General features: G+C 37.8%; 1 protein-coding gene across 3 annotated transcripts; it reads left to right on the forward strand.

The window, feature by feature from the left end:
* The first annotated feature begins 1,210 nt into the window (after positions 1-1,210).
* On the forward strand, positions 1,211-110,414 carry RASA2 (RAS p21 protein activator 2). Of its 3 annotated transcripts, XM_070577574.1 has the most exons (25): positions 1,211-1,434; positions 23,502-23,619; positions 28,606-28,709; positions 39,123-39,217; positions 49,186-49,262; positions 64,775-64,858; positions 66,460-66,532; positions 69,802-69,878; positions 70,843-70,944; positions 78,406-78,562; positions 78,886-79,034; positions 79,670-79,784; positions 80,217-80,291; positions 80,997-81,120; positions 83,437-83,543; positions 88,052-88,135; positions 88,546-88,623; positions 92,209-92,282; positions 92,826-92,932; positions 95,580-95,591; positions 103,349-103,431; positions 104,095-104,303; positions 105,002-105,105; positions 105,462-105,651; positions 107,355-110,414. In XM_070577574.1, the coding sequence occupies exons 1-25, from the start codon at positions 1,302-1,304 to the stop codon at positions 107,383-107,385; spliced, it is 2,562 nt and encodes an 853-aa protein (XP_070433675.1). In that variant the 5' UTR covers positions 1,211-1,301; the 3' UTR covers positions 107,386-110,414. The 3 variants fall into 3 exon arrangements, with proteins under 3 accessions (XP_070433675.1, XP_070433676.1, XP_070433678.1); XM_070577575.1 differs by lacking the exon at positions 95,580-95,591 and having other exon boundaries at positions 92,826-92,935; XM_070577577.1 differs by lacking the exon at positions 95,580-95,591.
* The last annotated feature ends 21,887 nt before the right edge of the window (positions 110,415-132,301 follow it).

A 132,301-nucleotide genomic window follows, 5' to 3' on the forward strand; every position in this document is an offset into this window, starting at 1 on the left:
ATATAAGAAGGGGTAGGTTCACTTTCTCCAACATGTGTAAAAATCACATCGACGCCACCTGCAACACACACAGAACTGGAGTGCCACTCCTCAGAGACAGACACATACTAAGGCCAGTCTCTCTGGCTGTGCAGCCTTTGCACAAGCGGCGTCTCCTCCTTGGCACCTGCCTGCCTCTCCCCGCTTGTCTTCAGTTCATGTCTTAGTGCAGTTTCGGGGAAGGCCTTCCCTGACTCCCCACTTTCCTCATCTTAGTCCCTTCCTGTGTCTGCAGGAAGACTGCGCTGGAGGGCGGGGATCTCTTCACCTCAACTTTGTGTAGTCTCTGAGGCTATCACTAAGTCTGACTCTCAAAAAAATATTTGTTGACAGACTGACTGATTCCTATTGCTGCCCTGGAAAACAACTACCCTGCCCTATTAGGTCAGGTATCTTCCTTCTTAGGGCAGTGCAGTTAACAACCTCAGGACCAGGAAATCATCTTCCTCCTCACATACCAGGGTATTATTCATGCAGTTTACTCACTGTAAAGAGTTCCTTGAAATAAAGCTAACAACTAGTCAAAGATTTACGAATTTCCTAGTGTCAATCAACTTCTTAACCCGCTCACTTTTGGGGTGGGGGCGATGGGACCCGACGCTTCTGTGCTCTGTTTCCGAAATATACAAGTGGTGGTAAAGTCTTCCGAATTTCTCTACGGGAGGGTCTCAGGCGCTGCGCTCACGTTGTAATTGAGGGCTGTGGTCCTTCCTCTGAACCAGCTTTTGCAGAGCAAACAGCGTTCTCACTTCAAAATAAGGATTTTTGTGTGGTGTGTGGCTTGGGGGTAGGGGCGTGTGGATATTCCCGGCGAAGTCTCTAATGCACCTCTTGGCTCCTTTTGAATAAGGTAGTCTTGAGGTCCACCCGACTGTCAAATTCCATTCTATCTTCTTCCCACAGGGAGTTCCCTTGAGAGTTAGGAGGTGTGGAAGTCTGCTCGTGCCGGGAGCCTAATTCCCAGGAGGATGCGGGGACCTCGGAAGGCCGGGACTTTCCCTCAGTGGGGCGGCAAGGCTGCTCAGAGCCACGACTTGAGCTCACTTGGCCAGCGCCTGGGCTTTCACCGGGCAGACACGGGGCGACCCAGCAGTCGGGTTCGCGTCGGGGCGGCCCCGGTTCGAGGCGGGGGGGGGGGCGGGGCCGGCGGGGCCGCGGCGGGGGCGGGGCCAGCGCGCGGCTCGCCCAGCCTAGGCCGCCGCTGGGCTCCGCCTCGCCCGGCTACGCAGGCGGCGGGGCTGCGGCACGGGCCGGGCGGCACCATGGCGGCGGCGGCGCTTGGTGCTGCGGCGGCTTCTTCCCAGGCGCCGGCGGCCACGGCGACGGCAGAGCCCGGGGCCGGCGACGAGGACAGTCGCGAGGTCCGAGTGCTGCAGAGCCTGCGGGGCAAGATATGTAAGCGAGGGCCGGGCTGAGGGGACCCACCCGGCGGCGGCGGCGGCGGCGGCGGGGCTGAGGGGGCGGCGGGCGCGCGGGGGCGGCGGCGGCGGGAGCGGCGCTGGGCTCGCGGGGCCGAGAGGGGCCTGGGCGGGGGCCGGGCCGGGCCGGGCGAGGCTGGGAGGGGTGTGGTGGGGGAGGCGTCGCCTCGACGGGGCGGCGTGGGCTGGGGCCGCCCTGTCCGGAGGGAGCGGGAGCGGGGAATTCGCCCGGGCCGGCGCCGGCGTGAGGGGCTCGGCTCCGGGGCGCGGTCGGGGGCGCGGGCGGGGGGCGCGAGGAGCTTCCGGCCGCCCTCAGACGCAGGCCTCGGGGCGGCCGCGGGCGCCGGGAGCGGCCCCGAGGTGGGAGGCGAGCGGTAATTAGGGGGAGGCGCGGCCGGAGGAGGAGGAGGAGGAGGGCGGGGAAGCAGGGCCGCCGAGGGGAGGGGGCTGCTGGCCCCGGGGCTCGCCGCCGGCGCGAGGTTGAAAAAGGCGCCCTGGGCCGGAGGCCACGGGCCGCCCTGGGCCGCGAGTGGCGGCCGCGCGGGGTGCTGGCGGGTGAGCGCGCCGGGAGGGGCCCGGGCCGGACACCTGTCCTCGCCCCACCTCGCTGCGGCGGGGACTTGAATCGAGAGACAGCGTGACTGACAGGACTTCAGGCAGGATGTAGTGGCTTCCTGTGAGCAGGTCTCAAAACAGTCATCCAGCTCGCACTTAACCCACTTAATTCCTTTCCTTCTCATGCATTTAATTGTTACTTTGGTGAGCGAGCCGCACTGGTTGACTTAATACAAGATTTTTGCTCACAGGCTCCGAGCATTACTATAGACGGACCATTTGAGTTCAGTCATTTGGACGTTTGTTTTAAGAAAATGACTCTTTGGCGTCAGGTTGCCGGTTTTTTCAGTGGCTTATTCAGAGGAAACGCTTTTTTTTTTTTTTTTTTTTTTTTTGCTATTTGTAAGATAGATCAATAGAAGTTATTGCTTTTGTCGAAATTTAGCTTTATTTTCTTTATTCAGTGTCTTCGGATTGGAAGCGTGCTTCATGTTTCATGTAAATAACTCTTAGTGATAGGTACTTTTTACTTTGTATGAAGAAAATCGAATTGCGTTGACATGACTAACAATGCTTTTTCTTGCAAAGAATGTAAAATTGTCCTCTTCCTGAATAGTGATATTATTAATTGAGCTGGGATTCTTCTACTGTCCTTTTTTCAAGTTCCCTCCCCCCATTCAAGTATTAGGGATTTCATTAAATCTCAGAAGCAGACAAGTTAAATTTTGTCACCTTTTTATTCCCAGAAGTAGTCTTGGGGCTCTTAAGAGAGTACAGTTCTTAAAATGTGGGAAATGACACCAAAGAAGTCGATCTTCTTTGTATCTAAGTTCCCAACATTGAAGTCACCTCCTAGGGTATAAAATCTTTACAGAATTTGGGTTAAGTCTTAAACTTAGTATTTGCATATATCTAATTTAATATTTGGGGAAACTATACATGGGCCGGAGTTACCCCCTTGATCTAATTTTCCAAGTTTTTACCATTTTATACTTTAGTGTCACTTGATGCTCTTGCAGCGTCCACTGGAGCCTCACTGATTTACAAAGCTGCAGGTTCTACAGTGAAACTACATGTACACAGATCTTGGAATTGCGAGTTAGGGTTGGGTTGTTTCCAGAAGGACTTGACTGCCCTGCACTTTCACCTGCTCCAGGGCAAAGATATCACAGTAAGAGATATCACTGTGAGTGAAACTTGGGCCTACAAATTAAAAAAACACAACTTTGTTTCTGTGGCTTAGAGCAGCCCCACCACCCGGACTTGGAGATTGATCATCCAGTTGCTGGGAATGACATTAGTGCTTTAACCGGAGGCAAAGTGTTACATCTGTTATCTCAGTCAGTTTCTTGCTTTTTGAATTGCTCAGTTTAGAGCTCAGGTCCTGGAGTATCGGCTTCATAGAAAAAATGTTAGGATACTTACATGTGAAGCTTCTCCCTCTCCATTTCTTTGCCCTCCTTTTAGCTGGTATAATCCAGAGTTGGTTGAGCTTCAGAACCCTGTGAAGAGATGCTGTTTTCTGTTTCCCTGAAACTGACATGTGGGTTTTTGCAGGGTGGGGGCTGGGAGGCTGGAAGAGTCAATAGCAGGTGCTAAAGTCACAGAAATGGGATGGTGGTGGTTCTGACAGTGAAGATATTAAGCAGCGTGGGGGTGTGGGTAACCATGTCAGCTTTCCTTTTCACCATGCTAGGAGACCTCAGGGGAAACCTGATAGTGCCCACTAGCCTGGAGAGGTGCTGGCAGATTCCAAACTGCTGATGGAGAGCCTCCCATCTGGAGAAGTAGAGAACCATAGGGCTGAAAGTGAGCCTGGAAGGAAACGTCATTTTTCCTGGACTTGGGTAGGACCCTCCAACTCCAAATCATACCAGCAAAAAGCGAAGATGGATTGATTTATATATCTTTAAAATTCTAGAGATAATAGCCCACAAACTTCTTTAGGGATTTCATTCCATTATTTATTAATTTTCCCATATACTTCACAAGGTGAAATACCAGAGTGACAGATTGAAAAACCGTTTTGTGGTCAGTTTCACACAATCCCCTGACATTAGCAAATCCAGTGTTGCTGACATTATTTTTTCTTATATGCTGATCCCCAGTTCTGTGAGGTTGTTTTAGTGCCCTAGGAAACCAGGGCAGTTCCAAATGGTCTGCTTCCTTAATATTCAAGAGGCAGGTTTAGTTGTTGGATGTCCTAGAGTTGTCATATGAACCCTTGAAAAAGGCAGTTAAGGGTGTACTCCAGGTATACTCCAGGCTCCATTTTTTGCAGTGAGTAGCAGGTACGCTAGCCCACCTGAAGCACTCTTTGCATTCCCCTCCCCCACCCAAAGCCCCACTGGCAAGTGAAAGAGGAGGATTGGGGCTTTCTCCTTTATATTTTCAGGCTTCATGCCATTATTTTGTGATGTCCTCCATTCTGGTTACTGCTGTTTTTACAAGTTTACTCTTGTCCAGTTAAGTCAGATTGTAAAAATGTTGAAAGAGCCTGTGCCACCTTATGCCTGGGTTTACCTTCAAGGGAGATCAGATTGATAAGGGAGGCAGATCTAAGGATTTGTGTGAATATTACGATGTGTGGTACAGTGCAAGATGTGTGGGACCATGATGTGTCCCAGAACTCACTTGGTCTCCCTGATATCTTCAGAAGAAGAATGACCTAGGGCTGTTGAGCAAAGTAGGATCTGTGGGGTATGGTTAAGGCTTGAGTTTAGAGGCTTGGTCAGGTTAGTCACCTGGGTTTGAGACTTCACTTAATATCCAGTTTTTGTTAATCTCTGTGTGTCTCGATATTCTCATGTGTAAAATGAGGATAGTAAAAACACCTATTTCACAGGATTGATTTGAGGAATAAATAAATTCCCTTCTCTGATCATTTCTCCCCCTCCACCCAAGAGCTAGGTTGGACATGGACCATCTTTTAGGAAGGATTAGAGTAGGAGATAAAACCTAATCTTTATCTGATGTTCTTGTCCAACATGTACTGGCATTTCCTGGTGTAGAAAGCTGATTAAAATCGGAAGACCTGTATTCTGTTTCATACATTGTTAATTATTATTCATGTGACTTTATGCAGCTCACTTAAGAGTTTATCTTCCTCATCTTTAAAATGGGAATAATAACTTCATCAGTAGCTATTTTGTACATGGTGTTCCCTCTGCCTGAGAGTGTTTTTCTCCTTCCCTCCACTCCATGTTTATATCAGGGAACTCCTACTCATCCTTCAAAAGCCTGCTGCATGTGATCTCCTGACCAAAGTCTTCTTTGGGGCACCACCACCCCAATCCCTGGAGAGAAGGTGTTTGCCCTTGGTACTGCTGGGGAATCTCAATTCCTTGTCCATTTCCTTATTATAGCACATTTCACAGAAATTATTTATTTGTTTTCCCCAGTAGACCGTGAGCTCTTCCAAGGTAGGATTCATTCTTGTTCATTTTTTTAACCGCACCATTGTCAGCACAGTGCCCAGAACAGAATAGGTCTTTAGAAAATGCCCTATCTCTCATTATGTTATCCTGAGGAGGATTTGAGATACTAGATATGAAAGTGTTCTGTAAATTTTACAGCTATACAAATGAGAAGATGATAGCATTATTAAAAGAAATCTACATGGGTCTGTGGCAGGAAGTTCATCTCTTTCAAAATCATGGTGCCAACTGGTGAGGTTTGAACTGATGCCAAAGTTGCTTCATTAGGAAAAGGATTAAATTTTTCTAAATGCTCTGATTGCTTATTATTAGGGGATTTGAATATTGTTACTTGACTGTATTCCATGAATATTGTTACTAATTAGTCCTGAACCTGGAAAAGAAAAATCTCATAATCACACCTTACACATTAAATGTCTCTATTTGTCATGGCAGGTTTGAATTTTTTGGTAATAAAGTATAAATCAAAACATTTTCTTGACCACGCAATAGAATTGAGATGGAGAGATTAAAAAGAGTTTATTCATGCTAAGAATTCATTACTCTCAGATATTTGAAATGAAATGAGTTATTTAATAAATTATTAGAAAGAGGGAAAGATTAATAAAGGGTTTGTTCATGCCAAGAATTTATTATTGTCTGAAATTTGAAATGAGATGATGAGTTATTTAGCACAGAGGAAGAATCCATCTTTCAGATGGTAGAAATGAGAGAAAAGAGTTCTTTGTAAAAGTTCACAGAGCAGTCTGCTCATCATTTGCTTTGAGGAAGACAAGAGGTGAACTTCAATGAGTTCATAGAGTTTTTTTTCTTTTTTTTTTTAACTTAGAACTCTTTGAGTAGACTCTAAGGGACTGTGGAACTAATGTAACTGAAATAAAACTATCATTTTATCTGTTAATAATAGATGCTAATCCTATTTCCTTGTTAATATGCTTTATGAAATTATTTAACAATAATATCAGATTATGTGTTTTATCTACTAATGAAGTTCTGTGCTCCTTGGCAAGCTGCTGAAAGTTTTGTTGTAGAGCCATCGATTAATGTAAATTCAGAAACTTTTTATGTATGCTAAGAAATTTCTATGATATATCTTTAGTTTTGTATGTCATTTTAGTCATCAAAAATCCCTAGCTAAAAATAATATACCTTATATGGTTATACCAACACACATGCAAACATCAGTGAACTGTAATTGACAAATTTGTTACTGTGAGCTTGGTTCTAAGAATATCATTAGTGACAGAATGGCTTTGGGCAAATTCTTTAACTTTTCTGAGCCCCTATTTTCTTACTTGTGAACTGAGAGGTTTGGATGTGGTCTTTAACATCACTTCTAGGACTCTTTGATGATTGCTTTTTAACTTGAACCATTTGCTTTAAGACAGTACATCAGATGCTTTTATTTTAATGCTTAAATATATTTGGTGTACCTATTTTGCATAAGATGCCCTATTTTAAAAATATTTAAGATTTATTAGATAAGATTGTACCCTAAAAAAATTTTTTTCTGTGACCGTTAGTTTATTTATTTCACAGTACCTAACACGTATGTGAGTGTCTGTTAGGGCATAGCCCACTGGGCTGTGAATTGGATGAAAAAGGTCCTTACTAGTTTATCCTAAAGTCTGTAGTACTAAGTAATAGTTGCTTTTAGACACCTGTAATCTTAGAGAATTACAGAAGTTTAGAGCTGGGAGGTAGAGAACATATCTTATTCTGTCCCCTCATTTTACAAATGAAGAAATTGACACTCAGAGACTCAAAGTGTCACACAGTTAATGGCCTGTTGGGCACTAGTTCACTACTGTCAGAGTTCTTTCTAAAATGTTACATAGGATGAATTCATTAGTATGAATGTTGCAAATATACTGCATTTATTGTATGGTGATTACACTGCCTATTTGGTGATATATCCAGAAATAGTAATAGATTTTCACTGTACCATCTACACTCTCTCATCTGTCTCTTCTTGAGACCTTTGTGAAGTGTTTAGAATTAGTGATGAAACTATGGTGATGACCTAGGTGGAGAGTGAGCCCGGATGTTTACCTATTTGTGTCATGCTCTAAGTCAGCAGTTTTCAGTCCTGACTGTCCATCAGCATCACTTGTGAACTTAAAAAAATTCCGATGCCCAGAATCTGCTCCAGACCCACTGAATCAGAATTTCTGGGGTGGTACTTGGATATCCGTAGGTTTAAAACATTCCACAGAGGGTGGTAATGGGCAGCTAGGAAGGCAAACCTCTGCTTTTGCCGGTTGAACAGGTTAGCCACAAATTACCTGAATGGTAGTAACCTGCTGTGCACGACCATGTACAGGGTACCAATAGAAAGTTTGGAGTGATCACAGGGTGGCATTAGTTTGTTTGATTATGTTTTTAAAGATTTATTTATTTATTTGATTAGATAATAACAAATACCTGGTACAAAATTCAAAAGGCACAAAGGGTAGACATTGAAAAATAGGTTCTCTTACTTCTGTTGTCCCCTAGCCATACCCTTTCCAGAAGCAAACATTACCAGTTTCTTGTGTATCCTTACAGAGATAATTTAAGCATTTACAAGCATAAATGTATGAGTATTAATATCTCTCTCTCACCAACATACAGATCATAGCAAAATATACATATTGTTTGGATTTTGGTTTTTTACACTTAGTAGTAGCTTGAAGATTTTTCATATCCATGTATATAGGGAGCTGCCTCATTTTTTTAACAGCTGCGTAATATATCATTATCTGGATATACCGCAGTTTATTTAACCAGTCCTGTATTGATGTACATTCAGGTTACTTCCAGTCTTTGTGTTGCAAACATTACTGCAATGAATAACGTTGTATGTCATTTTTAATATGAGTGCATGTGTCTATTTATGGGATAAATTCCTAGATGTAATGGATTAATTGAATGGTATGTGCATTTTTATTTTGGAAAGACAATGCCAAATTGCTTTTCATAGAAACTATAGCAGTTTATGCTCCCACCAGCAGTGTATGAATGCCTGTTTCTTTACACCCACACAGTGTGTATTTTAAAACTTCTTGGTCTTCACTGATCTGTAAGATGAAAAGGAACGTCTAATTTGTGGTTTTAATTTGCGCTTCTTGTAAATGAGGTCAAGGATCTCATCATATTTTTAAGAGCCATTTTTATTTCCATTTTTTTGTGAACTTGTCTGTTTATTTTTTCTACTGGATTATCAGTCTTCTTACTGATTTATGCTTTATGCAGTAAGAAAGTTAGCTATTTTTTGTAGTGGAAAGATTTTTAAAAATTTAGATGCTTTGGCTGATGCCTATTCTTGAGAAGTTGATCGTGAGATCCAGTGAGGGGCACTCACTTGTTGGTTTCATCTACTTATGTAATTTCTGATACCAGAGTAGAGATGGAAAAAGAACTGTTTGAAAAAAGGTAAGTGAAGACTTAGGAGTTAAAAGACGAACAATAGATTGAGCGAAGATATTTGCAGTAAATCCTACACACAAAGAAAATACTTAGATAACACTTTCTCTGTGCCAGGCACTGTTTTAAACACTTTAAGCTTATTAATTAATTTAATCCTCACAGTAACTCTGTAAGTACAGTTTTTATCCACGTTTTACAGGTGAAGAAACTGAGGCACAGAATAGCTAAACTAAGTAACTTGACCAAAAGCAGATAGTGAATGGTGGAGCTGTTGTTCAAACTGGGCAGACTGGCTCTCGAGTCTGTCTTGTTACTCTTAACCTACTATACTATACTGCCTCTCTGTTAGTGTCCAGAATATACAAGAAGTTCAGGCAAATTTAAAAAGCAAAAGGCCATTAGAAAAATAAAGGCTGTGAATAGGCATTTCATAGAAAAGGAGACATAAAAGGCCTGTAAACATAGGAAAATACTGGTAGTGTTTAACAAAAATTAACCAGGGAAGTACAAATTTTAAAAAGTCATTTTGTGAAAAAAGAAAACCTTGTTAATTTCAGTATTTGGTGAGAGTTTGGCGAAATGGGTAAGTTTAAATTGGTAAAGCGATATTGGAGAACCTTTTGGCAATATCCGTTAAAAATTCAAATGTATATACCTTATCCATTTCTACTTCTACTTATCTCCCCTACAGAAACACTTGTACATTTGCAGAAGAGGCATATACGAAGATGTTTAATGTTGCCTTGATGGTGAAACAAACAATTAGAGACAACCTAAGTGTCCATCAGTAGGAAAATGGCTAGATAATATGTTCGTATACATATTCTATAGCAGCTAGAAAGAATGACGGATATCTATAGTGTGAAAGGAAAGAACTTCAGAAGGTATTGTTGAGTAAAAAATAGCAAGTTGTTAGAGTGATATGTGTAATATCATATCTGTTTTATCTTTTCTGCATGTATGTGGGAAAATGCACAGAAAGAGATTTGAAAAGATGTACAACATTGGTTACCTCAGTGGTGGACAAAGGGACTTTGCCTTACCTATGATGGTTTCATTTTTTATAGAGTGTATTTGTGTATTAGCTATGTTACCAAAAATGACTATTCCTATAAATGAATTTGATACAGTATTAGTCTTAAGCTGTGAGAGCTTGTCTTGCTCTATTCTTGAAGACTATCCTATCTGTAAAAGCAAGGGTAACCAAATGTTAGGCTTGGTGACATTTTGAGTGCACATAGAAATAAAGTCAACTTTTCTGTCAAGTGTTTTGGTAACTTTTTATTTTGATATAATTTCCAAAAAAGAAAAATTTATAATAATTTGGTGAATTCCCATATATTTCACTTGTTTTCACTAATTATGTTCAAAAAATTGACTTAAAAAAATTCGGTGTTTTCTTCCAGAGGAACGTAGTAAAAAGAATAGTTTTGATCATTTAAAATATTATAACATTTGTGTGAGTGGTGCAGAACTTCTTAGTTTTGAATTTGGACAATTTTATATAAAATTTTCTTAGTGAATGAGGAAGTGAACTAACGTTTGTTATTTACTATTTTCAAGTACTGTTTAGGACACTTTGCAAACTATTTCATTTAATCCAATTTCACGAAGAAGATTGTTGTTATTCCTATTTTAGTGAAAAAGAGGCTGACACAAAGGTTATTTACTCAGGGTTTAAAGAGGCAGGTTTTTAGAAGGTCTTTAAGTTACCAAAGCTCATGTCCTTTTCTCTACCGTGTTGCCTGTCAGGTGGTTAATTGGAAGGAACTGATGATACATTTCTGTTGTCAAGAAGTTGATAATTATCTCTAAATTAGTTATAGTCTAATGTAAAGATATTCAATAAAATTAGAATCTTGGAATGCTGTAAAAATTTGTCTTTAGTACTGTTTTGGGGACTCACAAAAAAATGTTAGCCTTTTATCTGCCTGACTATGCTCATGTTAGTTTGTGTTTGTGAATGGTTCTTCTGGAACACACACACATGTACACTTGTACATGCACGTGTGTGGGTGCAACTTCTTTATAACTAGGTGCCACTTTTTTTTTTGAAAAGCACTAGATCATATGAATCTCATTTTGGCTCCCTGGATGCTATTACCAGAAACAGCAGCCATATCCCATATATGGCCTGTTCATGTAGCCCTTAGTTCTGCCACCACCTAGCTTTGGCCCTTTGGTTTCCCTGCCATACTAGGCTCTCTTAATCAGCCTAGGAGCCTTGCTAAGCTTCGTGTAGTTGTAGGAACCATTGGCCTATCCTAGAAGAGATTCCTACCATATGTGCTTTAGAGTTTGGTCTGCTACTTGAGAAGGGGGCTGTCGGGAGCTTGGATCAGCACACATTCAAAACTGAAACCGGAAGTGGGCAAGGCAAACCACAGGAAGATCCTGCCTGCAACTTGGTGACGTATCTCTATAACCCATGGACGCTTCCTGGCAGTACCTTGCGAAACTTGCCTTTTCATGTACAATAGTTTCCTAACTTCTTGTTCTAGACTAAGCTTCAGTCAGAGATGATTAATATGATAGCAATATAGATAACTGTATGATGATTATTATACACATAACTTGTGTAAAGCAACTCGCCCTTAATTATGTTCTGCAGACTTTCCCACTGAGGAGTTGCATCTTACCTAGTAGGACATTTTTGGGGAGTTGCCTTGGAATTTATGCTTTAACCTTGACTTTTTGCCTTGTCAAGAATTGTACTTATATGTTGTTCAGGTTTTATAGCTACAAAACAAGCCTTTGCTCGCTGAGTCTAGGCTAACCACCTAAACCATGCTGGATTCCTGGAATCCTTTGCCCACTCAAGTGCTTGCTCAGTGGTATTACCTTGTTTTAGGCACCTTGATGATTGCACAGTACCTTATTTCCATGATGGAGTAAGAGTGCAGTGTTAGTGAAATTTTATTATTCCCTGTTTCTTTAACCTCCAAGTCCCAGATTAAAATTGCAGTGCCTGTTCTTAGGCAGAATCAGATTTCTGACAGGAATTATGTAATGTGTTGATTTTTTTTTTTTAAGATTACCAGTTGAGTGGGATTATAGACTCTTGGATTATATTTTTTAAAGATAATATATTATTCACTAGGAATGAGAAAAATTGCTTGACAATCCAGCTATCTGATCATGTTGATTCACACATTGGAAAACTCTCCTTACTGGGAGGTATTCCAGCAGTCACCATATACCTATTGGTGCCATTTCTCATTCTCTGCCTGAATAATAGTTATGCTTTCAAAGTGACAGCAAAGGAGGGAAATAACAAAATAAGCTACCTAACTTTTTTCTCTTCAGTAGTGTGTCCCTTTCTCCCACCGCCACTTTTGCTGCCGTACACTGGGGCAATCTGACATACTCTGAACAGGGTGAATATGAGCTTCTTTAGAAGCTCATGAGTGATTATGGTAGTTCTTTTCTTCCTTTCTCCATTGAGAACTGTAAAGATAAATGAAGAAGAGAGAGCTTTTATGTAAGATTTCTGTATCTTATCCAAAACATTTATTATATTGCATATATAAAAATCTACTGAATGATAAATGGTAAGGTAGCATGTTGAAAGCATGGTTTTCTGCTACTTTTCTAGTAATCACTTAACCTCTCTGAGCCTCAGCTTCCTCTTCTGTAAATTGGGAATAGTAATTTTGCTAATCTTACAAAGTGGTTGTGAGAAGACTGGATGCTTTGGTGTACTGCCTGGAACATTGTACTCAGTTAAGTGTAGGCTGTAACATAAGCAGTAGTAATACTCAAAGTATATTTTCATAGTTTTCTTGATGAGTAATTTATCTAATATAAATGTATATCTAGTTCTTGTAGTGTTCATCAGATTAAACTTGCAATAGGTAGCAATGTCTAAAAGTATTTGAAATCAGTGTTACCATGTGCTTTTTAAATTTCAAGTATTGTCTCAGAAATTTAGAGCTATGAGGAACCTAGATGATTGACTAGTTAAGGGGTTGCAAACTCCAGTCTACAGAGACCAGGCATAATAAAGTAGAGCCAGGTGGAGATTGTTAGAATTTATTAAGGGGATGCCTGTCTACAGTTTCTACTCAGAACCATGTTTCCAGGTCTTTGATTATTAAGAGAAACTAGAAATATGGATTTATTTACTATTAACTCTCCCAGTTTCTAGATTTTGGCTTCATTTCCTTTTTAGTACTCTGCAGGCCAAACGAAATAAATCTCTGGCTACCTGACCCCCAATTTATGTCCCCTATTATAGTTCAAACCCCTCACTTTTAGAGATGTAGAGCCTGAGGTATAGTAAGGCCAGGTGTTTTTCCTTGTATTTCCTGTAATAGAAATGTAATACTTTTGTAATAAAAGTCTCATTTTTAAAAAATAAATGAGCTCCCCTGGTGTATCCAGTTGTTAAGTTACTGATTATCTTTGGTCAGGACCTAATGGCTTTGGTGAAGGGAATTGTGGGCAGGTACTAATTTTTAGGAAATTGCTAACCAAGGAAGAGCACTATTAGTTATTATTTACTAACTCCTTACTCTGTTCTAGGAATTGTGTTAAGTGCTGTCCCTCAGTTAATGCTCACAAAAATCCGGAAGTATTGTAGTTACCTCTTTTTATGCAGGAGGTTGAGACTGAGGACATACAGATCATCAAGTACAAAGCTCATGTTGAAACTCAGATCTCTGTCTCCAAAATGCATTCACTTAACTTGCTGTACTATACCAATACTGTAGATATTTTCAGAATTTTGTGCACCTTTGTCTTATTGCAGAAATTATAATTAAACTTTATAAGAAAATTTGAAAGACCTTAGGATATGTTAACTTTATATAGAATTGTCTTATTTTTGTATAATTAGATGGCACAACAGCATTTTAATTTTGCTCTAAACTTGTCAACACCAAGACTATTTTATATATATATATATATTTTTTTTTTTTTTTTTTGAGGAAGATTAGCCCTGAGCTAACATCTGCTGTCAATCTGCCTCTTTTTGCTGAGGAAGACTGGCCCTGAGCTAACATCTGTGCCCATCTTCCTCCACTTTATATGTGGGATGCCTACCACAGCATGGCTTGACAAGCGGTGTGTAGGTCCGCACCCATGATCTGAATCTGGCAAACCCCGGGCCGCTGAAGGAGAACGTGTGAACTTAACTGCCATGCCCCTGGGCCGGCCCTGAAATGTACATTTGATTCATTCTTTCTCACTCTGTTTTTTTGTTGTGAATGTAAATGATGGTTTGCATATTTTAATGTCTTTTCCCCATCTAAATTTCCTTTTTTTTAGAGATCGACATCTGAGCTAACATCTGTTGCCAATCTTTTTTTCTTCTTCTTTTCCTCCGCAAAGCCCCCCAGTACATACTTGTATATTCTAGTTGTAGGTTCTTCTAGTTGTGCCATGTGGGATGCCACCTCACCATGGCTTGATGAGTGGTGCCATGTCTGCACCCAGGATCCGAACCAGCGAAACCCTGGGCTGCTGGAGCAGAGTGTGCAAACTTAGCCACTCAGCCACGGGGCTGGCGCCCCCATCTAAAGTTCTAATCCTCTGTTTAGGTTGATATTCCTGTTATTAGAATGTCATATCCTGGGTCACTTGGGCCAAGTTCTGTGAATTCTATCTCTGTAGTATCTCTTCCATTTTTTTCCCCTCCCATTGCCATTTTATTACCTTCGTTGAGGTCCTGTAACTGTCGGAGTAATTTTCCTGAAGCGTAGCTCTGACCACACAGAAACTCTTGAGTGACCCTTGTTAGTTACTGAATAAAGCTAGAACTCCTGAGCTTGGCATTTCATGTTCTCTGTATGAATGCCAGCTTCCTTTACAGGTTTCTCTGCTCTTAGTCCCCTTTCCCTTTATGCTTCAGCCGAGTTGTACTATTCCCTGCCTCCTTGAAGGTGCTCCTCTTGTTCCCAATTCCGGCACTTGTTCACATTGTGCCTTACTCCTAGAATGTTATCTCTCCACTTCCGGTTTCTATATTTGGGGAAAAAAATCACTTGCAGGGGTTATTTTGAAGATTAAGTGTAGTTATGTGTATGAAGTTCCTAAAAAACCTACTGTGTATAATATATGCATGAATTTATTCAGTAAATGGTAGCTACTATTATGATTTAGCTTTCCTCCCACCCCAGGTTATCTTTATCTTAGGATCATCTTGTCCAGGATCCTGGCCCTTTGCAATTTCTCTTGGGGTTAATGCCACTGGGATCTGTGTTGGCTCTTATCCCTGAACTTAAGGTATCCTTTGAAATAGATGTGGGCTTACAGCATCTTCCTGGATAATTTCAGAAAGGAATAGCTGTCTATTCCCCTCAGCACTGCTGAATTCCGAAAGACATTAAAGGTGGAATGGAAAGACTAGACTTTAGAGTTTTATTTATGTCAAGTCACCTTTCCAGCTATGTAACTGTGAATTTTTTTTTAATTTATAAAAGGGAATAGTAATGCTTACCTCATGAGGTTGTTGTATAGATCAATTGAGATACTTGAGAGAAAATATTTAACACTGTCTTGGAGCATCCCAACTACTTGATAAATGTTTATCTTCTTTTCATACTTATCCCAGTAGTGTCCTCCTGTAGGGCACACAGAAACATACGTACAAATCTACATGTATAAATGCACACACACAGTCCCCCCAAACATATACATTTGCGCATATGTGCATACTCACAGACATATCCAGAAGCATATATATCAGAATCTCTACCTAGTAGCCTGATATTTGGAATTCTAGCCCTAGGTGAAATTTATATGGTAGGATCTGGATTTACTGTCTGTCGATCTTTGCATGGAATCATTCATCTTGTACACAGAGTTGGTCATATTTTCATTTCTCTTTATCTAAGTTATCTTACCATTTTTGATTCCCAGTGGTGTTTACCTTCTTGTTTTAAACTGTTTAATTTTTGACAATGACTAAAAGCTACTGTTTTCTGTAAAATATTTAGCTGTTTGCTCTGTTCCTTCAGGTGTTGATGCAGTGGTTACCTACGCAGTGGAGCCTTCCTTGGTGCTCCTTCTCTCTGCTATTTCGTATGGTGTCCATTCCTGCTTAACACTTATTAGATATTAGAAGCTCCTTTTTGCCCATGCTAAAGTTGTAAACACACATACACTCATACTTATTCAGTAGCTATTTCCTCATCTGTTAGAAGCTAAGCATGGTGCTAAGAATTGGTCCCTTCCCTTAAGAAGTTTATAGTTCAGTGAAGAGGCATACAGCTGTCTCCTTTGCTGGTTTCTTCTCATTTCTACCAACTCAAAATGACAGAGAACTCTGAGGCTCAGTCTTCAAATTTTTTTCTTTTCTATCCATGTTTACTTCCCTTGTGATCTTGTATATTCTTATGGTTTTATGAATATTATATGCCTGTAAATGACTCTCCAATTTTGTCTCCAGCTGGGACTTTTTTACCCTCTTGACATCTGCACTTGGGTGTCTAATAGGCATTTCAGATTTAATATGCCCAATACAAACTCTTGATGCCCCTCCCACAACAAGAGTCTCCTCCCTCTGGAAATGGCATCTCTATTCATGCAGTTGCTCAGGCTAAAACTCTTAGAAGCCCTCCTTAACCCTTTTTTCTCTCATACCCACATCCAAAATATCAAAAATGGTGTTGGCTCTATCTTCAAAATATATGCCCAGTTGACCACTTCTCTCCACGCTAAGTTATCTCTAATCAAGATTATTACAGTAGCCTCCTGTCTAGTTTCCTGCTTCCAGTCTTTCCCTTCTGCAATTATTTTTCTAAAACAAGAGTTATATCATGGCATTCTTCTCTTCGAATTCTTCAATAGCTTCCCATCTCACTCAAAAAAGCTTAAGACTTCCGATTGGCCTGCAAGACCCTGTTAATCTGCCTCCTTCCCCACCCCTACTTCGTCTCTTACCATTTCCGCCCTCTCATCGTTTTGCTTGTTGTTTTACAGCCATACTGGCCTCCTTGCTGTTCTTTCAATGTGCCAAGCTGTCCTGTCTCAGGGCCTTTGCATATTTTATTCTTTCTGCCTGTCCATCTCTTTCCCCAGATAAATACATGGCTCATTCCCTCATTGGCTTCCTTCAAAGATATCTGCTCAAATATCTTATTAGAAAGGCCTTCCCTAATTCCCTATATAAAATAACATTGCTCTCCTCCCTCTTTCTACCCTCTGGGCCTGGCACTGCCGAACTTTCTTATCCTACTTTGTTTTCTTCTATGGCAATAAATATTTGTTTCTTCCATGGCAGTAAATATTGTATACTTACTTGTTTAAGAGCTGATGATGTTTGTCGCCCCTGACTAGATTGTACAACAGTTCCATGTGGGCAGAGACCTGTTTTTATTCATTGTTATATTCCCAGAGTTTATAAAAGTGCCTGGCATGTTGTAGGCACTTAAATATTTGTTGAATGAAATGCAACTAGTGAAATACAATATGATCATTATAGTAGAAGTACATATAAGATGCAGTAGAAACATGGAGAATAGAGTAACATGACTACCTAGGCATTGAGGGAAGACTTTATGAACAAAGGTGCCCTTAAGCAGAGCTTTTTTGGGGAAAAAAAAAACGGTAAGGGTATTCTGTACAATGAAGTAGCATTGCAGATGTCCAGAGGCATAAGAGAACACAGTGTATTCAAGGAACCGAAAGTATAGTACTGCTGGAGCATAACTTGTGGGGGTAAAGATTAAGTAAGTAGATGAAGCCAAACATGTAGTAGATGGTGCCAGATCATGAAGAATTTCTATGCCAGACCAGGAAATTTGAGGTTTCATCTTGCAAGATGGGCAGTGGTAGGTAGCGTGGAGCCATTGAAAATGTTTGAGCAATGGGTGTTAATATACGTTTACATATTAAAAAAGGTAACTGCTAACAAATGTGAAGGATGGGGATCAAAACTAAACACAGCATTTTGTTTAAGATGTATTTGATGTTGCAAGATTTGTATGATGCAGAGAAACAATTAACTGTCACATGCATGGGCGAGAGGCTGTTTGTTTTACGGTTAGACAAGACCACTGATGGGTAGTGTGAAGATGTTCTTAGCATACTTGCAGTATATCTTTGAGGAAGAAGTAATCCCTGATGAAGGATTAGTTTGTTCATCTCTGAAAATCTGTGCTTTAAGAGAGAAGATTTTTAAAAAATTTAGATAACAATTGTGTTGTAAGTTGTAACATAGACAAGAAAAGTTCTTAAGGAGTAACAGTTATGAATTCAACAAATAAGGGTGTTGTTACAGAATAAAAGATGTTGTGCTTGAAGACCAGCCTCCTTTCATCATAGAGGAACTGTTTTGTCAATAATATCCCTCCTCATCTTGATTTATTGTTGAAGGAAATAGTGACAGTTGTAAATATAATCGGATCTATACTATTTTCTGTAAGGCCAAAGTATCTGCCTTTGTAGGACAAATGTCTCCCTTTGCATATTGCAGTATGCTGGCATGCACAGAGTTTTTTAAGTGAAGGATAAGCTAAAAATATTTCTTCCCTTCCTTCGAATGTAAGTAAAAACCATTTCCATTATTTCAATTGTCTTGCTCAAGTGTCATACCTCAGCAATATATTGAATGTCTTGAGTACTTTAATCTTATTATTTTAGGGTAAAAGTATGATGTGTAAATTTAAGGATAAGATGGAGGTACCCAAAATGTTGCACATGGTTTGAATGTTGAGAATTTGACACTCCCAGATTCATGGAAACATAATAATGTATTATTAAGCATATTTTAAAAACCACATCCAAGTGCTACCATAGGAAATAAATGTTTTCCAAAGGCAGATAAAACAATACAAGAATTAAGATCCGTTTATCTCCATTTCCCAAGTTGAAGCATTCTCCTGTCGAGTATACTATGCTGTTCAACTCACTTCTGATGAAACAATAAAAGTAGTTTTCAGTGAGATATTGCTTCATAATTTCTGAGTCCCAGTTTGATCTGAAGAGCCACATCTAGGTGACAGATTTACTAAACTCTAATGATTGGTAATGTGAGATGGAATTTTCTAATTTATTGGAAATAAAGGATAAGAAAAAAAATCCAATCAGGATTAGGTTACAGAATCAACTGTAGCTAGTTTAAGCAGAAAGAAATTTAACGTAAGATTTTAAGTGTCTTATAGAATTCTTGGAAAGACTGAAGAACTAGACTCTAGGTTGAACTTTTAGGATGACATTCAAATGCCATATTGCAGCTGGGCTACCATGGGAATTACTACCTCTTTTAGCATCAGAAAGGCACCTGCAGAATTGGCAAGCTGTAACTTTTAGTCGCTTGTCTTAGAACCTTGTCACCTCTGTCATGATCAGGAATCTACCACTATTAGGAAACAGCCATCAGCAAGCAGCCATCTTCATCAGTAAGCTGTCGTCACTGCTGCTGGCTCTAGAGCTAAGCCACGCCTGCCACTACCTGCATAACGGAATGGATGCCTTGGGCCCTTCTTGATATCTATGAAACCTGTGACTGGATACAAGGAGTTCTGCAAATGCTGCTGTAGGAAACTTGGACATCTCCCTAACAGTATTTGCTAGTAGAAGCAGCCTAAATGCAACCTCCCTTCCCTTCTGCCCTCCGAATTTCTAGTGAGTGCATCTGATTGGCAGAATTTAAGTCACATCCACAAACCCCAACTGCAAGACAGACTAGGAAATGTAGTCTTTAGCTTTCTAGTCTCTGCAGTATAGGAAGCCATACGCTGAAGGACATTGAAATGGATGATGAAGCTGCTCCGCCATACCATATCTCCTGCAAATACAGACCTTGATTCTGCTTAAGGCTGGCAATCATCAAATAAGCAATAGATAAATTGAGAAAGATTGCAATTAACACCATCAAATAATGTTGAGAAACTTAAAAGTCTTTGTTTTTTGCTATGTTTTTATTGTTTTATAATGTCACATTTAAAAAAATATCTGAAATTAGTGCTCCACCTATATGGTGAATTTAGCAGTCTGTGGATGCCAAAAGTTTCCTCACATTTAAAGTGTGGTTAATGGATGAAAAGCCTGAAAGAGAGAGTAAAAGAAAAACTGTTGGAATGGGTTACTTAAACTAAGGAAAAGTCAGTGAAGCCTGGTTAAATAAGGTGGGAACTGAAAAGCTATCATTTGACTTGGTAACACTTAGTATTGTTAGTGTTCTTGAAGGTTCTAGTAAAGAAATAGAATCAGAAACCAAATTGTATGTTCAGACTGTGAGTAGGAGGGGAAGGATTGGAGCAGAGATTATAGAATAAGTTTTCAAGAAACTTGCCTTTTAAGAAGCAGTAGTTTTTTCTTTCTTTTTTTTTTTTTTTTGGTCCAATGGACTTGCTTATTTATATACCATAATTAACTAGAACTAGTGAGGTCCTACACAGATATCACACACAAGACAAGTACAATCTTCCAAAGTTCCTCGCTTTTGTCTGTTTGTGTAGCTTGCTATAAAGTGTGTGTTGTTAAAATACTGTCTTTCTGTTTAGAGATATAATGGGTATAGCATTATTTTTAGTTCTCTAACCATTGGTTACTTTACTTCTGATTATTTTTTAATGAAGTAGCAGTTAATTATTTTGATTTCTGTTTTTTGTAAAGTACTAATTGATTACTACTGTAGTTGGGAGTTAGAGTTTAAAGTCTTGATAGCTGACTTAACATATTTGTATGATTGATTGGTAAACTGGGCATTGGTTAGATGAATTCACCTTCAGTGTAGTTTATTTGAGCATTAGTTAGTGACAGATAGTCAAAGTACAGATTATGATAACTACTTTTGTAGGAAGTGATGTTGAGTACATTTTATATATTACATAGAACTTGTTTTTGTTTATTCTAAGTAAATATCTGATAATGTCAAGTTTGTTGGATTCTGCAGACAAAATAATCCCCATTGTCTCCCTCTTAAAAAGGTGGGTAGTGGAACATGTCTACATTTATACAGTGTAGTTTTCTCAGACTTCACTTAAGTGAATGAAATAGGAACATGTTCAAGGGCTGTGATTTAGTGTTCCAAATTCCCTCATTAGATATGGAGCATGTTTATTATGATTTAATTCCAAATTTGTTTACATTCTAGGCCCTATATGGTGACTTAGTTGGATTTTTGGTTAAAAAAGAAAAATACCTTTGGATTATACAGAGGGGAGACATTAAAGAAGAAGGAGAGACTTAAAGGAGAAGGTTGAAAATTGAATCCTGGGCAGTGCTCTGGAGTGAGAGGGAGGGAACGGGAGAGAGAGAGCACAGGTAGATGGATGAGCTGTGGATGAGCTTTGGATAAGAGGAGAGACATCTAGTCTTTTGGGGGAGAGGAGATAGGGTGGGTACAAATTCAGATATGTATTATTTTTCCTGTTAGGAAACTAGTTTATTTGTAAAGACCAGCCCATATTAGGCAATTTTAGGGTCATTTAAAAGATCAGATTTCTTCATTCTGACTTGAGATGAACATAAGTATGTTTATTCTGTTTAAGTGGTAGCTTAGTTTTTCTCTAATCTTTTAATGACCAACTTAATACCAATGAATATCTTAGTGGTGCCTTTCCATTGACTTTCTTATTTTAATTTTTAAAAATTATTTGTTTATTGAGTTTTTCATAGTTATTTTGTAAGTTTCTGATAGACTTCTTTAAAATATATTGGTTTAAATGGCCTTTAGTTTTAAAGTTGATAAGCAGAAAGAGACTTAAGTTTATCTAGCCCAGACTTTCATCAGGAAAGCTGTGCTTCACTGATTTGTCTGGTTATTTAGCCACTTAATAGCAGAGGTAAGACAGGAACATTGGTTTCATGATTCTTAGGGCAGTACTCTTCCCTTATGCCCACTACCGTGCTTTCCTAATTTAGTACTCTGGTGTCTGACTTCAGCACCCACACTGCTGTGTTTCCTTTTGGCCCCTGAACATCTGACAAGAACTTCAAAACTAGACTTACTGGCTTCTTTAATATTCATTGAACAGATATTTCTCAAGTGTCTGCTGTATGACAGTCATGATTTTAGACCTTGAAGATCAACAAGTTCTCAGACCTCAAGAATGAGGGAACCAGAAAATAAATACTTAAGTAAAAATTAACAGAGTTTCAGATAGTTATAAATAACATCAAGAAAACAAACAGAGAAATAGAATATCATAGCAGGATTATCTACTTTAGATAGGATAGTCAGGGAAGATTTCTCTGAGGAAGTGACATTTGAGTTGAGACTTGAGTGATAAGAGCCATCTATGTGAAGATGTAGGGTTAGAGCGTTCCAGGCAGAGGCCCTAAGCTTGAACAAGCTTGGCCTGGTTTTGAATGGAAAGGAGGTGAACGCTGGGGAATGTGGGAGGAGAAGAGGTCAGAGAGGAGAGGACAGTTCAGTAGGGCTGTGTAGACCAAAACAATGGAAATTTAGAAGTGGGGTTGTTTTCTAAGTGAAATGGAATGGTATTGGAGCAGGGGAGTGACCGACCTGAATAATATGTTTCAAAGATCACACTGCTTGATGGAGAGTGGATTGTAGAGTGATATCAGTGAAGGCGAAGAGAGGTGGCTGGATTTGGGATTTATTTTGGAGGGCTGCTAAATTTACTGATGGACTCAATCTGGAGGTGGGAGGTTTTGGAAGGATGAGGTGAGAAAAAGAGAGGAAGATGGTGGTAAACTTGGGGAAGAGCATGTTTTAGGGGAGGAAATCAGATGGTTTGTCTGGGACTTGTTAAATTTGAGATGCCTACTGGATAGGCAGGAGGCAGTTGAATATTCACATCTAGTGTTGAGTAGGAGACAGGCTTGAAAATGAACATCTGGGAGGCAACAGCATTGTCATTGTAAACTGAAGGAGTTTGCATAGAGAGAGATGAGAAGGTGGTCCAGAACTGAGCCCTGAAGCATAGCAACATGTAGAGAAGAGGAGGAGAGAAGTCAGCAGAGGGCCAGTGATGTAGGAGGAAAGCCAGAAATACTGTCTTGTGGAAGCCAAGAAAAGAGGGCATTTTAAGGAGGGATGTTAGTGTTCACTTTTATTAAATAGTGCTGCCAGGTCAGGTATCATGAGGACAAGAGAAATGACCATTGGATTTGGCAATATGGAAGGCATGAATGACCCTGGCTGGAGCAGTTTCAGTGTCATGGGGTTAGAAGCTGATTGGAGAGGGCCGAAGAATGAATGTAAGGTGAGAAATTAGAGACAGTGACTGGAGATGATTGCTTTTGAGAAGCTTTTCTGTGAAAGGGAGTCTAGAAATGGAATGATATCACGAGGGAGGAGGTGGAGTCAAGGGAGATTTTTTATTTTTGTGCTTTTTAAAAATTGGGACATAGCAAAGGTTGTTTATGTGCTGATGGGAATGATCCGCTAGAGAGGAAAATTAATGATGATACAGAAAATGGGGATTAATTGTGAAGTCAAGTCCTTGAGGTGGCACTGGAGGGATGGGATGGCAGCACAGTCGGGGGATTGCCCTTTTCTAGGAGCAGGAATTCAGTGATGTACTATGAGCTCACATGCCCCTGTGCACAGCTCCTCCCTTAGTCTCAGCAGACTGCTTTAGACCAGGTGGATCTTCTTTTTCTAATCACTAATTTTTTTTTCTGTGTTACATCTTATGTGTTCTTTTGGATTCGATTCATACTATATAAGGCTTAGCATGAACTAGCTGGTGATATTTAACACCAATTTCAATTTTTGTGCCAACAGGTGAAGCGAAAAATTTATTGCCATATCTTGGACCCAACAAAATGAGAGATTGTTTCTGCACTATAAATTTGGATCAGGAAGAAGTTTATCGTACCCAAGTTGTTGAAAAATCTTTAAGGTTTGTAAAAAAAAAAAAAAACTGGTAAATTATCATTCATATGATACATACTGATTAATAAATTTTATACATTTTCCAGACTATAATCTTCAAGAAGACTTTCTTCCTCTGAAAATTTTACTTTACTGGGCATCGGTTGAACGAATTCACCTTCAATGTAGTTTATTTGAACGTTAGGTAGTGAATTTACATTCTGAATTTTTTTTTAGGTTTACAGAATCTCAGAGTTTGAAGGAACCTTAATGTTCAGTGAGCTGGACTAACCACCTTATGCTTGGTTCCTTCTGACAATTATCTTTGACAAGTGGTCATCTGGCATTTGCTTAATAATGTTCCAGTGACCAAGGAGTTCACTGCCTCCTAAGCAGCCTATTCAGTCTTGGATCTATTCTGACTCTTATAAAGCTCTTACACTTAGTTAATTAACGTCTATCAAAACAAGGACCTACTACATGCCAAGAACTTGCTGGCTGCTATTTATTAATACATCCACAAGAGCAAGACAGACACAGTGCTTGCTTGCATGTGGCTTTTCATTGCCTCAAAATATATCTTCCTCTTAATTCTTCCTAATTCTGTCCCTTGGATTTCTGGAGAACAAATTTAATCCATCTTTCACATGACACTCTTTCAACAGTTATCCCTCAATTTGTTTTCTAGGCTAAGTTTTGCCTGTTCGTTTGTACTTTTCTCAAAGTACATCATTATTTATCTTGAGGATAAATTACTTCTTAAAGCTTATACAAGTCAGCTAAGTAGGGCATTGTAAGGGAGTGATCTCAGGTAGATTTCTTGTCTTTTGAAAGTGTAATAGCACTTTGAGAGTTTCATAGTAAATTCTAATTCATAGAACTGGAATGTGCCACCTCTGCCCTATAATAGTGTTTGTGGACATAATTCTAGTGCAGAGTTGTGCTGAAAGGATGCAGTTGTGTTCAGGCGCAAGGAATTGTTGGAATGCACATGTGGTGGATGAAATATTGAGTGTCATGACTTACATAAATTGTATTTCAGGTGTCTGTTTTTTATCCTCTTTTTCATATCTTTTTTCTTTATACTTGCCCTTTTTTTTGTCCTCTGAAGTTTTTCCCTTTATGTCTTTATTGTCAGTATTTATAATTTTGAATGTCTATTGAGTTCTTCATAGGAAGGGGATTGTATAAAGCTGAAAATAGTTTAGTAACCCAAAAAGATTTGAAATAATATGCTTCCCATCTTTAGTCATAAATCACCTGTCCCTGTTGTATTAGAATTCTGGTGTTATTTGTATGTTAGAAATGATGAAACTGAGTCACCAAGAGGCCAAATAATTTGTCCATATAATAAAGGAAGTTAGAAGCAAAACTGAGATTGAGGACCTGCAACTATTTAAATCTCAATTTGTTGCTTAATGTATGCTCATTCCATATCACACAATAATCAGTGATATGCAAAAGTAGTAATTGTCCATAAATTGGATACTTTTGATAGTTTCTAATATGTAGCCTTGTAAATGAGCACCTAAAACTAGCCTACTTTTTTTATTTTTTAACTCTTGCCTTTCCAGATACTTGTGTTGAGGAAAACAGTGAAACCAATTTTCTTTATCCATCTTAAATTATTTTTCTAGATGCATGGGAACTTGGGAGATATTTTAAGGCTAGCAGTGGTTACCTTAGGTCATTTCAATATAGTTAGACAAGGTGCTGCTTGGATTCTGAGTGCCCACTAGCATTTTTCCTTGTGGAGTAGGGCAAAAGAATCTGCTGTATAAACTCTTGCTCACTTTGCTTTCATTTCAGTGTTTTCTACCCTTGTGGATATTGTGATACACTGTTAAGTCAAAAGTCAGTAGATACCATTTAGATCGTTTATGGATTCTAGATATTATAGTTTTTATAGGTATCGGGGTATAGAGTTTTTATAACGGGTAAAGTAGGAGTCACATATGGAATCTGTAGCTTCTAAATCTTTGCCTGAAATCCTTTTAGGGAGTAGGTATATAAACAAAGTATCAGCAATACCACTTGTTGATGGTGCTTCTCTTCGCCACACCAGGAATTTCCTCAGGAGCCATTGGCACGATCGCAGATCAGTGATAACAATAGAGTGCTGTTTTTAAAACTATGTGAATCTGGTCACTGCTTCTTACCAACGTTATTGAAAAGTTTTCAGGTGGATTTATTTATTTATGAAATAAAGAGGTGGGCACCCAGATGTGGGGATTGGTTTGTGAGATCGTTATGGGACAGTGATACGGGTCACTTAATAATTCTCATGTTGTTCTTATTTGACTTCAGAATGTGTTTTAAAAATCATATTTGAATATGGATGTGTGATATATAAAGGAATTTCTCTCTTTTCTAGTTGTTTATAAAATGATGCAAATGAGAAAAATACCAAAACATGTCATGTCTTTGCCTAATAGTTGTTTTTGTATTGATTTCTATTTTGAGACTAATTAGAAGACACTAGCTATTTTGACAGACCAACTTTTGAAAGTTCATTTTGGCTACATTTGAAGTGAAAAATATATTGACAGAAGTTGACCAGGCATTATAACAACTAAAAAGCTGAGTTAACTGTTTTCTGGACAAGATCAGAAATGACTTCTGTAAGAGTATTTTACTTTGTGTTTCAGCTTCTCTTTAAGTTGTGACATCTTGAAGAGCTTGCATTTTATGGTGCTTTTTTTTTTTTTGAGGAAGATTAGCCCTGAGGTAACATCTGCTGCCAATCCTCCTCTTTTTGCTGAGGAAGACTGGCTCTGAGCTAACATTCGTGCCTGTCTTCCTGTACTTTATATGTGGGATGCCTACCACAGCATGGCTTGCCAAGCAGTGCCATGTCTGCACCCAGGATCCAAACTGGCGAACCCCAGGCCACCGAAGTGGAACGTGCAAACTTAACTGCTGCGCCACTGGGCCACCCCCTATGGTGCCATTTTTAAAGTATCTTTTTGTTCTTTAAAATAAATATTCTCAGGAAAGAGGTACTCCTGACAAAAAATATTCACTAGCACTTCTGAGATGTATGTCTTAAAGGAATTTAATATCAAAATAGCTTTCTTAAAATGAACTTATGAAAATAAACTGTTTCATAGGAGGAAATCTTAGCAATGTGGGAGTAGGCAAAGATTTCTTACTATGGATGCAAAAAGCACTAATTATAAAAGAGGAAAATAGATAAGCTGGATGTCATCAAAATCAGAGCCTTCAGTTCTTCAAGAGACACTGTCAAGAAAATGAAATGGCAAGCCACAGGTAGAAGAAAATATTCTGACAAAGCGCTTATATCCAGGATTTATTCATTTCTATTTATTTATTTATTTATTTTGTGAGGAAGATTGGTCCTGAGCTAATATCTTGTTGCCAATCTTCCTTGTTTTGCTTGGGGAAGATTGTCACTGAGCCAATCTTCCTCTTTTTGATGTGGGATGCTGCCACAGTGTGACTTGACAAGTGATACTGGGTCTGTGCCTGGGATCTGAACCTGTGAACCCCAGGCCGCCGAGGTGGAGTACCCAAACTTAACCACTACGCCACTGGGCTGGCCCCTAGGATTTATTTAGGAGAAAAAAAGGCAATAAGAAGACAGACAACCCAGTTAAACTATGTGGAGAAAACCTTAAGAGATATTTTACAAAAGAAGATATACAAATGGCTGACAAGTACATGAGAAGATAGTCAGCATCATTAGTCTTCAGGGAAAAGCAGTTTAAAACCATTTCTGTCACTCTAGATTCTTGAACATAATGTGTCATGATAGAAATCAGATCACTGGTTCCTGTGACAGTATGGAGGGAGTGATTGCACAGGGGAACTTTCTGGGGAAAGAGAAATGTTCTGTATCTTGACTGGGGTAGAGATTACACAGGTGTGTAAATTTATCACATCATATTCACTATAATAGCTAATTTTAAAAGATCTTCATTAGCACGAGTTGGCAATGATGTGGAGTAGCTGGAGCTCTCATACGTTGCTGGTAGGAGTGTTAAGTGGTACAGTTAGGTTGGAAACAGTTTGAGTTTCTTATAAATTAAAAATTGAACCACCCCTTAACTCAGCAATTCCACTCTTCCACCTACTCAAGAGAGTTGAAAGTATATCTATTAAAAACCTTGTATAAAAATGTTCACAGCAGATTTATTTTTAATAGCTCAACTGGAAACAACTCAAATGACATCAGAGGAGAATGGATTTTGGAATATTTGTACAATGGAATATTATGCAGCAATTAAAACAAATGAACTACTGATATACACAGCAAAATGGAAAAATCTCATAGATGTTAAGCTGAGTGAAAGAAGCTGTACATGAGTACATAGTATTTAATTCCATTTATATGAAATTCTACAACAGATTTATAGTGATAGAAATCAGATCACTGGTTGCCTGTGGCAGGTATGGGGGGGCAACTGCAGAGGAGCATAAGGAAACTTTATGGGGCAATAGAAAGTTAATGTATCTTGATTTGGGTGAAGGCTACACAGGTTTATAAATTTATCAAAAGTCATTAACTACTATACTCTAAATTGGATTTTATTATATGTAATTTATATCTCAATAAAATTGATTTAAAAAAACCTGGTTTTATTTTTTAAATATATTTTTACAGTAATTTTTTACATAACATTACCCATTTTAGATGTTATGTATTATTGTGACTAATAGAGATTTACATATTCCTGAGACAATGATAGTGTGAATGATACTGTCCTCAGTGCTCATTTGTGTTCACTTTAGCTGACATGGCCCCAGGCAATTACTGGGTCTTCTGTCCACAGGCTTCCTGAAAAGCTGTTTGTTCACCAACCTGGCAATTGAGGTCCTTTTAGAGTTCAGCTTGGTTTGTATAAAGTTTAGTTGAAACTTAGCATAGAGAATTTTGGGGGTTTTGGAGCTTTTCTCTGATGTTTTAGTCTGTAAATTTTTTTAATTGAAAATAATATTATTTGAGGACACTGTTGAATATAAATTTAATGAGCTTTCCCCCTTTTCTCTCTAGCCCATTTTTCAGTGAAGAATTTTACTTTGAGATTCCAAGAACTTTCCAGTATTTGTCTTTCTATGTTTATGATAAGAATGTTTTACAAAGAGACCTTCGTATAGGTATGTACTCTTCATTATTATCTTTATTCACAACATTGATGTCTATATTCATTCTTTCTCTAAGTATAAAGTGTTGAAAACAATGGAATGATATATGCTCAACATCTCTAATCCTTTTCTCTAGACTTCATATTCATTTGTGAATCTGATTTTTAATTATTTGCTCAGCTTAGGTGATGCTTCCTCAGGGAAGTGTCATAACTGATCCCCTGGTCATGGTGTCATATGTTTCCATTGTAACTGACAGGTCCCTTTCCATAGTACTCATTATGTGTATTCATCATTGTTTAATATCCAGGTGGGTATGATATTTATGAAGGCAGAGACTATCAGTCACAGAGTGCCTTACATTTAGTAAATGTTCCATGAGTATTTGTTGAATGGTTCAAAGAGTGTTTTTATACAAAGATCACAGTATTTGATCCCCCCAAAGAACATCTGTTTTTGAAGTTTTTCTAATAGAAGTAATAATTTGCTTTAATCTGGGCATAAGTTTTCTCTCTGTCTCCATTGGTGACCAATAACTCTATTTCTTAAATGCTTGTCTGAGGCTGGGGTGTAATCTGTGGGCTTGCACTAGAACAAAGCTAACTGGCCACGTATGTGTCACATTCATGATCTTTGCACCATCTTTGTATTTTAATAACAGGTAGAGGTCTATAATTTACCTGTATTATCCTCTCCCTTTTTAGTATCCTGAATTTCATCATCTTCTCTCCTTTTGAACTTGAAATATGCTGGTCTCCTACAGTTTAAATGATTAAGCTATATATATTTGACTTTGTCCTCTTAACTACCGTCTAATTTGTTTCTGCTTTTGCTGTTGAACTCCTTAACAAGTGGTGTGTATCCTTCTGCTTACTACTTCTTTCTTTTTTAACTTTTTTTTTTTTCTGAGACAGATTCGCCCTGAGCCAACGTCTTTGCCAGTTTTCCTCTATTTTGTATGTGGGTCACTGCCACAGTATGGCTAACAAGTGGTGTAGGTGCACGCCTGGGACCTGAACCCATGAACCCGGGCCACCAAAGCAGATTGCGCTAAACTTAACCACTATGCCATGGACCAGCCCACTTATTTCTTTTTAAATCTCTATAATCTGGCCTCTATGTTTTTCTGAAAAACCTTTTTTGAAGTTTCCCTGTCATTTTAGAGCAAATCAAATAAACTTTTAAAAGCAATATATTTTTTCTTAATTATAAAACTATTACATAGTCTTAGTGACTAGTAACTGCACAGGAATAACTACAGTTAATAATTTGTATTTTCTTCCTATTCTTTATTCCAGGCATTTATATAATATTATGTTGTACCATTTATTCCGTTTTTTTCCTTTTTCACTTAATATCATCTAATTATCCTTTCCCGTGTCATTAAATATTTTTCAAAAATATTTATTATATAATGTCCTTTGTGTAAAATGTATTATTTTAACCACTGTTTTGTTGGTAACCGTTTGTGTTTCCAGATTCTTGGTACTTTAGATGGTGTGCTATGAACATCCTTCCACATAAATTTTTGCAAGTCTCTTTTTCTTAGGATAAATTGCTAAAAGTGAAAATACTGAGTCAAAGGGTATGAATATTTTTAAGGTTTCTTCTGTATATATTTTTATGTTGGCTCCCAGAAATATTGTACTAATTTACATTCCCAGAAACATAGCATGAGCATAACTGTTTCACCATACTCTGGTCATTCTTGGATATTATCATTGGAAGAAAAATTTTTTCCAATTTGATAGGTGAAAAATAATATTTTTTTAACTTCTATTTTTCTGATTATCCGTGAATTTGAGGAATTTTTTCATATATTTATTGGTCTCTTACATTTTTCTTCTTTGAATTAATTGTTCATTCTTTTGCCCATTTTTCTTTTGGGTTGAGTTCTTTCTTTTATTTATTTGTTCTGAATCCTTATTTGTGAAATATGTTCATTTTTGTCATCTAGATACATGACATATACTTTGTCACAAAAGGCATTTTTGTAGTTTTCAATCCTCATCTCCCTCTGTGTCACCTTTGACTCTTGTTGAAAGCCAAGGAAAAGGCAGTTTTTAGCATTGTATTTTCCAAGTTGTATTTCTTCTATACTTACATGCAGATTCTTCTCTTTCTAGCAAACCCTTAATAGTGGATCACCCCTGAGGCTCAATCCTCAGTTTAGTTAAAGAAACATTTACAAATACTTGTGGGTGGTGTACAAAGGTTGGGAGTATTAGGATGAATAAGACTCAAGTTGCTCCCAGGCTATCAGAGAGACAGACTCTAATACTAATATATATAGTAGAGTCTGTGCTGGAGATATGAACAGAGTACTTGGGGGCATAGAAGGGAGAGCAGTTAATTTTGTTTGATGGAGGATCAACAGAGACTACCTGCATAGGAAAAGGAGGAAGTTTCAAGGTAATAGGGATTAGCAGAAGCAGAGGAGAAAAAATGAATCATGTTTGTGGTGTAGCTGCTGGATATAAATTACCTAGGAGGAGGGTAGTAGAAAGTGAAGCTGGGATTATAAATTGGAGCCAAGTTGTGATGGATTCTAAAAGCCATGAAGAGGAATTTGGACTTTATCTTATAGACAGTAGTGTTGAGCTTTTTTAAGAATGAAGAACCTTTAAAAGATTATATGTAACTGTATATGCATATATACTTAGCTTATATACTATATATACTTAATTGTAGTTTAACAACTTCCTGTGGTCTACAACAGGAAATTCCAAACTATAAACTCAGTATCTATAGATTACATATTTAAAGTGTATATATGTATATATACACGCACATACATAATTATGTGTAACTATACACATTTTTAAAAAGTATATGTATACTTTAAGTATGTAATCTATAGTTTATAGTTTACAATAGAGAGAAATTAGGGGCAGGGAGACCAACAAGGAGGCTATTAGCAAATGAGATGAATAGGGCAATGGCGGTGGAAGCACAAATGAGGGAATGTACTTCACAGAAGTAGCTTCAAATAGGACTTCAGGACTAAGGGGATGTGAGAAGGGAAAGAGTTAAAATGGTCTTGTTTCTATGGCTGTCATTAATTGAGATAAAGAATAGCAGGAGCTTTCATTTTTGAATGGGAGATGGGAAGGGAAGAGAATGACTGATTTCAAACTAGTTAAACTTGTATTACCTGGGAACATTTAGGTGAACACAGTGATTGACTTGGAAATATAGTCATGTGCCACATAATGACATTTCAGTCAACAATGGACCATGTATACCATGGTGGTCCCATGAGATTAGTACCATCTAGCATAGGTGTATAGTAGGCTGTACCATCTAGGTTTGTGTAAGTACTGTAGGGGAGAAAGAAATTTTCCTCTACCCTTCTATGTTTCCTGGCTGGTCTAAGAATTACATTAACAGGAGAAAAACAAACAAAAGTTTAATAACATGTGTACATGGGAGAAACCCAGGAAAATGGAGTAACGCACCAAAATGGCGAAGCATTCACCTTAAATACCATCCTCGGCTAAAGACAGAAGATGTTGGGGGTGGGGAGAGTCAGAGACTTCAAAGGGAAGGAAGGCAGTTCACAGATAGGTGAAAAGGAACAAACATTTGGAAGATGAGTGTTTGGCCGCTCAGAAATAGAACAACACAGTGGGGAGCCCAACAAATGGGCTTTTCTGGGTTTCTTCTTGTCTGCCACCTAGTTTGTGTTATGCTAAGGTGATAGCTCGCTTCCTGAGACAGGTTTATTTAATTTGAATTCTTTTAGGCAGTTAAGGGGGAGGTAACAAGAAAAACTTTCAATCTTTTCTTTCTTAAAAATAACCTAAAATAATCCTTATATTAAAGAGACACATTTTGGGATGGCAAATTTTGTTCCCCTTCAGTACACTCTATCATGTTTGCATAGTGACAGGGTCACCTAATGGTGCGTTTCTCAGAATGTATCCGTTTGTTAAGCAACATGTGACTGTGCAGCTCTGAAGTTTTGAGAAAAGAGGAGCTGGAGATGTGGATCTGAGAGTCATTAGCATTAAGTGATTCTTGAAGCCTCTGTGGGAATGATTGAAATTGCCCTGGGAGCAGATAAGGAAGATGAGGCTTCATCTGAAACAGGGAAAATGAGTCTTCAGTGAAGAGTGGTAAGGTGTATCAGGAAGGTAGGAAGAGAGAGATTAATAATATCATAGAAGGTAAGGAGATCTTTTAATATCAACAACTAGAGAGAGGTAGAGTGAGGTAAGGATTGGATAGAGGCTGTTGGTGATTATTAGTGACCTTTGAGAGAATATCTTTGATTGGCTACCATGTCTTTTTAAGAAAATATTTTGTAATTTTCATTGTTTACAAATAATATTATAGTTATCATATAGTATTTCTTGAAAAGGCCTTTAGTTGAGGTTTATAATTATGATTTCTAAAAGTTGCTTTTGTTTTTAAGTAAAAATCAGTTTTAAGTAAAATAATTTTAAGTAAAAGTTCTTTGTGGAGTCGTATCAGAAAGCTATAACTTAGAGTGGGAACTTTTTTTTCAGATAAGTTTCTTCTTATTAAGAGGTAAAATTTCTGCATTGATTGGGAATTTTTTTTCCTTTTACACGTAGGAATTATTATTAAAGTAGACACAATATGTTCATACCCTTTAATTTGAAGTTGGAAAATGGTCAGTGTTTTCACTTACATGTTGTTACATTTTTATAGTTTAACGTATTTTCTATTGTCATTAACTCATAAACTTGAGTTTTTTTAAAATTTTGAGCTACTAGAAATTGATTTCCCTCAATTATTTTATAACTCTGAGTTGCCCACTTGTACCTTAAACAGTGCCATAGAGTTTTCTGGAAATGAAATTTGAGCTGGAGTTGAGAGAACCATCTTTCAGTCTTAAGAAGATCTGAAAATGTGTAGAAGTTGAATATAGCTTTAAGAGCTTGTTTGTTTCTTATTTTTAATTGTATGAGTAATATGTGGATATTTTTCTTTTTGTAAAAAAAATTATGATATTGTAGATAATCCTAAGTAAATTTGACCACTGACCACCCCACCTCCACGTTCCCTTTCCGGAAAGTAATACCTGTTATCAATATGGGGCATAATTTTTCATATTAGCCGTCTTTATATACCAGGAACAGTTAGTGCAAAACCTCAATTGTGGGTTAATTAAAAACCTAGGAACTATGCTACAACAAGATAGAAAATTGTAAAATTAAGGCTTTAAAAGTCTTGTACTGTGTGCTGTATTGTCCTAAGGTATAGTGTCGTCTTCTCTTAAAAAGAGAGAAAAAGAGAAGAGAAAACTTTATGTAAAAATATATTTTTATTTCCAATGAGGATGCTAATAATATTAAAATTAAAACATACGTATTTTACCTGCTAATATGTATTTTCTAGTTATTTTAGTTTTCAGGGGAATCTAGCCTCGAACAATTAAACTATGGTTAGCTTAGTAGCCTTTGGCAACTTTTTTTCCCGTTGGTTCAGAAGAATATGAGATAAGAGAATTTCACTAGGATATCACAGACCTGAATTCTAGTCATGATTCTATCACTCTAGCTGTGTGACCTTAAACAAGTCACTTTACCTTCTTAGGCCTGGTTCATCTATAAAATAAGGCTGAGTTTAAGATAGCTAAGGTCTTTTCCAACTCTTTGAATTATAATTTCAGCTAGCATTTATCTCTTAAGTCAAACCTACTGTTTAAAAATTGCCCAAGACTACACTTTGGTGTCTGTTTGCATAGGGACTGTATCAGTTATATATTGCTACATAACAAACTACTCCAATACTTAGTGGCTTAATATTGCACCCATATATTTGCTCATGATCCTATGGTCTGTCAATCTGGGCAGAGCTCAACTGGGTGATACTTCTGCTGGTTTCATCTCGGGTCACTAATGTGCAGTTATCTGGAGATTGACTGGGCTGAATGGTGTAACTCATACCTCTGATGGCTGGTGTTGGCTGTTACCTGGGCCTTCCTCTTCACATGGTGTTGGGGTCTTGCCCCATACTGCACAGGTGTTTATTAAGCCTCTATTTGAATCAGATTTGCTGATGTCCCATTGGCAAAAGCAGATGACATGGCCAAACCCAGAGCTAGTGCTGGAGGGGACCACATAATGGCATAGACCAAGGAAGTATGATTTATTGGAGACCATTAATATACCATACTACCACAGAGTCCAAAATGTATCCACCCAAACCCCATACTCTAAGGCATTGAAGTGTTACCGTTGACTGAATTGCTGTTGTTGACTGTCTGTCAGAATTTGTTCAGTCTTCTGGTCCTATTTCATCTTGTATAAGCAGTCACACTTGTTACTACTTTTATCTAGTCTTTCAGGCATTTCTACTAGTGTCCAAGTAAGAGCAGGGTTACCAAGATTTTATCAGTTGGGATCTATATCAGGATGAAATGTCTAAGAATATGTCGTTTCTAAAAATGGGGCTCAACTATAACACCGTATTTACAGATGGCAAGAAAATGCTGCTTAGGAGTGGTGCTGGAAAGCTAAGAATAGTTCCCACAGTTCCTTCATTTCTTTTTGTGTTTCCTCTCCTTGTCTACTTTTAAGGAACTAATACAGCATCTGGTGTATATATGTGTGTATATGTTTGGTCTAAGCTCTTTCTGCCTGAATTTGTCAGGACAGTGGGGAAGTCAAATAGCACCTTTAAATAATTTGTTGGGTAGTTCATTCTTATGTGATTTTTTTTGAGGTTGGTGATTTCATGGCTAGTGAAGTAATGAGTTAACTTTGTTTAAAATAGTAAACACTAAACTAAAACAATCTTTGGGACCGTTAGAGGCACAGAATAGGTTTTAAGATCATTAGAGCTGAAAAAGTGTAAAACAGGGGAGGTAAATGAGATGTAGAGTTTAACTAAATCTGCCAACATCACACAGCTAAGAAGTAACAGAATTGACACTAGTCTGCGGAATTATTTTCTGTGTTGGAAGGAACTTGGACAGGCATACCTTGGTTTCGAAATCTGGCTTCAGCACTTGTTAGTGGTCAGGTTTTAAATATCATTCAACTTTCCTCTTCTCTAAAATGGTGATTATACCCTCTACCCCCAAGATGGTTATGAAGATTAAATAGAAAATAGATAAGAATGTCTGCTACCTGGTAGACATTCAGTGCATGCTGGCTTTTCTTTCAGTTCAGTGCTCTTTCCTCTGTATCAGGCTCCCTACCTTTTACCGTTAATCTCTGCCGTCTAACCAGTTTAACTGAGGATAGCTCAAAACAACAAAGCAGAGTGATGGGGGATTTTTGGGTCTTTGTTGTGTTTCAGAAACTTGCCCCTTGTGTCAGTGTCCCTCTCTTCTCCCTCCTCTGCATTCCCTAACCCTTCACCCTCCCACCTCTTTCTCTCATTCATTCATTCATTGATTCTCTCTCTTTCTCCTTCCCTCCCCTGCCCTCCCCCCTCTATCCTGTTTGATTCCGTAGGACTGATGACATATATTTCTTTTTCATATGTTATATTGCCTAATAAAGTGCTGAATATGTTGTAGGTATCCTAATACCTAATGACTTCAAATATTTTTCTTTATTTTCCTCAGTTGTTCTTACATAACAGTTTCTCTGACTTCTTGGGATCATGTGCTCTTCCCTGCTTCTTCAGGCTCACTGGTCTCATGCAACTAAACCTTTACATTTCAGAAACTGGCATGTCAAAAAGGAACTTGATAAGAATAAGAACTAACAAGCAAAATTGCAGATTTTTCTCAACTTACGAATGGCTTATTTATGCAGCTAGTCAGAGAAGGGTTTCCCTCTCAGAAGACAAGAACCATTCGACTCTTTCATGACAATGTGTACCATGGATATGCAAGATGAGAGCTAGGAGGAAGAGGGTACTTGCTTCTGGGATTTTTAATTTGTGAACTAAGAGAGGATTCTCTTTTGGGAAGGCACCTGTGACAGAGAAGATGTATTTCCAGTGATCTGAGTTGTGAGTCATAAATGGAACAGGTAGATTCCTACTCTAGTTTTTAGAAGTTACTGGTTAAATAGACTTCAGTTAGGGGAGTCTGGAAATCAAATCACTGTTTAAAATATAGTGCTATTGTGATTATTTGTTGAATGAATAAATGAATCAATCAAACCAGTAAACTTCCAAATAAACTTTTTAAAAAGCTCTGTTTTTAAGTTGAGGGCTTGCTTTAATGATGTTTGTATATATTGTACATACACATGTATGTACATCTACATACATATTCATAAATTATGTATAAAACTAAAAATCCTGGAAATTGTAGAATAGGGGTCTTAACTAGGAGTCTTCCAGTGAGTCTCTGGGTGGTTGGTAAACTCTCTTAAAATTAGATGCCATAACATCTGTGTCTTTTTCTGGAGAAAGGACGCAAAAGATAGATAGATACTAAGATTCTTAAAGGGGGAGGTGAGTGGTTCTCAAAATGTAAGGTCTTCAGCTATAGGATGTATAGACCTATTTCTGTGTGTATGTGTATATATGTGTATTAAGCTGTTATACATGGCCTTCATGTTTATATCTGGTATGGAATCAATGGTAAGTGGAACCACTTGATAGAATTGTGATAATCATAATCATTTGTGACATTCAATATTGAATACTTTGTCATAATTCTGTATTCTAAGCCATTCCTTGTATTATATTGATTTGCCAGGGATTTGATATAATCTGTAGATAAAATATATCAAGAGATTTGTGTGATTTGGCTCTTAACCTAAACTCCTTCAGCAGTATAAAGAATATTTGGGTGTTCCAGTGAGTACTTGAATTCCCTACTTGGCTTTTAATCTGTATATTCAGTACTGGAAGAAGTTCTGTTTTTCCATCAACTTGCGTCTTAAATTTAACCAAAAAAAGGCCGAAATGTGTTATTTTCCTAGTGCTGTTTCCTGTAAGATTTGAATGAATTATAACTGCTATATATTCATAGGAAGATTTTGGTCTTCACATTAGGTTTCATCCAATGTATTTAAAAGAAAGTTGTAAAGATTCATGCTTGTGGTAAGGACCAATTTGTTAAAGTTTTACTTGTTTTAAACTTCATGTGTTCATAGACACAGTTGATGAATTTTTGATAGTTCTCCTTCGAGTTAGATATTAATATACGGTTCCCACTGTAATGAAAATATATGTAGCTGTGTATTTTAATATTTTCCTTAAAATTACACATGTATAGGTAGTTTTGTAAATATAAAGGTAGTTTCTTTATAATTTAAGTACCAAGGCATGAATAGGAAGATAAGCTTATCAGAAATTTTTAATATTGTTAGATTTTTTTAATAAGAGCTTTATTGAGGTATAATTTACATACCATAAAATTCACTCTTATAAAGTGTACAATGCAGTGGTTTTTAGTTTATTTACATGTGCAACCATCACCACTATCTAATTCCAGAATAAAATTTTGAAGATAATTTTTCTGTGATCGTTTTCTGGTCATACCTTTCCTTTCCATTTGATATACAAAAACTGACATATCTTGACAGAAAAATTTTTTCCTGTTTTCTAAAAGATTTCAAATGTTGAACTGCAAGCCCAAGACAGGTCATAAGTGAAAGGGTATGAAGTATAATTAGCGCACTTAAAATGAAAATTCTTATATAAGAAAGAGAACTGTTTTTGACTTCTGTATATATCCTTTGTTGAAGTTTTCATGTAGAATCTTGGAATAAATTGTCAGTCATATGCAAAACTACGTCTACTTCTTAAAACTTGAATTGAGGAAGGAAATGCTTTGTACCAACATGGCAAATACTTCATTATAATAAGAACGTTTCTGCTTCTTCCTCTCATACTGCTTTGTACATTGTACTGTAGCTTCTCTGAGAGGTAGAAACTCTTTAGGGAACTGCCTTGATTTTTTTTTGTATGCGTTAAAGCAACATGAGCAGTGTTTACGATGTTTTGATAAAAGCAAATTTTTACTAAAATTATTGTTTTAATCTCCCATAATTTTTAAGTCAGTTTTCAATATTGTTAGTAATGTATGATATTGTTTTTCTTTTTCTCTTAATTGAAACCTATAAACTCTTAATAAATACGTATATGTCTGCTCAGACAGAACATATGGTTTACTCATAGTGTTAAAGAATTGGAAGGGTTAGTTTGCATTATCATTGTACATTGCTTTTTATACTGAATGTACTCTGGGTGAAAACGTGAATTTTGAATAAGTGCTTAAAAAATGCACTTGCAGGTAAATACAACTGAGTTTTTGTCTATTCCTCTGATTCAAAATGACCCAGAGAAGGATCTGCCAAGGGGTATGAGGAATGAGGCACTTTTTCGTTCTTCAGAATATAGAAAAATGCTTTATAAAAGTGGATTTCTTGATGTCAATATGTACAGATTATTTTAAAATATTTTCTACAAAATATTACATACAACAATGCTAATGATTACACAGAATATGTTTCCTCATATTGTTTTACTTATTTCCTGTAGGAAAAGTAGCCATCAAAAAAGAAGACTTGTGTAACCACAGTGGCAAAGAAACTTGGTTTTCACTACAGCCTGTGGACTCCAATTCAGAGGTTCAGGTAAATATTAAGGCTCAAGTGATAGAAGAGATTGTCACACACAGAAAATGAGTGAAAAGCAAACTAATTATACTAGTTCGTATAGATAGAGCTTATACGTTTTTTAAAATTCTGGCACCAAATATTGTAGACCTTTGGTTATTATATAAGTGTAAAGAAATATCTCTGCCACATGAATTCAACAATAATGTATGTTTGTGTGTGTATGAGTTTGGAGACGTTGTATGAGGGGGGGGACATTTTCTTCCTGACTTAGTTCTTGCCTTTGAGTCACAGTAAAATTACTGATTTTTTTTAGAGAGGGAAAAAATTTTAAAAGAAAGGATATGTTCTATTAACTGTGACTTTGAGGAGAATCCCTAGAAGTCTGTGATTTCATCTATTCTGATCAGGATACTCTGTTTACTGTCTAATAAACCAGACTTGGGGAAAATGTTATTCATTCAAACCATGCCTGAGCCCACCATGCAGAGCCTTCGTTCCCACACCCACCCTTCCTGTTGTTCACCTTTCTTTTTATTTGAAAGGCTATCATTATTCTTTTTAAAGCTCTTCTTTTCTCTTGCCAAAATAAGAGGGCTTACTGATTCTAATATGTGAATAAAGACTTATATTCAGCCATGTAGCTTAACTTTGTATTTATTTCTGAAAAGTCTGAACTGCTCTTAGAAATTATTTCTACGTAAAAGGAATCCTTTTTTTGTAACTCTATTTATTTTTAAAATATGGTAAAGATTGTGAAACCGTTTCCCGAGGGCATAACTGCAAGCAGAATTGTTCCTTTCTAAAAGAAATTATAATTTGCCACTGTGACTCAAACAGAATTTTGAGACAAGAAAAAAGTGCTGCACACATTCTCACAGATATTTGCAAACAAAGTGCCTGTGTGTCTATTTCCTCATAACCTCTCAAGCATTCTCTTTGATTAAATTCTCAAAAAATTATTTGTATACTAAAACACCTTCTTAAATACAAAATATAATTGAAACTTTTCCTGTTTTATCCACTCTACCCCATTTTAATGTTCTTCTCTTTCCGTGTAATAACTGTTATTCGGATCCCAGTTAGACACTTTGGTAAATGATCCAGGTAAGAGGCAAGGTGATGAAGCAGAAAGGGTTTTAAACTGGAAGTCAGAAAATTTAGGCCCTAATTTTAATATGGGGTTATTTTACTGATCTTGAATTTTATTTCTATAAAATGGGAGTAAAAGTTGCCATGTTTGACTCACATGGTCATGAGAATTAAGTGGAATACCTCTGAGAATACTTTGAAAGCTGTTAATTGCTATACAACTGTAAAATACTATGTGTTTACCAACAGTCATGTGGCCATTTCCCTGATATGCCTTTACCAAAAGGCAGATATGAAAGTTTTAGATTAAAGTACCAGTTTTTCTTTTTAATAGTTTTGACAAAAAGCAAGATAAGACAAGGCTTTGAGAATTTGGTCTAAAATGAAATTTGGGGATTATTTTAAAGTGTGGTTTGTTATAGTCTATCCTTTTTCTTATAATCAGTGTAAATTTGCTAGAGGATCTAAAGGCCCTAGCTCTCAAAAAATAGAAATCTGTGTAGAATGCTCTTTATATAAGTCTTGGAGATGGTATTAGAGATTAGTACTGGGTAATAGGCTTTTATTTGATTATATATTAAACTCATTTCTGAAACGTGAAAATTCTGGAAGCAGCATTTACCAGTTAGGTATAATGTCGACATTTTTTATCTGCTGTGAGTTATTTTCATGACCATGAATTATTAACCTTTACAGCTCTTTTGTCTTAAGTGATACTTGATTAGTAAGATCTACTCACTATTTAAAATAAACTTTAGAGGATTTTATTATTTTAGTGGAGGTAGGAGGGATGTATAACACTTTTCATGTTAATATGGTACCACTGGGAATATTGTTGTTTGGCCCCAACACTGATCTAGAAATACTAAATTAACTTTCTGAGTCTAGAAAAGATTGAAAAGCAGTGCATGATTTATACAAATTCTGCTTTGTTAATTAATTTGTTCACTTGCATACATTTTATAAAACTTTACAAAAATATCATGGAAAATAAGAGCAGTTGATGGAGCCATAGGAGAAAGCTATGAGACAGATTGAGTTCAGCGGGAACTCAATCTAATAATTACTATTAGTAATTGTTAACAGTATATACCAAGCACAGTACTAAATACTTAATGTACATTATCTGCTTTAATCTTCAGAATAGCATCATGAAGTATTTAGTATTACCTCCATTTACAAATAAGGAAAATGGATTCATAGAGGTTAAATGATGTCTCCCAAGTCACAGAACTACTAAGTGATGGAGCCATGATTCCAGTAGAGATCCTGTCTGATTCTAAAACTCCTAACTACAGTACTTTACTGCCTTTCACCATTTTATACTGTTGGTCATAAAAAGGCTTCAACAGAGATTGTCAGGAGGATCACTTAGGGAACATCTGGGTGTATAAGGAATAAACCTACCCAAGTTAGCTCAAAGAATAAGGAAGGGGGCATTAGAAAGTTCCTAGGGAACTTCTTGGAGTATAATTACAGGAACTTCAGTATGGCCAGTATGCGCTAGAAAGTTGTCAGGCGTTTGCAGAGGAGCTACATTTTAAGTAGAGGTCTAGTTCTTCCAATAACAGACTAGATACAGTTCACATAGTAAAAATTACTTTTAAAAAGACCTTAATTTCTCATAAAATACACTAAAACATTGAGTGGTTGGTTTGTTTTTGGTTGACCATTACATAAAATAGTTGGCTTGCATTTGGGGTCATGTTGAATGAAAAATACATGCTTGTATCTTTAAACTGTAGACCTCCCCTCAGTTTGGCAATAGATACCACAAGAGGCACATGGGAACCAAGGCCCACTGAGTCATTTCTCTCTACTCGTGTGCCCACTGTGCTCATGGAGTGTTAAGTGCTCACTGTTTAGTGTTTTCTTCTTCCCCTTTCATTTTGCAAAGTGAATAATGTTTTCCCTCTATCTTTGCCTCTCATTTTAATAACTATTCATTTTGCAAAATGAAAGGGAAAGGAAAAAACACTTTAATGGTGAAATTCCATTGTATTCTTTTTGTATTTCTGATGAGACTTGACTCTCCCTTCTGCTTCTCTGTAAATCCACTCTAATCTCTTGTTGACAGCTGAAAACTCCAACGTCAGCCTTTGAGTCTACCTGACCATCCAGCCCCCTCACTTTCTAAGGCCTGACTCAGTTCTCTGCCACAATTTAGAGAATTTGGCCAAACTTGGATGAGATGTCCACCACAGTCTACTTTGATATGATTGGGGGTAAAGTCACTGCAGAGCGTCTGTTGTGGGGCTCTGAGTAGGCAAGTTACCTAAGAAAGGGGTTTGAGTGGGGGAAATGATTGGTATCTCTACTTCAGAGGCAGATGTTTCATTTCCTTGCTCTTCCGCTATTTGGCACTTAGACCCAAAACAGTTGCTCACCTATTATCGAGTAGGATCTTCATCTGTGAAATGAGAACTTCGGTATATAGGATTCCCTTCAGTTCTGAAGTTCTAGGGAAGTAACATGCAGCCCTCAAATGAAAAGATCCCAATACTAATAAGATGGGTTTTATACCAAAACAGTTAAAAAATTGCTAAGAACTCTAACCTCTTACCTTGAATTGTTTCCCAGATACTTTATTATTACTATTAATAATGTTAATTATTTTCAGTTTTCTTTTCAGACATTCAAGATATTAGTAGTAGTATTTCATGAGTGCATTTTTCTATACTTTTTTGTTTTGTTTTGCAGTTTTTCCCTCTGGATTGAACCATTTTCTTCTCGACCCACTCTAATCTGCCTTCAGACCACACAGTGGGTCAGAGGGAGAGCGTAAACAGTTCTCGCTAATGTTACCCATGACGTTGTGTCATTAAGTTGAGTGGACATTTTTCAGTCCTCCTCTCATGTGGCCTTTTGGCAGCTTTTAGTACCGTTGACTACTTTGTCCTTTTTGAAGTATTCTCCTTCTTAGTTTCTGGTCCTGGTTATCATCCTACTTCACTTGATGTGCTTTCTCCATATTCTTTGCCACATAAGTGAAGTTATTATGGATTGACTGGTGCCTCTTCCTAGAAATCCTCTTGGCTTCAGTGATCTGCAGCCATGCTGTTAGCTATTTGGTTCTGGAACTCACAACAAACTTCAAGTATTTTTCCTCTCTTTATTTCTTAGGTGCTGTGATAAAGAGCATACCTTTATGTGGGAATGATTAAACCAAATCTCTCATATGGGAAAATTGTTGCTCTCATTAATTAAAATTGTCTCACACAACTTGTACAAGCAGTAAATCCGGATGTACTTCCATCATGCACTTTTGATGTAATTACTTAGTTAATAAGTCTTTACCAACAAGCTTATCTTGAATTTCTAGATTGTGCCATAAGTTATTGATTGTTTTATAATTTTTTTAATAAGGCCTCTGCTCTACCTATTTAAAGAAATGTAATGATTATAGCTAATACTATACACCAGTTTTTTTTTTTACGTGCCCAATTAAGACATAATGAATGTAAAGGTATAATTCATTGTTGCAGGTTGATTTATGAAAGAACTTCATTTGAGGCCAGCCCCGGTGGCCTCGTGGTTAAGTTCAGCACCCTCTGCTTCGGCAGCCCAGGTTTGGTTCCCAGGCACAGGCCTACATCACTCATCAGCAGCCATGCTGTGGTGGCGGCTCACATACAAAAAAAAGAGGAAGATTGACAACAAATGTTAGCTTGGAGTGAATCAGCAAAAAACAAAACAAAAGAAAACTTCATTTGTGGAGCCAGCCCTGATGGCCTAGTGGTCACAGTTTGGCGCTCACCACTTCAGCGACCCAGGTTCACTTCCCACTTGTAGAGCCACACCGCTCATCTGTCAGTTACCATGCTCTGGCAATGGCTCACATAGAAGAACTAGAATGACTTACAACTAGGATATACAACCAAGCCCTGGGCCTTTGGGGAGGAAAAAAAAAAGAGAAGATTGGCAATACATGTTAGCTCAGAGGGAATCTTTCCCTGCAAAAAAAAAAAAAAAAAAAAAAAAAAAAAATATATATATATGTAAAAATAAAAACAAAAATTTTAAAACTTCACCTGTAAGTTTATAAACATGAGATAAAGGAATGAGCCGTTCTAGAGCATGGTAAATACTTCTTTAAGGAGAAAAACAAATATATCCATAAATAAGAGATGTTAAGTAAAACCTTTATTTTGTTCTTCATCTGACAGGTAGTTGTGTCCAAAATGATTTACAAAGGTGATTACTATATATAAAAAACACCTGTCAGATGTTTGGGAAGTTGGGACTTTTTCTTCTCTCATATGAAGAAAAAATTTCACCAGTTGATACATACTGAGTTCTTTTATGTGGAATGATTATTAGAATTTAGTGTTTTGTGATAAAAACTAAAAAAAATGTTTAAACTCAAGAGGTTTTTAAGTGCGTGCATTCTATTTTGCCCAAATACATGTGAGTTTCCCAAACTGTATGCAAAAATTCACGTATCTTCTATATGGTACCAAGAATATGCATTATATAAAATTAAAATAACCACAGATTTTTCTGTGTGAAATTTTTGTAAAAGTAATTGAAATAAAGTTAGCATATAAAATATTAAACCTTTAGACAGTACCAGAGTAATATAAGTTCCTGAATAATTTGCTGCCTAATACAAATTATGATATAATTGCATGTATCAGTGTAACATAGTCAGTACTTATGAAATGCACATTGAATAATACCTTTCCAAGAATTTGGTTTATTTTTAATTACAAGTATAGAATACAGTGCCAGATAACTGATCGTCCAGCATTTTCTGACATACATAAAAGATACACTATTTGTCATTGAACCTGCCTTAGAAGATTGAAAAATAAGAAAGCAGTTGTGGACCAAAACTTGTGCATGTTTATCATCAAACATAGTTCCTTCTCAGAGTCTTATAGTTACTTCCTTGTAGAGAATGTCCCTGTTTTTTTGCTAGTTGCTTTTAGGATTTTCTCCTTATCTTCTGTTTTTGGCTGTTTTACTGTGCTGTGCCTACATGTGGTTTTCTTATATTCATACTACTTGGGTGTTCCAGGAGTTCTTGAATCTGTGCTTTCATGTCTTTAGTTTTGGAAAATTCCAGGCAATTATCTCTTCATTTTTTCTTTTCTTCCTTATTCTTTTTGCCATCTCTCTTCTGGGACTCCAGTTACATGGATAATAGACCATTTTACTATGTCTCATAGGTCTCTTATGCTCTTTTCCTCTCTGTGCTTCATTGTAGATATTTTCTGCTGACTAATTCTATCTCCCATTTCACCAGCCCTCTTTGGCTATGGCTAATCTGCTGTTAAATACATCTTCGTTTTAGTTATTTTATTACTTAATTTTGCATTTTTAATTTGATTCATTTTATAGTTTCAGTTATTTTCTGGGTTTTTCATTTGTTTTCTATCTTAAAAAAATTTTTAAACAGCTATTTTAACCTCTGTCAGTTAACTCCAACTTCTGCATCTCTTGTCAATCTGCTGCTGTTTGTCCAGGTTTGGTATTTTTTGTTTTTGTTTTTTTTTTTTTTGGTGTTTTGTCTTTTGGCATGCTTTGTAATTTTTGATGGCATACTGGACATTGAAATATGAAATATTTTAGAGATAATTTGAGGCTCTGGGTGGTATTTTTTTCTTCCTCCAGAGAAGGTTTACTTTTGCCTTTGGCATGTGGCTAGACTAGAGGCCGATCACCTAATCCAGTTAGGGATTTGGCTGATTCCAGGCTAGGTTTCAGTCTTTTTGTTTTTGTGTGTGTGTGTGTGAGGAAGATTGGCCCTGAGCTAACATCTGTGCTAGTCTTCCTCTGTTTTGTGTGTGGGATGCCTCCACAGCATGGCTGATGAGTGGAGTAGGTCTGTGCTTGTGATCTGAACCCAAAGCACAGTGCAAAAGCTGGGCTGCCAAAGCAGAGTGCACAGAACTTTAACCACTCAGCCATGGGGCCAGGCCCAGTGTGAGTCTTTGTAAAGGTTGGTCTCTGGGCTTCACCCTCCTCAGGCATGGTCCTTCAGAGATTCCAACAGAAAGCCTGGGTGTTTACCAGGGCCAGTCTACCTTCAAGGGCCCTGGACTTCAGTTTTTATCTGCCCAGCATCATGAGGCTGTGGAATGCTTTGATTAAACTTCTCAAGCCTCTCAGACAACTGCTGAAGTTACAGAGTCCCTTTCAACAAGCTTCTTGAGATGCCCCATCAGCAACTTCTCTTTACATCTCATTGCCCAGAACTGTATCATATGGCTATCCTTAGCCACTATCCATGTCATCAGGGAGACTAGGAAAAGTTTTGCTGTACTTTTAACTGCTCTCTCCAAAAAAACCCCAAAAAACTTGGTATGCTACAATCCAAATCTATAAAATGACAGATGTAGGTAAAATGACTTTTGTACGAATGTAGTCAAGAATACAAAATCATTTTGCTAAAATGTTCACAGATTTGGGTTTCTAACACTGAAGAGCAGCTTTAAATAATTTTTAAAACTTTTGTTCGTTTTTCTTTGCTAAAAAGCAGCACACTTTGGTAGTAGAAACTTCAAAAATCTAGATGAGCAGAAAGAAAAAAATCTGAAACCCTACCAACCAAAGATAACTTCTATCAATGTTTTGGTAGATGGCCTTGTAGTAATTATATATATAGTGTCTCTTTATTTTACTTTTAGAAATTAACATATTATACACCCTATTTTGTAACTTGTTTCTTGTTTCTTTATCATGTACATATTTCCATGTTAAAGTATACAGTAAGGTAGGGTTTTACGGTTTAGAAATTATAATTTTCTTAATTTAACTCATAATGCTTTTTAATTTTAGTGTTCCACCCTAATAGTATGTATCTCATGTCTACCTGTTCCATCCTCATTCTTTTCTTGATCAAGTTAATAGACAGTTATGTTACTGTTGATTAATACCAAAGGAATACTCTGTTTAACAGCTAGTGGGAGTAATGAGCATGTTAGGTAGGCTCTGACTCAATGATAATGATTCTTAGTAGAATCCCATTAAATATCTTTTTATTTCTAGGCTCGACTTGATACATGCTATGATTTTTAGTTGTGAATGAAATTATACTTTTTTTCTACTCTAACAGTTATTGTTTTAGAAATAGAGTAGATCCTAGACATTTCCTGGGAGACCGTTGGGAGTGCCTTGTTAGCATACAATTTCTACTATAAAATGCATACGTGTTAAAATAGTAAAACTGCTTTGAGATGCAAATGTTGGTGCAGTTATCTAGGCTCACTCACTAGCCAAGTGGCACACACATGCTGGCATGATAGCAAACATTCAATATTCTAGTTGAGTCATATTACAAATTACTACATATCATGGACCTTCAGGGGCACTCTTGCATAACAGGGGTTGTGAATATTAAATGCAGGACTAACAAAAGACCTATTTTATAAATTATATATGATTTTATAAATATTTGTGCCTGGATTTTTAGTGGAAGATTTGCTTAATTTAGTTCCAGTTCCACCTAACTGCTAATTTTACTACTACTGATGCCTGTTTCTTTAGAGCTTAGCTTTCTCCTGCAGACTTTGTGTTGAGATCCATCAATGTTTATTGCTTATCAGTTACTATGCATCTAACCCTGAGCTTTGTAGTTAGTGGACCTCAGATTCACTTGTATAACAAATCCCCAATAAAATAGTGAGACTCGTTCAGGTTAGATTTCTGTGAAATAATGTTTGAAAGGAAGTCGTTCCAAAGAGGAGCAGTGACTATATAATGAACTTTCCTGCCTCTGATGAAATTACTGGTGTCATCATTCCCTAGACATCACACCTCTGAAATCAACACTTGACACTCTGGCAGCTGGGTGGAGGTGATCCAGCACTGATTCTTAACTGGTTTAAAATGGTCATACCTGGTTTAGAATTGCTTGTCACCATTGCAAGGGTAGAAATATCAAACTCTAGATTATATTTTTCCGAAGGCTTTGTTTCCTGAGAAGTTTGTAGTTTGCTTTAAACTTATACTACTGAATTTTTTTAAAAATCCATTTATTAATGGCTGTTTAAGAAATACTCTGATTTTCAGTATCCTATTTCATTTTATTTTATTTTTTTGTATGTGTGAGGAAGATTTGCCCTGACCTAACATCTGTGCCAGACTCCCCCTCTTTTTTGTATGTAGGATGCCTCCACAGCATGGCTGTTGAGCGGAGTAGGTCCACACCCAGGATCTGAACCGGTGAACCCCAGGCTGCCCAAGTGGAGCCTGTGGAACTTTAACCACTCCGCTGTGGGGCTGGTCCCCAGTATCCCATTTCTTTATCAATGCTCTTAGCAATATATTGTTATCTTTTGTTTATTGTCTCCCCAACTAGATTATCATTATAAGCAGGGACTGTGTCTTATACCTCTGTGGATTCCTACCCACTCCCACAGTGCCTTCTAAGATATAGTAGATATTCCATTCCATAATCTTTATTATTTGAGAAAAGTGTTGATAACTTGAATCTTACTAGCTTTAATTTAGTTTTAGTTTTATTGTTTTAGAATTCTGTGATTTCTCTGTTAATGATGGTTTATCTTTTCTGGAAAAAACTTTCTACATTTTATAATTTACTTTTATTTCAAAATTTCCTAAAACATAAATCTTATCTTTCTTTTTAATCCATGATAATTAAGATACATAAATATTTGTTGAACTTGGCATAAAATTCTTAGATTTGAATACCATGTTTGATATAAACATTTAACTGCTTCTTATCTTTCAGAATTTTGATCTACATTGTTGGTTGTTAGTCTTTTTACAAGTACTTAGTGTAGGCAAAGCCATGTGCTAGGGATCACCAATATTTAGTTAGTGGATAACTAAATATTGTGGTTAACCTTTTAAAAAGTACATACCTTTAATTAATATTTTGTAGTAAAACAGACTACTCAGTTTTTAATTTTTTTTTGTCATTATAGGGTAAAGTTCACCTTGAATTAAAACTGAATGAACTGATAACAGAGAATGGAACTGTTTGCCAGCAGCTTGTCGTACAGTAAGCATATTTCTCTTACCAAAATCAACTAGAAATAATTCTCCATTTTATATTCTTTGACTCTTAAGCCAACTCCTTGTTTTAAATACTTCAGAAACCTTTTTAAGAAATGGAACTCGGCCATGCTGTTCCTTTGTTAAATTGATTTCCAATTTGTTTTCTTGTATCTTGTCTCCTCAGGTTATGATGAGTCATTAATTCATTCAACAAGCATTTATTGAATGTGGGTTAAATGATAGACATAGGCAATAGGGTGTTATAGGATCACAGACAAGCGTGTCTACCTATGTGGCAGAAGGGAGTTGGAAAGGCTTCCTAGTGTGGAGATCCTCTGGAAACTCTGATACCACAGAGCAGAGCAGTAGTGACCTTGGGACTAAAACTAAATGCCTACCTTGAGATTACCAATATTGATTCTCACTTACTTTGAATTCCTTTTACTTCTCTTGCCCTAAGTCATTTTTTATCACCCAGACTCTAATCTTCTAACTGCTCTGGAAATCTGTTCTGGCACAATCTCCTACCTCTTCCCTCCCACACAAAACCCTTCCTCTGTGTAATCAACAAACAACTGGATGTCCTATCTTCTTTGGAATGTTTTCTCTATCTTTATCTTAACTGATATCTGATTATCCCCTAAGGTACTGTTTCCTCTACTGCCTTCTCAATCAGAGGCTGTTTTCTACCATACCCACATACCTTCAAGCCAGGGAGTAGGGTAGATGTTACACTTCTGTTGCTGCTCAGACTGTAATTTATTCTTCTAATTATGGACACTCCAGGTCCTTTGAGACATTCTGTTTCTATATAAATATGTATATATTTACTATATGTAATATTATTTGCTTAATTTTTTCTGAACTCTTTTTAAAGAAGGTTGCATATTTCATGACCCTTAATATATCAGTGTCTGTTTCCTTTAGCATTATTATAATAAAAGTATAATCTATAGTTATTTTTCAATACTTTAATCAACAGCTATTATATTTTACTTTTGTCAATTGTCCTAATAATGTCCTTTAAAATATTTTTTTCTCTCCAAGAAAGGATTCAGTCCAAGATCATGTATTACATTTAGTTGTCTTGTCTCTTTAATTTCCTTAACCTATAATAGTTTTTAGCTTTTCTTTGTCCTTCATGGTATTGAGATCTTTGCAGAATACAGGCGAGTTATTTTTTTGATGTTCCTCACTTTGGATTTACCTACTAAAAATAGTTCAAGATTTATTTGCAGCTTTTTCCCCCCAGACTGAAAACATATGGTGAAAATACTTGGATTAGTTCTCTTCCACTATTCTCTCCCCTGCTTAGTTTGGTTATGATATACCTTTGAAGTACAATTAGTTGGATTGGTTTGGTTTGTTTCCATTCACTTTAATGTTGTTTTCCCCCATCCTTGTTGGTTTACTTCTATTTTTTGAATATGTAGAATATTAACATGATTTTAAAAGTCAAAACTATACCAAAGGGCATTACTCAGAGATGTGTTCAATCTCCTCTCCCTACACCCAGCTCCAGGCATCTGTGATCTGATTTCTGTCCCTATAGTTTTGCCTTTTCCAAAATGCCATATGAACAGAGTCATGTAATATGTAGTCTTTTGTGTCTGGCTTCTTTCACTTAGCGTGATGTTTTTGAGATTCATCCATATCGTTGCATATATCAATAGTTCATCCTTTTTTAGGTATTATTTCATTTATTTCTTGTCATAACCATTGTCCTTATAGTATGTGACCTTTTGAGATCAGCTTTTTTCAATCAAATCCACCCAATTGTTGTGTATAGTTTCCTGTAGACAGAATATAATTGGGGCACTTTTTTAATCTACTCTGCCAATCTCTGTCTTTTATTTAGTGAATTTATATCATTTACTTTTAATGTAATTATTGACATTTTTGGGTTAAATCTGCCATTTTATTTTTTGTTGTCTAGTCCTTCTATTTTCTCTTTTTCCTGTGGGTATAATTTTTTTAGTGGTTGTACTGTGCATGTATAACTTATTGTAATTTATGGGTGTTGACATTTTACCAGTTAAATAAAGTATGGAAACCTTACCTTTTAAATCTCTTTACCCTCCACCATTTGTAATATAATTATCTTAAATATTTCCTCTACATACATTGAGAACCACATCAAACAGTGTTAATAATTTTTGCTTCAGCCATCTAACACAACTTAGGTTAGAAAATAAGGCAAGTCTAAGTCTATTGTATTTACCCATTATTTTGCTCTTTCTGTGTTCTTTTTTCCTTCTTATTGTTTCAGGATTTCTTCTTTTATCACTATCTTCATGTTTAGAGAATTTCCTCTTACCATTCTTTTAGGATAGGTCTACTGGTGATGCATTCTCTTAGTTTTCCTTCATCTGAGAATGTCTTGATTTCGTGCTTCATTTCTGAAGGATATTTTCACTGGATATAGAATTCTTGGTTAACAGTTCTTTTTCCTCAGCATATGAAAAATGTACCACTTCCTTTGGCCTCCATGGTTTTTGGTGAGAAATCCACTGTCATTCAAACTGTTTTTCCCATGTAGGCAATGTACTGTTTCCCCCTGGCTGGTTTCAAGATTTTTTCTTTGTCTTTAGTCTTCTGTCTGTTTTAGTTTGACCCATGATGTATCTTGGCGTAGATTTCTTTGGTTTATCCTGTTTGGTGTTTGCTCAGCTTCTTGAGTCTGTATGTTTATGTCTTGTCAAATCTGGGAAATTTTCAGCTATTATTTTTCTAATACTTTATCAGCCCTGCCATCTTTCTCCTCTCCTTCTGGGACTCCAATGGCATGAATGTTAGATCTTTTGGTATAGTCTCTGAGGCTCTGCTCTTTTTTATTCCAGTCTATTTTCCCTCTGTTGTTCATACTGGGTAATTTCTATTCTATCTTTAAGCTCACTTATTCTTTCCTTTGTCCTCTCCATTCTGCTATGGAGCCCATCTATTAGGTTTTTTATTTTGGTTACTGTATTTTTAAGTTCTGAAGTTTCCATTTGGTTCTTCTTTATATCTTTTATTTCTTTGGTGAGACTTTCTATTTTTTTGGTGAAACTTTCTTTTTTTTTTTCCCACTTATTTCAAATGTGTTCATAAGTGCTCATTAGATCTTTTTTTTTTAATGATTGGCACCTGAGCTAACAACCGTTGCCAATCTTCTTTTTCTTCCCCCCTGCCTTTCCTCCCCCAATCCCGCCCATACATAGTTGTATATTTTTAGTTGTGGGTCCTCCTAGTTGTGGCGTGTGGGACACCACCTCAACGTGGCCTGACAAGAGGTGCCATGTCCACACCCAGGATCTGAACCAGTGATACCCTGGACTGCTGAAGGCGGAGCACACGAACTTAACCCCTCGGCCATGGGGTCGGCCCCTGAATCATTTTTAAGATGGCTGCTTTCACATCCTTATAGGATAATTCCAACATCCACATCATCTCAGTGTTGGCATCTGCTGATTGTCTTTTCTCATCTAAGTTGAATATTGTCTGTTTTTCTTAGTGTGATAAGTTGTTTTCAATTGTATCCTAAACTTTTTGGGTATTATGTTGTGAGACTCTGGATCTTGTTTAAATCTTCTGTTTTAGCTAGACTTCTCTGACATTTGCTGCTGGGAGAAGAGGAGTGCCTATTTATTACTGTCAGGTAGAGGTAGAATCCAGATTCCTGACTTAACTTCTGTTGACATCCTTGGGGGAGGAGTAAGAAGAGTTCCTTGTTACTGCTGAATAAGAATGGGAGTTCTGATTCCCCACTGGTCCTCTCCTGTGACCATTCTAGCTGGGATGAGGGAGGAGTGCCTCATTACTGCTCCATGTGGCCTCAACTGACACAATGGTTGGGAGGAGTTAGTTACCTCTGGAAGGTGATGAAGTCTTGCCTTCCTACTCAGCCTTCTCTGACACCACTCTGGTGTGGAGAAGGAGGAGAGCCTCATTGCTGCTAGGTGGGGATGGAAATCCAGGCTCTCGATGTGGTCTCTACTGACACCTTGGGGGGAAGGGGCTCATTACAGTCTGTCAAAGGTGGACTTCAAGGCTCTCTCCTTGACCTTTGGCCTTTGTTGATGGGGGCGAGGGTGGAGCCATGGTGTTTTTCATGGTGTTTGATTGGAATAGTTGGTTATTGTCTAAAAAGGGTTTCTGTCTTGCTAAGCTGCCCATTTTCTGGTCCTTTGGCTAGAGAGAGCTGTTTTTTTCTTAGGGCATTTTTTGTCTATGACCATTGGTGTTTCCAGGTTGATGGCTTCTCTAGCACCCAGTCTGGGATATATAAAGTAAAAAGAAAGCCCAGGGAATTCACTGCCGTCTTTCTTTGGGTCCCAGGGTCTGTAATTGGTTTGCCTTCTGTTTACCTTTCAGAGTTTTCTTATGTTTATTATGTATATAATGTCCAGGATTTTTAGCTATACTTAGTGGGAGGAATAGGGAGGCATGCATCTACTTCATCTTGTCCTATAACTGGAAACCAGTTCATTTCTTTATTTTATTTATTTATTTATTTATTTAGAGGAAGATTATCCCTGAGCTAACATCTGCCACCAATCCTCCGTTTTTGCTGAGGAAGATTGGCCCTGAGTTATGTCCGTCTTCCTCTACTTTATATGTAAGGTGTCTGCCACAGCATGGCTCGATGTTGTTCCGGTTGAGGCTATTACAAAGGAAGCTGCTATAGATGTTCACAAACAGGTCTTTATGTGGACATAACGTTAGTCTATATTCTTTTTTTCTTTCTCTTCTTTTCGCTTAAAACTCCGCTGTCCATACTCACTGACTTGCAGCAACAGAGCTTCTGTAGTGGCTTTGTGGAATTTATTGTGGATTTCTCAACTTTGGAGATATTTTGGAGTTTGTAGTATTCTGTTTTGTAGTAATGCTGAAGGCATGGTTTCATGTTTTGTTTTCTTTGTTATCCTTGCTGAACTTACACTTTTGGGGGGTAATGTCTGGAAAGGTTCATATCCAGTTGCTGTTATCCTTCAGACCTGGAAGCTTCCTACTGCAACACTTCTTGAACTTTAGAAAGACCTCCATCCATTGATCTTCACTGCATTCTTACCTGCTCCTATTTTTACTTCCCTCTAGGTCTTTTTCCATAATCTGTCACTATAATCATTTTCTTGCAGATTCCTGAACTCCCCTGCTCTTCTCTTCATCCCTCTTATTTATCTGGAGCAACCCGAATATGAATGAACTCAACCTCTCACTCTGTGTCCAATCTGTGCCTGAATATTGCTGGAGAAAGTCACACAGTCAGAGTGATTTTACTTTAAATTCGTGATCATTCGTACTTATAACTGCCCTGGAGTTTCACTGTGTTTCTCTTAATACACCAGTGAGATTCTCCATCACTACAGACTGGAAATTGGTCACATCTTCATGAATCCAAATGTGCAAACCTGTGTTGGCATCCATCTTCTTGTCCTTATGTTACTGTAGAGGAGGTTCCCCATCTCTTCTTGGGGTGAATTCTTCCATCTGAGCTCTAGAATCCTTCTGTTTCCCCTACTCAAGGACTTTACTCCTTCAGTTATCCCTTCTCTTCCATCACTTTATCCTCTCTTTTAGATCGTTCTCATCAATGTGTAAACATGTTCTGGGTTCTCCCATCCTAAATAGCATGCCTGCCTAAACCTCATCTTTTCTGTAGCTGTTGTCCCCATTTCTCCACTCTCATTTGAAGGCAGACTTCTCAAAGTAAAATTGTCTAATGGATATTGGTAGCCACTAGCCATAACTGCTATTGAAAACGTGAAATATGGTTAGTGTGACTAAAGAACTGAATTTTTAATTTTGTCTAGTTTTAATTAATTTAATTTTAACTAACTACATGTGGCTAATGACTACAGTATTAGATAGAGCTGCTCCAATAAAATGGACTTGGACTCCTTTTTAGCAGTGGTTCATTTAAGGGCTTGTGCAAGGAAAATACAAGATGAACCCAGATCATTAAAAAATAATGAGGGCATGTAGAAAGGACATTGAAGCCAACTTGAAAGAGTTTCAAATGACAAATCTGGGACAGTTTGAGCATCAAAATAAATAATGATAATGATGAGTTAAAACCTGTAGGATAAAGTAAATATCCATGAGCCAATGCTGATATAAATAAACAAACAAATAAATACATAGAGGAGAAAGGACTGCTTTTCCTTATAGTTGAATTCTAATTAATGAAGGTAGGACAAATGATAGAAATATAAAATCACCATTGGGAGCCGGCTCTGCAGCCAAGTGGTTAAGTTCGCACACTCAACTTTGGTGGCCCATGGTTTTGCTGGTTCAGATTCTGGGCATAGACATGGCATCGCTTATCAAGCCATGCTGAGACGGTGTCCCATATAGCACAACCAGAAGGACCTACAGCAACAATATACAACTATGTACTGGGGGGCTTTGGGGAGAAGAAGAAGAAAAGAAAGATTGGCAACAGATGTTAGCTCAGGTACCAATCTTTAAAAATAAGTAAATAAATAATTAAACAGGAAGGTTCTTTTTAAAAAAAAATCGCCATTGGAAAACACTGCAGTAATAATTAGTGCAGGGACAAATCATGTATGGATGCTAAGTAAATGGGCCTAAATATGATAACAAACAACATATTTGCGTAGTCTCAAAGAATCTCCCCATCAGATATCTGATAGAAACCACCTTAACTGAGTGACCAAAGTTAATATCACCCCTTATGAGACATGGTATGATGTGTTGAGGAGGACACTAAGATGCAAACCTCAATCTAATCATGACCAAACATCCGACAAGTTTATTTAAGTAATATTCTACAAAATAACTAGTTAGTACTGGCAAGATCATGGGGCAAAGAAGGAAAACTAAGGACCTGTTCTCAGGTGGAGGAGACTAGAAGACATGACCACTAAATGCAGTATGAGATCCTGTATTGCATCCTGGACAGAAAAAGGACATTGGTGAAATTTGAGTAAGGTTACTATAGATTAGTTAATACCAACTAACATTGTATCAATGTTAGTTTCCTGTTTCTATAATTTTACCTGGTTACACAGAATGTTAACATTGGATAATGGGTATACAAGAGCTCTATATATTATTTTTACAACCTTTTAAAACTTAGAAATTATTTCAAAATGAAAAGTTAAAATTGTCTACACCTTGTACTTTCAACCCAGGTCTTTTTCTGAGCTGCAGGCTCATATGACCACCTGCCTTTTGGGAAACACCACTTGGATGTATCACAACATTGCAAATTTAACACGTTTAAAACAGAAGTATTGATTCTCATGTCTGTCCAGCTCCTCCCCACAGCCTTACCAGATGGTGTTACCATCCACCTAATTGCTCAAGCTGGAAATCTGGGAGTCATTTTTTTATCTTTTCTCCTCTCTCTCTCCACACATTGGATCCATTTCTTATTGATTCTATAAAATATTTCTTGGATTTTCTGATTTTTCATATCTACTGACATCTCCTTCAAACCACCAACCATCTCTTACTTTGACTGTTTCAGTAGTCTCTTAGCTTGTCTTCCACTCTTCAATCTCTTGTAGCAGCCAGAGCAACCTTTTACAACATGAGTTAGATCATGTCATTCTGCTTCTCAAACACTTAGTGATTTCTAATTGCATTTAGAATAAAATCGAAGCCCCTTATCTTGACCCACAAGATCCAGCCTGTTCTGACCCTGCAGCCTCTTTGATTTCATCTTGTGGCATACTTCCTCTTGTTCACATGCCCACTGGCCTTCTTTCAATTCCTCCAATATGACAAACTCAGTTCAGAGATCTACATCTGCTTCTCCTTTTACCTGGAATGTTCTTATTCCCATTCTTCTTCTAGCTAGTTCCTTCTCATTCTTCAAGTTGCAGCTGAAGTATCACTTATTCTAAAATAGGGCACCTTGTTCTTATTCCTTCACAGTACTTACCACTATTTCTATTTATTATTTTTTCTTTATTGCTTGTCACCTTTTCCTAAATTAGACTCTTAAGTTGCATGAGGGCAGGGACCATGTTTGTCTTATTCACCTCATTATCCTAGTGCCTGGCACTTAATAGGCTCTAAATTAATCTTTGAAACAACTAAATGAAGAAAGAAGGTAACATTTGTCTTCTTAAAGGATAAATAGAAAGTAGCTAGCCTAGAAAAAAAGTATGGAGGCAAGAAACAGCTTGGTGAGTATGTGTTTGTGTGTATGTGTGTGTATGTGTGTGTATAATTAAAAGTAGTTTGATGTTTCATAGTATATGAAGCTTGAGTGAAAGATTAGTCAGAAATTGGTGAAATAGGCTGGAGCTATATCCTAGAGGCTTTACCATATGAATTTATGAAACATATTATATGAGCTTATGGAACTCTTGGAACATTTTAGACAATAGAATAATATGGACAAATTTACATTTTAGAAAGATCAGATTTGTGACAGCAGTAAGCATAGAAACTGATAGATGGGGGCCGGCCTGGCGGTACAGTGGTTAAGTGTGCATGTTCCACTTTGGCGGCCCGGGGTTTGACGGTTTGGGTCCCAGGTGCAGACATGGCACTGCTTGGCAAGCCATGCTGTGGTAGGTGTCCCACATATAAAGTGGAGGAAGATGGGCACGGATGTTAGCTCAGGGCCAGTCTTCCTCAGCAAAAAGAGGAGGGTTGGCAACAGATGTTAGCTCAGGGCTAATCTACCTCAAGAAAAAGAAAGAAAGAAAGAAAAAAAAAGAAACTGATAGATGAATTTGAAGGGTGTTAGGGTGCTCCAAGGGAGAGATGATGGGTTCTGCGCCAGAGCACTAGTTGTAGACATGAGAAAAGAGGACGGATGAAGAAATACTTAAAGAATAGACTCACCAAAACTTACTGATTGATTAGACAGAGAAAGTAAGGAAGAAAAAGGAATTTATGTGTGGCTCCTAGATTTCCAAATTGTGTTACTGGGTAGATGGTGTTTACAGCAGAGAGAAAATACTGGAGGAGGAGCTACTTTAATAAGAGATGGTAATTAGTTGAGTTTTAGCTGCCCTTGAACATCTAGGTAGGGATTTCCATCAGATATTTGGATATATAAATCTTAAACTCTGTGGTGAGATCTCATATAGAAATGTAAAGCTGATGTTGGTTGTGGCCCTAAGAATAGATATGTTAGATAGAAATAGGCTTAGAGGGAGGTTATATAGTGTAAAGAAAGAAGTTGACTGAGAACAGATCCAGCAATAGAGATAGACTAGCATGTGAGGAAATCTTGAAGTAGACAAACAGGTGATATGAGGAAAATTAGGAGAATGAGGGCCAAGGAAACCCAGAGAAAAAAGAATTTCAAGGAGAGAGTGATCAGAGGTATTGCATGCAGCCAAGAAGTCATAAGAAGAGTCCTGAAAAATATGGATAGCATTTGGCACTGAGGGGACCTCAGCGAGGAGAGTTTCCATGGAATGACAAATGTATAAAAAGTGTAGATTTCAATAGGGTGAGGAGTGAATGGGAGGTCAAGAAATTTGGAGAGAGAAACAGAAAAATTAGATAGGTACAGGGTAACATGAGGTCTAGGCAGTGATTTTTATATTAGAGAAACAGACTGAGGGAACAGACCTCAGGAGAAAGAGAGAGAAGAGACAAGTTGAAAATACGGTTGGTTGTTGCTAGCATATAAAAATTTAAAAAATATCTTTTTGAATCCTGCAACCTTGTTACACTCACTTTTTAGTTCTACTAGCTTTTTTGTAGACTCCATAGGATTTTCTACATGAGCAATTGTGTCCTCTGTGAATAGACAGTTTTATTTCTTCCTTTTCAGTCTGGACACCTTATGTTCCTATTTCTTGCCTTATTGCACTGGCTAGAACCTCCAGTATGATGTTGAATAGAAGTGTGAGAGCAAACATCCTTGACTTATTCCTTTTCCTAGAGGGAAAGCATTCAGTTCTTTACCATTAAGTATAATGTTAGCTGTCCTGTATTAGGGTGAGAAAGTTCCCCCTCTGTTCCTAGTTTGCTGAGAATTTTTATCAGGGATGGATATTCAAATGATCTTATGCTTTTTCTGTTTTTGTCTGTTAATATGGTGAATTTTGTTGGTTGATTTTTGAGTCTTAAACCAACCTTTCGTTTCTAGGACAACCTTCCACTTGGTCATGTGGTATTATCATTGTTATTTATTGTAGGCTTTGATTTGCTAAAATTTTGAAAGGATTTTTGCATCTGTGTTCATGAGAGATGTTGGTCTGTAGTTTCTTTTCTTGTAAGGTCTTTGTCTGGTTTTAGAATCAGGGTAATAATGGCCTCATTGAATGAATTGAGGAGTATTCTCTCCTGTTCAGTTTTCTGAGTTTTTATAGAATTGATATAATTTATTTTTATTTTTTTATTGAGTTCATAATAGTTTACATCAATGTGAGATTTCAGTTGTACATTATTTCTTGACTGTCAGCACATAAGTGCTCCCCTTCACCCCCAGTCCCCCCCCCCACCCCCCGCCTCCCCCTGGTAACCATTGAACTGTTTTCTTTGTCCCAGTACTTGTTTATATTCCGCATATGAGTGAAATCATATGGTGTTTGTCTTTCTCAGTCTGGCTTATCTCGCTTAGCATAATAGAATTGATATAATTTATTTTTTACATGATTAGTGTAAGAATTCACCAGTGAAGGCATCTCGGCCTGAAGTGTTTGGTTTTGTTTGTTGATGGGAAGATTTTTTTAACGAGGAATTCAGTTTCTTTAATGGTTTTATAGCTTAGATTGTTTTTTTTAGTAATCTTTGATAACGTGTATCTTTCAAGGAATTTGAATGTTTAATCTGAATTGTCCAATTCTTTGGCATAAAGTTGTTCACATTATTTCTTTTTATCTGTTATCTGTAGACTTTATAGTGATGCCATGCTGCTCATTCCTAATATTGGTAAATAATATCTTCACTCTTTTTTTCCTACTCAGTCTAGCTAGATCTTTATCAATTTTAACAACCTTCCTAAAGAAACAGCTTTTGATTTCATTGATTGTTATATATATTTTTGGTTTCTATTTTATTGATTTCCACTCTGTATTATTTCTGTTTACTTTGGGTTTAGTCTGCTCTTCATTTTTAAGTTTCTTATGATGGAGACTGAGGTCAGCGATTGGAATCTTTCTTCTTTCCACATGTAGGTGTATAGTGATATCCATTTTCTTCTAAGTACTAGTTTAGCTGCATCTCACAAATTTTGATATGCTGAGTTTTCATTTTCATTCAGTTCAAAATAGTTCTTTTGTTTTATTCTTTGACCCATGGATTATTTAGAAGTAAGTTATTTTGTTTGCAAATATTTGAGGATTTTCCAAGTGTCTCTTTGTTGTTGATTTCTATTTTAATTCCACTGTTATGAACATATTTTGTATGATTTGAATACTTTTAAATTTACCAAGACTTGTTTTTCAGCCCCAAAGTTTGGGGCCATCTTCTACGTGCATTTGAAAACAATGTATTTCTGCTTTTGGTGAGTGGATTGTTTCTTATAAATGTTAATTATGTCAGATTGGGTGACACTGTCTAAAATTTTTTTGTCAACTTGTTTTATCAGTTATTGAGAGATGGGTGTTGAAATTTCCAACTATTTGTGGATCTGTCTGTTTTTCCCTGCGTTTCTATTAGTTTTCGCTTCCCTTTGTTTTGAAGCTCTCATGTTAGGCACTTAACATTTAGGATTGTTATGTCCTCTTGATAAGTTGAACTCTTCATTATTATAAAATGACCCTCTTTGTCCCTATAATGTTCTTTGTTGTGAAGTCTACTTTGTCTGATATTATTATAGCCACTCTGGCTGGCTGGCTGGCTTTGTTTTTCTTATGTTTCTAATTTAAAGTTAGTATTTTAAGATTTTTAATCTAACTTTGATTTTAGACTTGTATCTTTTCCCCCTTACCTTGAAAATCTTAATCCCTAACAACATTAGCTTTTTTATTTACATTATCTTATAAGGTATGGAAAACAGATGCAAAATAATACCAATGTTACCACTGACAATTAGATTATTGAATGAAGTTTAAGAGGTCTTACTGCTCTACTTGTTCTAAGAAATATATCACTAGCAATATAGAGCCAAAATACTGTGTTCTAGTCCCTTGAGATAATTCTCTCTTTTTTAGTGCTTTCTCAGGGTTTTCTTATTTTTTTATTTTTTAGGATTGCTTCTTAAATTTAATTTTACTTTTGAAATGTAATAGTTTTCTATGTTTCCAAAGTCAGAACTATATAAGGTATATTTGGAGAAGTATCGCATCCATTTCCAACCCTCTACCCACCTAACTCTTATCTTTAAAAGTTTTGGTCTGTCTTTCCAGTATTTTTTGCAAATATAAACAAATACATATACACACACATATAAATAAAAATAAAAACATATTAATGTTTCTCACCCCATTCTTACACAAAGTGAAATGTTCTCGCTGGCTTTTTTTCACTTAATAATATATCCCAAAGATCACTCCATATCAGAGTAATTAGAGAATACAGAGTTATCTCATTCTTTTTGACAACTATATAGAGATTTACCATAATTTATTCAACCAGACCACAATTGATGAACATTTGGGTTGTTATTACCCATAGAATCATCTTTCTTTTGGTTAGTATTAGCATGGTATATATTTTTCCATTCTTTTACTTTTAACCTAATTTTATCTTTGTATTTCTAGTGAGATTCTTATAGGCAGCATATAGTTAGGTTTTGCTTTTTTGTCCAGTCTAAAAATCTCCACTATTTAATGTGTATATGTATTACTCTATCTTCAAGTTTACTAATATTTTCGTCTGCCATATATAGTATCCTGTTAATCCCATTCAGTGTGTTTTTCATGTCAGACCTTGTGTTTTTCATCTCTAGACTTTCAGTTTTTAATGTCTTCTATGTCTCTATCAAACATATGAGATATAGTTATACTGTTTTTTAATGTCCTTGTCTACGAATTCTATTATCTGTGTCATTTCTGGTTCTGTTACTATTGATTTGTTGTTCTTTTTCATTATGGACTGTATTTTCTTGGTTCTTTGCATCCCTGGTTATTTTCTGTTAGATGCTAGGCATTGTGAAGTTGCTGGATATTTTTGTATGCCTACAAATACACTTGAGGACTTAGTTAAGTTACTTGTTAGCAGTTTGATTTTAAGCTTTCTTAGATGGAACAAGAGTGATCTTTAGTCTAGGGCTTACATTTTTCCACTACTGAGGCAGTGCCCATGAATTGCCAGATTTTCTACTGTGGCCAGTGGGACCTCTTGCTAGCTATTGGGGGTTTCAGGAATTGTTCCCGCTGCTCTCTTCAAGAGGAGTTGCTCTTTTACCTAGCTCAGTTAGATTCCTCATGTGTATGTGCCTATCAGCACTTGGCTGAAGACTCTGGGGGGATTCTTGTAGCTCTCTGGAGGTTTCTTTCTCTCTGTGCAGCTCTCTCCTCTGTTACTCTGCCTGAGAACTCCTGTCTCTGGCTTTCCCCAACTGACAGCTCTCTCTCTTCCTCTCAGGGAGACCATGTAGCAGTAAGCTGAGGCAGTTGGAGGGCTCACCTTGTTTATTCCTCCTTCAGAGAACACTGTTTTGTGCTGCTGATTTTTTCCATTTTTTTTTTTTTTTTTGGTTTCAGATAGGAGGGTAAATCGATTCCCTGTTACTCCATCTTGGCTGGACATTCAAGTTAACATTTGTTTACATCATTTAAAAAAGAAAACTATGGAAAGATTTAGATCATTTTGTATTTTATAAACAAGTTTGGACTAAATTTATTTTCCTTTGTAATTTCTAGACAATGTATTAATATCAAATGCTTTATATGTCATATGTAAAGAAAAGGTAATTTAGTATACTAAGGTTGTTTTCAACCTTTTTTCTGCTCATTCATGTTTATGATGTGAAATTGCTTGATTTGCCAGTTAGCAGAATGCCTGTATCCTACATACTTAGAAAAATAATATTTCATAATATATATAGCAAGTAAAATAACCTATATTTAATAATATTACTTGTTTGTTATAAAAAACAAGTTTTCAACTGTCTTACGTTTAAAAATTGAATGCTTCTGATGCCTTTTATAGACTCATATGTTTCGTTCATTGACATCGTTTTGGTTTGTGAGTGTTCTTACAGAAGTCTTTATATACTGAACTGCGTTTTTCTCAGTTTTCTTATACCTCATAAAATTATAGTGGATTTCTATAATTAAGGCTTCTCATAATTAGTATTTACAGGAGATAAATTTCTTATTACAAGGAGAGTAATACAATATATTCAGGCACAGTGCGAATGTAGAAGGATGCTGGGCTTTGAGTTAAGAAAGTAGAAGTTGAGTCTTGGCCTGCTTCTTATGAAGTTATATTACCTCTTTCAGCCTTATTTTGTTACTTTCTCACATAACCTTTTTGAGCCTTACTTTCTTCTTTAAAATGACATGATGATATTCTTCTCAAAGGCACGTGTGAGAATTAGGTGCATTTTGTGAAAATACGTAGTAAACTGCAAATGCTGTTTAAAAGTCAGATATCATTTTGAGGTTTAGCCTGAGAAGTGTAAGTTTCAAAGAGTATGTACAGTGGGAAAATTTGACTGTATCTGAGCCTAACATTGATAACAGGAATTATTATCTTGGCTTGTGCTTTCTTTGGTTAGTTTCAGAAATGTTTTAAATTTGATTTTTGATACCCAGTTTAACAGAAATGAGTCATATTATCATTTCTTTCTTTACTCGGCAGCACACAATTTGCACTTCCCCCACATATGTGATCTGTGGGTTGTGGAGAGAAAAAAGGATGTTGCTCAATATCCCACATCTTTCAACCAAGAGTACTTTTCAGCAACACTCATGAGTTTCTCTTAGGCATTAGGAAATTCAGACCCTTAGATGTTAAACTAAATTTGTGAACTCAGTAATATTTAGTGAGAAAATTTGAGTAGCAAATCCTTGTCAGATTCCATGTTCTCTGTAAATACCAATGACTATTACCCATGGAGTGGATTGGATGACCTTGGTTTTAATGGTCTAAACATTTTCTACAGAATGATGCAGAAGCTGTTACTGAGAATCAGAACGAAAGGTTACAGAATTTTGTATGAATCAGATTTGAAGTGGAAACCACAGTTGTTTCCTTGTTTCTCATTCATGCTTTAGCAGAGGATATGATGCTATAGATCTGGCTTGGTTGGTAGTTTCTCCTTTAAGGTTCATACTGCTTTCTTTTCCTTTTTAGAAGCCACGGCAGTTTTGATATATTGTCAAACCACAAGATGTACCTTGTTGGATATTTAGTGGGGTGTGTGTGTTAAATATTATTATTTAATAATATTATTTAATATTAATATTATTTAATATTAGTATCAGTACTAATTATGGCATTCCTGTTTAGTCTTATTTTGGAAATATAGCATAGGTAAATAAGTGCATATATATGTATATTCGGGGTAGGTAGTATATAGGCATACAGCTGCAGGCATGTGGAAAACGATTTTAACCTTTGAATATATTAATTTGTATGTAAAGATAATGTTTTATGTTGCTTAACTTGAGTATAATATGTTAATTTTCTTTTATTCTTCCTTAGCATCAAGGCATGCCATGGGTTGCCTCTTATAAATGGACAAAGCTGTGACCCTTATGCAACAGTTTCTCTAGTGGGCCCTTCTAGGTAATGTTTATCGAATTATTGTTAGATTTTTAAGTTTTAAAGTTTGATTTAAGAGTTACAATATTCAGGTTCTAAGAGCAAATACTAAATAGCTATTTATGACACAAAGTAATGAATGCTTTGAAAGAAAATCTGTAGTGAGTTCTGCCATACACTTGTGAACAGCCAAGTCTTATTTTTACGGAAAGAAGCTGGGTGCCATTTCACATCGCCAGACTCTTAGGCTGTGGGGAGCAGCCTCAGTTTTATAGTAGTTAATGTCTACTTCAAAACATCATCTTGTCCTTCATCATTCATCATCAGCCTTCCTGCTTTCAAATGTCTGTTTTAACAAATGCTAGCTCAGAATAACAAGGCAGTTGCCATATTTTTACCTGTAAATTAGCTCAGGACTAAAAATGCCTTTTCTGCTCGTGGGATCTGTGCTCTGCAGAAGAGAATTCCAAGCTATAGGTAAACCGCTGAAGTATCAGAACATGGTGAAGTGCACCATCTCATTGACTTAAACTACTTATGATAATTTATAAAAAAAGTTATAGCACTTTGTAATATTTTATATTTTATAATTTCATTATGGTTTCTTTTGGAGGCTGACTTGTCTGAAATTTGTCTACAAAGGTTTAGAATCAGGAAACAAAGAACACAATGTTCCCTCTACACAGACACATACATCCACACACCAGACACACACCCCTTCTCGCCAACCCCAAGCTCTCTAGGTATTCTTATTTTTTAGAAAATCACCAATAAGTCACTTTGAAAAATGTATTTGTATATGTGTATATAAAGTACTAGCTCTATGCCCAGTACCGATTGGGTGCTTAGACAATAGTATGCTATTATAATCATAGATGGTTTTAAATTTAAAAGCAGATACTCCATCCTGTAACATTCATATTATCAAAGGGATTTATTTTTGCATGTTAAAAATGTTTAGCCTAGTGGAGCTGTTTTTGTTTCTAATCTGTACCTGACAGGCAAAGTCTTTACTGTAATTGTTTAGTAACATACAGATAGAAACTATTTGGCATAAGAATTTGTGGTTTTGATGTTGTACTATAGTTGTGTAAGATGTTAACATTGGGGGAGGCTGGGGAAAGGCTGCGTGGGACTCTCCTGTACATTTCTTTGCAGCTTTCCCTGAATCTGTAATTATTTCAAAATAAAAAAAGTTTTTTAAGAAGCTACTGTTGTAGCTGAACCCCAAGAAGTAACCTGAGTTAAGAATGCTTTTCATGTTCCTCAGGTACTTTTCAACATAGATAAAGGTACTCTGAATCTCACTTGTCTTCCTTCTGCCATTTATTCTGAGTTGCTTGTGTCATAGAATGTTATTCTATGAAGAAAGCTTGGCAGTCAATCTAATATAACCATGGAGAGAACAGTACAATCTTGGCATGTATAGGATATACAAAACTTGTATTTCTTTGATTGGAGTTTTTAGATACTCAGTTTTTTCCCCAAGTAGTATTTAAAACCACAGTCTTCCCTGAGTCATCTTAACAGTTAAACAGAGGTCAGGCTCCCTGGTTGGAAATAGCATGTTTTATAATTGTGTGCTATTAAGTTCTACAAGGTAAAACTCTACCACATTGGAACAGGAATGACCAAAAGAAGACAAAAGTAAAGAAGAAAACAAGCAATCCGCAGTTTAATGAAATCTTTTATTTTGAGGTAACTTTTTGTTTTATATAAATGTTAACATTGATTATTTAATATTAAATGCTGGTTGACTTCTATTTTCAAACCATGGCCATAGTAATCATTTTATCGACTAACGTAGCTAAGCATTTCTCTCTACGAGAGCTCTCTAACGTAACTAAGCATTAGCACCGTGGTGTAATGCAGCAGAGGCCCGATATATAAAACAAATAAAGGCAGAACTCTGATTGGTTTGGGGTTGGGGAGGTTTAGGGCCACATCCACTCCCCAGTCATCCTCAGTATCACCCCCTCCTCCATATCCCACTCCTTATCCAAACCCCCACCTCACGCAGAGTGGCCACAGGACTCTTCTGCAGAGTGCTGTTTGAAAACCACTAGTGAAGTAAGTGTGCTGTCCCGTGGTAGATCGAAGTTCTAGTCTCACTTGACTTTGGACAAATCACTAAATGTGAGACTGAAGTGTCTTATCTTGTGAAAGCATAATTCTGTAAGAGAAAACAGTAGCAGCCCTACCTAAGTCATGGAGTTTTTATGAGACCCAAGTGTGAGAATGCTTTGAGACTGTAAAGTACTATATGATTAAGTCCTTGTTAGTAAATTCTTTTTAGCTAATTCACTCCATGGACACGTGCTTATTTTCATAGAGATCTTCAGCTGCCTTGAAGTTGCTGCAATTAGAGTGCCTTGGAGTTCTTTACTGTGGAGCATTTGTTAAATCCTTTTTCATATTATTTGAAAGCTACAGGAAAAAAAGTGAAACTCTATTCTGAAAGATTGTGTTCTAACCATAGAACGTATTGCAATTGAAATTAACATATATAGAAGATTTGGAAAAAAGTTACATTTTGTGTTTTTTCTTCTTTTGTGTTTGAGTTTTTCTTGATATTTCAAAGTGGAGAGCGTAAGGGCACATCTAGCCATGACTGATTACTGTGCTTTAATAAAGGAACACAGGTTGAAGAAAATGCCAAAACTGAAGTAGAAAAAATTGTGGGGGTATGAGGCAAGGGAGAAAGAAAAACAGAAGAAAATGTAGCAGTGTGAGACGTTTCCATTTCCTGGCTAAGGACTTAGTTCAGTTGTCCTACATTGTTAATGTCTATTACGTCTAGTCTGGAGATAACAAAGAAGGGACAACTTGCAGCAAGCAGATGGCCCTTTGAAACTCAAGGCCCAACCTGCTTGCTATATGCAAGCATACCTATTAGGCCTTGAAACATTCAGAAGGCCTTTAATTGAGCTGATTATCAGGATAAGGTTCAACCTCTGTCCTCTCGCTAGAGCAAGATGCAAAGTGCCCACATGCCCACATACACAGAGCAGTAAAATGCAGCTGGATACCGGGGAGGTCAGATGCACTCTGCTCCAGCTGAGTTGAGTCAGAGGAAGGAGAGTATTAGAGAGAAGGAGCATCTTGAGCAGAGAGGTAGAGACAGAAAAGCAGAAAGTTATGTCCAAAGAATAGCAAGTAGTGGTTTAACTGAAAGATTGTGTAAGGGAATAATGAGAACTAAGCTTAGAAAGATGAAAGAGGACAAACTGATGGAAGGCCTTGAATTCCTGGCTGAGGTGCTTAAATATTAGCCATTGAATGTTACTGGGCCTGAAAGTGATGAGAGTCATGACGCAGTTTTTTGGGAAGAATTAACCATGATCTGTGGGGCAGATGGCTAAGAGAGAAAACAGAGATCAAGAGAGACTTTGTAGTTTAGGTGTTAATAAAAAAATGGAGGGATGTTTGATCCAAGAGAGTCATGGAAATAGAGAGGAAGGGCCCCGTGAGAAAGAAAGTGCAAAGGGCAAGATGACGAATTGGTTATTGAAGAAAAGACAAAGAAGGAGTTAAGTGTTGTCCTCATGGTTTTAAATCTGGAAAAATAGAAAAGTTAAGAAGAAGGAAAACTTAAGTGATTCAGTTTGGGGCATAATGAGCTTAAGGTCTGATGTGTAAAATCCTCCAATAGACAGTTCGTTACTGAAACTTAAGATGATGGTGGTTGTAGGTAAAGACTCAAGATCCGCTTACCGAGAGTCAGGAAAGTCCAGGTGTACAATAAGGGAGAAAAATGAAGAAGCTCAGTTCTGCCAGTTACTAGGTATTCAGCTTTGAGATGTCTCTTAATTTCTGTACTTCAGCTTCCTCATTTTCGAAGCGAGGATAATAAATCTAGCCCTGCCTGCTCAGAGCAGCATTCTGATGAACAAAGGAGATAATGGATGTGAAAGCACTTTGTAAACTGTGCAGCACTGTGCAACTCTTAGAGCAAAATAAAAGAGAGCCTTGGAGAAAACCCACATTTTTAGGTTCTGAGGAAGAAGAGGTACCAGAGGAAGAAGCAAAGAGAGCAGAAGGTTGCCAGGATAATGCCTGGGTAAATTCAAAGAAAAGAGGATCTCTGGAAAAGGAGGTATAATTGTATGATAACTCGTTCAGATAGAGGGGTCAAGGAAGGTGAGAACTAAGAATTCATCATCAGACTTGGTGATTAAGAAAGGGGTTTTAGGAGGGTGATCTGTGAGGAAGCCAGATTATAAAGAGTTACTGTAGTGCGTGGGTGGTGAGGAAGTGGAGGCTGTAAGTATGGATTACAGTTTTGAGATATTTGTCTGTGAAAGGAAAGAGATAGGAAGACCATAATTTAAGGGGAGAATTTTTCTTAAACTTGAGTGAGGTGAACAAGCTTGTAAAGAAAGCTGTAATTAAAATAGAGCAAACACTTACTGCATACTTCCTGCGTACTGTGTGTGGGTGGAGTAGTCTTAGAAAAGAGGAGGGTCATCTCATCCTCTTGTTCAGAGGAGGAGGAGAAACTCATCAGGTAGAAGGGCCTTAGTGGGAATGGACACGTTCAGGTTGACGGTAATTGAGGAAGTTCCTGCCAATGGCCTTGATATTTTCAGTAAAAATGTGAGAAGGAAGTGGCAGAGTGTCATTGGTATCTTGAGAAATGTGGGAAAGTCTTCCAACAGTTCTTAGCATGTGCAGCTTCACTGAAATAGAACTCTTTACTCTTTGAGTCACCAACAGATTACATATGAGCCAGAGAAGCTAATGTGGCTATGTACTGAGTTGATAAGGAAGGGCATTTTGATGTTTCTACACCACCTTATTCTTACTTCCATAGCTATTTTTGTATAGCTTTGTGTAAAACATTCCCTAGGCATTTTCCTGTTTATAATAAACACAATTGAACATTTTAGGGATGATAACTTTTTAGGTTCACGTAGGAAAAAGATATTAAAAAAAATTTTTCTTTTACTAATATATTTTGTTTACAGGTAACCAGATCCAGTAGTTACACCAGAAAGTCACAGTTCCAGGTAGAAGAGGAGGACATTGAAAAGCTAGAAATTAGGTACGTGTCTTGGGGTTTTACAGAATTGCTTTTTTCTGTGCCAAAAGAAGTCCTAAATTTAACTGAAAAAAGTGAACCAAGCTTAATAGAATTCTCTTTTGCAAGTTGGTTGATGAAACTTAGAGGAGCATGCATCTAATTTAAATCCAAATTATCTTTTCCCCAAAATCTGATTTCTTTGCAGAAATAGTCAAGTTGTATTTATTTTATAAACAACGATGACCTAATTTTCACCTATTTTATATTTTTAATTTTTCCCAAATTTAATTACTCCTTAAATTTCTGAATCATAATAGATGCAAAGAATATGTAGAGAAATAATTATATATTAGCCAATTTAGAAATAATTTTTTTATTCTTCTTAACATATCTGCTGTCTAACAGAAATTTCAGTGAGGTAAGAAGTCTTGTAAGATAATTCAACAGGTGCGTGTGTTTGAAGTTTGCTGTTTCCTAGGTCATAAATATCTATGCTGTTTGGGAGGGGAAAGTTTTATAAATGCATGAATAGGTGTGGTGTTAACAGTGTGTTCATCTAAAGGGTGTATTAATCACATGTTTGGAATGATCAGGTAATATATTTTTTCCAAATCACCTATCTTACTTAACTGGTTCTAATTGAGAAAGAAACGGTAGTCTTGTGTTGGTTTCTTTTCTCAAATTCAACAAAGTAACTTCTGTAGTCCTTATTGCTACAGTTATAAAGCTTACATTTTGAAACTAAGAAACTTAAGTACTTTCTTTTAGATATTTAAAATAGTTACTTTCTATGCTTATAGATAAAAGCTACTGCAGTATTTTGCTTTCTTTGTTTAGATAGTGAGGTATATACAATGCTAACATCTCACTTTTAAGCATGTAAAATTAATGCTATAATATAAATCAAAGTAATTTGAAGCTGTTTGGTGACGTGCGTTCTCTTAAACATAGTTTGCAAAAAATAAAACCAGTTTAAAATTTTCAGGATCGACTTGTGGAACAATGGAAACCTGGTCCAAGATGTTTTCTTAGGTGAGATTAAGGTTCCTGTGAATGTGTTAAGAAATGATTCTTCTCATCAAGCCTGGTAAGAAGACAAAAATTCTAGTGAACTCTATAGTAGGTCATCCCCTTTGATAGACTGTATATGCAGATAAATATGCACATTTGTATATATAAAAGTATGCTTACTATAAGCATATTTTAAATTTGTAATGGAATAAGCCAAAAGTCATGAACATTAATTGATTTGGTCATTAATTTATTGTTGCAGAAATATAAGTACATTGATAGTTTTATGACTTGACCTCTGGTACTGAGATGAAGGAACTGAATTGTCTAGGAAATTTTTCTGTTCAAAAACTAAATCATAATTCTAAGGACAAAATGAAAAACATAAAACATTGCATAAGAGTTACCCATGTGAAAGATGCTTGGTCGCAAATCAATGTCTGCAGTTCAGAAGCTTTATTAATGGTCATGGGAACCTTGAATGTTTGAAAGCAAAGGGTTTATTGGAGGGAATCACCTGTTTATGGGATCTAACCAGTGATTTTCTTTCACCATGCCCCATTGAAATGTTCTGTGGAAGGATGGCCCTGATGTTATTTTCTAAATGTCTAGGGTCTAGATGTTTTTGAGCTGATTCAGTTAATACACTTTTCAGGAACTTTTGGTGGCTCAGTAATGGTTACAGTATTATTTTACCTTTTCATGACTCTAATAGTGACATTAAACTGGAGTTGTATTAAATTTAATGTTCAGACGTTAAATTGATGTTAGGTTCCTTAGCAAAGTCAATGTGGAACTACCATTTTTCTGTCTCCAGCACCTACAAGCATGTGTATCCTACCCCGTCCAACAGGTTGCCCAGCAGCCCTCATGCTAGGCTTGGGTTCCAACTGAGTATAAAAGGACAGACCTTTCTCATGTGCCTTTTAAGTCCCACTTTTTAATTTTTTTAATTTTTTATTTTATTTATTTATTTATTTTTAAAGATTGACACCTGAGCTAACAACTGTTGCCAATCTTTTTTTTTTTTCCTGCTTTTTCTCCCCGAATCCCCCCAGTACATAGTTGTGTATTTTCGTTGTGAGTCCTTCTAGTTGTGGCATGTGGGATGCTGCCTCACCGTGGCCTGATGAGCGATGCCATGTCCATGCCCAGGATCCGAACCAGCGAAACCCTGGGCCGCCGAAGTGGAGCGCGCCAACTTAACCACTTGGCCACGGGGCCGGCCCCCTGAGTCCCACTTTTTTTTTTTTTTTTTTAGATTTTTTTTTTTTTCCTTTTTCTCCCCAAAGCCCCCCGGTACATAGTTGTATATTCTTCGTTGTGGGTCCTTCTAGTTGTGGCATGTGGGACGCTGCCTCAGCATGGTCTGACGAGCAGTGCCATGTCCGTGCCCAGGATTCGAACCAACGAAACACTGGGCCGCCTGCAGCGGAGCGCGCAAACTTAACCACTCGGCCTCGGGGCCAGCCCTGAGTCCCACTTTTTAGACCTCAGTTTCCATTGCCTGGAAGAGGAGTTGAAACTGAGTGTTCAGATGTTTCTTCCTGTGGGCACCAATCTCTTTTGACTTAAAAGAGCCTGCCTTTCCTGATTGGCTGGCAGACATTCTTCATTTTGGACTCTGTTGTTCTTGAGAGGTTATCCGTTATAGACTGATTTTGAGACTCTCAAAATTTTTATTTTGTTTTTACCTCTTACTAATGCAGATGTAAGATCTATTGGTCTTTATAGTGGCATTTTTTATAATTTCTAAAGCGCATCCACAGTGGGGGGAAAATTTTAACTTAGTCACTGAAAAGTTGATGAACATTCGAGGCTTGTCACACTCCCCCGCTACACCCCTACACATCTTCCACCTTCCATAAAGTAGCGTACATTTTAAAATGAAAATTTCTGAACTCAGTTTGTCAAGTCTTTAAAATTATATGCCACGCTGCTCAGTACAGAATAAAAAGTGAGTTGGTATGCCTCCCAGGGCCCCTCAGAGTGAACTTGGAATGTACCACGTAGTTTATATTTTAAGTAAGACTTGTCTCCAGACAGGCCCTCCAAATTTGGCAAAACTTTGTCCAGCTGCCTTGGCAGGATGTAAGAACAGTAACAAACAGAAATTAATTTTATTCCTATGGATTTCTTTTATACGAATAGTATTTTAAAAGATTTTAGAGTAACTGGCAAAAAGTATAAGTGCTAACATTTATACAGCATGAAATAGAAACATCTAATTCATTTGTACCTACATAGATGTAAGGAAGTATAAAAATGTGAGTGCCATTTCCTTTTAAGTCAGAAATTAAACTCTTAGCCTTCTTTGTCAATTGTAGAGCTGTAGTGTCCCCTGGTGGGATTGATGGTAACTGCGTGGAAACAAATATAGCAAAATAAAGCAAGAAAAGCTGTATTTACCTTCAGGATTTCAAGCGTATTCTTTCTAATCTTGATGTTAGGAAAGAGGATAATTATGAGTAATGTAATCCTACTGCTTGAAAAGCTTCAGTTTGCTTTCCTTTTCACATAATGCCCACTTAGTATTTGTCTATTATAGTCTTCCTGAAAACTGATTTTTGCTGATTCCAATTTAATTTTATTCTCAGATTATAACATGATTCAGTCATTTACCCACTTCTTTCTCAACTGTTCAGTTCCTTAGTAATGATGCGTGTTCTTTATTCTGAAACGTCTGTCAAATGCTAGGATTAACTTGTTAATGTTGACATTAGGTAGTTTTAACTTTAACCTATGTAGATAATAGAATTTTATTTGGTTCTTTGAATAGGTCATACACTCTTATGGTTCAAAGTTCACAAGGTAAAAATTGATCTCCTGCTGCTGTTCCCCAGCTAATCAGTTTCCCTCTTCTGAGGCAGCTACTGTTTTGAATCTCTGGAAATATTTTATGTATATCCAGACAAATACATATATGTTCTTCTTTCCCCTTCTTTACACAAATGGGCACGTACTGTATCCTGCTCTGCACCTTGGTTTTTTTCACTTAGCAATTCAGTAGAACTTCAGTAAATATTTGTTGACTCTTGATTGGTTAAGAGCATAAACTCTAGAACCAGACTGCTTTGGTTCAAATCCCATCTCTGTCACTAACTACCTGTGTGACCTAGGACAAGTTACTCCACCTGTTTGCCCTTGCTTTCTTTGGGTATAAAATGGGGATAATACAGATAGCACCTGCCTCCCAAACTCGTTAGAGGGTGGAAGAGTAAGCCACAGGTGCTGTGATCATGGGTATAACCCACGCTGTCACCATTACAGTTATTGCTGCTGTCATCACCATTATGCCACAGCAATACATATAGAATTTCTGCATCCCTTTTTTTGCACCTGTATTCCATTGATTGGAATGTTATAGATAAAGAGAACCTTAGAGATAATCTAGTTCAGTCTCATTTCATGAGTTATCTCAGTGTCAGAGAACTTCATGTGTACAAAACCTTTGTATGATTATACAAATTAGTACAACAATTTCCCCCAAATGATCCAGAATGTAAAAATAGACACTAAGAAAAGAAAATAGATATGAACATCTTTTCATGTTGAAATTTTTAATTTTGAAAGTAAGGTTCAAATAGTAAATGAAACAAACGGTTGGGGTTTTTTCCAACATAAGCACTTTGTACAGTTTTAAAACCAGATTCATATTTTACTTCAGATGAGTTGGTTTTCTAGTTTGTTAATTTTGGCACCTATCTTTAATCTCCTTTCTTTCTTAAAAATCCATTGATGATGGTTATCTTTATGGAACCAGCAGTAGAGCTGCCCCTGAACAGTTATTTTCCAGCTTATGTAGCAATATGAGCAAATCATTGTAGTTTTTACCTGCCTACCCCAATTTCAATCATATGGACCTTGTGGTTAAAAACTTTCAAATGATGATTTTTTTTTCTATTAAGGGGCTGTCAAAACTACTGACTGTTGAGAGCATAAGGATTGCTTTTTTGCCTCTCTAATTGCGAATGAAAAAAATAGATGTAGAGCAACTGAATGCCACTTTCAGTAATAATTTCTCTATATTTCTTGTTTCTTATTCTTTCAAACTCAAACACTTCATTCAAAAACTGAGGAAAATATATTTGAGATTTTTTTTTCTTTTGCATCCCTAGACCTTAGGCATGCCAGACATCCTCTATTTAACAAATCTTGAGGTTTTTCTCTTTAGCTCTAATTCATACAAGAATACAGTTCACAAGGGATCCAACTCTAATTCATACAAGATTGTTTAATTCACAAGGGATCATTCAGGTGGTTTAAATTGAGCCTTTTATAACAGTGTTTTAAAATAACAATCACATTTACATAGTTATGTAAATAACTAACTGCATTATCTATAGTTATTTATATACTTAAGTGGTAACAGTTATATGTATATAAATTTACATGGTGTTTATTGTGTACCAGGCACTCTTCTAAATGCTTTACTTATATAACCTCCTTAGAGTTGTTGTAAAGAATAAATCAGTTAGATACTATTACTACCCTTTATTTAACAGATAAGGAAACAAGCACAGAGAGATTAAGCACTTTGCCCAAGGTCACACAGCTGGGATTTGGACTAGACTCTCTGACTCCAAAGTTTGTGCTTTTAACCAATGTACTACGATAAATTTGTTCTTTGGTGTAAATATTTTTGAATATGTTTAAAACTCAAAAATATTCTCTGTTTTAAGCTGTCGGCAAAGATTCAAATGCTCTTGCTTATAAAATTTTATTAAAAATAAAAAATGGTCCCTACTCACTCAAAACATGGTCTTTTCAAGGAATGGGTAGGACAATAACATATTTTGAAATTTTGTATTTTTTTCAAGTAGACACAGTTGAGATATTTTGTCCATAGGGATTTCTTACCCTTCCAAAGAAACCAGAGACAAGCTTGAAAAGTGTGGCTTTTAGAGTATGGGGGCACTGTTTGAGATGGATCGGTGTAGTCTCAGGGAGGCAGAACCAGATTGGAACTGTAATATGAGTAATTTTATTCTACCATATATGGAAAACACTAGTTAAAATAGAAGGAGAATATTAGAATGATAAAAAAGGATCCCAAAGAGACAACCCTGGATTTGTACTGCCTATTCAAGCACAATCAAGGTGGGAGAGGATTCTGCTCTAGAAGCATTTCTGTTTCCTTGGCAGAACTGTTGTCTTAGCTGAGAGATTCTTAAGACTACTCAAGTCTTTGTGTTGTGTCTCTGTACTCACCACAGCACCGTCTGATCATTTGGCTTTCCAAGTAGCTTACCAACAGGTTAAAAACGTATTAATCAAACAAATTTTAAAAATTGTATTAACAGGTAAAAAAAATGTATTAGTTGAAGTGAGGGATACAGATGAAACATTCTGGGAAATGGTGATTATTGTTGAAGCCAAGGGTTAAGTGCATCAGGGCATAGTGAGGGTGTTCGTTATTAATATTATCATTCTTCTCCCTACTTTTGTGAATGAACATTTCCATAATAAAACGTATCGATTCCAAGAAGTGCAGGTGTCTTTGCCACTTGACTGTTGTGTTTCTTTTAATAAATTGAGTAATTGGCCTTCTATTTAAAAATATCAGTCTTTGCTCAGTCATTGCAAATCAAGTTCACCTTTAGATGTGCCGATAAAACTAGGTATCTGAATTTGCAAGACTACAGGACATACACCAGATTTTGGGAAATTAACCAAAGAGATGCCCTTGTCAGGATGCTTGATGATCAGCCAGCTACACTTCCCTTAAAACTACTTCCCTCAAAGCTACTTCACCTTTGTTAATAGGCTTATTTGCAAATATTTCCTTAGGCAAATCTTTAAATCATTATTTCTCAAATCAGAGAGTGAAAGTTCTGAAGGTTGAAAGATATGAATTCCTCTTTTTCAGAGTGATATAATTTCTTCTCCCTGTTGTGTTATTACCATCCCCTCATCTTTTAAATTTTGCTTGGTTAATTCTCTAGTTCTTTTTTATGTCTTTAGTCATATCTTTCTCAAAGCTGATAAATACTTTATTAAACCCTCCTCCATTCTATTTTTAAACAAGCTAGTCTGTTAGAGGAGGCCATAGGTGATAAATATCAAAACTATACTTTATAAAAAGCATTCCAGCTAATAAGTGAAGGAGGAGATAGAGTTATAATATTATCACTTTGTAACCTGTGAAGATTAATAACTCTAGGCAGTAATCATCAGTGACTCCTAGTATCATGAAAGAGAAATAATCAGACATGAGTGCTTTTTGGTGTAAGTTCACAAGACTACCAGTGAAATGTTCTTGCCAAAATATCAAATCTGGATCTAACCAAGCCTCTGCACCTAACTACCAGTATACTACAGGAACTATAGAGAGGGCAAAGGAACACGTATGTTAAATGACATCATGGAGACAGAGAGAGAGTTAACGCAATCCCAAATGTGGGAAATTCTATGGGATTTCCTAGGGAGTAGAGGGAATCTGTAGATTAAAAGAACTATAAGCTATCAACCAGTTACAATCTATGGATGTTGGATTTGAACAAACTGTAGAAAACTGTTTATGATAAGTTTGGGAGAATTTGAATACTGACTGGATAATGATGATTTTTTTCAAGTTTTATATATGTATACAGTTATAGTTGTATATACTGAAATATTTATAGATGAAATTGTAAGACACCTTGAAATTGCTTTAAAGTAATGCAGGAGTAAGGTGGGAGGAGTGAGTGGAGGTGTGGCTGAAACAAGAATAGCCTTGAGTTGATAATTATTGAAGCTAGGTGACGGATACATGAATGTTCAGTATACTGCTCTCTTTACTTCTGTATGTGTTTCTAAATTTCCATGATAAACAGTATTACAAAATAACTATTAGATTTATGATTCTGGCCCTACAAAGATTTCTTAACATTTCTTTCCTTGGCTATTTAAAGCTGTCTTTTATATATATTATATATATATATATAATATATATAAATATATATATAACAGATACATTGGCCTTTTACTTACTTGAAAAAATTCATGTAAATCTGATTGTTGCAAATAAAGACATTTTCAGTATAGTTACACTGTTACTCTTTTACTAATATAAAAATCTATTTATAAACCTTTAATCACTAACTTTTTAAAACATAAGTTCAAAGTTTTACATATAGGATTTACTTTAAAACAAGATCACTTATGCCTTCTTATAGTATGTCTTATCTATTTCAACTAAATGTGTCTTAAATTTAGTTGGTAAAAAGTTATTTTTGATAGTACGTTGAATCTTATTTTACTTTTTAGTTTTTTCTAAATCTGCAAGCCAAACTCTTATTCACCCTCTTTGAGATCTTAATTTTTGTATTATCTATACTTTTTGTTTCCCAGATACAAATCTATTTATAGCTTTCTAGTTCAGTATACCACCAATATTAAGCCTCTGAAGATTAATAGCCTGCTACTTATGAAGTGTCCTAACCTTAAACATCATTGACTTTTTGGGTTTAGTTTTGTTATAGTTTAGCTGTTTGTTTACCTCATCGGCTTGGATGTTCATTACCATCACATGGAATTGATTGTGTTTTTGCTTTAGGTACTTGCTACAACCAAGAGACAATGGAAACAAGTCATCTAAAACTGATGACCTGGGGTCTCTTCGATTAAATATATGTTATACAGAAGACTATGTGCTTCCTTCAGAGTATTATGGTCCTTTGAAAACTTTGCTGCTAAAATCACCAGATGTTCAGGTACTTTAAAAGTCTTAAGTGTATGATTTAATATAAAAAGGCTAAAATAATTCTGTAAATGATAAGGAAAAGATTTCAGAGTATAAAGTCTTATAAAAAGAGTTAAATATATATATGTATACTTAATTTATCTGAACCACAGTACTGTGATTTCAGTATGTGCTCCAAATTTCATCTCTGATAAAAATTTAGAAAATCAAATACTATTCTATACAATGGTTATCATTAATGAAGATATTTGAATTACTTGTACAGGCTAGTGATTGAACATTTGGTCATGTTTCCTTGATTTTATGCTTGTTGTCTACCTTTCTCTATTCTAGCCGATATCTGCCTCAGCTGCTTACATTCTGGGTGAAATATGTCGAGATAAGAATGATGCTGTTTTGCCCCTTGTACGACTGCTGCTGCACCATGACAGACTTGTTCCTTTTGCCACTGCGGTGGCTGAGTTGGACTTGAAGGATACACAGTAAGAGTTATATTAAATGTTACTTATGCATTGTGGACAATGGAACTCAGTTTACCAATTTGTTTTTGTAATTTTGGTTCTTTTGTATTGATCAGCCTTTCTGTAGGATAGTCTGAAAAGAACTGCTTAGCAAGTAATAAAAGGCAGTTAAGTTAGCAAACAGTATCCACCAATAGTAAACAAGTAATGAAAGGATTTTTTTTTACCCAGCAGCAAAATTTCCTATTACTAAATCTTTTTTTCTTATTGTAATGATTTAAATGTCACAAATAAAAGGTTATTTTTTCCTCTTCCATTATCTGTCACCCTTATATGCATGTGTGACATTATAAAAAGCAGTCAGAAGACTTTTGTTCTTGTTATAGTCCAACACTGTTTTACACACACACACACACACTCACACTCCCTACACTTTTTTAGTTCATAAATATGGTTTACTATTTTTTTTTAACTTATTTTCTTATATTTTCGGTAAGTAGTTTTAAGTTTGAAAATCCTGATGGCTGCAACTTTTTGAATGGATGGTAAAAATTACTAAAATTGTATTTATGACCAAAGTCAAGTATCTCATATTATTGATTTCACAGCCTCTGTTCACTACACTTGATTTCACTTTATTTCTATTTGTTTTTCAGAGATGCAAACACAATTTTTAGAGGAAACTCCTTGGCTACCCGATGTCTGGATGAGATGATGAAAATAGTGGGAGGGCACTACCTGAAAGTAACATTAAAACCTATTTTAGATGAGGTACAGAATATATCTCTGATGATAATAGTTTGTGTGGCCTTATGGTAACATTTCTTTCATCAGGTGATCTCTGGATGGGAATGACATATCTGTTCATGTATTACTGAAAAAATAAGGCTGAACACTTGTGAAATAAAATAAATGATTTACTTTTCTATCAGTGGATTTTTACTCAAAGGGCACATTTTAGTCTAATCAACATAATTGTTTCTTTGTTATGGGATTTCTGTTTTAGCTAGAGTTTTAAATATATGAGAAATATTTTTTGATATAGTTCTTTGGGAGTATTCATTATCTCTGGATGGGGCTTTTAAACTTTGTTGCAGTTTTAATTTTTATAATTAACTGTATTATCAGAAAAATAATAGTTATTTTTATTTTGCCAAATTATTTAGAAAAGAACATTAAATGAAAAATTAACATATTTTCCAGATATGTGAATCCTCAAAATCCTGTGAAATTGATCCTATTAAATTGAAAGAGGGAGATAATGTAGAAAATAACAAGGTAAGTCCTTGTTTTCTTCATAGCTGCATTAAAATTGGCCTTAATGATATACCTATCTCCCACCTGTGTTGTAGTGATGTTATGTGGAGGGAAGCAATGCTTTTTATTCTTTACAATAATGCCCATACTATTAGCAGCATTTCTTATGTCTAATTTTTAGAATGTTGTTATTTCCTCATTTGGTTTCATTTTATTTTTGTTCTTGACTGTCTTTTTTTGGCTCTAGTAACAAGAATGGAGTAAGGGTATATCTAGTTGCACCCCACATTCTGGCCATTCCTTTGGGGTCAAACTTATCAGGCCAAGTGGCACAATGACTGGGTTAACCAATACTTTTAAATGCCTCTGGGAAAACAATGATTGTGTTAGAGTCACAAGTTTTCAGTGCAGTAGACAACAGTGCCACAATGTCCATGTGCCTGCATATCTGAGTTATTTCCCTTTGGATCATTTTATTCTCGGCTGCTTCTTGGGAAATTTATTCCATACATTCACTTCTTATACCTAGCTAGTCTAAATCTAATTTATTAAATGAGATCAGAATGTAAATTGTCTTTTAACTGAATGAGTTTAGAGAAGGAAAGCAGAGCTTTAGAATACTAGATAGTGACTGCCTTTTTTGCAGTCATTGCATTTTTTCCCATAAAGGCTACTGAAGGTGTGTAAAAGTCAAAATCTTGATGTTTACCTTTTAAAATCCTACAGGAGAATCTACGCTACTATGTAGACAAGTTATTCAGCACAATTGTAAAGTCAAGTATGAGCTGCCCCACTGTAATGTGCGATATCTTTTATTCTCTAAGACAAATGGCTACTCAGAGATTTCCTAGTAAGTGCTTTGTTTTACTAAAACATGCCATTTCTCATTCTATATTTGATTTTTTTTTTGTAGATTTATTGTGGATTTGGTTTATGTGAAGTGTTTAAGGTTTATTGGTAGTCTTCTTTAGTTTTTCAAAGTAGTTCTAGCTTTTTTATGAAAATTCTGATTTAATTTTCTTGTAATCTGAAAGCATTTTCTGGTTTTCTTTCAATATGGTGGCAACTTTTTACAAAGAGCAAATCAAAATCACCATTATTTTTAAGGCAGGCAAAAATTTAGAACTATATAACATTATATAAGTAAACATTTATACCAGGTGCTTATGAGATTGTTAAATATAATAAACAAAAACACCTTTGTTATTTGTACCAACTACCTTTTCCACTTGCATGCATTCAAATAGTGATAATTTTTAGTTCCGTACAACTGACTAGATTTGACAGTTTGAGAATGCTAAGGTTTTTTTGGTGAGAGATTTTTACAGAAATGATTTTAGACATTAGAAACATCTCTGTTGCGATATACATAGAGTTTTGAGGTACATATATCAATAACTGGCATGCTTTAATTTTGTAAGAGCAGCTGTGTCAAGGCTTTGCTTAGAAACATTTCATAAAATTAGGAGTTGCTATCTCTGTTGTCAGTACTTGGAATTATTCTAATTTTATGCATCTCTGATAAGTAATAAACTTACTGTAGCTATTTTTCCAGATCTGCCTGTAATAGGGGGGCGGATGAGGAGGCAATGCAGCTACTTAAATTACCAGTGTTACCCAGCTATGTGAAACGATGTATTTATTTCTGTAACCATCTGAAGAGATTTTGTTATTTTATCATGTTCTTTTAAGTGTGTATATGCGTATGCACATACACGTGTGTATAGCTGTCTGCCTCTCCACAAAATTTTTCCTGTGCTAAAGTGGTGGGACTGAGTTGTCCACCTAACATGTAGATAAATTCAGACCTAGATGTCTCTGCTAAGTATAGTAAAGACATAAACAATTAACTTCAAATAAGTAGACTAAATCTAGTCTTTGTAACAAGGATAAGGGGAGCAGAGACATCAACATATGGAAAGATGAAATGCTGACTGAAATTGTATTTTAAAATAGTGAGTTAGGTCGTAATAAGCACATTACGTCCCTAATGACTGAACAGGCACAGTGCTAGCCTACAGTCTCGCCTGCTCTCATCTGCCTGCTGCCACGTGAGGGGGGTACTGCTCCCCTCAGGTAGATAATGAAACTGAGGTTTAGAGAAGTTAAGTAACTTTCCCAAGGTCCGTGACATGACCAGCAGGTGAGAAGCGTCTCAAACCTGGGCCTGGCCCCTTCCAAAGCTTGCTGCTAATCGCTGTACTCTACACTACCCAGTGATCTTGGCCTTACGCATGCATTCACTGTTGAATTCTTGTTTATGTAAATGATCTAAAACACATTTTATGATTTTTTTTTTAATAAATGCAAACATATCTCCCTAACTATTTTATGTTGGCTTAAATATTGATATGTCTTCATATCCTTAGTAGACTACAGTAGTGATAGTTTTGTTGTTATAAAATATTTTCATATTTTCTAGTTTGTTCTTACTAGCGTGGGAAGATGGGTGGGGAGCAGGGAGGAGGCAATAAGTGGGAAGCAAGTGTGTTTAAAGAACTACAAAGTAATTGACTTGTTGATGACTATCTATTGAGTGACTTAAGAGTTAAAACTCAAACCAAATCCAGACATTCTCTTACCACCTGCTTCTCTACCATCTGATTGTTGGGTTAAGTGTTGACTCCAGTCAAAATGAAAGCTTAGGGAAATGATAAGAGCCAAAAGTTAGCTTGAGTTCATCTGTATTTTTATATGGAATATTGATAGCTTTTTTAAAGGTGTGTAGCCTTGATATTATCAAGAGTTTTTAGGGGAAAATTGAAACACTACCCTAAAACTGAAAACAATCTCCTGTCCTAGTCTTGAGGGATTCAATATTACCACTAGGTAGTGCTAGATACCGCTTTCATGTTTGTTGTAATTTCACGAGTCTCTTCTTTGAGATGAGGAAAGAGGTATTTTTCCAAATTAAAATTTTTCTGAACACATAGCACTTTGCCTTTCATTTTCTTTATTATTTCTTTCAGATTTCTTTAGTCACAGGATTTTTTTCCTTTAATTTAGTCATAATCATTGCTATCATTTCATCAAGTCAATCCTTACTAGGCAAATAATATTGATCTCCTATTTAGTTGACATGTTTTTTCAGTACTTTTTACTTTGTCATCTTTGTTTTTTAATTCAGTGTTTTTGTGCATGACATTTCACCATTTTTTTCCTGCAGATGACCCTCATGTTCAGTATTCTGCCGTGAGCAGCTTTGTATTTCTTCGTTTCTTTGCTGTAGCCGTAGTATCACCTCATACTTTTCATTTGCGACCTCATCATCCAGTAAGTGTTGTTCTCAAAGCTTTATTCCATTTTTATTTATTTTTGTTTAAAATGAAGAAAAGATAAACAAGCCAAATTCACTTAGCTATATTTTCTTAAAACTGATACTTAAATTTACTGGGCATTTTTCTTGGCCATTTAGTCTTTCAGAGAAGGCTGAAAGTTGAATTTTTTTTGCTGTTAAAAGATACTACACAAGAGTAATAAAATGTTGATAATTGTTGAAGTTTGGTGATGAACACAAAGAGAATTCAGTGTATTTACCCTCTGCTGTTGTGTATGTTTGTAAATTTCTATAGTCCAAAGATTGTCTTTTTTTCATTAGTTCTAGGTTTAATCTGGCAGATTTTTTTTTTTTATAAACTTTTTTTTTTTTTAAAGATTTTATTTTTTTTCCTTTTTCTCCCCAAAGCCCCCAGGTACATAGTTGCATATTCTTAGTTGTGGGTCCTTCTAGTTGTGGCATGTGGGACGCTGCCTCAGCGTGGTTTGATGAGCAGTGCCATGTCCGCGCCCAGGATTCGAACTGACGAAACACTGGGCCGCCTGCAGCAGAGCGCGCGAACTTAACCACTCGGCCACGGGGCCAGCCCCAATCTGGCAGATATTTTTAAATCTCACAGAAATTTGAAGAGGCTCATTTCTGAAAGATGTAGAAACTTTTAATTGGAGCATAATTTGTTTGGTAGCTCTATATTTTTATTTTTTATTCACCTGAGATGATACTTTATATAAAATATAAAACTTTTTTAAAGCATATAATCTTTTTGTTCTGAAGTCCTATTTAATTACTTAAATCTGAACCTACACTGCATGGATTTATATGTTTCTTAACATTTTAAAACTGCTTACATTTGCTATGTTTCTGTTTCCTTTTCATACAATATATTTTGCTGATTCTTTAATCTTTTCTGTTCCAAATATTTTATAACCTTATATAATTGCTTTTGTTGCTGATTTGTGTAACAAATAATAATAACCAACTTTATTTAGTGCTTACTTTGTCCTAGGCCTTGTTTTAAGTACTTTATGTTTTAACTTACTTAGTCCTCCCAGTAACCCTGTGAGGTAGATTCTGTTATCATCCCCACAATTCAATAACTTCTCCATAGTCACAACTAATAAATTATGATTTGAGCTCCTTCAGTTTGAACTGGATTAAATCAGAATTCTGACTCAGTCATCCCAATCTGTGCGCTTCCCCCTGTTCCTTCAGCCTCTTAGGCAGTCAGGTGTTGGAGCCCCTGTATGTATTGCACACTGTGCTCAGCACTGAGGCGCCCTGATGAGAAAGATGGTCCCTGCCCTTGGGAAACTCACTGACTGATAGAGTATAGGGAAGACGCATGGGTTTTGGAGTTAAGCTGGGCTCTGAAGGCCACTCCTCCTCTTGACAGTTGTATGACATTGGCCTCTTATTTAACTTTGCAAATGGGATAGAATCATGCTGCAGTGGCAGCAACACATCCTTGACAGAGGACAAACAGTCTGAGTAGCTGCAGCAGAGAGTGGACCAGTGTCCTTTTGTTCACAGGGCTGTCTTTTCTGTGGCTATGTTACTGAAGCTGTACTGAACTCTGGGGCAGTGAAAGCCTGGTAGCAGCATTCTGGACATAAACAGAGCTCCTGCCTCTGAGCTTGTGACCCTGCCTTGAATTCAGACTTGGGTTTGCATATTCCTGTAACAGATGTTGCAATAAAGTCCTTCTAACCACAAACTCTGTATTTTAGGTCACTTTTCTGATCAGTATGCCGGAAGGGCTGCTTTATACTGTCATTGAACTTTATTATTTGCTTTTAAGTATAACTTTATCCCTTCTTTTTAAGAACTTTTCATTCTAATTGGGAAAATAGAGCAAATGCATAAGATACATAATCTAAAACTACCTATGTAAATCTGAAACTAGCACCTGATTAGTATTAAGTAAGGAGGATAGACAATTCATACTACACAAATTGAGAGCAAGGAATGATCCCTGGGACCTGGGGGTGCTGACATTGTCAAGACCAGTATTGAAAGTTACAGTGTGATTGGGGAGAAGAACTGGTTAAAAGTTGTTAGATTTTACATTTAGAAGTTCTTTGAATTTTGAGAAGCCAGTTTTAGTAGAGTAGAAGAGAAGAAAATCAGATTGCAGAAAATTAAAGAATAAATAGATGAATGTAGTTTTTCTTGGGAAATGTATCAAAAGTGATCTTGCTCTACTGCTAAAAGACACAGGCAAATTCAAGCATGTACACGTGTGTGTGCATACACGAATGAATAATTTTTTTTACAAAACACTCATTTTAAAATATGGGTTTGTTAACATTGACATGGTTAGACCACTCTTTGGAGAAGTTTCGTGGTGGGGAAAAAAAAAGAGCTGAACCATCCTTCTCATCACATCGCCTATTCTCTCATTGGTGGCTCCTTTCAAAACTCAGCCAGGGCAGACCTCTCTAGCCCTTCACTCTGGGTTAGTGTCTCTCATGTGTGCCTGTAGCACCCTGTGGCTCTATCTGTCATGGCATTTGTCGTACTGTTTTATAGTCATCTGTTTATAGTTTCTGCATGTGGACTGTCAATACCTTAAGGCAAGGGCTGAATCTTTTTCAAGTTTGCGCATCCCAAGCACATGGCACGTTTTCTAGGACAAGTAGATGCTCAGTAAATGTTTGTTAAGTGAAAGATGGTAGCTCAGAGAGGGAGCCTATCAAATGGTGAGTCTTTTCCAAAATGGGAAAACCTATATATGGTTTAGATAGGGGAGAACAGACTAACAGAAATGGAGAAATTGAAGAGAGAACGGGGCTTACTGATACCAGATCAGTATCCTGGAGGATTCAGAAAGAGTGTCTTTAAAAGAAAAAGTGATGGAGTAAACTTTGGGAAAAAGAACAGTTCTTCCTTTGAAATATTATGGTGAACCATGTGAAATTGTTTTGTTTTTTATAGATCATAAGTAGTCAAATAACAGTAATATCATATATTTCAACCTAATATAAGGAAAAAAGGGTAGGGTATGTTGTTTTGAGGTGAGAAATTCAACAGTTCAGTTGAATTTACTAAATGGTAAATAGCATCTGCTATATGCCAGTGCCAGGTTCTGTACTAGGTGCCGATATCTAAAGTACTGGACGTCTGTGAAAAATTATGATGGCAGATGGTGGCAGGGGAAAAATTTATAACAGCTTATATGTAGAGTAACACCAGTGAATCAAGAGTAGCTAAATGACATGACTGTCAAATAGTAGTGAGGGCCGTGTTGATCTCTGATATGCAGAAATTATATAAAATATGCTTTGTTCCCTTCTTCTAATTCAGGGAAATAATAACCTAAAACACTGATTTTAAAACCAGATTTGAACAGGGAAGTCTTGGTGAAATTCAGTTCAAATTTAGTTTATTAGCACATTGTTAAGTTTTATATTCTTCAAAGGCAGAGAATTGTGGGGACTTTTTATGCATATAATGGAATCCTGGATGTTCTAGCTAAAATATTTCTGGATAACCTTAATTAAGTTGTATAACTGTTTCATAAGTATATCATAATGATCATATCCCAGATATTCCTTCTTTTCCATATTACCTTACATTCTGGTCATCTCTTCCGCTTCACATTCACTGCCTATTTTCAATGCGGAGATACTAAAATATTAAGGAATATCAACCAAAAACTAAACTAAAGCATTTCTCTATCTAAATTTCCTTAAGTATGTCTTTGATGGAAGATTTTGTTTTTTTGAATTCCCAAAACAAAGAAAAATGTTCTATATAGTGATAGGGAAATTGGTTATACAGGTTTATGGATTGGTGAAAACTCATCAGGCTATATCTACACTTAAAATCTGTTCATTTCACTGTATGTAAATTATAACTCAATAAAAAAGGAAGGAGCAAGGTGTTTAGTCAATTTTATTTGTATTTACTTCTTTCTGGTAGACAGGCCTGAAAAACACCTTGGATAATAGACCCAAGTAGTTACCTTACGCTAAGATGCTAAGATCCTACCATGAACTGGGTGACTTCTTATTTCCTAGGTTGAATTTAGGTCTTTGCTTCCATGGTGAAAAGAATTGATTGCAGAAGCTATATAAATTATTGAATATGCTTAGAGGTAGGTTGAGTACAGAAAATTTGAAAACTGCCATTTTAGGTTAGAAGGTATAAGCCACTGACATTTCAAAAGTGAATACAATTTGTTGGGTAATTCAAGCTGCCATACTATACAAAACAATATGTATAATGTTAATTGAATTATTGCTTTCAAAAGTAATGCATCATTAAATATAATTACTTTGGGAGGAATTGTCAATCATATATGGCTTTTTTAGTGTCTTAATTCTTTAGTCTAGTGAGTTGTGCCCATCCTTAGCTAGATTTTAACTATGTTGGTGGTTTGAATGAACATTTTTGAACCACTGTTTTAGAGCAATGTAGCCCATTCATTCTAGTCTACTTTTTATACAAATTCTATTTCTTAAAAACTTAACAGGAGTTTTGTGTGTTCTTTTACGTTCTTTAGGATGCACAGACAATTAGAACATTGACTCTTATCTCAAAAACCATTCAAACTTTGGGAAGCTGGGGGAGTCTGTCCAAAAGCAAGGTAAGTCTTCACATCTTTGGCCTTGTTTTCATACTTTTAAATGTTGTTATGCCCTATGATCCCTTCTTCCTCCTTCACTCCCTTCTAAATTAAAAGCAAAGCAAACAAAAAATATATAGATTCAAATGCAATAGCTGTCTTTTAGATAGATGTTATGTCTTAGTCACTTGTTAAAGAAGACAGTTCCATTTAAACTAATATATCTAAGAGGGGGAGATGCAAGAACCTTCTATTTGTTCCTACCATAGTCATCTAACAACTGTTGAAAGAAATCTTCAGCTCCAAGCCCTATAACTCTCTTGAAAAATATTTTTGAATCCTTTTAAGCCTTAATTGTCAGCTTAAAAACACAGCCCATTATGTTCCTAGTTCTCTACTTAACATATATAAATCCTGTTTTTTTTTCTTAGTCAAGTTTCAAAGAGTCATTCATGTGTGAGTTTTTCAAAATGTTTCAAGAAGAAGGATATATTATAGCAGTTAAAAAGGTATGATTGTTTTACTCTGGAAATATTAACATTTCTTATCATATAGCATTGGGGAAATAACATTTCTTGTTATTCCTATGAGTCAATCCCAAGTTTAAAAAAATTATAATGTTTAAACTGTCCATCAAATATAAAAAGGCTATCTTTTTCTTCCTTTCTCCTCCCATACAAAACTGTGGGTTTTTAAGCTGTGAAAATACCTTTTAGTATTTATTTAAATGCCTTTTAGTATTTAGAGTAAAATTCATTTAGATGAGTTTTATCAACAGCTCCGGTTACCAGTGTCTTAGTAACACAAATTACAAATATCTAGAGTTAGGGTTTCTTAACAGCAGCACTCTTGACAATTTGGTTGGATAATTCTTGTTGAGGGGCTGTCTTGTGCATTGTGTGTTTAGCAGCATCTCCTGGCCTCTACCAATTAGCATGCCCCCGGTTTTGACAACCAAAAATGTCTCTAAACATTGCCAAATGTCCCTTAAGGGATAAAATTGCCTCTCTGACTGAGAACCTCTGGTCTAGGAGTAAAGGCTTAATATGGTGCCTGATGTATAGTGGGCACTTAATTGCCGTAGTAAAAAATATATGAATTATTGCACATTTTATAAACAATATAAGTTTATCGTAGTAACCTGAGGAGAGTTACTATAAATTAAAATGTATAAAAACCTACAGTATATTCTATCCTAACATGGGGCCTACAACATAGAAAACTTGCTGTACTTAGAAGTTGAGAATGTTTGGAAAGAATTTCTAATTTCTTGAGTCTTTAGTTCTGAATCATCCTAAACAAAATGCAGCATTATTGTAAAACCCTAAAAATTTCTAAAGAAAAGTTGTTTTGAAGTACATCTAAACTTGGCTTGAAGAAAGTACTGTATCTTATCTTCACCGTTCTAACTTAATGAATGCAAATTAGCAAGGCCAAATTTTAAACATTTCATTCAATTTCTGTAGTATAATTTACAGTTGATATCTAAGAGTATATTTTGTTGAAATATATGTTTGTACTTTTAAAATTCTTACAGGAACTCAGTAAATAAAAATCATTTAAAAAATTAAAGTCCGTTGGAATTTTTTCATCTAGAATACTGCAAGTTCAACCAAAATTTTTTTAAGCAACCACTGAAGGCTTTTGAGGGGGAAATCTTTCAAAAGAATAGGCAAAGGAAAAGCTGCCCTTTTATTTTTAGGACATTGTTGAAACATTTGTGGGATAGCGTAGGCAGACTTTTGTTGGCAAGATTCTGATGTACTGTCTTTTGTTTTAGGGTTGTTTTTCTGTTTTTTTACGACCTAGGCTATGGTAGCATCTGATTTTTTCCCCCTGATATAATCAGAATATGTAGAGTTGGTAATGTCAGTGGGGGAAGTATTTAAGGGTGCCAACAGTTTAGTCTGCTCCTGATCTGCCCTGAGTCACCCACTCACATCCTGATGTGAGATGCAGCATAGTGCATTCTCCTGTCTCAGATTTGGTTCTAGACTCCTAAACTAGCATAGGATATTTTGCCCTAATATGAGAGAGGTTTTTAAAAAATTATTTACTAACTAAATCTGGATATGTGCAGTGCTAGAAATTGCGAAAGCTTATGAACCCCAATTTCTCATTTCGTACTGGTGTTCTCGCTAGTGGCATTGACCCCTGCTCCAAAGCAAAATAGATTATAATTCTGAATCTTGTACTATTCCCACAGAGTTTAGGAACAGTAACCTGGATAGGTCTATAAACAGAGTGACCATATAACGTAGCATCCAAACTTGGACACTTTAAAGAGTGGAAAGGAATACTTTTGGTTATGTTGGAAGCACAATTGTAGACAGGGACAGCCCTGAGCAAACTGAGACCTATATTCACCCTACCTACAGTCCATCTTAATTATTGTTTTCTTTAACTTTATATAACTGTATTTACCCTACACTTCCTTGTAAATATAACAAATAAATAATGTAATAATTATCATTAATAAATAAGAAATATTTGTCAAAGAAATAAATCAGTGCCTTCAGGCAAATACTAAGAAATGAAATATTCAAATAAGTCTGTTAAACTCCATTAGTGGATGGTCCATCTGTGAGAACTGAAGATGTGAGAAGACACTTCTTTAATTCCCTTGGATACTTGTTCTATATGACCCACATATAATGTGAAAGAAACTCTGTTCTTGTTCTTTCACTTACCAAATAAACTAGAAGTAAACGTTCCTTCCAGCAAACTAGAAGTAAATGTTCCACTGGAAAACCCCACAAGTGTTGGTTCTGGTGGGCAATCTATAGCCAGTCTTAGGAAAAAATGGCTTCGTCCACAAATTCTACTTTATATTAGGGCACTGGTGCCTCAATATCATTTTTATTGGCATGTACTTGGTTTTTGTTTGTTTTTTTAAGTCCTGAGTGGGACAACATAGAAAAGTAAAAAAAGAAACACCAAGAACTAAACAAATAGTTCATTTATGGGGCGAAATAGGATTCCTCTCTAAGAACAAGAGTTGTTCCTCAAACTACTATTTTCCCTTTCCCATGAAGAGACAGCCACATGCCAGGAAGCTTTTGACCAGGCAAGGTAGCATATTCATGAAACTAAATACTCTTCACTGGGTGGCTTGCCATTGCTAGAGATGGGTATTCTATATTTTCTTGAGCCACCACATTCCCACATTCTCCAAAGTAAGTTTATAAGTGGTGATTAGGTTTCCAGATTATTCTAGAGAACCCAATTACACGTCAGTCATAACTGTGAAATACTGTCTCTTAAGGCTGAAGTCAATTATAAATAATAGAAGTCAGCAAACTATTTTCTGCAAAAGGCCAGTAAGTAAATATGTTAGGCTATGCTGGCCACATAAGGGCTCTGCCACATATTCTTCTGCATTTTTATTTTTGTTTTTATAACGCTTTAAAAATGTAAAACTGTTCTTAGCTCATGGGCCTTACAAAAGCAGGCTTCAGGTTGAATTTGGCCCACAGAGCCATAGTTTGGTGATCCCTGACCTATAATATAGATTCAAATTCCTATATCCAAAATCTTTGGGACAAGAAGTATTTCAGAATTCAGTTTTTCAGAGTTTTGAAAGATAATAGGTATATGCCATGTACTATATAATACCCCCCAGTGAGGCCTGGAGTAGCACCCTGTAATCAAACACATTAATGTTTATGTAGCACAGTGTGTGAATATTCACAGTAAATGGGATAAATACAGACTATAAATAGCCTTACACCAGTTCAGGTTAAGTTATACCCCCAAATGAGTTTACTGCAAATCAAAAACAAAGCAAAAAAACTCTGTGTATTCAGAGCTTTATAGATTTCAGAATTGCAGGTAAGGGATTGTGGATTGAATTATTTCTACAGGGAAATACAGTCTGGGTTTTAATAAACTTTTAAAAATAAGCTTTTTGGAATCCCTGTCGTGTGTAAATTAGGGACTTCCTCTACAAATAAGTATGTGTTTTGCCTTACAAATTGCAATTTTGTGTATTCCTTAATAATGAAGAACTTTGTGATATTATCAACATTTAACATAAACTGATTTTATGATGTACCTTATCACAAAGTATAATATTTGCCCATTTTTCCGTTTAGTTCTTGGATGAAATTTCATCTACTGAAACTAAAGAGTCCAGTGGTACGAGTGAGCCTGTGCACCTGAAAGAAGGGTAAATTTAATGAAATTAGACAGTAAAGTCGTGTTTCAGTATAGATGTTAAGTAGCTCAAAGAGCATGGGTCTGGCAGTGAGGAATCTGGGTTTTTGTTCTGTGCTGGAACTGCCTAAGTACGTCAGTCAGGTAAGTCACCTCCCTATCCTATAAACTTTGCTACGAGGCAGGACTCCTTGTCCATACTGTCCTAGAGGTGTTTTATAAATGTAATGAGATTATGAGTATTAGAGTACTTTGAAAAAGTAACAACACTATTCAGTGTTAAAGTAGTGTTATCATTAGAAGGTAAAGGGGAACATCACTCATTTGGCCCTTTCAATCCTGGATAGCACAGTTATAAGTATTAAATTAATTAAAGATTTTATTCCCTCAGTGTGGCCAAAATAAATGCAAAAGTTTTAGATGGCCGGACATTTTCATTTACTTAATATAATCTTACACAACCTTTAATGTCATTTAAAATTAAAGGGCAAGTCTTTGTTTTAGATTAACTATTTTAATATGTGTAGCTAAATGTTTACATCTGTTGTTTTGGCAGTGAGATGTATAAAAGAGCTCAGGGAAGAACTCGGATTGGAAAAAAGAATTTCAAGAAACGGTGGTTCTGCTTAACAAGCAGAGAGCTCACCTACCACAAACAGCCAGGTAGTTGTGCTTATGCTCTATTGTGGGGTCTTTTCCTGGTTCTTGGTGAAGACTTCTTTTTTGTTGCTTAATGTGATTCTAGTGAACCTTTTCATTAATATTACTCTAGTTTATAGTTTCTCACAGTGATGCGTACACACTAAGAATGTAATAAATATTTGACAAGTGACACTGTGTAAATTATATTTTTTCACACACATGCTCTATTTTCTAAAAATCCATGGTAAAGCCCTACTGTGTAATCAATATATAAAGGCCTCTTAGAACTTGGAAGTTTCTTTAACTCACAGAGCCAAAGTGGTAAAAATCAATGTCTAATGAATGAGAGTATTTCAGTGGTTTGCTGGATAATGTCAGCCAAAAAGTCCCACAGACTGTGATTCCTATACAGTTATCAGATTCATTCTAGACTCTTGGCCAAGCTCACTCCAAGATGGAAATTTTAATAATTTGCCTCCTGAGAAAGCACAAATGGGCTGTCTATTTGGATAAAGGAGCCATCTTCCTACAGTGTGATTTGAGGCTTCAGAGAGGCAAAGTCTGTCCCTCAGTGGACTGACACACTGCTGAAAATCTCTGCCTTTTAAGTTTATTCCTATGGGATAAAGTGTTACCCATTAGCTCCTTCTCGTATGTTAGCAAGAAGAAGTTAGTGTCTAGATCATAGGTTATATACCGTAGAAGCCCTTTTATTTAAAAAGTGATTAGGATCCAAAGATGTTCACTTAGTCAAAAAGATCAGTTAAAGCAAGAATCAATTAAAGACAAACAAAAAGATGCATACATATCTTAAATACAATCAGCCCTTGGTATCCTCAGATTTCGCATCTGTGGATTCAATCAACCGTAGGTTAAAGGGTCTACAGTGGCCGTGTCTGTAATGAACATGTACAGACTTTGTTTTCTTGTCATTATTCCCTGAACAATGCACTGTAACAACTGTTTACATAGCATTTACATTGTATTGGGTATTATAAGTAATCTAAAGATGGTTTAAAGTATAAGGGAGGATGTGTGTAGTTTAAACGCAAATATTACACCATTTTATATAAGGGACCAAGGATTTTGATATCTGCGAGAGTCCTGGAACCAATCCTCAGCAGATGCCGAGGGATGACTATGTTTACGTATTTGTTTACCAATCTTTTGATAGAGATCCAAGATCTTTTCTTTGAATATGAATCTATAGATTGGCTTTCCCATTTGTCTTTCTTGTGCAAATATGCCACTAATGCATCAGTTTTCAGTGTGATTTCTCCAAAGTGAAGCTAGAACTTAAATACTTGTAAAGTAACCCGAGTACAGGATCCTTTTAGATTTTCGTGATAGTCACCCTAATCTTTTACGGCTCTCTCACCCCCATATAAATCAACTTTATTTGCGTTGGTTTGGGTCTCCTTTTTTGAGGTTCTTCAGAGCACTTGCCTGATTTTCAAATAAATAATAAACCTCTGAGTAGGGGGCACTTATTTTGTCATTTTATATATGTTTAAGTAAATTATAATTACAACATGGGAAAAGGGCATAAATAGGTTTGGTGACAAACCCAACGGACTTGGTAAGCAAAACAGCCTAACCAGTGGAAACAGACACATGCAGGCTAAATAGATAGTAGCCTGGCAACCACGAGCATTCAGCATCCCATGAGCATCATTTGCTACAGAGGAAATGAAGTCTCCATTAATCCATCAAATCTGTTAGGTGCAGCTCTATTAAGAGAGCTTCTGCTATAAATTCTGAAATGATAAAACAAACACCAGACATAGGGTACTTTCGAGAGAATGTAGACTCAGTTAAGTAGAGTGCTTCAGTGGAGATTCTCGAAGAATAGAGAATAAGAAAAACTTTTTGTTTTATAATTCCTTAGAATGGCTTAGGCAAAATGACTACATATGTCCAAATATATTAGTAAGACATAAGCCAAATGCATTTTATTTTTCAGTACTCAGATAATTTGTTATGGCATATAGTTAAATGACTAAAGATCAGTAGGCTACATACTTGCCCTTCCAGACAGCATCTTTTTAAGCTAAGTGTATTTTGAATGCCTTAGAAGTTATAGCTTATGTTGAATACTGTATAAGTGCTCTCGCATATATAGCAGCATTTTAGAAATAGCTATCATAATGTGCTAATTATGTTTACGTTAACAGTACATTGAAATAAAATTTAAGTCATTCTCCGTGAATAAATTAGCTATTTTTTCCTCATTTAAAGCATTTTCTAATCTAAACCAATATTCTAAAGTCTTTTTTGGTTTAAGACTTTAAGAATCAGATGATAGCTTTGTACCCTTTCTGCTAGAAAAATGCACAAGCTAGACCCAAAATTTTGCATATGATTTCAGGGAGTTCGTAGATCCAGAGTCCATCCAGAGTCCTAGAGAACTTCTTTTCTGTTCGGTGATCTTAGAAGGATAACGTTCTACAGAATGATTAGGCTGCCCTAGGTATAAAATGGACATGTTAGAAGTTACATTGTTTCGAAGCCTTAAGAAATTTAACGTGTTGGAATGACATTGGAGAATGAGCTCTGTTATATGAAATTTTGAGATTTACCAAAGCCTACAGTTTTAAGCATCCATGCTTTTTAACTATTTTGATGGATTTTTCCAAAATGTATTACATGCTTCCCTGCCTTCTAAAAGAGTTCATTGAACGTAAGTTAACATTTTCTAGATGACTTTGGGCTGTAATTGATAAATATTAATTATTATGTAGTGCTCTGATTTGGTGATGTTTTCAGGGCTGCTTATGGGTGTGTGCAGCTGTTTACTCCCCAGCTAAATGCCTTGGACTGCTGTGCTTTTTTGTGCTCCTGTGTTTGCTTTATACAGTTTTTCTCCATCCCCTTTATGTTCCAGGCTGTCACCTTAAATTTCTTGTGCTGTCAGTGAATTGTAATATGTAACATCTCACTCCCACCTCCGTCACCCATCTCTGTTTTTTACTGCTAATATACTATGAGTGAGAATGCAAGCACTGTGTGTGTTAAAATTATGCATAAGATTTAAAGGCTTTGATTGAAGACTTCAGGACTTTTCCCTGTGAATAAAGTACATGGGCTTTGGATTCTCTGTTTGGTGGCTCAGCAGATGTTTTGCTTACTTCGTGTTTCCTTGCTGTTTTCTGGACAGCCTAGACGGCTAGTTAAGTCTCTTGCTACACTTCCTGTTTGACTTTGGTGTCTGAAAGAGTGCCTCCCAAATTTCCCGTAACATAGCTCTAAATCATTGAGTCTTTTACTCTCTCCTCTTACTGGACACGAGTATTCTGAATCAAGTGTTGTTTCTCCCACTTAGAATCAAAATAATATGGTCTTTTCCCAATTTACTGGCAAAGGAACTAATAGAATTTTCTCAATTTTAAGAGTTTATCTCAAATAAGTTATTACATTTTTGATGCCTGCTCATTGCTACTAAGCAATGGTAAGCAACTGATCTTCAATACAACTACATTAATGTGTGGCAAATGAATATTATAGGGCACTCAGTCAGCTATCAGTCATGATTACCTTGACAGTTTTTATGGATCTGTGTGCTTGTGATTATGATTTTATGTTGCTATATTGTAATGTAGTCATCTTCTCCTAGTAAAAGTTCTCCTAGTTGTATGCAGAATCAAACAAATTGTTGATGTTCCAGCCTCTTCCTGTCTCATCCAGCCTCATCTTTTGCATTCTCCATGGGTTGTTTCACAAGACCAGATCTTGCAGTTCCTTTAACTTGTGCTCTTTTACGTTTATGCTTTTGCATGAGTTCTACCTAGAAATCCCTTACTTTCCTTCTTCACCTGTGTAATTTATTGTCCTTTAAGCCTCAGATCAAGTGTCAGCTCTTTGTGGAAGTCATTTATAAGCCACTAGCCACCTCAGCTGAGCTATTCCATTACTGTGTTTCTTTATCACTTTAGTGATAACTTCAGTCACACTCTGTGGTCCTTACTTTTGTCTATCTCTTTCCCTAGTCTTTAAGATCCTCAATAGTAGAGACCATGTTTTTACTAACTTTATTAAGGCATTTAGTAAATATTTTAATAAATGGTGTTCTTCAAAGAACACTGTGTCTTCTAGATATGCTATCATCTGAGTTACTTTAAGAACCACTGCTCTAGGTGGAACACATTCTGTGTTCTCCACACTTCGTTAGATATCGTCTACTTTTGGGAGACCTGATGTGCACACATACATACGTTATAGCCTACACAACTTCCATGTGATATAAAATGTTCTAGCTCATATTGCCTATGGACAGTATAGAAGAAGCTTCCAAGATGTTTTAAACATAAATTTCAGTACATTTAGGTTGACTAGGTTTTCGCCTGCTCATGTTTTCACACACAGTGCTCTACAGTATTTTTTTCTTTGATAGCTAAAGAACATCATTGATTCAATCATTCATTCATGCAACAAATATTTTATTGAGTGCCTGCTATATGCCAGGTGCTGTTCTAGGCTCTGGAGAAAACAGTAGTGACCAAAACATACCAAAATCCTTGCCCTCAGGGATCTTATGGTTTAGTAGGGATAGATGATAAAAAAACAAATTATATAGTATGTTGGATAATAAACGTGATAGACAAAAATAAAGCAGGGAAGGGAAATAGAGAATGATGGGCTCAATGAGGAGAGCTGCAATATTAAAAAGTCTAGCCAGGGAAGGCTTTACTAAGAAAGTAACATTTGTGCAAAGACCTAAAGATGATGAGGTAGTGAGCCATGTGGATATTTGGGGTAGTAGTGACACAGGCATAGCTCAGAGCCAGTATAGAGATCCCCAAACAGAAACCTGGAGTATTCAAGAAACAAGAGAAAGCTCTTGTGGGTAGGGAAAAAAAAATGAGTAAGGGGATAGTCATAGAAACTGAGGTCAAAAAGGATCACAGAGGAGCTAGATATTATAGGGCTTTGTGGGCCGTTGTAAGACTTTTCCTCTGAGTAAGATGGAAAGGCATTGGAGAGTCTTAAGCAGAAGAATGACATTGTTTGACTTATGTTTTAATAGGATCAATCGCTCATACCATGTGGAGAAGAATGGAGGGGCAAGGAGACCAGTTTTAAGAGGCTATTGCAGTAATCCAGGGGAGAGAAGATAATAGCTTGGACCAGTTGGTAGCAGTGCAGGTGGTAAAAAGGGATCACATTCTGGATCTATTTTAAAGATAGTACTCACAGGATTTGCTAGAGGATCAGATATCAAGAGTGAGAGAAAGAGGCAAGTCAAGGATAAGTCCAAGGATTTGGGTTTATGCAACTAGACTGATGAAATTTCCTTTTAAAAAGTAGACATGTGAGGTCTAGTAATAGTAAAGAAGCTTGTATTAGACTAACTCTTTCATAGATAACACAAGTAAACTTTAGGCAGAATATATAAAACAATTCTCTGAAGAATTTGACCCTCAAAAGATGGGAACCATGCTGGGTGAGATTTATGTTTATATGACTTCTCCCCCTGGAAGCGCTCCCAGCCTATGCAGTATGAGGTGGCTAGAATTCAAGCATAAAAATGCAGTTTTAGTATCTATCCTAAGAACCTGAAATCAGCAATTCCGAAAGTTCCATGCACCCCTACGTTCATCGCAGCATTATTCACAATAGCCAAGTCATGGAACCAACCTAAGTGCCCAGCAACTGATGACTGGATAAAGAAGATGTGGTATATATATACAATAGAATACTACTCAGCCATAAAAAAGGACAAAGTCGTCCCATTCACAACAACATGGATAGACCTTGAGGGTATTATGTTGAGTGAAATAAGCCAGACAGAGAAAGACGAACTCTGTATGACTCCACTCATAGGTGGTAGTTAACATATGGACAAAGAGAACTGATTGGTGGTTACCAGGCGAAAGGGGGATGGGGGAGGGCACTAGGGGTGAAGTGGTGTACCTACAACAAGACTAATAATGATGTACAACTGTAATTTCACAAGGATGTTAACTTTCATAACCTTAATAAAAAAGAAACTGCAGTTTTATTGGCTTGAGATGTCAAAGGACAGAGTTAAAGGCTGCCAGAGAAGCTGGAAATTAGGAGATAAAAAGGAGGAGCCCTCCAGTCTGCATATGAACTCCTGTGAAATCCTTAGCTGACTCTTGAACTGCTCATGCAAAGGGAAACTTCAAAGAGACTAGTGAAAAGCAGTAACTGGAAAGATTTAAAAAGATGAGCAGAGATTTCAACCTTTTTCCTCCTTAGGAGAGACAGAGTTTGAAATTTTAGAAGGGCTCAGTAAACACCTGGGATTTTCATTGAAATCTCAAAAGGTGATTTGAGATGGCTCAGGATTAAAGACTATGTCCTAGGATTAAGAATAAACAAAATGTAGTATAAATAAAGTATACAACCAAGCCTCAGGGTGATCAACTAGTGATGTAACTGTTCAAGGGAAGTAACTGAATCCACATCTACAATGTATCATTTGTAATGTCCATTATACACTGAAACATTAACAAGTTTGAGAAGAAACAGGAAAATATGATACATAGTCAACAGAAAAAGCTATCAATAGAAGTAGATCCCTATATGATTTACATCTTGGAATTAGCAGATAGGAACTTTAAAGCTGTTATAAATATTTCAAGAATTTAATGGAAAAGATAGTCATAATGAGTAAAGAGATGGGAAATTTCAGCAAAAGAAAAAATAGAAACTATAAAAATAAATCAAATGGAAATCTAGAATTGAAAGGTACATTATCTAAAAATGAAAAATTCATTGGATGGGCTTAACAACAGATTGGAGATGTCAGAAGAAAGATTGAGTGAACTTGAAGACAGAACAATAGAAAATATCCATTCTAGGAACACAGAGAAAAAAGATTTTAAAAAAAAGAATAGAACTTCATTGACTCATGGAACCATATCAGGCAGTCTAATATATACATGGTTGGTGTCCCAGGAGAGTAGAGAAAGAGTGGAGCAGAAAAAATATTTAAAGAAATAGTGGCTTAAAATTTCCCAAATTTGGTGAAAAACATGATCTTACAGATCTAAGAAGCTCAGTGAACACTAAGCATGATAAATACAGAGAAAATCACACTTAGACATATAATAATCAAACCAGAGATAAAGAGAAAAGTCTTAAAAGCAGAGGAACCAAAGACAAATTGCATACAGGAGAACAGCAGTGCAATTCACAGCTAACTTTTCAGGCAAGAAGCAACCGAAGCCCAAAGACAATGGAATGACATCTTTAAAGTGGTGAAAGAAAAAGGTTCTCGACCTAGAATTCTAGTGAAAATTTCCTTCAGAAATGAAAATATCCTTTAGATAACATGAAAGCTTGGAGACTCCATTGCAAGCAGCCTTGCCCTATAGGAAATGCTAAAGGGAATTCTTCAGGCTGAAGAAGTGGAACAACACCAGATGGAAACTTAGATCTACAGGAAGAAATGAAGAGCCCTGGAAGTGACACACATGCACGTAAATGTGTAAGAATGTCTTTTCTCTTTTCTCAATTTCTTTAAAGAGTAATTGTTTAATGCAAAATTTGTAACATTGAATTGTAGAGTTTATAACAAATCTAGATGTAAAATATATGACAATAGTAGCACAAGAGAAGAGAATGGAGTAAATTATTGCAAGGATCTTATATGAAGTGACAAATAATTTTCAGTAGATTGTAATGAGTTGAGTGTATATTATAATCTCTAGAACAAAACTTTTTTACAAAAAGTATAACCTATCCCCTCTCCTCCTGCCCAATAAATAAATAAATATAGCAGAAGAGGAAGAACAAAGGAGCAAAAATTAGATGGGACAAATAGAAAACAAATAGCAAAATGATAGCTTAAACCTAGCCATGTCAATAATTACAGTAAATGTAACATCATATCTATGATCAGGAACAAAGCAAGGATTATCCACTTTCATCAGTTCTAGTTAACATTATACTAGAGATTGTAGCCAATGCAATAAGACCAAAAAAAGAAAGAAAAGAAAAAGCATACATAGTTACATAGAAACTCCTAAGGAATCTTCGAAACAACTGCTTGAACTAAGAAGTGAATCTAGGAAGGCCTTTGGGATACATAATTCATATATACAAATCAACTGTACTTCTATAAACTAGCAGCAAACTGTTAGAAAATGAAATTTTTAAAAATCCCGTTTACACTAGCAGCTCCCTTCAAAAAACATAAAATACTTAGGAATGAATTTAACAAAAGAAGTACAAGACTTCTGTGCTGAAAACTACAAAGTATTGCAGAGATAAAGCAAAGAAGACCCAAATAAAGGAGGCATACATCAGGTTTTTGTGGATTTGAAGATTCAGTATTTTTTAAGAAGTCACTTCTCAGATTCATCTTGATTTTAACACAGTCCTACTCCAATTCCCAACAAGCATTTTTGTAAAAGTTGACAAGTTGATTGTAAAATTTGTATGGATGGAAAAACAAAAGACTTAACATAGCCAAAGCAATGTTGAAAAAGAACAAAGTTGGAGGACTGATTTTAAGACTTAACAGTATTCAAGACTGTACTTTTGGCATAAGAGCTAGAGATATCAATGAACAGACAAGAATCCAGAAAGACACACGTATTCATGGTCAGTTCAGTTCTGACAAAGATGTCAGGACAATTCAATAGCAAAAGAAAAGGCTTTTCAACAAATGGTGCTGGAACAACTGGATAAACATGGAGGGAAAATGAACCTCACTCCACCTCACACTACACACAAATTTTAATTGAAGATGAGAAAATCATAGGCCTCAGTGAAAACATAGGAGAACACCTTTGCAACCATGGAGTATGCAAGGATTTCTTCGAGAGTACATTAAAAGCACTAAGCAGTTTTTAAAAAAGATAAATTGAACTTCATTAAGATAAAAATTTTCCTATATTTTTCCCTTTCTTCATAATATCACCCCGTTTTCTCTTTTCTTTTTTGTTGTTATAGTGGATGTAAAATGTATTACTTGGCACTTAAAATTTTTCAAGGTTGTTGCAGTTATATTGAGTTTCTTTAAAGCATAAGCAAGTGTTTTTCACCAAATCTGGGAAGTTTTTTTACTTATTTCTTCAAATATTTTTTCTGTCTCTTTTCTTTCCTTCTAGGACTCCAATTATACTTATGTTGGCATGCTTGATATTATCTCACAGATCTCTCTGGGACTCAGTTTGTTTTTCTTAATTCTTTTTTTTTCTAACCCTCCCCCCCAGCTCTCTGTGTCCCTTGACTCTGGCCTGAAGCACTCTTCTAACCACTCCTACTCTACCTAATATTTATGTCTTTTGTCAGTCTTCCCAGACCTAAATGCAGACTTCTTTAGGGGCCTCGTATGTTCTGTTTACTACTGTATCCCAAGTTGTTAAAACAGTATCTAGTATATTGTAGACATTCAATGTATGATAGTTGAATTAAGTGACTGTCCTTTAAAAGAAAAAATTGTATATCACATCTGCTTGAATTACACAAATTTTTTATTTTACCCCAGGAACCAAGCTTAGCAAATATTCTGTGTTGACCTCTCTATTCAAGTCAGAAAACCTTTATTAACCAAATAATTGTTTTGGCCAAAAAAGCTATACATTAATCCATGGACTGATATAAAATGTAAACCTCCAGCACTTCAATCTACATGTCATTAAAGCAAAGCAAAGTTTGGGGGCAAAAAATGCAGAGCTTTGATTTCCAGGAACATTACCAAACGACCAGAAAAAGTCATAATTATATTTGCTTATAGTTTCTATGACTATCTGAGATATAGTCTATTCTCAGGTAAATCATATGTTGAATTGCCCCATGTCCTCATGCGATATTATTGTGGAGCTCCGTTAGCAAACTCAAATTTCCAAATTCTTAAATTAAGGATTCACTCTACCAAATAAAGTTTTTACTTTTGCTCCCTGTATCCTTAGAGTAAATTTGGTAGCTCTAGTCAGCTGACCAGCCTGTATGTGATAGTAATGAACAATTTTTCAATTTAAAATCATTGTTTTGAGAATTAATCTCTTAATTAAATATTATATTGGCAAAACAGAAAAATCCACTTAGGTACAGTCAGATTCACTGCTCGTGTAATAACTAGTTGAAAGAAAATTCCATGTCTCAGCAAGTTTTGAATAGCCCTCTATTGCTAAATATATTATTTTTTTCAGTCCCCTTATAATTAATGTTGCAAAATGTTATAATGTTTTCTACATAGAGTTCAAATTTATTCCCATATTTTTCCTTGAAAATGTTTTAATTTTATATTGAAAAAAGTAAAGAGGAAGTCATTTTAGAGAAAGCAATCAAAATTCATCTGTTCTATAAAGCAAAGAATATTTATTATGTACCATTTGGAAATCTATTTGTTACTTATACTTCTCGCATCAAGAGGATGAGCTTAAACCTTGCAGAATTAACCTCTCACTTTTGTAATTCTGATGGAAATTATTTTAATTTTGTTCTACTACTTTTATTATTTAGGCAAAGATGCAATTTATACAATTCCAGTGAAAAACATTCTTGCTGTGGAAAAACTGGAAGAGAGCTCTTTCAACAAGAAAAATGTAAGTTATATAAATAATTATTCAAAGCTTTTTAAACGTATATATTACTTAGTTGAAATTTTTCAAGAGGTTTTGTTTTTAGCATTTGCCATTGATCATTGATACTTTATAATTGCTGGCTAGAACTCTGTTTTAAAATTGTCCATTATTATTGATGGCTATATAGTCTGCCTAACCTATTAACTTAAAGGTACTTTTCTTAATACTTCCTGTTATCAGACTTCTCAATTTGACATTCAGATCTTTAATAGTATAGTCGCAACCAATCTGTCAACCTTGTTTTCTGCTACCACTTAGTACATACCATACACTCAGACCAACCAAGACAGTTTCCTTGTTTCTCTGTAGTTCCCCACTGCTTTGCCTTTACTCATACTTTGTCCTCCATCTGAAATTCCCTCCCTTTATTCCTATTTGTGTGATAGTCCATCCCTTTCGACATGTGTAGCTCCTAAAAATTCTGTTCTATTGTACTGCTTAATACTGTGTGACTCAGATTATCCTGGGGACTAACTTGCTTGAAAAGTAACAATTCATAAAACACTTGAGCGGCAGTTATCTAGCCAAGCAAATTGTATTTCTGTGATATACCTTTTCCTGTTTGGTACTATGTGTTGGTTTTTAGACTCTGTCACTAACTTTTTATCCTAATTGTCTATGAAGATGTTCCAAGTAATACATACGGAGAAACCACTCTACGTCCAGGCAAATAATTGTGTAGAAGCTAATGAATGGATAGATGTGCTCTGCAGGGTGAGCCGATGCAATCAGAACAGGCTCAGTTCTTATCATCCCTCTGCGTATCTAAACGGAAGCTGGCTCTGCTGTCAGGAGACCAGTGAAAATGCTCACGGCTGCAAGCCATGTACTGCGTAAGTTTCCTTCTGATTAAAAAGCAGTGTTTGAATGTCATGTATCCTTACGGTGGAATAGTATTCAGCCATAACATGGGAGGAAGTCCTGATACATGCTACAACACGAATGAACCTTGAAAACATGCTAAGTGGATGAAGCCAGACACAAAGGCCATATACTATGTGATAACATTTATATGAAGTGTCAGAATAGGTAGATTCATGGAGACACAAAGAGATTAATGCTTGTAAGGGGCTGGAGGGAGGAAGGAATGGGGAGTGCTAATGGATACAGGGTTTCTTTTAAGGGTGATGAAAATGTTCTCAACTAAATAGTGGTTGGCACAAGTCAAAAAATGGGCAATGTTTAAATAGATGCACAAGCCTGAGCAAGAGAAGGGTTTAGCATTCTTTTTCTAATTGTATGGAACAGCCATGATAGCCCTGTAGACTTCAGAAGTAATGTATTGCTTTTGTGACGGGGTAAGGGTTATGAAAATGATTTCATTTTAAAAGTGCCCTCCTTTTGATTAGAATCATATGATGACTAAATCTCTTTTGGACCCATTTTATTTAATTATCAAATGAGACTAGATTTCTGAGGTTCCTTTTGCAAAATTCTGTGGTTCTTTTTTTTAGTCTCAAACCATCGAAAGTCTTTGACATGTTAACGAAGTGAAATTTTTCCAATGTCTTTAATTTCATTTTTACCATAGAGGTGTCCCTGCAGACATCCAAATAGATATCGATGAAGACAGAGAAACAGAAAGAATTTATTCCCTTTTTACTCTCAGTTTACCTAAGCTACAGAAAATGGAAGGTAAATACAACTAAAATAAATATTTTTATATAACCATGATCCTTCATTACCAGTTCCTGAAGTATTGCTTTAGCATTATCTCTAAGTTGAAAATACTCGTAGATTTACCAAAATGTTACTTCTATGAAAGTTGACAGACACCCAAAGGGGGCTTTTTCATAGATATTCATGAAGTAAAAATACTATTTTTGCATAAGTGTGATGATCATAATTAATAAAATGAATGTATTTTGGTTATCTATGCATTGCTAGGGGAAATATCCCCAACTTGAGACTCTTGAAAAGTTCTTATTTATGCTACAAATTACATTTATGGAATTTAGTTGTCTGATCAGAGATTTTGCTGCTCCTTGTAGAGGCTTGTGGAACTATAGCAGTCTATCAAGGACCACAGAAAGAGCCTGATGATTATTCTAACTTTGTAATCGAGGATTCTGTAACAACCTTTAAGACAATTCAGCAAGTAAAAAGCATCATAGAGAAGCTAGATGAACCTCATGAAAAGTATAGGAAGAAAAGATCAAGTAGTGCAAAATATGGGAGCAAGTAAGTATTTTTAAGATCCTTTAAACACAGTTTCAGATTGCGTCTACTACTCTGTACTCACACCTGAATGCAGGCCTCCTGCCACACCTTCCTCTTTCAAGACCCAGCTCAGAGCCTTTCTCTTGTGCGAGAGTTTCCCTGGCCATCACGCAGTGATCTTTCTTTTCAGTTCTGGTATCATTTCATTATGTTGATGCTGTAGTTTATCACCACTTGTAATGTTATATTCTAATGTAATTCATGAAATTGAATACTTAGTAGCTTTCTGCTTTTGTTTTGTTCTTACTGATCGTCTTCCTTCTTATTATCTCCCACGGGGACTTATACTTAGTAAGAAAAAAAATCAGCTATGAAAGTGCTAAAAGTGTTTTATAGTTGATTCTTTGGATCCATCTCAGATGTAGATGGATACCACGGTGGGTCCATCAGCAACAACAGCAACAGCTATCATGTATTAGGAGTTTATTGTACCACTGAGCACTGTACTTAACTTTACATCTTATCACTTAGATTGTTTTAAGCAACAAGTAACAAAAAATCCCAATTGAAGTGGCTTAACCACTAAGAAATTTCTTAGTCTTACCCATTAAGTCCTAACTTCTACAGTTGGTTAGTTCAGCATCTCAACGTTGTCATCAAGGACCATCCAACCGCTCAGCCATCTTCAACAAGATGATTGCTGTGTTCCTCAGGCTTGTCCCCTCCTGGTCACAGATGGGCCACAATAGCTCAGAGCCTCATGTTTCTATCTCACAGTGTCCAGAGGCAGAAAGAGCTGTTTCTTTCACACTAAGAAAAGAACCTTATCTAAAGTTACTCCGAGCTTCCCCTGGAACACGGGGCTGCCCAGGAGTAGCAGTAGAATCAGGGTCCAGTTTGCATAGAAGTAAATAGAGAGGATGGTTCTTAGACCAGCAAGTAAGTGTTTGCTACAGTCTTGTTGATCCTCACGTCAGCCCAGCATGGCTATATTCCCATTTTACAGCTAGTGAAACTGAGGCTCAGGAAAGTTAAGTGCTTTGCCCAACATTACACAGCTGATTAGTGAGGGGGCTTTAAATCCCGGCCCCACCATTGTAAGTATTCTTTTAAAATTATGTGGATTAATAATTATATTTGTGATTTGTGAACAATAAAAATCAGTTTGACAGGTATAAATGTTTATGTTCTCTCTGGATGGAAGGCTCAGTACATGAGAAAGGTCATTGTCAGCATCCTGTTCCTGTCTTTTCTACCTTAGTATCATTGGTTCTCTTCCAACAGTGATAATGCAGTTTTTTCGGAGCCCCGGGAAGTTTCCATGAGATCTTAGTCAATACTTGACCATCCTTCTTAAATAGTACCCCCGTCCCCCACACCCACACACTCTACCCCTTCCCAGCTTTATTTTTGTCTATTAAAGAATGCCAGTCTTTCTCGTACTAAATGTTTCACTTGTCCATTTTGTTTACCCTGTACCAGTATGTAGCCTCCATAGGGCAGAGTTTTGTCTGTTTTGTTCACTACTATATTCAGAGCTTCTAAAACAGTGTCTGACATTTAATAGGTGGTCAGTAAATACTTGTTGAATTGATGAAATAAGACTCATGAGAGATTATCCAGGGAAAATTATAAATACTTAATGATACTATGTGGTATTTGTCACGTGTTAAAATTTTATGTTTTTAACTTTTGAAAAATGATTTTCTTTTATTATTTTCTAGGGAAAATCCAATTGTTGGGAAAACATCTTAGAGTTTGGCCAATTGATTCAGAAGAACTGGAAAATATTATTTTTGTTGGAGTTTTTCAATTCATCATATATTTTGTTCATAGTATTTAAGAATGAACATTGGCTTCAATGTCATCTGTATTCACATTGTATTTAATATTTAATAATTGAAATTAACTCTTTGGGAATCCTGGTATTGATGTATTACTAGAGAATTTGAAACCCAAGATTCCCTTCATATCTTATGTGTTAAAAGCCATGTTTCTGCCACTTCTTTTTAATAGAAAGAATCTTCCTAAAGAAGCTTTGTAACAAAAGGAGAACTCCTCCATAGCAAGAAACCATCTCTTCTTGTAACACTGCGTGTTCTGTGGACTTCTCACTACCATTAGTGCCTGCTCTATACTGCCAATATTGTGTTTTACTAGAGAATCCCAACCCATGACAATCCAGAGTTTCCATTTCGTTCTTCCAGACCTTCCCTCTTTAAAAAAGAAAAAAGGGATTTTCCCCTAGTCCGTTAGTCATTGCAGATTATGTTAGGGACAGTGACAGAAACTTTGGAAAACTGCCAGAGCATCCTTGGAAGTTAGTAGATCATTTTGCCTATTTAAAGATGTAAACAGAACTCAGACAGGAGGAATCAGGGAACGTGTACTATTTTGTGCAGCTTGTTTACATTTGGGAGAGTGATGGCAGATGAAATAAAATGAGACCACTAAATTTTTTTCATTGTTTTAAATATCAGGTACTCATTTTCTTGATTTGAGAGTTCAGGTTAACATGATTCTAAGAACATCTCTTCTGAAAAGGAAGAGAGTATAGAGTGAAAGAAGGTGGTGGGAAAATCACTTGACTTCACCATTACTCCACATTGTTCTAAGGGTCACCATCAGGATGCCCTCCTCCTGTGGGAGGTTGAGAACTAACTCAGAACAGTCACTCGGCGCACTTTAACCCTCTGGGCTGCCCAGAGTCTACTTCAGATACCCCGTGGTGTCTAATCTTATGATCAGTTGAATGATCAGTGTTTAAGTCTAGAAATAGTACTTTCCTGAAAATGTTTATATCTCGTTGCTGTTTCCTTATGGCCTCCCAGCCAAATGGAATTTGGGCAGGCAACTGTTGGAATCTTATTTTTCCCTAATAATTTACTTTTATCCTAAAAACCATAACTGTAAATAAGCAGTCGAAGCAAGTTGCCACCTTGATGTTAAGAGGGATATACTTTGCTTCATCAGTATTAAAACCGTGGTACTCTTATTTTGTCTTTTTAAATTCAGAACATTTTCTAGATGTGGTACTTTGAACCTTGGAGTATTTACACGTGTTTCTGTTTAAAACTGTGACTTATTAATGTAAGTCTAGCTAGCCATGCTATTTTTGTTTCCCTGAGCATAAGCTATATTTCAAGACACAGTTTGCCACTTATGTTATTGGTGAGTAATTGTTTTTAAATTATATTTTACTAGGTAATTATTTTTAAAGACCATTGACACACAATCAGAATTTTTCCATAAATGATTATAACTGAGCAATGTATTTCTCTAAATGACTTGTAGAAATCAGTTGGTTTTATTTAAGAATCAGTGCTCGTCTGCATTATGGTAGGTTATTCCTGGACCATTTTGAAGACAAGTTTGAAAGAGTCCTTTAAATTTTATGAATTTTAGATTCCATAAACTACACTGATTTATAAATGTGAAAGAATTTAACCATTTAATAAATTTCTCATTGTTGAATTTGATTCAGATTAAAGTTCCTCTTAAGAGTCTCTGAAGTGTCTATCTGAAAAGGACATGTGAGCATTGCCAGGTACCACTCATTACTCTTTAGTGGCTTTTTTAATCCTCTGCTGTTTTTTCAAGGCAGAAGAAATATTCCTCTAATATTTCTAATATCAAATCCCCAATTATGATTGTTTTTAAAGATCACGAAATTTTTATCAGAGGGACCAAGGCTGTGTGAACACATAACTCTGAGTTTAAAGGGAAGAGTTCAGTCATCTCGTTATTTTCTTCACATGACATTCTTAAACAGCCAGTTTGACTGGAATTAACCAGCTTGACATAGCTTAAAAAGAATTAATGTGAAATTAATTTTCTTGGAAAGTCTTCTCAAATAAGAGACCATGTCAGTAGGACCCTAAGATAACCAGGGTACTTGCTTCCAAGGGCCTCGTTCCTCTGCTGATAGTATGAGTACTTTGATTTTTACCAACTGGTCTGCTCTCTCTGCCTTTTCCACACTTGAAAAAATATATGGCAGCTCACTTCACCCTAAAAACTCGAAAACCCCAAGAAGAAAAGAAAGGATGATATGGAGAAACTCTTGCCATAAATGCCAGTTCTGGTTCTTAGTTTAACTATTTCCATCAGTTGAAATTGTGGTGATCTGTCACTTGTTTTCTTGTTGTTATTGTTTGTTTTGTTTTTTTGTTTAGCAAAGTTTTTTACTCCCAGGAATATAATTTATCAAATTGAATGATTTTATTTGCCAAAGAAATATGTTTATAATATCACGGGTAATGGTTAAGTGTCAAAACTAGGCTTTCCTCATTATACAAAAAAAAGTGACGAATTATGTAGCTTTTGTTTCTGTTTCTGAAGCCTAATTTCATTCATTTATCAGAAAGGCTCATTCATGCCACGTTTTAGCAAACCAATTTTTTTTTTTAAGTAAAAGCACCTTTAATTTGTTCTAACGGTACATCCTGTAAAGACAGAATGCTATCAAGCCTTTTAGGTGTCCTTACGGTGTGTGGAAAATACGGGACTCATTCTAGAGTTAAATTACCAGTCTTGATCAATTATCTGCTTCCATTTTTTTAACTTGGAAATTAATATGTTGTTAGTAAATATTGGTTTTTACAGTGTCCAGTTTGAAAATGTAAGTTATCAGAATTTAATGTAGTGAATTTGTGTAACCATGTTGTATTGTTGGGAATGTATTTTTATTTAAATTTTATTTTCTTATCAAGAGTATTATAAAAATTAAAAACTTTTGTAACTGTCGCTTGGAAATAACTCAAATAAATTACAAGAAGCCTGTCTGTTTTTTGTGAGACTTTACTTTCTTACCGATTTAAGAATTCTTTCTGTTTAAAATGATTGTACCTTGCCTACTAGTAAGGGAATGGCGGAAGTGAGAAGTCCTCGATACAGAGGAGCGAAGCAATCTGGAAGGGACTCAGTGTTCTTTTCTTACGTCTAACCAGGCTGATTTTTGATGGACTGTGGTCGTCATTCATTTATTCATTCAGCAGACTTGTTTTGAGGACCTCCAGGGTGCAGGCACCATGCAGGATCCCACCCCTGCCTAGAGCCAGGCACGTCCAGTGTATGGAATATATTCCACTCCTGTCTGGATAAATAGTTTACAGCTGAGTTTTTCAGCCTATGTTCAACTCTTTGAAGAATCCTACGTTCCACTCTTCTCAAAGAAGTCAACATCAGAGCCTCTGGTTACTCAGGTCCTGCATTGACTCCTGCAGGTCAGTCTACCCAGCAGCTTGACTTTCAGTGCGTCCTTCTGGATGTTAGAATTTGACCATGTTGTGTCATTTTGCTGAATTGTCTAGAGAATATAAAGTGACAGCACCAAAGACCAGGTTCGTCAGTAAGTTGTGCCAGAATCCTCCCCTATTAGTGCCTCTTAGCATCCCTAATTAAACCTCCATAAAACTTAGCCCCTGTGATTCCAGAAGAGTTTCAAGTTAAAGAGGAAGGAATAGGCTTCTCAATCTCTAAGGATCTTATTTTTATAAAAACACCAGAATCCTGCTTGTGGGAGCCCATGTATTAGAATAGAACTTGTCAGAAACATGAAAGACTCAGGGTTCTCCTCTATGATGTAAACAAGCTAGTTCTTTAGAGAGAGCGGGGACCATCCTTTAGTTGGGTTTCCTTTTCCAAATTGCGTGATTCCAAAACAAGAGACACTGAGGCCAAGCAGAGTCCCTTTTTGGGGCCACAAGCATAAGAAACAAGACATGGCTTGGCACTGCTGGGTTCCAGCCGCTGGCATAGGTTTCTCTACTACTCCAAGTCAATGGCCAGTGCTGACCCTTCAGAGAATAACCTATTTTAGGTAGACATGACATACTTCAAATAAATTGACCAGTGTTCAGAGAACTTTGGTCTTGATTCCTCATACACATCCTCACCTGAGGTTTCTTTTTTTGGCTTGTCATTTTGCCATTTGACTTCTTGGTTTGGTGACACCATTTACCACCATATTTTAAGCTGATGCCTATATTTTATATTAACAGCAGAGAAGGTGTAACCTGTTTAATTAAGTTGAAGTCCTATCAAGATTTGTTTAGTTTTCTGCCTACTATTTGAAATCCTCCTCGTACCATCAAAACCTTTGTGCTTTCTTTGTACTGATCTACTTTTTGACTTGGAGTTCAGTCTTAGATACGGGAAGTTTTTGCTCATCAAGGAAGAATTTGTCTGTCTGGTATTAACAGCATTGTTTTCCAAATTTAACGTAGTTCTAAACTCCACTGAGAACTGAGAAGGCCACATTGCTTGCACTGTTAAAGAAGCACCCATCATTTTAGGTAGATTCTCAATGAAGATGAGGTGAACGACCCCAGAGAGGCATGTCAGAATCTCCCTGAGGCGAGGGAATGTTCCAGGGAGGGAAGGTATAGAGTTTGAAAAGACACAGTCGATATTATAACTTTACACTTGAAAATGCAAATAAACACCTATTTTTGTAATTCAAACTACTGGAAAATCTTGACAAAATCTTACTGATACAGATGCGTAGATGAGACCATGGTTCTCACCTGGAGTCCCTTTCCAATATGGAGCCTGAGATATTTGTGTTAATGTGAGGCATTTGTTTTTAAAGTTTGGAAATCACTGGAATCTGAGATAAGGTAAATTCTAAATCCTGACCCCAAGTCTCAGTCCTAAACTCTACGTGAAAACTACGTGTCAGGAGCAAGGATACAGCCAGAGTCACTGCCTCCTTGAAGCTTACTTTCTGGGGAGAGGAACAAGACTAAACAAGTAAAATATGTCAGCTGGTAACAAGTATTACACAGCAAAGTGAAGCAGGAAAAGGAGGTGGAGTACTACGTATGGGCCTACATGAGGGAGGGCTGTGTGGGGATACAACTCAAAATTAGGTGGCAAGGAAGGCCTTACTAGGAAGGAGACATTTGAACAAAGATCTGAAGTTGGTGAGGAAAGGGAGTCATATGGATATGTAGGGGAAGATCCTCCAAGGTAGAAGAGATAAAGTGCATGGCCTGCTCAAAAACAGCAAGGAGATTGGTGTGGCCAGAGTGAGATTCGTGAGGGGGAATAGCAGGAGACGAGTGTGATGGAGAGCTTTGAGCAGTGGAAGTGACGTGATTGACTTAGCTTTTTTGGATTGCTCTGACTGCTGTGTCAAGTCTCCAGGAGGGCCTAGGTAGTAGGTAGTGGAAGCCTGGATAGGCCAGTGTCCTAAACATGTGAGAAAGAGTGGTGGCCAGTTCCCGGGGTGACAGCACAGCAGCTGGTGAGGACTGGTTAGATTCTGGTTATGTTTGAGGGTAGAACCAACAGGATTTATTGACAGACGGAATGTGGGAGAAAGAAGGAGTCCAGGAAGATCCAGTAGCCTAAGCAATGGGGAGAAAGGAGGGGTCGTTTGCTGTGATGGGAAAGACTACAGGAGAGAAAGTTGTGTGTAGTTTGTGTCCATATTAATGATTCCTGGAAACCAGGTCCATTTAAATCAGTAAGTACAAGCACATGTTTATCTAGTTTTATACATTTATCATATCTTTCTCACTAGATTGGAAATGATTCCTGGGCTAGGGAGGGACTTTACTGTACCCCTCAGCCCCTTGCCTTTAGATGAGGAAGACAATAAATATTCAATGAATGAATGATATGACAGCTAACGGTGGAGCAGCTAGGGCCTTGGTTGAAAGACATGACTCAGCTAGAAATTACCTTTATGATCTTGGTCAATAACCCCTTTGGGTTTTGGTTTCCCTGCACAGATAAAATTTTAAAGGTTCTCTCTTCAAGAACAAAATATTGGGCTCTTGCTGTTCACTAAGCACTCTGCTAATGCCAGGAACCCTAAGATACTGCTCTCAAGTTGCTCATGGTCAAGCTAGAGACTGGACCAGAGTGACCTGAAGATTCTTCTACAAGTTCAGTACCCAGACAACCCCTTGGGGGCCATCCACTCACACCCCTACCCCAACTATTTGTGTAGGTAATTCAGTTCCTTCAGTGGACCCTTCCTGACAGAATGTTCCCAGCTCTCCCCCAAAGCTCCATGACCATGGACCAAGTTATTGACCCTGTTAGACCCTGTAATTTGTATTACCATCCTCCTCCCATCATCCTTTGAGGAATTAATAGAATAGAGTCCTGGTGTTAATGAAATAACTGACTCACTGATGAGACAGCCTGGTGTAGGAAGAGAGCCCAGCACCCATTCTCCCAAGGTGATGGTAAATTAATTAAGCAAGGAGGCCATTAGGCTGAGGTGGTTCTAAAGTCCTGATGGCCTACATAAACAAACCAAAATCTAAGCCTATAAATGCCTCAAGATTATGAAATCAAAACGCTAAGGACAACCAATCACAGTCAACTAGGCTTTAAGCTACAGCCAATCAAACAATTTCCTTTCTTTCTTCATTTACACTTTCTCTATGTAAGACACCCCAAGCTCCTGTCTGCAGACTCTTAGCTGCTTCCAGTTTGGCGTTGCACAATTGCAATTGATTTTTGCTCAAACTCTTAAAATCTTTAGTATGCCTCAGTTTATCTATTAACAGTTTCTAAACAAAAAGCAGCCTTAGAACAGCAAAACTGGCACCAACTTGTGAAGGTGATTTTTATTTGGACTCAAATAAGGAGCTGGAGGGACTAACAGTAGCACTTGTAGGGGAGGAACTGAACTGCTCTACTCACTCTAGGTCCTTCTGGCCTGTCTACAAATTAAATTGACATGAGACAGAATAATAGGAGAAAATCAAACAAAGCTTTATAATGTGTGTACATGGGAGAGACCCAGGAAAACTGGGTAACTCGCCAGAATGGCCAAAGCTGCCACCTTAAATACCATCTTCAGCTAAAGACAAAGGAGGATGTTGGGGGTGGGGGAGTCAGTGAGATATGGGAGATTACCAGAAAAGCACAGTAAACAAGAGTAAGGTTATTATGCAGATTTAAGTCCTTGCCTTACGCATTGATGAGAGTTGCTAGAGATAGGGTCGTCCTTCTCTTCCTGGTACAGAGAGGGAGACACCTTTACAAACGGAGATATCCCTTACAAATGTAAATGTCTCTTACAAGGGTAACTTCTGCTTTTCAGAGTTTCTCGTGTCTGCAGTTTTTAAAAGTAACCAGCCCAAAATAATACTCATGTCAAAGAGACATATCTTGGGGTGGCCAATTCTAGTCCCCAACAGAGACCATTGGGCTGAGAAGTATAGCCAGAAATCACTGTGCGGAGCAGATCTGTGTCAGTACTGTCCAAGAGGAACAAAGAAACCCTTCTGTCCTCAGAGCTGCTTCCTCAGTCCTCAGCGGAGCAAAGGTGACTTTGTGGGGACTGGCCTTGACTGAGATGTTGGGAGCTGTGCTGGTCGCCAGCAGGAGGGCTGAGGCCTGACAGTGGGGCTTGAGCAGCGGGAGAGACCTCCACACCACACCTGGGAAGAGCTGCAGGCAGCGGCTAGGCCTGGGGAAGGTGTAGCCAAAGGGCTCCCTTGGAGAAGAAGGAGAAGAAGAGGGATCAGCCCCCGGGCAAGGCCGTGGTGGGCAGAACCTTGTGGAGTGGGTGGTCCCCTGTGACAGCGGCCCCATGCCACCAGGGAGTTTCCCACTGTGCTGAACCAAAACTGTCCCATGCAGGCCCTGCCTGCCTCTCAGGCTTGTCCTCTGTCCTCCCCACAACTCTCTGTCCCTGAACACTGCCTCTAAGCCAATCCTCCCTGGTTCCTGAACAATCCTGAATTGGGACAGAAAGGGCTCTAGAAGCTTCCATCACAGCATGGCTTCCACCTGGGCAAGGGTTGCCAGATTTAGAAAATAAAATATAGATGGTGAGACAGGATGAGGGCGCTGGGGTCGTGGTGATGAGGATTTTTAGGATGCTTAATTTTAAAACGGTTTATGATGAGGATTTTTAGGCTGGTTACTTTTAAAACTGCAGATGAGAAGCAGGCTCCGAGGACTGGAATTTTGCTTGCCCTTTTGAGACATTTGCTTCGTGAAGGAAGGGGGGATGACCTTGTAGGGACCTGAAATTGTCCACCCCAGGATATGTCTCTTTGGCATCAGGATTGTTTTGGGCTGATTGCTTTTGATGGGCTGGGACAGGGAAGGAGGCTCTGGGGAATGGCACTTGCCCTTGTTGGGACACATTTACATTTGTAAGGTAAATCTCTACCTGTAAAACGTGCCTCCCTCTCTGTACCAGGAAGAAGAGGAGAGATGACCTTGTCCCTAGAAACTCTTAATGGGGAAGGCAAGAACTTAAGTTGGTTGCTGTCTGGCAATCTCATGTAACTGGTTTAGGGTGGTGGCGTCTAACCTTTTTAACCTTTACTTAATCTGATTTGATTCTTGTCTAAAAGTCATGGGATCACCCAATGACCAGACCCCACCTGCACTGATACCACTTTAACTTTTTTTTCATGTTCTTTCCTTTGTCTTGTAAAGAGATGAATCATATACCTATGCCTTAAATTTAGCTCTAACCCTCAACTTGGGGCAGCAGCAGGAGCTCTGACTGCCCGTGGGTCTTGTCCCCACGCACCAGCTCTGACTGCCCGTGGGTCCTGTCCCCATGCCGGCGGGGGCAGCAGAAGCAGCAGCAGAAGCTCTGACTGCCCATGGGTCCTGTCCCCATGCTACACTATTCTCTAAATAAAAGAGCACTACTGCCAGATCTTAAGAGTCTAAGAAATCTTTCTTTCGACTCCTCGGCTCACCGACCCCGCATCAGTGGCTCCTCCTGTTCTGGGGTATCTGCAGCTGCAGGGGCTCTGGGAAAATGCCTATCTGGCCTAAACACCCCCACTAGATGCTCCAAGCAGCCCCCCATTGCCACCTTTGCCATGGAGTCAGCTGTGTGGCCAGGCGCCCGGAGCCCCCACCTTGCCCAGCCTCCTTGGTGACTGGCTCCCTGGCTGGGGCTGGACATCTGGACTTCAGCATGAGATTCCAGGCTGGTCTGTGCCTTCCTCCACAGCAGGATGAGGCCATGCTGGAGGCTCCAGACCCTGCCAACGCCAGCACTGTCTTCCTGGGCTCTGAGCTCCATGTGGAATTTGCCATGGCTGGCAGCTCCCATGAGCCCTTTCAGCTGTATGTGGATGAGTGTGTAACCAGCCCCAGCCAAGATCTGGAAGTGGCTCCATGCACTACAGTCTAGTCAGGCATCCTGGGTGCCCAGTGGGTGGCAAGGACACCTGTTCCCACTTCCTGCCCCAAGAGGTCCCCAGAGGCTGGTGCTCTCCTTCCAGGCCTTTGGCCTTACTGATACCAGTCATGATGTTTACGTCCACTACCATCTGCTGGTCTGGGACCCAAAGGTCCCATCTGATTCTACCAAGAAAGCCCGTTCCTTTCGTGGGCACACAAACAGGTGGGAACTCTGGACGAAGCCTCACTCAACAGTATGTGTGACTGTTGTGAGGTTACCTGCACCCCACCCCCCGACTGCTCATTGCCCCATCAAAGAGTCCTGGCTGCCTCCAGGAAGGCCCCCGAGGAGGCTTCTGACCAGGTGACGGAGGAGGTTACCCTGTCCTTTGAGTTGAGTTGGTTTCTGACTCCAGGGAGCCCATGGGAAGACCCCCCAGCTCACTGATGCTGATGACAGGGACTCTGCTCATGATGGGTTGATGTCTAGCCTCACCTGGCTCTGCCTTGATGCACACTTCCTCCCAGCCTACTGCTCAAGCTACAGATTGCCAACCAGGGCAAGGTTCTGGCGCTAGGCACTGGGGTCAAAGTGGACCACAGTTCTAGAAGCAGGGATGGGGACTAGAGGGGCATTAATATGCTTTTTATGAGAGCTGTCTTACATAACCTTCACAACAGTCCTAACACCCAAGGGAGAATCTGATGCCCAGAGAGGTTAAGTGATCTTCCCAAGGAGGACGGTGTGGCCCCAGAAGTCCCACTTGTCAGGCCGGTGGGTAGAAGCTGGAGGGCCAGGCTTAAAGGAGCTTGAAAGCAGACTAGTGAGGGCCTCAGTGCCAGAGAGTCTCAGATCCCACTGAGAAGCAAGGAGCAGGGTCACGGAATGTGGCCAGGCCCACTGACCAGCCTCCAAATGGGAGGGGCCCAGAGGGGGCATGGAGGCCAGGAATGGGGAAGCTGGATGAGGAACTAGGAAAGAGCAAAAACAGACCCCTTGGTGTCTGACACCAGACAATCCAGGAGCATGTGCGTCTGAAGTCTGAGGAGGCCCAGTAAGGAGGTGCTATCAGACGTCAGCAGCCAGGGGCCTGGCCAGACCAGGGCTGGAGCCCTTGAGTCAGCCCTGCGATGCCTGAGAGCCGCACAGTGCCTCCTCTGCTGCCCTGAGACAGGGCACCATGTGGGAAGCAGCCTGCCCTCAAGCTAGGGAGCCATCTCCACCTGCATCTCCCCACGCTCTGTCTGCTCAGCTCCTCAGCACGGCCGTGGCCGGGGACAAGCCCTCTTACCCCTCAACCAGGGCCAGGGCTCCGGCTCGCCGGACTACCCCAGTACGACTCTTGAACCCAACGGTTCCTTGCCAGAGCTCTCTGCCCAGCCGTGGACACCCTCTCCGGCAGCACGGGCAGATTAGACCCAAGGCTCAGGCCTCAGGCTCCCTCCCCGCTGAGGTCCCTCAGACACCCTGAACCTCAGACAGCCACGGAGAATCCAGGACAGACCACTCCAAGCAGAGTTCTCCCCAGGCAGCGACCATGTCTGGGTACCTTTCAGAAGGTTGTCAGGTGCCAGTCAGACTCTTGACCCCTTGAGACAACACCCCTTAACCCAAGCCTGGGAACCAGCAAAGTGGCCTTTCTTATGCGGCCCTGCTTAAACCCCCTATTTAAGCGCAAATCCCCAGGAGGGTGGGGTGGGCGCCACCTCTTCCCAGGCCTCCGCCAGGCGGTTCCCCGGCTGTGAGCCGACATTGTAGGAAGCTTTGGACAAAAGAGAAACATTAGATGTGTGGTTCTCAAAGGGAGGTCCCAGGACCAGCAGCATGACTGTCACCTGGGAACTTGATAGAAATGCAAATGCTCGGGCCCCAGCCCAGATACCCTGAGTCACACTCTGGGGCGAGGCCTAGTGGCCTGGTCAACGGGCCATCCAGGGGCTTCTGACGGCTGCTCAGGTTGGACAGCCCCTGCTCTGGCTGATGGTGAGCTGGTCTGGAAAGGTCTCCAGTGCTGTGGACTCTGCGGGTGTTCTCCCCGACGCTGCTGAAGAGGGGAGGCAGCCCTGCGTCTGGGGGAGAAGACCCCCGCCTGGAAGCCCCAGGCCGACCCCCAAAGCTCTTCTGACTTACCCCAGGCGTTAACCTCGGGGCAAAAGCCCGAGGCCGAGTTAGAGTGGCTTGGAGCCACGCGAGATAAAAATTAAAGTTCCCCAAATATTATTGTTGGGAGGACTTGGGAAGGCTCTGCTGTGGTGCCTTTTACACAAATATTGTGAGTCACAATAACTGTGTTGATCTTCTTTTTCCTTCGGCAAATAAGGAAACATCTGTGGGGGTGCTGATATTTATTTATTTTTGGATGAGCATCGTGAGAGTGGAAATATTTCCTACGTGATTGTAGAAACCCGGGGCTGAGGCCCTGCCCCCGAGGAGGAGCAAGGAGTTAAGCGGTAAATAATGTAAACCTTCCCTTTCAGTTAAGAAGACCCAATGTGTCAACCCCTGTTTCTAAGTGACATCACTCCAGGCATCTTGCTTCTCAATAAAATGCAAGGTCAGGCCAACAGGGACAGGAAAGCAGTCCAGGCAGAAGGTGCCTGGCCCAACAATCTCAAAGGATTCTGCCTTTGCTGTGCCTCAGTTTCCCTTGTTTCTCTGCCTCATGGGGGAGCTGAGAACCCAGGCACAGCTACAGACTCAGGCCTCCAGTCTTTTCTGGAGCCAGGCCCTCGGGAAGAATCTATAACTACAGATCCCGACAGTGGCCGCCATAAACCTCGTGCCTAAAAGTCCTGCTGACCTGCGTGGCTTGTGCCCTTAATGTGAGAGAAAGGAGTGTCCTGTGATGATAGCAGAAAGGAACAGCCCTGTTAAAAACCTAATAAACGAGAGTCTGACCCCAAAGCAGGGTGAACCTCCCTCCTGTCCCCAACTCTACGTTCTTGAGAAAAAGGCTGGACATGATGCATTTGGAGAGAACACTGGTTTTTAAAATTGGATTGGGAGAAACAAAAACATATATCCACACAAAGACTTGTACAGAAGGTTCATAGCAGCTTTGCTTGTAAAGTCCCAAAATGGAAACAACGCAAACATCTACTGACAGGGGAAGGAATAAACACATGGTAACACATCCCAGCAGTGGAAGGCTCGCAGCTCAGCTGCATAAAGAGATGAGCTACTGACACACCCAACACAGGGGTGACCCTCCCTGCTCAGAAGTCACTGTTCCATGTGAAAGAAGCTGGGCAAGAAAGAGTACATGCTGTGTGATTAATTTGTGCAAGATTCTAGAAAGTGCAAACTCATCTGTAGTGACTCTCTGGGGGAGGGGATCTGAGGGCGCGAGTCCATGTTGAGGAGGGTTGGATGCTCCACTCTCTTGGTTATGGATGACAAGGATCAAGGCTGCCCCAGGGAGGGAGCCCAGGGCGTCCTGGCCTGCATACCGATCTATATCATCCTCCGGGAGCACAGGACGTCCCAACCTGATCCGATCTGATTCGTATCCACAGTTATAGGACCACCCGCTAAGCAGACCCACCTGCATTGATACCATTTTAATGATGTTTTACATAATCTTTCCTTTGTCTTGTAAAGAAATAACTCACATACCCATGCCTTGTAAGTTTAGCCCTAACCCTCAACCCATTTCAGCTCTTCACTGCCCGTGGGTCCTGTCCCCATGCTGCAGCTACTCACTGCCCACGGGTCCTGTCCCCATGCCTGCAGCTACTCACTGCCCACGGGTCCTGTCCCTGTGCTGCAGCTCTTCACTGCCCGTGGGTCCTGTCCATGCTCTTCTCTGAATAAAGGAGCACTACTACCAGACCTTGAGAGTCCAAGAAAGCTTTCTTTCGACTCCTCGGCTCGCTGAGCCCCCGTCGGTGGGAATGGTTTCACCAGTGACTACATGCGTCAACACTTATCACATTATATACTTAAAGATGGACAGTTTACAGTATATCAGTAACACGTCCATGAAGTTTTTACAAATTACAGGTTGGTAATTCTGTTTCTTAGCACTGGTCACATTTCTCCTAGAGTCCCTCTTCTTCCTGGCTGAGTTGGAATCATGGATTTTTGTGGTGCACGGTTGACACCAAGAGAGAGAAAGTGTATTTATTCCGGGGCAAACGGTGCGTGAGTTTGTGAGTATGAGGGGAGTGGCATGAAGAAATGTTTCTCTCTCAGTGCAACAGTGACGTTAATAATCAGCAATCTGAGCATTTATCTGCCATGCTGAGCGTTTTACAAATATTACCTTATTTAGTGCTCACGCAACTTTGTGAGTAGATGCTATTGGACCCATTTTACAGAAGAGGAAACTAAGTCTGAGACTAAGTAACTTCCTAAGGGGTGGCAGGCAGGTCCAGGATCTGAAACGGTCAGTAGCACTGCCCTGAGGTATGAAACTGTGGCCATCTCTGGCTGGTATGATTACAAGTGAATTTTATTTCATTTTTTAATTTTTATGTATTTCTCAAACTTGCTATAATGAACATGTACTACTATTAATCAGAAGTATTTTTAAGTCTTTAAAATTATTTTAACCACTTTGTAACAGTTCTTTAAAAATTCTTCTCTGGTAAGGACAATTCCTCCTGGTTATTGAGCCTATCTAGTGCCACACGCTTAATCTCTGCTTGTTACCTGCAAATGGAGAAAGGGAGGTTGAAGCTCAGAGTAGCTGAGTTAGGCACCCAAAATGACAAAGCTAAGGAGTGGGAGAGCCAGGATTTGAAGTCAGAACACTCTGGGTATGGAACGCTGGTCCTTTTCATAGCCCCAAATCCGGCCACAGCCCACCAAATGCTTGCACAGCCGTTTTAACTTCTGAAGTCCCCTTCCAGTCTACTCCGCACGTGCACACATTTAGCATAGCTGAAGTCACTGCGTCCACCTGTCACTGTTTCTATTTTTTCCTCTTCAGACCATTCGAGCAATATTTTCCATGTTAGTACATAGATTTCTCATTCACTGTTTAAAGGGCTGTGTAATATTTCACATAGTTGCTATAATTACAATCATTTCTTGGTCCTCCCTCTGCAATCGGTCTGCAATGAGCTTTTTATAGAAAACAGTGCTATTTATCAAGGAGCCTCCAAAAATAACAGAGAGAACAGAAGGGGAAAGATGCTCTGGTGGTTAGAGGCTGGTGATTCACTCCCCAAATCATGACGGAACCGCCAGGCATTGGCACGCTCAGCCTCGTGGCAGAGGGCAGCAGGGTGTGGGGAAAAGCTCAAAAGGGTTTCTCCATGTTGATGCTCACGGAGCGTTGTCAAGGTTCATTCCTACTTTTCAAATAGCACATTTTTCTTTCGCTCACTATGAAACAAAGATTACCTACCTAAGCTTTTCCTCAGGGAATGCATTGCGCGTTACCTTGCCACGTGGGATTTTTGACCATTTCTGAACTAGGGGCGATTGGATGCTGACACAAACCTATCGGATGGGGGGGTCAGTAAACTGTGGCTCACGGGCCAAATGTGGCCCACACCTGTTTTTGTACAGTCCATGAGTGAAGAATGGTTTTTACATTTTTAAAAATTGTGATAAGATGCACATATCATTTTAAGTGTACAGTTCAGGGACATTAAGCACATTCACGCTGTTGTTCAACCATCACCACCATCCAGAACTCCAGAACCCTTTCCATCTTGCAAAACTGGAACTCTATACCCATTTAAACAGCAACTCCCCAGCCCTCCTTCCCCCAACCCCCGGAAACCGCCATCTACTTTCCGTCTCAGTGAATCTGACTACTCAATATAGGTGGGATCACACAGTGTTTGTCTTCATGTGACTGGCTTATTTCACTTGGCCTAATGTCCTCAAAGTTCATGCATGTTGTCACATGTGTCAGAATTTCCTTCCTTGTCAAGGTGGAATAATATTTCATTGTATGTTTTTAACACATTTTGTCTATCCATTCATCTGTCAATGGACACTTGGGTTGTTTCTACCTTTTGGCTGTTGTGAATTATGCTGCTACGAACATGGTTGTACAAATAACCTCTTCAGGATCCTATGTTCAATTCTTTTGGACATAAACCCCAAAGTGGAATTGTTGGATCATACAGTAATTCTTTTAAAACTTTTGAGGAACCACCATACTGTTTTCCATAGTAGCTGCGTCATTTTATTTTTTTATTTTCATTGAAATATATTTGCCTATAACATTATATTAGTTTTAGGTGTACAATATAATGATTTGATACTTGTATACACTGTGAAATGGTCATCACAATAAGTCTAGTCAACATCTACCACCATACATAGTTACGAAATGGTTTTTTCTTATGATGAGAACCTTCAAGATCTACTCTTTTTGCAACTGTCAAATATTCAATACAGTATTATGCACTGTAGTCACCATGCTGGACGTGATATCCCCATGACTCATTCATTTTATAATTGGAAGTTTGTACCTCTTGAACCCTTTCCCCCGTTTCACCCATCTCCTACCTCCACTCAAGCTCCCGCCTCTGGCACCCACCGATCTGTTTTCTGTATCTATGAGCTTGGGTTTGGTATGTTTTGGTTTTGCGTTTTTTAGATTCTACATATAAGTGAGATCACACAGTATTTATCTTTCTCTGTCTGACTTATTTCACTTAGTATAATGCCCTCAAGATCCGTCTACGTTGTTGCAAATGGCAAGACTTCACTCTTTTTTATGCTGAATAATATTCCATTGTATATATACCACATTTTTTTTGTCCATTCATCCATCAATGGAAACCTAGGCTGTTTCCATGTCTTGGTATTGTGAGTAATCCTTCAATGAACGTGAGGTGCAGGTATCTTTCTGAGTTCGTGTTTTCAGGGGTTTTTTGGGGGGAGGGATATATATCCAGAAGTGGAATTGCTGGATCATACGGTATTTCTATTTTTAATTTTTTGAGGAACATCCACACTGTTTTCCATAGTGGCTGCCCCAATTTGCATTCCCACCGACAGTGCACAAGGGTTCCAATTTCCCCACATCTTCACCAATACTTATTTTCAGTTTTTGTTGAAAGTAGCTATCCTATACATTTTTTTAGCAGTTGAAAAAAATCAAAAGAAAAATAATATTTCATGACAGATGAAAATTATATGACATTTGAATTTCAGTGTCCATGAACAGTTTTCTTGGAACACATCCACATCCATTCACTTACAAATTATCTATGGCTGCTGCTTTAATACCTGACTTTTTACAGAAAAAGTTTTCCAACTCCTGCTCTAGGGCTTGGAGACTCCCCCCAGGGATGACAGTAGGCCACTTGGGCTGAAGCTCGAAAGCCACATACTAACATGCCAATGGTCACATACGCATGAAATCTGTGCAATTTAGGTGCCTCCCACCTGCCTCCTGGGCCCTCAGTTGCTTACTCAGTGAGGACCCCCAGCCACGCTCCTGACACTCGTCTCAGCCCCCTCTGGCATGCAGGCCACGCTCAGGCTTGGCCTCGTTCACGTCCACGATGCCAGAACCCACGGAGACCACCTCCACCACCTCCTGACTCGGATGACACACTTGCTTCAGAGCCTGGGCTCTGCTTCCCCAGTGGCTGCTCTGAGAGCCAGGTGGCACAACCTAGAACTGCAGGGGACTTAGAATGGACCCATGAGAGACAGGAGGGAGGTGACAGTTCAATTCTCACCTCCTCCCTGACTGTTCGGAGGTGCGGTGCTTCCAGTGGCTTGGCCGTGAACATCCGCAGGACTGTGGCCGGTTCAGGAAGGCACCACTTTGCATTTTCTTTTCATCCCTCTAGGCTTTTCCCTCACTCTTGCTGCCCTGGGTTTGCTTTCTAGAGAGCCCCAGCTATGTCACCCACAAAAGTCCTTTTTTTTTTTTTTAAAGATGGGCACCTGAGCTAACAACTGTTGCCAATCTTTTTTTTTTTTTCTGCTTTATCTCCCCAAATCTCGCCTGGTACATAGTTGTATGTCTTAGTTGCAGGTCCTTCTAGTTGTGGCATGTGGGATGCCACCTCAATGTGGCCTGAGGAGCGGTCCCATGTCTGTGCCCAGGATCCGAACCGGCGAAACCCTGGGCCACTGCAGCGGAGCACGCGAACTTAACCACTCAGCCACAGGCCAGCCCCACAAAAGTCCTTTTTTGATATAATAATTTCCCCAATGGTTCACAAACTTTTACTCTTATGCAGGCTCAAAGGCATGACTCTATGCCTATGAAACAGTATTTTATGAAATACTCAGGAATGGCGGATTTATTTGTTGGTATATTTTAGATTTTTCTAAAAGGGACCATATCCTTTACTTTGTAGGGGGAAAAGAAAACACGGCACACGCTATATCTGATCACAATCAATATTGCAGAAATTACTTTTAAAAATTAATTCAGTATACATTTTGAGGGTAGTTAGTATGTGTGTTTGCTAACTACTCAGAATATAAATATTCTCCCCTAATATGTAATGGGGTTTTACATATAGGGAAATGCTCAATCTCACATGGAATAAAAATTACAAATCAAAACTACAAGATATCATTTTTCACCTATCAATTTGGCAAAAATACGAAAGTCTTATACAGTGTTAGCTGGAGTGTGAAGAAATAGCTGCTTATAGAAATTGCTGTTAGAAGTATGTGCCTACAGATGGGAATTTAGCAATATCAACTGGATTATAAATGCACGTCCCCACTGCCTGAGCAGCTCCACTCAGACAGTCACCCTATGCGTGTACAGAGAGACATGTGCAGAAAATCACATGTACAAGGTTATTCTCTGCAGCCCCGGTTGAAATGGCCAAAGATTGTAAACATCCTAAATATCCAATAGGTCTGATCAAAGAAATGCTGTTACATCCACACAAGAATAAAAAAGAATGAAAAAGACTTTTATGTATTAATGTGAAACTGACTCTAAGATTTAATATTAAGTTAAAAAAATAGCAACGCGTAGAACAGCGGGGTCAGCACACTGTCATTTGTGGAAACGTTTATATTCTTTATGCATAGAATTCCTTTGGAAGGATATACCAACACTGGTGGGAGGAAATTCGGGGATGAAGGATGAGACATTCTTCATTGTATACCTTTCTGTATCTTTGAATTTTGAAATATGTGATTATATTACCTATTGTTCAAAAAAATTGTTTTTACAAGATTAATGAAAAAAACACAAGCCTCCTACATAGAGCAATATGGTGGGCTGGAGATCCTAAAACCTTCTTACCAGAAAACACCTAAAACCCTGGGAAAATATCTTTTTAACAATATTTTTAAATGCATGGCTAAGCTGACATGAAATTAAGAGAAATCCTCAGAAGCCAAAATTAAAGAAAAAGCACACACGAAGCTAGAAAAGTGAAACAAAGCTAAGCTTGAGGGCACCCGGGCATCAGCAAAGCCTGGAGGCAAAACTCCAGTTTTCAAGGCTGGGGGGTGGGGTGCGCAGCAATACTGTCTGAGGCCCTGGAAGGAGGGAGTCAGCGCTTAGAGTCTCGAATATGCTGGGACCTTAAAGAAGACACCCTGAGTGATGGGATGATCCAGAGAAAACACCTACCCCACAAAGGGAGGTGGCAAGACAACTTGCCAAAGTGGCCTCGACTCTGGGGAGAAGGGACAAAAATACCCGCTGAGAAGCTTTAACTTTCCAACTCATTGTGTGCAGTGAATATGGCTTTGAGACCCAGAACAGACAAAAAGCAAGACAAAAGCTGAGGCCGTCTTGCTCGTGAACACACCTGCAAAATCCTAAAGAGAGTAGCAGCAGACCAAATCAAGCACTGAATAGCAAATATAATACAACATGACCAGGCTGGGTTTCTCTCAGACCAGACTGATTTAACATTTGTGGTAAAAAACAAAATTCAGCTGAGTAAGTCGGGAAGCATGCAGTCTAGGAGATAGAAAGGAACTCCGAGGAGATGCACAAAATGGGAGATTTTCATAGGCGGAAGGGAGCAGGAACAAGGAAGTTACACTGGCAAAAAAGAAGATTGGTTATTGCAGGTTACCTAACTAGTGCTGATCAGATGATTCCTGACTGACCGGTTTAAGATTCCATTTCTGGGAGAGTTGAAATTGTAATTAAGTCTCGGTTTGGTGACATGGGACTTAGCATGAGTGACTCCATTTTTGGCCTGGTGTCTTGTTTTTAACATTAGAAAATCTATTAAGGGCTGGGCCCGTGGCCGAGTGGTTAAGTTCACGCGCTCTGCTTCAGTGGCCCAGAGTTTTGCTGGTTCAGACCCTGGGCGCAGACCTGGCACCGCTCATCAGGCCATGCTGAGGCGGCATCCCGCATGCCACAACCAGAAGGACCTACAATTAGAATATACAACTATGTACTGAGGGGTCTTTGGGGAGAAAAAGAAAAAAAAAAGATTGGCTACAGATGTTAGCTCAGAGCCAATCTTCAGAAAAGAAAAATAGAAAAGAAAATCTATTAATGCAATTGACCACATGAACAGATTAAAGAAGAAAAGTAAGATGATCATCTCAGTAAAGACAGAAAAAGCATTGAATAATGATTATACAAAACTATAAACAAACTAGGAACCAGATGTCAGATAAAAGACATCCCAAAAATACTATTGCAAATACCATTCTTAATGGTGAAACACTGAAAGCTTAAAAACTGGAACAACATAAAAATGCCTGCTCTCGTAACCTGATTTGTAGCTAGCACAAATCAGAAAAGAATAAGAAATAAAATATGTAAAAGTTGGAAAGGAAGAAATCAAACTGACATTAAATCATAGTCTATATAAAAAACCACAAAGACTCTACAGCCAAACTAATAGCATTAGTAAGAGATTTGATTGAGATTTTTGGACATAGATCACATACAAATACCAGCTGTGTTTCTATATACCAGCAACAGTGAAAAAAACCTTTTTTTTTTTTTTTTTTTACGAAATATCATATATAACAGCAATAAAACAGACAATGTACGTAGGAGGAAATCCAAGAAAAGACACATAGGCATCCATGGAAAAAAACTGTGAAACGTAATTGAAATATTTATTAGTATAAACTCACTATTCCTACAAATTCCAAATGCTCGATGGTATAACACACTGGAAGTTTTTTCCCCCGCTCTTCCAACAGCTCACTGGGGGTGTTCAGTGGGAAGACTTCCACACAGAGACTGGGGGACCCAGCATCTTCCATTTTGTGGCCTCATCATTTTTGGGGTCTCGGACTCCTCTTTGTGAGCCTCTGCATCCTTCTACAGTTGGAGGAAGAGCCAGGGCGAGCAGGAGCCCGTGGGAGGACCAGGCCTGGAAGTGTCACCTAATCCAGCTCTGCCCTCGTCTTGCTGTTCAGAACTCACGCTGGCTGCACTGCACTGGGAGGTAAACTGTAGTCCAACCGTGATTTAAAGATGGCGGAAGCGGGCCTGGAGAAAGACCAGACAGTTCTCTGCAACAGACGTGGGATAAGTCCTAAATAAACGTTCACTGATAGAAAGAATCAACAGCACAAATCATTAATTATCCCCTGCTGACTTTTAGAGTTAATGGAATGCCAGTCAAAATTCTAACAGAGCTTTCCATGGAACTTGAATGGCTCATTTTAAAAGGTTTATGAAAGAGGAAATGGCCAAAAACAGCCAAAATTTTCCTGAACGTTGGGGGGAATTGCCCTGTCAGGAAATACAACTTACTATAAAGCTCTAGCAATTTAAACAGTGTGGTATTGGCCCAAGGACAGAAAAATATACCAAAGAATCAGAAAAGCAAGCCCACAGCAGAGCCCCACACACGTGAGTGGCACACAGTAGGTGCACTGCAGATGGGCAAGGAGACGGCTGTTCAGTGAACGGTGCTGGGGCCAGTCGGGCTCCTTACGTCCACATTGCTGTTATCCAGATTCTCCACTTACTGCTTTTCTTGACAGTTTAAAGAGTTAAATGTGAAAGATAACACTTTAAAATTTTTAAAAGAAAATACAGAAAATCTTTAAGACCATAGGGGAGAGGATTTTTAGACAAGACACAAAAATGTCATGCAAAAAGGGAAATAAGTGACAACTTAAATCACACTAAAATCAGGAAGTTGAGTTCACCTGAAAAAGCCATTAAAGAAAATGAAAAGACAAGCCAAAGGCCAGGAGAATATGTTCACGATACACATAAACGACAAAGGATTAGTGTCCAATATATAAAGAATTCCTACAAATCAATAAGAAAAAGAAAACAACTCTATAGTGAAATACAGTAAAGACAGCAACAGATTTTCACTGACAAAGGTAATCCAAACCACCAATAAACACATTTAACCTTGCTGAGACTGATTAGTAATTGTGGATATGCAAACTAAAATTACAATGAAGTACCATTTTCCACTCACTAGATTGGCGACATTTTAAAACCCAACGATTGGGGAGTAACAGGAACTCTTTCACACAAGGTGTATACATATGTTGTAAATCCATAAAGAAAAACAAGGGAAGAATACATACTTGGGGGCAGCGGTTACCTCAGGAGGGTGGGAAGAAGGGAGGGAGGCACACGGGCGGGCGTCCCAGCCTCTGGACAGAGTGAAGGTTGGTTACACAGATATTTATATTATTGTTATTATCATCATCATCATCATCATTATTATACCTTATATGTGTTTTACACATGTATTCTATTGTATACACATATACACATGCTCTATTGCACATATGAAACATTACATAATTTTTTAATTAGTCCGCAAAAATGAAATAAACACACTATCTTGACTCTGGAAGAGCTTGAAATATAGTCACGAAAACAGAAAACCAAACCATCCTAATACAATGTGGGTGGGTGTAATGTGCCATGAGGACCAAGAGGAGAGAGACTAATTCTGCCTGAGAGCTTGGGGAGGCCCTATGGAAGGAAAGAAACTTCGAGTTGAGTCCTGAAGGATGAGCAGGAGTTGTCGGGATAGAGAGAGACATTCCACAACAGCAGGCCCAGAATTCCAAAGTGGGCGCTGGGGCCAGGGGTGTGGCGGGAGAGACCATCATGAGAACTGTGTAAGAACTTGGACTCTGCTCTCACGGGTGTATCCGCACCACACTTTTACTTTCACCGTTAGGCTGAAGGCAAAATGGTGGTTGTTGTCACTGTTGTTTTTCAAACCCCTCCAAAAGCATGAGCACATTTAAACTGAAAATTGAATCTCTGAAGTAAAAAGATTGTGGTATAAGCATGAAATTGTCAAATAACCCGACCAGTGCAGACTCCTCCCTCTGGGTGGGGGCCGACTGCAGAAGGTTCCCCGGGATCCCTTCCTACAAAGCAGACACTGGCCTGGGGAGGCGCTGGCAAGGCGCGGGAAAGATGTTGTGGTTATTCTGAATAAACATCAGCACAGCTTTGAGATTTATTTCAAAAAATAAATTTTGAATTTTGAGATCTGTCTAAATTTTAGATACTTTACATCTAACCACCTTATGGTTCTAAAGAAAGATAGCAATTCTTCTTTCCCATCAAACCTTTAGCCAGACCTGTTCATTCACCAGATGACTAATTTGGCATCCGGTTTTCCTCCACACCCCGTCCTGTTCCCTGAGAGAAGAACCAAAAGGGGAGAGGAGACTATACATTTCTAGGAGGCGGTGGCCTGGGAAAAGTGACAGGCCAGTGAGGTTCGCAACCTGCACAATCCATCGGTCCTCGGAGAGCCGAACCGGCAGACACGTCAGGACGGAGGGCCTGAGGCAAAGAGTTGCAACCAGAATCCCTTTAATTAGGAAAATTCTCTTCCTTTATTGTCAGAAAATCATATCACTATTATCCAAATTCTCCCATAGCTGCTTCTCCTTCGTCAGTCTTTTTCCCATAGCCCGGGTTTGGTTGAAGGGGTTAGGTGTTTTAATTACACTATGAGTGACCCAGCAAAGCAGTCAGAATCCATGGAAACCTCAACTGACGTTGTTCTTTTTTTTTTTTTAAAGATTGGCACCTGAGCTAACAACTGTTGCCAATCTTGTTTTTTCTGCTTTTTCTCCCCAAATCCCCCCAGTACATAGTTGTATGTTTTAGTTGTGGGTCCTTCTAGTTGTGTCATGTGGGACGTTGCCTCAACATGGCCTGACAAGCGGTGCCATGTCCTCGCCCAGGATCTGAACCTGCGAAACCCTGGGACACTGCAGCGGAGCATGTGAACTTAACCACTCGGCCACAGGGCCGGCCCCAACGTTGTTTTAACTTTTGGCTCTTTGGGTCTCTCAGCAGGAATCAGGCAAAGAGTCTCAGAAGAGTCTGCTGATCTCTCAAAAGTGACAATGGGGAGAAGGATGTCAGACACCCCTCGATCAACCCTAGTCCTTGGATAACGGGGGTATTGTAATCCAGGAACTGTTTCTATGAAGTAACCTAAGTTTTAGAGTGTTTTCTATTGCTTTTGCTTCCATTGTTAATGCCTTTGTAAACCCAAGGAGGAAGTGGCAACTGACAAGTGGACTTGGAGTCAGACAGCCCTGTTGGAAGCCAGCTTCTCCGCCTTCTCAGTTTAAGTAGTTCCCTCATCCAAATAAAAGTGCTGTAATTTCGTAAACCACATAGTTTTCATTTATTTATATTTATGAATAACACTACATCAAACATTTTTGCATGAAAATTGTGGTTCCCTGTGGCAGACACTGTTGGCCACTTCCCCAAAAGCCATTCACCCTCCCTCCGTACAAATAATACCGCAGTGTTACTCAGGCAGCCACGTGCCTGATGAGCCACGGATGGCCTGAGCCCATCATGGTAACCTGCCTCTTTTTGTTAATGAGATATCTGGGGGGTGTGCATGTGGCCCCATTTTGAACAAGGAAATAAGAAGGGAAGTGTTCCAGAGGCTTCTGGGAAGGCATTTCTTAGGGAAGATCCATTTTACCCCTACTCTCTTCTTTTTCTGCTTGACCATTGTCATATGATGACAGGACACCTTGAGCTGCAACAGCTGATAGTGCCACCACCAGGGGAGACAACATCGCCCACCAACCCGTGGATGGCCGAGTGGGAAAAGGAAGATCCCGCGTCCATTATTACATCGTAGAGGCACCAGACCAATCCAAGGACTTCTTACCACTGACTCCATGTTACATGAGTAATCAATGTCCGATTACTGCCGCTACATTAGAGAGTTTCCTGACCCTGGCAGCTGAAAGCATTCTGACTCCTGCACCCAAATTTAAATGATTTCCTAGAGCAGGGTCCAGGTGTGGAATTTCCAGATCCAGATTGTTAATATATGCGGACAAATCTCACCCCAGGAAAGTTCCCATTTACACTACCATCAGCATATATGAGACACATTCTCGCCACAACCCACTCAACACTGAGTCACTGAGTATTATCTTGCTTTGAAAATCACTGCTAATTTGGTAGGCAAAACTTACTACCTCAAAATGAGTGTTTCTTACCTCCATCTGGTGAAGTGTGGCATGACCAGAGTTTGTCTACGAGAGCCCCGTGGCATCCGCCCAAGAGGCGAGCGCAGTGGGGATCAGGCCCTGAGGAGAAGTTTCTTACTCCCAATGTTCAGACTGGCTGAGAGTGAAGATCCTCAGAGCTGCTGGGATGAAAGAGTTGGTAAGTTCAAGGAG

Source organism: Equus przewalskii, chromosome 15 (assembly GCF_037783145.1).
Source record: "Equus przewalskii isolate Varuska chromosome 15, EquPr2, whole genome shotgun sequence".
Taxonomy (NCBI): Eukaryota; Metazoa; Chordata; class Mammalia; order Perissodactyla; family Equidae; genus Equus; species Equus przewalskii.

Coding starts and splice junctions, on each gene's coding strand:
- RASA2 (XM_070577574.1), top strand. CDS start 1,302: ATGGCGGCGGCGGCGCTTGGTGCTGCGGCGGCTTCTTCCCAGGCGCCG. Junction 66,533..69,801: donor ATGAAATCTTTTATTTTGAG/GTAACTTTTTGT, acceptor TTTTGTTTACAG/GTAACCAGATCCAGTAGTTA. Junction 69,879..70,842: donor ATTGAAAAGCTAGAAATTAG/GTACGTGTCTTG, acceptor TAAAATTTTCAG/GATCGACTTGTGGAACAATG.